Source organism: Xenopus tropicalis, chromosome 3 (assembly GCF_000004195.4).
Source record: "Xenopus tropicalis strain Nigerian chromosome 3, UCB_Xtro_10.0, whole genome shotgun sequence".
Taxonomy (NCBI): Eukaryota; Metazoa; Chordata; class Amphibia; order Anura; family Pipidae; genus Xenopus; species Xenopus tropicalis.
Genome location: NC_030679.2, coordinates 141,783,088 through 141,927,266, shown reverse-complemented (window position 1 = coordinate 141,927,266; position 144,179 = coordinate 141,783,088). Strand labels below are relative to the sequence as shown.

At 45.7% G+C, this 144,179-nt stretch overlaps 3 protein-coding genes and 1 pseudogene across 4 annotated transcripts; all 4 read right to left on the bottom strand.

Annotated features, from left to right (window-relative positions):
* Positions 1-19,530: 19,530 nt before the first annotated feature.
* LOC100135382 (uncharacterized loc100135382) lies at positions 19,531-36,813 on the bottom strand. Its single transcript, NM_001114048.1, has 6 exons — positions 36,567-36,813; positions 33,343-33,500; positions 30,164-30,435; positions 26,669-26,726; positions 24,254-24,430; positions 19,531-20,915 (listed from the first exon to the last, which is right to left on the bottom strand). Exons 1-6 carry the CDS (start codon positions 36,724-36,726, stop codon positions 20,820-20,822), a joined length of 921 nt encoding a protein of 306 aa, NP_001107520.1. The 5' UTR covers positions 36,727-36,813; the 3' UTR covers positions 19,531-20,819.
* Positions 36,814-48,839: 12,026 nt separating this feature from the next.
* LOC100492966 (A.superbus venom factor 1) lies at positions 48,840-98,329 on the bottom strand. The gene is made up of 41 exons (XM_002940053.4): positions 98,221-98,329; positions 97,407-97,599; positions 96,994-97,156; positions 96,846-96,916; positions 87,904-87,998; positions 85,937-86,019; positions 85,486-85,573; positions 85,191-85,293; positions 84,890-85,010; positions 82,726-82,841; positions 82,176-82,322; positions 81,394-81,606; positions 76,769-76,972; positions 76,102-76,263; positions 75,820-75,949; positions 75,466-75,540; positions 74,627-74,827; positions 73,783-73,894; positions 73,423-73,508; positions 68,119-68,258; positions 67,774-67,986; positions 67,593-67,659; positions 66,148-66,234; positions 65,821-66,024; positions 65,395-65,470; positions 64,127-64,286; positions 63,702-63,803; positions 62,213-62,363; positions 61,907-62,070; positions 59,911-60,069; positions 59,466-59,525; positions 54,637-54,727; positions 54,335-54,386; positions 54,091-54,178; positions 52,999-53,088; positions 52,615-52,720; positions 52,307-52,396; positions 51,318-51,404; positions 49,925-50,008; positions 49,698-49,833; positions 48,840-49,548 (listed from the first exon to the last, which is right to left on the bottom strand). Exons 1-41 carry the CDS (start codon positions 98,283-98,285, stop codon positions 49,407-49,409), a joined length of 4,977 nt encoding a protein of 1,658 aa, XP_002940099.3. The 5' UTR covers positions 98,286-98,329; the 3' UTR covers positions 48,840-49,406.
* LOC116409891 lies at positions 60,774-60,953 on the bottom strand (annotated as a pseudogene).
* Positions 98,330-111,307: 12,978 nt separating the features above from the next.
* Positions 111,308-139,335, bottom strand: c3 (complement component 3). 2 transcript variants are annotated; one of them, XM_031899485.1, is made up of 42 exons: positions 139,225-139,335; positions 136,899-137,091; positions 136,468-136,630; positions 135,965-136,035; positions 134,654-134,748; positions 134,222-134,304; positions 133,741-133,828; positions 133,522-133,624; positions 133,249-133,369; positions 132,272-132,387; positions 131,836-131,982; positions 131,462-131,674; positions 130,903-131,106; positions 130,302-130,463; positions 130,016-130,145; positions 128,612-128,686; positions 127,813-128,013; positions 125,534-125,645; positions 124,824-124,909; positions 122,851-122,990; positions 122,502-122,714; positions 122,261-122,327; positions 122,089-122,175; positions 121,706-121,909; positions 121,383-121,458; positions 120,475-120,634; positions 119,869-119,970; positions 118,527-118,677; positions 118,095-118,258; positions 117,601-117,759; positions 117,179-117,238; positions 116,279-116,369; positions 115,854-115,905; positions 115,482-115,569; positions 114,972-115,061; positions 114,600-114,705; positions 114,320-114,409; positions 113,404-113,490; positions 112,136-112,219; positions 111,913-112,048; positions 111,518-111,660; positions 111,308-111,486 (listed from the first exon to the last, which is right to left on the bottom strand). In XM_031899485.1, exons 1-41 carry the CDS (start codon positions 139,287-139,289, stop codon positions 111,519-111,521), a joined length of 4,977 nt encoding a protein of 1,658 aa, XP_031755345.1. In that variant the 5' UTR covers positions 139,290-139,335; the 3' UTR covers positions 111,308-111,486; position 111,518. The 2 variants fall into 2 exon arrangements, with proteins under 2 accessions (XP_031755345.1, XP_031755344.1); XM_031899484.1 differs by having other exon boundaries at positions 111,308-111,660.
* Positions 139,336-144,179: the final 4,844 nt, after the last annotated feature.

The window sequence follows — 144,179 nt, the reverse complement described above, 5'->3', positions numbered from 1 at the left end:
TCACGGTTCCCTCTGTGTCTCTCTGTATCACAGCGCCCCCTACCTGCCTGGCTGGGTATCACAGTTCCCTCTGTGTCTCTCTGTATCACAGCGCCCCCTACCTGCCTGGCTGGGTATCAGGGTTCCCTCTGTGTCCCTGTAAAACAGCGCCCCCTACCTGCCTTGCTGGGTATCACGGTTCCCTCTGTGTCTCTCTGTATCACAGTGCCCCCTACCTGCCTGGCTGGGTATCACGATTCCCTCTGTGTCTCTCTGTATCACAGCGCCCCCTACCTGCCTTGCTGGGTATCACGGTTCCCTCTGTGTCTCTCTGTATCACAGTGCCCCCTACCTGCCTTGCTGGGTATCACGGTTCCCTCTGTGTCTCTTTGTATCACAGTGCCCCCTACCTGCCTTGCTGGGTATCACGGTTCCCTCTGTGTCTCTCTGTATCACAGCGCCCCCTACCTGCCTTGCTGGGTATCACGGTTCCCTCTGTGTCTCTCTGTATCACAGCGCTCCCTACCTGCCTGGCTGGGTATCACGGTTCCCTCTGTGTCTCTTTGTATCACAGCGCCCCCTACCTGCCTTGCTGGGTATCACGATTCCCTCTGTGTCTCTCTGTATCACAGCGCCCCCTACCTGCCTGGCTGGGTATCACGGTTCCCTCTGTGTCTCTTTGTATCACAGTGCCCCCTACCTGCCTTGCTGGGTATCACGATTCCCTCTGTGTCTCTCTGTATCACAGCTCCCCCTACCTGCCTGGCTGGGTATCACGGTTCCCTCTGTGTCTCTTTGTATCACAGCGCCCCCTACCTGCCTTGCTGGGTATCACGATTCCCTCTGTGTCTCTTTGTATCACAGCGCCCCCTACCTGCCTTGCTGGGTATCACGGTTCCCTCTGTGTCTCTTTGTATCACAGTGCCCCCTACCTGCCTTGCTGGGTATCACGGTTCCCTCTGTGTCTCTTTGTATCACAGCGCCCCCTACCTGCCTTGCTGGGTATCACGGTTCCCTCTGTGTCTCTTTGTATCACAGCGCCCCCTACCTGCCTTGCTGGGTATCACGGTTCCCTCTGTGTCTCTTTGTATCACAGCGCCCCCTACCTGCCTTGCTGGGTATCACGGTTCCCTCTGTGTCTCTTTGTATCACAGTGCCCCCTACCTGCCTTGCTGGGTATCACGATTCCCTCTGTGTCTCTCTGTATCACAGCTCCCCCTACCTGCCTGGCTGGGTATCACGGTTCCCTCTGTGTCTCTTTGTATCACAGCGCCCCCTACCTGCCTTGCTGGGTATCACGATTCCCTCTGTGTCTCTTTGTATCACAGTGCCCCCTATCTGCCTGGCTGGGTATCACGGTTCCCTCTGTGTCTCTTTGTATCACAGCGCCCCCTACCTGCCTGGCTGGGTATCACGGTTCCCTCTGTGTCTCTTTGTATCACAGTGCCCCCTACCTGCCTTGCTGGGTATCACGGTTCCCTCTGTGTCTCTGTATCACAGTGCCCCCTACCTGCCTTGCTGGGTATCACGGTTCCCTCTGTGTCTCTCTGTATCACAGTGCCCCCTACCTGCCTTGCTGGGTATCACGGTTCCCTCTGTGTCTCTTTGTATCACAGTGCCCCCTACCTGCCTTGCTGGGTATCACGGTTCCCTCTTTGTATCACAGTGCCCCCTACCTGCCTTGCTGGGTATCACGGTTCCCTCTGTGTCTCTTTGTATCACAGCGCCCCCTACCTGCCTTGCTGGGTATCAAGGTTCCCTCTTTGTATCACAGTGCCTCTCATCTGGTTCCCTTACTCGCTCAGAACCTTTGCCCTGGCCCTCTCAGTTTAAGACCTGGTGACACCCGAGTAGCGGTGGGCTCCACTTGAAGCCAAAGGTGGCTGTTATAGGCAGAAGTGTGAGTTGTAGACCTTGGCAATTGCTCTGGGTTACTGATTGTGACATTATAACGGGCCATGGATGCCGAAGGAGCCACATCACCCCCTGTTCCGGCCGAACAATTATTGTCAGATCTTCTGCAACGTTTGAACGTGTAAAAGGGCACACAAGATCAAATTTTTCAGTGCTTGCAACTCCTATCTGCCCGTCTGGATGCCATACAGCTCCTGCAGTGCCGCCATTCAAGCAGCGGAACCTAAGGTCTCCTTCCCTGATAGATTTTCTGGGGATCGGAAACAAATGTTTGCATTCCAAGAGACCTGTAAACTTTATTTCAGTTTATTGCCTGGCTCTTTCCCTTCAGATGAGGCCAAAATTAAATTTATGATAACTCCCCCAGATCCCCAGATGTGGGCTTTAAGCTTCTCACCCTGCAAGAGGCACTTTAGTAGCATTTTTTAAAGCCATGGCCATGGCCGATAAGATGTCTGTCCCTTCCATTCCGCTTTCCCCACCTGTCAGACTCCTGTCCATAGATAAAAATCCCCTTGGCAATGGGTTAGTTATAATTAGTAACCCCTAAACATGTATGTGGGCAGCACACATTCTGACACATTCCACGCCTGGGGTCTTGGGGTTCCCCTGGTTATGGTTACAAATCCCACACATTGATTGGAGTACTGGGGAGATATTACAATGGGGTCCTGGCTGTAGGTCAGTCTGCACTAAATGCCCTTTACACTTTGCTGCCCCTGTCCTTGAAAGCAAAATGTGTAATGTATTTCATGTTTCTCTGTTAGGCCACCAATTTAAAGGAGAAGGCAAGGCAAATTTTATAAATGGTACCATTGCATAGTGCTAGTATAGATAAAGAAAAACGCTACACTTTGGGCTCAATTATAGTAAGAGAAACTTATAAAATCTTAAGGTCCCCATACACTATAAGATCGCCAAGCGAGCGGATCTTTACCCAATATCCCCACCTACGGGTGGGTGATATCGGGTAGCAAGTTGCTTTAAAAAAAAATAATCCGATTGTTTGGCCCTGGGCAATGGGGCAGTCAGTTCGGGGACCACATCAACGAGCCGATGCAGTCCCCGATCCGACTGGATTTTCTAACCTGGCCGATCGATATCTGGCCAATTTCAGGCCAGATATCGGTCGGGCAGGCCCCTCGTTTCTGCCCATACACGGGCCGATTAGCTGGGTCCAAGGGACCCATATCGGCAGCTTCTATTGGCCCGTGTATGGGGGCCTTTACTGTAAAGTTTGAGCGTTATCTAAAGAATGGCGCGGCCATCTTTGAAGTTGTATGCCCACTTCCTCTCCTTTGGCGTCTTTACTGCATATGCGCAAGCTTCCTCCCTCCCCCCTAGCCTAGGCGCGCGTCCTTCTCTGCGCATGCGCTTACCTCCCTCCCCCCTAGCCTAGGCGCGCGTCCTTCTCTGCGCATGCGCTTACCTCCCTCCCCCCTAGCCTAGGCGCGCGTCCTTCTCTGCGCATGCGCTTACCTCCCTCCCCCCTAGCCTAGGCGCGCGTCCTTCTCTGCACATGCGCTTACCTCCCTCCCCCCTAGCCTAGGCGCGCGTCCTTCTCTGCGCATGCGCTTACTTCCCTCCCCCCTAGCCTAGGCGTGCGTCCATGTGGGCGCACCTCGTAACAGATCCCAGCAGCGTAGGCACGGCTGGCTCAGAGCGTGCCTGTTTGTGCGCGCCCACTGCTGTACAGGTATAGGACCCATTATCCAGAACGCTCGGGACCAAGGGTATTCCGGATAAGGGGTCTTTCCGTAATTTGGATCTCCATACCTAAAGTCTACTAAAAAATCAATAAAACATGAATTAACCCCAATAGGATTGTTTTGCATCTAATAAGGATTATTTATATCTTAGTTGGGATCAAGTACAGGTACTGTTTTATTATTACAGAGAAAAGGGAATCATTTAACCATGAAATAAACCTAATAGGGCTGTTCTGCCCCCAATAAGGGGTAATTATATCTTAGTTGGGATCAAGTACAGGTACTGTTTTATTATTACAGAGAAAAGGGAATCATTTAACCATTAAATAAACCCAATAGGGCTGTTCTGCCCCAATAAGGGGTAATTATATCTTAGTTGGGATCAAGTACAGGTACTGTTTTATTATTACAGAGAAAAGGGAATCATTTAACCATTAAATAAACCCAATAGGGCTGTTCTGCCCCCAATAAGGGGTAATTATATCTTAGTTGGGATCAAGTACAGGTACTGTTTTATTATTACAGAGAAAAGGGAATCATTTAACCATGAAATAAACCCAATAGGGCTGTTCTGCCCCAATAAGGGGTAATTATATCTTAGTTGGGATCAAGTACAGGTACTGTTTTATTAATACAGAGAAAAGGGAATCATTTAACCATTAAATAAACCCAATAGGGCTGTTCTGCTCCAATAAGGGGTAATTATATCTTAGTTGGGATCAAGTACAGGTACTGTTTTATTATTACAGAGAAAAGGGAATCATTTAACCATTAAATAAACCCAATAGGGCTGTTCTGCCCCAATAAGGGGTAATTATATCTTAGTTGGGATCAAGTACAGGTACTGTTTTATTATTACAGAGAAAAGGGAATCATTTAACCATGAAATAAACCCAATAGGGCTGTTCTGCCCCCAATAAGGATTATTTATATCTTAGTTGGGATCAAGTACAGGTACTGTTTTATTATTATAGAGAAAAGGGAATCATTTAACCATTAAATAAACCCAATAGGGCTGTTCTGCCCCAATAAGGGGTAATTATATCTTAGTTGGGATCAAGTACAGGTACTGTTTTATTATTATAGAGAAAAGGGAATCATTTAACCATTAAATAAACCCAATAGGGCTGTTCTGCCCCAATAAGGGGTAATTATATCTTAGTTGGGATCAATTAAAAGATGCTGTTTTATTATTACAGAGAAAAAGGAAATCAGTTTTAAAATTGTGAATTATTTGGTTAAAATGGAGTCTATGGGAGACAGGCTTTCCGTAATTCGGAGCTTTCTGGATAATGGGTTTCCGGATAAGGGGTCCGATACCTGTACCACATTGCGCATGCGCCGCCTCATTCTTCAAGTCCTCAAGTCTGCAAAGTAGCGATGCATCCTGGGAATTTAATTTACACAGCTCGGCGTTTTTTTGTGCAGTTTGCCTGCAGTACATCTAAACCGTCAGTATATGGGGAGACTTAAGGGCACCGTTGAGACACTGGATGGTAAGCCTTCATTTTAAGATTAAATGTTATGTAGCCTTTCCTTCTCCTTTAAGGGGTCCAGTGGCCACCTTTGCCACCTTTGAGGGATGGGGGGGCAATATATCATCCTGCCTGGAGTTGAACCAGTGACCGTAGGTTGCTACACAGTATCCTTTCCCACTGCTCTATATAAGCAGACAGCTAGGGCCCTGGATCCCTGCTATGTTACCCCTGTATATACATGAAGGCAGGGTTAGTTTCACCTGTTCAACCGGCCTATATAAGGCTAATGCCAGACGAGGCGTAGCGTGGATACTTTCAGCAAGTGGAAAAGCGTTTGTGCCTGCACCGGAATGAATGGGAATACGCTCGGGTGCAGGCACATGTAGCCGAAATACCCATAAAAACGCAAGACTTTGCATTCTCTCGAGTTTTAATGTGTATATCGGCTACATGTGCCTGCCCCCGAGCGTATTCCATTCATTCTAGTGCAGGCACAAGTAGGAGGCGTAGGGCGGAATTTTTAGCAAGCACTTTTCCTCGTCTGGCATTAGCCTATCCCTCTGCTCTGCACTCAGTCGTTGCCCATTATAGGGCTTTCTAGCAAAGTTCTGGGGTGTCCTGCTGTTCTGTGTATTTGGGTCTGACCCAGACTGCCTGTATCCTGACTTCGAGTAAACTCTGCCTGTCGGACCCCCTTTGCCTGTTTGACTTCTCTTCTGGATCCTGATTCCGTACTGCGCTTCTGTTCTGGTTTTGACCCGGCCTGCCTGATTCCGACTCTAGTAAGCACCTTCAGTCCTTTTCAAATGCTCTGGTTCCCTTGTTTGCTCAGAAACTTAGCCTTGGTCCTCTCACTTTAAGATCTGGCCATGGGCTCCACCCGAAGCCAAAGGTGGTTGTTATAGGCAGAAGTGTGAGCTGTGACCGGGACCATGGCAATAGTTCTGGGTTTTGGGTTACCGATCGTGACATACAGCTCTTGCACCACAGATACAGTCCCACCATCTTTAGAGGTGCAAATCTCTAGAAATAGGAGGTAAATTGGCATAACTGTTCCTTCATTAAGACCCAAGAGAGCTGACAGGGGGTACCTTACAGATTAATACCCCTACACTGACTTGTGGGATGTAAATATGGTTACGAACCAGATGCTTCCCTTGCACCACCTGTCACCAGCTACATTATGCTGTACTGCCACCTACTGGTTCCCTGTGTTACTGCATGCAGTCTCCATGAGTGAGTGGTGATTTGGAAGGACAATCCTGAAACATTATGTAAAGAGTTGTGCAAAATATCAGGAAGACTATTTCTTCAGCTTAAGTGCTAATCTACCCAACAGGGATAGAATGGACAAACATCACCCTTCTTATTACCTCTTATGTGGACAGTCAAGAAATTTTGAGTCAATAAATGGCTGTCTACAATGGGTCCAGCTGGGCCCTGTGAGATGTTCCTATGGGACTGACTTGTTGAACTACAAATGCTAGGAAGGGATGTCTTGGGCTGGAATAAATTTGGTTTGGGTGGGACCATTTTGTCCTACTGAGAAATGCCTTGTTATAATATTTTTTCTTTCATTTTATATAGTTTCTTTATTATTGGCCATAAGCCTTATGACCACTTCCTGCACACTGTAATATAGGGTTTAGCAGATCTTCCTCTTTGACTCCATCTGTGGCTGTTTCACTGAGCCTGGGATCAACAAGTCCCCAGTAAAGCCACATTGCCCTAGAGAAGTCATCCATCTCTAGTGAAGTCGGAGAGAAGGGACCCTGTGAATGAGGATTCTTTAGAGCAGGTCAGTTTTTGTTATAGCACTCTCTAGGAAAGTGAGTCAAATCAGAAATAGTTAGCAAGGGCAGCTTCTTTGCTCCAACCAGGAGAGATAGCTGGGAGTATTCTCCTTTACAGTCTATGCTGCTTTAACATAGGGACCGCAGTTCTGATAAGGGTATCGGGCTTAGATTTATTCTCCCTGACCCAGGTGTATGGGATCCAGACCAGAAAAAAAGACAGTCCAATGTACCCCATGCTCTAATCATTCCTAGTGGGACTTGTCTGTGTTACAGCCAAAAAGGGCAACTAGATACTTGGCTTGGACCCAGGGCCTTGCACTCTGTAGCTCTGTAGATCAGTACCCTACAGAGGCAAGCTTATGCTCTACTGTCTGTTCTATAAAGTCCCGTCCCTTGCAGTCTGTTCCCTGTGTACATTAACTGGGCCCAATTGCACTGCATTCTGTTACAGGTAAGCTCATTTCAGCTTAATCCTCCCTATAAAAGGCCTTGCACAGGGCATGTGTTAATGGGGGCCCTGTTCTACTTGGTGGCTGGGCTCACTGAGCTGCTAACTGATTATTAATGGTAACCCTGATTGTGGGGGGATAAATCAAAATTTCACCTTAAAAATATATAGTTTGTAAAGTTAAATGTGCTTCTATGTACTGCCATAGGGCTGCTGTATTCAGGGCCACCATCAGAAATCACGGGACCTCTCACAACAAAATTTTCTGGGGGCCTCCCTCCTCCCACGTCTCTGCATGGCCCCTCCACCAGTGACCCCTCCCATCAGTACAAAGGGCACACAGACATTGGTAGCCAGGGCCCCTTAAAACATTGGTAGCCAGGACCCCCTAAAATACCAGCATCCTCCTGCTCCCCCAGCATCCTCCTACTTCCTCTGGCTCCCCCCAGCACCTTCCTGCTTCCTCTGGCTCCCCCTGCATCCTCCTGCTCCCCCCAGCATCCTCCTGCTTCCTCTGGCTCCCCCAGCATCCTCCTTCCTCTGGCTCCCCCCATATCCTCTGGCCCCCTCCAGCTTCCTCTGGCTCCTCCCAGCATATTCCTGCTTCCTCTGCTTCCCCCGGCATCCTCCAGCTCCCCCCAGCATCCTCCTGCTTCATACAGTCCCCCCAGCATCCTCCTGCTTCCTCTTGCTCCCCCAGCATCCTCCTGCTTCCTCCAGCATCCCCACATCCTCCTGCTCCCCCCAGCATCCTCGTGCTCCCTCTGGCTCCCCCCACATCCTCCTGCTTCCTTTGGCTCCCCCCAGCATCCTCCTGCTTCCTCCAGCACCCCCCCTGCATCCTCTTGCTCCCCCCCAGCATCCTTCTGCTTCCTCTGGCTCCCCCCCCCCGCATCCTACTGCTTTCTCCGGCTCCCCCCCCGCATCCTCCTTCTCCCCCCAGCATCCTCCTGCTTCCTCTGGCTCACCTCCAGCATCCTCCTGCTTCCTCTGGCTCCCCCCCATCCTCCAGCTTCCCTCTGTATCCTCCAGCTCCCCCCGCATCCTCCAGCTTCCCCCTACATCCTCCGGCTCCCCCCCAGCATCATCCTGTTTCCTCCAGGTCACTGCTGCATCCTCACTTTTATAAGATTGCGCCCCGTACGTACGTGTGAAATCAGTAAAAAAGTGTAAAAGTATGAATGCAGCGAGGAGCCGGAGGATGCAGCAGGGACCCGGAGGAAGCAGGACGATGCTGGGGGGAGGAGCCGGAGGACCAATCAAAATACCCACTGACCACCAATGACAGGGCCCGTAATTGCTTAAACGGGGCCCGAGCTAAAAAAAAACGTATCATGGCCTGGAACCACTGTCCCCTCTGTGCCCCCTGATGGCGGCCCTGGCTGTATTTATGTGATACACTACAGGTATTGTTGCTATTTAGTCTAACCCAACATCTAACCTCGTCATAAAACTTGAAAACGAGGTTCTCTCAGAAAGGCTGAGTTATTTATTAGTCAGACAAATGACTAGTCTTGTGGAAGCAGTCTCTATAGCCCCCCCACCCAGGCGACAGTCTGTTATACGAGAGGCTTAAAAACAATACAGTAACGGTCTGTACTCTTATAACCTTTCATATATGACGTTTTCTATCAGAAGCACAATTTTCCATATAAGGCAAATTATAGGCAAACTGGTTTGTTACAAATGAGCTGCAAGAAACATCTATCATTGTGAGCATACAACTGTATTAACCTTAGTTTCCTGCAATAAGAGGAACTAGACATGTTGTTTATTATCACCTAGGGGTCCAGGGCTGTCTGCTAGACTGTCTCAAATCTTCCAGCTATGATCTTAAAACAAGTATTAACCCATTACTGCCTTTACCATTCCTCATATTCCACCCTGCTGTAAAACTGATTACTTTTTCCTCTGTAGTAATAAAACAGTACCTGTACTTGATCCCAACTAAGATATAATTACCCCTTATTGGGGCAGAACAATCCTATTGGGTTTATTTAATGGTTAAATGATTCCCTTTTCTCTGTAATAATAAAACAGTAACTGTACTTGATCCCAACTAAGATATAATTACCCCTTATTGGGGGCAGAACAGCCCTATTGGGTTTATTTAATGGTTAAATGATTCCCTTTTCTCTGTAATAATAAAACAGTACCTGTACTTGATCCCAACTAAGATATAATTACCCCTTATTGGGGGCAGAACAGCCCTATTGGGTTTATTTCATGGTTAAATGATTCCCTTTTCTCTGTAATAATAAAACAGTACCTTGTACTTGATCCCAACTAAGATATAATTACCCCTTATTGGGGCAGAACAGACCTATTGGGTTTATTTCATGGTTAAATGATTCCCTTTTCTCTGTAATAATAAAACAGTACCTGTACTTGATCCCAACTAAGATATAATTACCCCTTATTGGGGGCAGAACAGCCCTATTGGGTTTATTTCATGGTTAAATGATTCCCTTTTCTCTGTAATAATAAAACAGTACCTTGTACTTGATCCCAACTAAGATATAATTACCCCTTATTGGGGGCAGAACAGTCCTATTGGGTTTATTTAATGGTTAAATGATTCCCTTTTCTCTGTAATAATAAAACAGTACCTGTACTTGATCCCAACTAAGATATAATTACCCCTTATTGGGGCAGAACAGCCCTATTGGGTTTATTTCATGGTTAAATGATCCCCTTTTCTCTGTAATAATAAAACAGTACCTGTACTTGATCCCAACTAAGATATAATTACCCCTTATTGGGGCAGAACAGCCCTATTGGGTTTATTTCATGGTTAAATGATCCCCTTTTCTCTGTAATAATAAAACAGTACCTGTACTTGATCCCAACTAAGATATAATTACCCCTTATTGGGGGCAGAACAGCCCTATTGGGTTTATTTCATGGTTAAATGATCCCCTTTTCTCTGTAATAATAAAACAGTACCTGTACTTGATCCCAACTAAGATATAAATAATCCTTATTGGATGCAAAACAATTCTAATGGATTTAATTATTGTTTTATTTATTTTTTAGTAGACTTAAGATATGGAGATCCAAATTACAGAAAGACCCCTAATCCGTAATACCCTTGGTCCCGAGCATTCTGGATAATGGGTCCTATACCTGTACAAGTAGCTCTATGCCAAGGTCTGCAATATGCGTTACCTATTAATGACCACAAGATGTCCCTATAGAGTGACACCCTATGAAACAAGGACACAAATGGTACAGTATGGGCAGAAATACTATATTATTGCCCCTCTCTGCATTATGGTCACAACTACTTGTGGCTTATATTTACAGCTTAGATTTCCCTAGCTGATTTATTCTCTATGATTCCTACATACCCCAGGCTCCATGCAGCTCTGGTTATAACATGACTGTTCTTTGTTTTTTATTAAATTCAGACACAAAGAGACTTCTCAATCACAAGAATGAAAGGCATGGTTGGAATGTAAGCTTTGGGTCAGGGAAGCTCAGTTCTTTTATTCATCATGTGACATGGGTTACTATCCTGAGGAAGGCTGATTGTGTTTGTGTGGGGGATACAGATTCTAATATACTCCTCTGTTCTAGCGTAGACTGAGACCTTCTTCTCTACTCTGGTCTGGAGTAGTCTGAAGCATACAGTAGTTCTCCAGTCTGGTCTGGACTAGACTGAGACCTGCAGTAGTTCTCTCATATGGCCTGAAACACATTCAAGCCTAGTTCTCTGATCTAGTCTACTTTAGACACAGGTGTAGCTCTCTGGTTTGGAAAACACTGAGGTATACTTTTCCGATCTGCTCTGGAATAGTGTAGAATAGACTGAGGCCTAGGTAGGGTTGTCACCTGGTCGGTAAAATTAATCCCTGATGTTAATGTTATTAATAGGAATAAAGGTTTAAAAAAGTAGGAGAGTTGGTATTTGTCATCAGAAAAGGTGGCAACCCTAGGCCTAGGTCTTTGATCTGGTCTAAATTAGACTGAGGCCTAGATCCTTCATAGAAGGATGCCTAGTTCTCTGATTTGGTCTGAAATAGTAGTTCTCTGATCTCGTCTGGAGCACAATGAGGCCTAGTTCTCTGATATAGTCTACAATAGACCTAGGCCTAGTTCTTCCTATCTTTCTTCCTTATTAATAATCCTGGCATCATTTATATCGATCAGGCTAGTAAAACACTGGCCAGGGTGCAACCATAAATCCGGTCTGGAGTAGAATGAGGCCAACTGTAGTTATGTGATCTGGTTTAGAGCACCTAGTTCTCTGCTCTGGTCTTGAGTAGATTAAGGACTAGGTTTTTGATGTTTTCTGAGATTGAGGTCCAGTTCTTTGATCTAGTATGGTACTGACTACATCTTATCTTATCTGATAGTGCCTGGAGTAGACCATGACCTTGTTATTTGACTTGACTTGTAGTAGACTGAGGCCTAGTTCTCTAGTGTGGAGATGACTGAGGCCTACTTTTTTCAATCTGTAGTAAAGTAGAATGAGGCTCAGTTATTTGACCAAAAGCAGGCACACACCTAGTTGATCATGTCTGAAGTAGTAGGAGGCTTAATTCTCCGATCTTATAGACTGAGGGCTAGCTCTCAATATCTGAAGTATCTGTAGCCCTAGCCCCCCAGTCTGTTAAGGGTTAGCTCTCTGATTATGTCTAGAGTAAACTACCGCCTAATTCTCTAGTAAGGAGTAGACCGAGGCCTAATTCACTGATCTGATCAGAGAACTAGGCCTCTGGTCTCCTCAAGAAGTAGACTAAGGTCTGGTTCTCTGACCTGGAGAGGACCAAGGCCAATATATCTAATAAGGAGTAAACTAAGGTCTAGTTCAATTATAAGCATAGGAGAATAAATTCTAGTTCTCTTATCAGCAGTAGACTAAGGCCTAGTCTACAAGGACACCAAGGCCAAGGTCTCTGATCAGGAAAAGTATAAGGCTTAGTTCTGTAATCAGGAGCAGACTGAAGACTAGATTTGTAATTTGGGGTAGACTAAACTCTATTACCTTGGTCTTGCCTGGAACAGATGGAAGTCTAATCATGTCTGAAGGACACTAAAGCTTAGTTCTCTGGTCAAGATTGATGTAAACTGAGGGCTAGTTCACTACTAACCCAATGGGGACCTAATCATCTTATGAAGGAGCCTAATTTAGGCCTTAATCTTGGAGGCTTAGACATTACCAGGCCCTAGAGAGAAATTTTTGAGAAACCTTTGGGGAAATAATCAAAAAATTAGAGGGCTTATATATGAAATGAGCAATTTGTGATGTTATTGAGACCTACCATGCAATACTCATTCCCAGAATTCCAGTGTAAATGGATGCAGTGGCTGAGTGGGGCTTGTTTAAGAGGAGGTAGTGGTAGATAGGTAGATAGGGATACTGTGTATGAGGCTTAAGTTAGTCCTGGGAACCGGACTATGAGGTGAGTGGACAAGAGCATGGATGGACCAATAGAAATAGGAAGTGTAAGCGCCACTCACAGTACCATGCCCTTTACAGTAAGGAGGCCCAACAGTAATATACCCCCATACCCCCATACATACCCCAGTATAAAGCAGGATTCGGCCTGAGCCCGTAGGAGCTACAAGTTAATCACTGAGTATTCATGGAAACAAGCGCCTTAAGCTGCAGAGGCTGATGGAAATTCCATGGCTGCATAGTTATTCTGCTCATGAAAAGGGCCCTATTGAGTCTCTTCCCATTTTCCCCTTAAGGGGCAAAATAATTCTTTCCTGATGCCAAAACCACAATTACATTTCACTTTGCACTTAATCGTGAACTCCTGAATGTCCCCCTTCTACCAAACCGCCGGCAACCTTAGAGATCCGCAGACTTGCTGGGCCCTCTGCCTGATGCCCAAAATATATTCTATGCACACTCACCGCTCATCAAGAACAGGACAGAGAGATACCATAAACCTATGGCAGCATAGGGATCCCCCTGTACTAAGCACAATTCAGCAGGAACAGCCCCCTAAGTTTGCTCATAGCCTGTACAGAGAGATACCATAAAACTATGGCACATAGGGATTCCCCTGTACTAAGCACAATTCAGCAGGAACAGCCCCCTAAGTTTGCTCATAGCCTGTACAGAGAGATACCATAAAACTATGGCACATAGGGATTCCCCTGTACTTAGCACAATTCAGCAGGAACAGCCCCCTAAGTTTGCTCATAGCCTGTACAGAGAGATACCATAAAACTATGGCACATAGGGATTCTCCTGTACTAAGCACAATTCAGCAGGAACAGCCCACTAAGTTTGCTCATAGCCTGTACAGAGAGATACCATAAAACTATGGCACATAGGGATTCCCCTGTACTAAGCACAATTCAGCAGGAACAGCCCCCTAAGTTTGTTCATAGCCTGTACAGAGAGATACCATAAAACTATGGCACATAGGGATTCCCCTGTACTAAGCACAATTCAGCAGGAACAGCCCACTAAGTTTGCTCATAGCCTGTACAGAGAGATACCATAAAACTATGGCACATAGGGATTCCCCTGTACTAAGCACAATTCAGCAGGAACAGCCCCCTAAGTTTGTTCATAGCCTGTACAGAGAGATACCATAAAACTATGACAGCATAGGGATTCCCCTGTACTAAGCACAATTCAGCAGGAACAGCCCCCTAAGTTTGCTCATAGCCTGTACAGAGAGATACCATAAAACTATGGCACATAGGGATTCCCCTGTACTAAGCACAATTCAGCAGGAACAGCCCCCTAAGTTTGCTCATAGCCTGTACAGAGAGATACCATAAAACTATGGCACATAGGGATTCCCCTGTACTAAGCACAATTCAGCAGGAACAGCCCCCTAAGTTTGCTCATAGCCTGTACATAGGGATCCCCCCTATCATGGCAAAATATCTGACTTCCTGTCTGAGCAACTGATTTATCAGAATGAGTCTCCCTATAACCCACTTTCCTGTAATGTAATGAGTCAGTGGGCCAGCGCTCAGATAGGGAGAGTCACACTGTGGGATGATTCTGTTAGAAGTACAGGCATGATTATGTACATATTCATATATTCTCTAAAATCTACATTACTCACCCTGCTACACACAGCCCAGCCATTCTTTTAAAGATTATGGTAATAACATACCCTGTGGCCCTCAATACATATTTAGGATTACCCAATGGCACATACTAGTAAAAAAGTATATTTATATGAAAATGGCTTATTTAGATGAAGCAGGGTTTTACATATGAGCTGTTTTTATAGAGACCTACATTGTTTGGGGGCATAGTTGCCCTTTAATATAGCTATATTCTTTGTTCTAGGTTACTTTTGCACAACTGTGAATAATAGGTGCGGCCAGGAAGATAATGGGCATGGCCAAAAATAACCACACACTCCCTCTGCCCGACCGCTCCTGCCCCGATGCGTTAAATTTACCCGCTCAGGGGAGGACGTCAGGTGGGGGGCCTGTGGGGGGTTAGGGGGCCCCTGCGGGGGGGGGGGGGGCAGGGGAGCCCGTTGGGCCCTGCACCCCCCAGTCCGACCCTGCACACAGGGCTAATTCTGTACTGTCGAACCAGCTCACCCCTGCCAATAAAATCTCTCAGCAAATCAGGCCACATCAGCGTCAGAATTGCATTGATCCAATCAGTCGGATCGTTTGGCCAATGTGGCTCCATTCTGTCCTGCGCTGGGCCATGTTTGAATGGAATCGGCCAAGCTGGATGAAGGCAGCTGGTGTGGGCAGTCGGTACTGAGGAGTGGAGCTGCCCTAATTTCTCACAGTGGGCAATATCGGGTTAATTCAATTATTTGGAATTGAAATGGCGGGTATATGGGCCGTTGGATCAGGGACAGGGTCGGACTGGGCCGCCGGGACACCGGGAAAATAACCGGTGGACCCCAGCGGCCAGGCCCGGATTTGTGGTGAGGCCACAAAGGCCCGGGCCTAGGGCGGCACAAATTTTCAAATTTTGCTCCCATACTCCCCACTGCTCCGTGCGCGCACGGGGCAGGTCGGTTGCACATGCGCTGCGGGGGGGGCACCGAATGGGGGTGGCACCGAATGGGGGTGGCATCGGGGCGCCACCAGTTGAAATCCGGTGCTGCCAGCGGCCCAGACCTGACCCTATTGCTGCTTCCTCTGGCCTCCAATGTCCTCTCCTGACGCGTTTCACATATGCGTCATTCAGGGGAGGACGTCGGACGCCTGCACCCCCCAGTCTGACTCTGATCAGGGAACACATTGGCTCATTGTTAAAACCTGCCTGATTGAGATCTGACCAATTTTAGGCCAGATATCATTCTGGTAGGCCCGACGCGGTGCCCATACACGGACAGATAAGCTGCTGAATTGGCGGCTGAAATCTGCCTCTGTATGGCCACCTTAACACTATCAGGGCTGCCCTCAGCGATTATAGTGCCACATGTGCCCGGCCAGGCTGTGTAAATGCTGCTGTGCCCCCCCTAAATGTAGTTCTAGTCACTGCCAGTTGCTTCAGGGAGCCAATCTAGGCCAAAATGGCCGCCCAGCTGCTAATCTCTTTCCACTTCCTGTCACCTCCTGAGGTATTTTTACATAAAGTGAGGATTATGTTGCATAAAGTTTTCCTACTTCTGGAGCCATGAAGCCTCTCCCTCTGGGCAGATGATTGGGGGCCAAGCTGTGGCAGTCAGTCTGTTTATTGCCCGGGGGCACAGGGAGCCTAAGTGACTCAATAAAAGCATTAATCTGCTGAAATTGGATTCCCTGAGTGGGAGCTTAGGGTGGGGGGGCCGGGGGCCACTCGTGGCCTTATGGGAAAGCTCTTGGGGAATGAGAGAGTGTATGCCGGAGGCAGCCATGTGACACGGGATGTATTTATACACGTATGTATCGCTGCACAGTTGTTGCACCTGTTGCTCCAAGCTCAGACAGCTGGGGGTTGGGGGAGAAATGCCACATTAGGGGCCACTGACTTTACTGCATTCTGTAAAACTGTTTTTTATAAAGGAAGCCTTTAGTCTCCATTATAACCCCATGCACTGCCAGCTCAGTACGCAGGAGCTGCCATATGTCCGACCCATGAGGTATTGACAGGCAGAGGTGGGACCCCATTTCCCTGCTGTTTGCCCCGAGAAATCCTGAGTGACGGGACAAACACACAAGCCCATAAATAACCAACAAGGGGAGTATAACCCCTATGTATGTGGATAAGGGAGAGCCCATGACCTGCTCCATCCATTGTGCCAGTGGCTTTGCTGGTAGCACAACAGGAAACATCTGGGCCTCTGCGCTCCTTCTAACAAGCGCCTGTCCTGTTTTCTCTTGTGCCGGCCCTCACATCTGTGTTTTCACGTGTGATTTACAATGAGGCTTTCTCTTATTAACAGAGACCTGGGATTACTGTGTAAACACAACACTTCTCCCCTATGGTGGGGGCTGCCATATTTGTTATTGTCACAGGATCCTCAACATAGATTAGAAAAGGTAATGCAAGCTGTATGGTGGCTCCTACAAAAGAGAATAGCTAAGGCCTGACAATTAGTGATGGGCGAAATGTTCGCCAGGCATGGATTCGTGGTGAATTTCCACGTTTCGCCATTGGCGGATTGTTTTGCGAAACGGATGAAAAAATTCCGTACGGAAAAATTTGCTGCGAGTCCAAAAATAGCCGCGCGACAAACTAATAGCCGCGGGTGACAAAATAATAGCCGCGTGACAAAATAATAGCCTCGGGCGACAAAATGATAGCCTTGGGCGACAAAAGAATAGCCACGTGACAAAATAATAGCCACGGGCGACAAAATAATAGCCGCGAGACAAAATAATAGCCTCGGGCGACAAAAGAATAGCCTCAGGCGACAAAAGAATAGCCGTGTGACAAAATAATAGCCACGGGTGACAAAATAATAGCCGCGTGACAAAATAATAGCCTCGGGCAACAAAATAATAGCCTCGGGTGACAAAAGAATAGCCGCGAGACAAAATAATAGCCTCGGGCAACAAAATAATAGCCTCGGGCGACAAAAGAATAGCCGCGTGACAAAATAATAGCCGCATGACAAAATAATAGCCGCGTGACAAAATAATAGTCTCGGGCAACAAAATAATAGCTGCGAGACAAAAAAATAGCTGCGGGCGACAATTTTTTTCGCCGTTTCGCCTGGACAGATTCGCTCATCGCTACTGACAATGAAAATAAATGGAAAGGCCTGATGTGTTTCTATAGGTTGCAGCACCACAGTAGCATTTCCAATACATATATATGTGCCCTCAGTTTAATTCTGTCCACCACTGGCAGGTTGGGTTGAGACAGAGGAGAAAGGGAACATGAGGTCTGGCACACAATGGAGACCTTAAAGTCAGGGGGCAAGTAGTGCAGAGGGGAAGGAGGAAACAATGGGCGAGGCAGGGGCGGATAATTCCAGGAAGGAAGACGGAATATCAGGGGTAGCGAGCAGGTCTAATAGCCCTTCTGAAAATATCTCTCAACAAGCTGGTCCCCGATCCGACGGGAAAATCAAACCTGCCCGATCGACATCTGGGCTGCCCACATTAGTGCCCCAAATGCCTGGCCGGGCCTTGTAAAGGCTGCTGTGGCACCCCTAAATGTAGGCCACTTTAAGTGTAAAATCTGCAACTGGTACTAACTGTCCAACTAACTGCACAAATCTGCAACTGTAACACTAACTGTCCAACTAACTGCACAAATCTGCAACTGTAACACTAACTGTCCAACTAACTGCACAAATCTGCAACTGTAACACTAACTGTCCAACTAACTGCACAAATCTGCAACTGTAACACTAACTGTCCAACTAACTGCACAAATCTGCAACTGGAACACTAACTGTCCAACTAACTGCACGAATCTGCAACTGTAACACTAACTGTCCAACTAACTGCACAAATCTGCAACTGTAACACTAACTGTCCAACTAACTGCACAAATCTGCAACTGTAACACTAACTGTCCAACTAACTGCACGAATCTGCAACTGTAACACTAACTGTCCAACTAACTGCACAAATCTGCAACTGTAACACTAACTGTCCAACTAACTGCACAAATCTGCAACTGGAACACTAACTGTCCCACTAACTGCACGAATCTGCAACTGTAACACTAACTGTCCAACTAACTGCACAATCTGCAACTGTAACACTAACTGTCCAACTAACTGCACAAATCTGCAACTGTAACACTAACTGTCCAACTAACTGCACAAATCTGCAACTGTAACACTAACTGTCCAACTAACTACACAAATCTGCAACTGTAACACTAACTGTCCAACTAACTGCACAAATCTGCAACTGTAACACTAACTGTCCAACTAACTGCACAAATCTGCAACTGGAACACTAACTGTCCAACTAACTGAACAAATCTGCAACTGATACTAACTGTCAAACTAATGTGCAACTGACACTAACTGCAAGATTTCCAACTGACACTGACCACAACCTTTACTATACTACGTGCACTAGCATATAATGAGTAGCCTGCTACCCTTATGAGCAATCAGAGCTCACTGCCTGTAGAAGATTAACGAGCCCAACTCATTAAGATGAATGATAAGTGTGCTGTGTATTTTTGTGTAAATCTGCAACTGACTCTAACCGTCCGACTAACTGCACAAACCTGCAACTAACACTAACCGTACAACTTATTTTTGTGTAACCAAGTTGTAAGCACCTACTATTTGTATGAATACTGCAACATATATATGTATATAGATATGTGCCTGGATTTGGATGGATAGGTAGCCTATACATGGTGTAGCATGTACATGAGGCTATTTCTTTATTTATCACAAGTCTATACTATTGGAGGGGGCTGTTTGGGCCTCTGTGTATTGGGTCTGGGCCTGTCTGGACTGTCTGTAGGTATGAACTTGATGGAGAGTCTTTTATCAACCTCAGCTGCTATATAACTTGCCTTTTTAATGCTGCCCAGCACTGTGTAGTTTAGCTTCACTTTGCATTGTGCTGCAGATGCCTCCTCCTACCAAATCTGCCCTTGTTTAATTTAGTTGCTCGTCTTTGTTTACTCAACAGAAGGGAAGGAACCGAGCTTAAAGGGGAAGGTCAGTGTTGCAGGATAATGACAGCATCGCACAGACAGCAACAACAGCACCTGCCCGACACCACAATGACTCAGGCCTTTACCGGAGAGGATTTCATATCACCCTTTATACGGTATCAGATAACAATTGTAGCCAGTACAGGAACTATATACACAAAGGATAACAAAAAAATCAGTTTTTTTCTTTTTGTTTTACGCAGAACTGGCCAGCCAGTTGTACATATTCACCCACAAATGTACATATATACGTCATTCCCTGGCACTTCTGGTGGGGCACATTCTCCACCAACACTTGAGAGGCTCCAATTGGTGACGGGCAGCTGAAGTGATTCTTTTAAAACAAACCAGCCCTCCATAAAGAGTGGAGTTATGGGTAATAACTCCAAAAACTGCCTAGCGGGTGGAGGTGGCAGTATCGACTGATAATGTCTTACTGGTGCGGGCGACTATCATAGCAGGAGAAGGTCTCTGCTGTTTGTTCTGCCGATTGGTTAGACCTGTTTGATGCAGGATTTGTTGTAGTTACAGCTGGGGGGGCATCATGGGGGGGCTTTGGGATCCCTGCTTTCCTGGTGGAGAGTTTAAAGGGGGCGGTTTACCTTCAAGATTGGCCAACTCTAAGCAACTTTTCAATTGGTCTTCATTATTTATTTTTATGGTTTTATAATTATTTTTATTCCTTATTTTCTATTCAGGTCCTTTCCTAGTCACATCCCAGTCTCTCATTCAAACCACTCCATGGTTGCAAAGGTAACTCAGTCCCTAGCAACCAGATAACTGCCGCCATTCCAAACTGGAAAAAGTAAAATAACTACCAAACCACAAATATGGAAAAATGAAGACCAATTGCAAATATTCTTAGAATATTCCTCTCTACATCTTAAACGTTAACTCAAAGGTGAACAACCCCTTTAAGACTAGCCGTAACAAGGTCATTGGGGACCATGCAGCCTGAGGCCGGTTCCGGTGGGGGCGAAACGCGTGAATTCATCGAGAATTCAATTTTATGAGCAAGTTGCATGCAAAAAGTGCCAATAAGAAAGAATATGTAACATACATGTGCCCCCGGTCCTGCTGGGGGGGTGGGGGGGGGGTTATGGTGCAGGACCAATTGAACATAAGTGCTGTTAATGTCCCACTTATTGTAGTGATGATGCCCTGTCAATCTCTTTAATGCCCTTTGGGGGGTGGCAGGGGGGCAATTTTAACCCCCTATACAATATTCTCCTTCCTAAGAAAGGAGCAGGTGTTGCCCCTGGTTGGTGGAGATAATGTTCAGCGGAGCCAATAACAGTCAGTCCGCGCCGCAACCGTTACGCCACACGCGCCAGGATGCGAAACCCTCACGGCTTCCATCTTTAACCTGCTCTGCTTCCTTTTATCGCTCCGCTGGTCGGCAGTGCTGCCTGAGGTGACGGGCGTGGCCCCCCCTGACCGCAGACCAAGCTGTCTCTCGCGCCGTGCCTCGGAGCCCTAGCAGTTGGTGAAAGTTTCGGGGCTCTCGGGCCGGGGAGGGACGGTGACGTACTCCGATTTCTTCTTGCGGAACAGGTCGGAAATGTGAAAAGCCTGAGGAAAAAAAAAAAAAACAAAGAAATATAAATGAAAAATCATTTTCAGTCAGATTTAACCCTTCCCACCCCCCTGGAGCTGGAGGAGATGTGTGAGAGTGCAAGTGTCTGGCTCGGGGCACATCCTGTGTGAGAGAACAGGATACACAGCCTCTTCCTGCGCTAACAGAACCCTTCCCTCCCGTCACTTTCTGGCGGTCCCTGGGGGTGCGATTGTAATCAGCCCCCCCCCTCTCTATGAGAGATTTCCTTTTCCCGCTGTCCCACAGCAACAAACAAGAAGGGCAACAGTTCAGACCAAGGGGCCGCAGACTTATATATAGATTCCTTTGTGCAGGGCTAATTTTATAGCCCCCCGAGATCTACTTACAGTCAAACCGCTGCTATTTACATCCCTACTCTGCATGTCAAAATTATATTTCTGTACTCCCCACACTTCCTGCTAGCAACATGGCTTCCTTCTTACGACTCCTCCACCCCATTACAGCTATTCTGGTCGGACCCCCATCCAAATGTGTGTTATTATGACAGACAGGTGCCTGTCCAATGGCACTTAATCACCCCAAAAATGTTTTCCATAACGTTTACAAATGGGAAGCTGGATCCCCTGTATAATTGCCATGCAGCGCAGGGTTTACAGAACTGGGAGGGGGATTCATTCTGCTGCAAGGGGTTCAATTAGGGCTGCCACTTCACCCACCTTCACCAGCCACATAGTAATTGTAACTGTAGTAATTCAAATGCATTCTGCAGACTGAACTGATTCCTATTCAGCCATGCAGCATGCATCTAAATTAATTGCTAATTAGCCATGCAGCATGTGTATTTAATATGTGGCTGGTATTAAATGATTGAGGTGGCAACCCTAGATTCAGATGGGGAGCAGTAGTACAGGGGATGCAGATGGGTAATCCACTTTATAATTACCATGCAGCACAGGGTTTATAGAAGTCGGAAAGAGATTAATTCTGCTGTAAGGGGTTCAGATGGGGAGCTGAGGTACTGCATGATTTATCCTGCCGCAGGGGATTAAAATAGGAAGCTGGATCCTTTACTGCAGGATAGAATACTCTATAACTACCATGCAGCACAGGTTTTATAGAAGTCGCAAGTGGATTAATCTTGCCGCAAGGGAGTTCAGATGGGGACATGAAGTAATGTGGGATTTATCCTACTGCAGGGGATGACAATGAGAAGCTGGATCTCTGCAGCAGGATAGAATACTCTATAACTACCATGCAGCACAGGTTTTATAGAAGTTACAAGTGGATTAATCTTGCTGCAAGGGGTTCAGATGGGGACATGAAGTAATGTGGGATTTATCCTACTGCAGAGAATGACAATGAGAAGCTGGATCTCTGCAGCAGGATAGAATACTCTATAACTACCATGCAGCACAGGTTTTATAGAAGTCGCAAGTGGATTAATCTTGCTGCAAGGGGTTCAGATGGGGAGATGAAGTAATGTGGGATTTATCCTACTGCAGGGGTTGACAATGAGAAGCTGGATCTCTGCAGCAGGATAGAATACTCTATAACTACCATGCAGCACAGGTTTTATAGAAGTCGCAAGTGGATTAATCTTGCTGCAAGGGGTTCAGATGGGGACATGAAGTAATGTGGGATTTATCCTACTGCAGGGGTTGACAATGAGAAGCTGGATCTCTGCAGCAGGATAGAATACTCTATAACTACCATGCAGCACAGGTTTTATAGAAGTCGCAAGTGGATTAATCTTGCTGCAAGGGGTTCAGATGGGGAGATGAAGTAATGTGGGATTTATCCTACTGCAGGGGTTGACAATGAGAAGCTGGATCTCTGCAGCAGGATAGAATACTCTATAACTACCATGCAGCACAGGTTTTATAGAAGTCGCAAGTGGATTAATCTTGCTGAATGGAGATTTCATGATGAACTATGATATTGAAGTTTTTTTCCTGCTGCAGGGGATGCAGATGGAAAGTGGTATCCTCTGCAGCAGGATAAAATACTCTAATGCTCTAATACCCTAATATTCTAATATACTATAACTACAATGCAGCACAGGGTTTTTAGAAGTCGGAAAGAGATGAATCCCGCTGCAAGGGGTTCAGATAGGGAGATGAGGTGCTGCAGGATTTATCCTGCTGCAGGGGATGAATATGGGAAGCTGAATCCTCTGCAGCAGGACAGAATACTGTATAACTACCATGCAGCACAGGTTTTATAGAACTGGGAAGGGGATTCATTTTGTTGCAAGGGGTTCATATGAGGAGCTGAGGTATTGTGGGATTTATTACACTGCAGGGGGTGCAGATGGGAAGCTGGATCCTCTACAGCACAATAAAATACTGTATAGCTACCATGCAGCACAGGGTTTCTACGAGTAGGAAGGGAATTAATCTTGCTGCAAGGGGTTTTGATGATGAACTATGGTATTGCAGTTTTTTTCCTGCTGCAGGGGGTGCAGATGGAAAGTGGTATCCTCTGTAGCAGGATAAAATACTGCATAACTACCATGCAGCAAAGGGTTTATAGAAGTAATGTGGGGGTTAATGCCTATTGGCAGTGTCAGGATTCCTACTGCAAGAGCTTCAGTGAGACAGTAAAGCGCAGATTTCATAACAGGCAACAAAGTGGCTGCACTGGATAATGAGAAGCAGTCACTGGGGATGAATAAACCCTTGTGCTGCGAGTCGCCACTTCAGAGGAACAGGGAGCGCTTTAAACCCTTTCAGCCGAACTAAACACAAGCTTTTAGGTACTTTCATAAAACTGGGAAGTGGGTTCCAGTAAAAACCACAAAACCGTAACAGACTCACTGTGTGGAACCACTCATATTAACGGGCCGGTTCTGTTGTGTGTGGATTTAATTACATGCAGCCGTCGTTGGTGAATTATCTAGATAAACGTGTGGCTTCCCACGGGGTGATATTGGGAAATTTCAAAGGTTACCAGTAGTGATGAGCGAATCTTTCAAAAGATCCGCGAAATGGCAGAAAAATTAGCGAAACGGCAAAAATGTCGTGCAGCAAAAAAAATTGTCGCCCGCGACTATTCTTTTGTCACACACTGCTATTCTTTTGTCGCCCGTGGCTATTATTTTGTCGCATGGCTATTATTTTGTCGCCCGCGGCTATTCTTTTGTCACCCACGGCTATTATTTTGTCGCCCGTGGCTATTATTTTGTCGCATGGCTATTCTTTTGCCGCGCGGCTATTCTTTTGTCGCCCGCGTGCAGCACATTTTTTCATCCGTTTCGCGAAACAATCCGCCAATGGTGAAACGCAGAAATTCGCCACAAATCCATGCCTGGCGAAACATTTCGCCCATCACTAGTTATCAGTAAAGCACTTACCACCCAGTATGCGACCAGCGCCCCCTGCAGGAAACCAACGACCACATCTGACGGGTGGTGCCTGTAGTCAGAGATACGGGTGAAACCGGTGTATAGGGACACGAGGATCAGAACGAACTGCACCAGGGGGCGCAAAAGGCGAGCGCCACGCCACGTCAGCCGCACTTGTAGATAAAACTGGGGAGAAAAACATAGAATTGGGTTACTGGGTGGCTCAACTATTTTTGAGTTTGGCCGAATCCTTTGTGAAAGATTCTACCAAATACCGAACGGAATCCTAATTTTGGTTATCTGGTTGCTAGGGTCCACATTACCTTAGCAACCAGGGACTTGCTATGGTAGAGCTACATTGAGACACTGGAATAGGAATAGGAGAGGGTCTGAGTAGAAAGATAAGTGATAAAAAGTAACAATAACAATAAAATTGGAGCCTCACAGAGCAATAGGTTTTGGCTGCCGGGGTCAGTGACCCCCATTTGAAAGCTGGAAAGAGTCGGAAGAAGAAGGCAAATAATTCAAAAACGGTACAAAATAAATAATGAAGACCAATTGAAACTTTGCTTAGAATTGGCCATTCTATAACATACTAAAAGAAAACTGGTGATCCGGTTTGGAGTAAATGTGGTTCTTCTGTATTGGTCTGCCCTTTGTTATTATTATTTGTACTGCTGGTTCCGGCTGTTGCCCCAAAGCTTGAACTGCGCATATTGATCTCATTTGCTGAGAGTGGGAACAGCTGCTGGGAATTAGGGGGGTGATTAGAGCGAGCGGTCTGGTAGCCCCAGGGCCAAGCTTGCCCTCTCTTCCCCCAGCCGTGCACCGATTCCTCACAGCTACTGACCTTGGCTGGGGGTTTATATAACCTTGTCTCTCTATTAGAGCTCAGCCGCGTATTTGCTTTTCATTATAGTCGGCTTCATTATTACAGTGGGATCTAAACACAGTATTTATTATAACTATAGTGTTATGGGCCTGTCTGGGATCCTTGATTCCATGTTACAATAAATAGTAAGGTGGCCTCCCTTCTACCAACTAGAATCTCAGCCATAAAGCAGGGCAGGACTGCTGCTTACAATGGGGGGATGAGATAGGATCTGTGCCACTGTGACAGAATGCTCTGTTATACAGATAGCTAGAATCTCAGCCATAAAGCAGGGCAGGACTGCTGCTTACAATGGGGATCAGATAGGATCTGTGCCACTGTGACAGAATGCTCTGTTATACAGATAGCTAGAATCTCAGCCATAAAGCAGGGCAGGACTGCTGCTTACAATGGGGGGGATCAGATAGGATCTGTGCCACTGTGACAGAATGCTCTGTTATACAGATAGCTAGAATCTCAGCCATAAAGCAGGGCAGGGCTGCTGCTTACAATGGGGGGATCAGATAGGATCTGTGCCACTGTGACAGAATGCTCTGTTATACAGATAGCTAGAATCTCAGCCATAAAGCAGGGCAGGACTGCTGCTTACAATGGGGGGATCAGATAGGATCTGTGCCACTGTGACAGAATGCTCTGTTATACAGATAGCTAGAATCTCAGCCATAAAGCAGGGCAGGACTGCTGCTTACAATGGGGGGGATCAGATAGGATCTGTGCCACTGTGACAGAATGCTCTGTTATACAGATAGCTAGAATCTCAGCCATAAAGCAGGGCAGGACTGCTGCTTACAATGGGGGGGATAGGATCTGTGCCACTGTGACAGAATGCTCTGTTATACAGATAGCTAGAATCTCAGCCATAAAGCAGGGCAGGACTGCTGCTTACAATGGGGGGGATCAGATAGGATCTGTGCCACTGTGACAGAATGCTCTGTTATACAGATAGCTAGAATCTCAGCCATAAAGCAGGGCAGGACTGCTGCTTACAATGGGGGGATCAGATAGGATCTGTGCCACTGTGACAGAATGCTCTGTTATACAGATAGCTAGAATCTCAGCCATAAAGCAGGGCAGGACTGCTGCTTACAATGGGGGGGATAGGATCTGTGCCACTGTGACAGAATGCTCTGTTATACAGATAGCTAGAATCTCAGCCATAAAGCAGGGCAGGACTGCTGCTTACAATGGGGGGATCAGATAGGATCTGTGCCACTGTGACAGAATGCTCTGTTTATACAGATAGCTAGAATCTCAGCCATAAAGCAGGGCAGGACTGCTGCTTACAATGGGGGGATCAGATAGGATCTGTGCCACTGTGACAGAATGCTCTGTTATACAGATAGCTAGAATCTCAGCCATAAAGCAGGGCAGGACTGCTGCTTACAATGGGGGGATCAGATAGGATCTGTGCCACTGTGACAGAATGCTCTGTTATACAGATAGCTAGAATCTCAGCCATAAAGCAGGGCGGGACTGCTGCTTACAATGGGGGGATGAGATAGGGCCCAGTAAATGCAAGGCAGAATACTCACCGTGAGGTACAACATGGAGTACATAGAGAACGAGGCATGCCCGGAATAGAAGGATTTTCTACAACACAAAAGCGAGAGCGACGCACATGAGCAATGAGTAGGAAAGGAGGCAGAAAGTAGAAATTTCTGTTTCATAGAGATAAACAAGGCCCCGATGTGTTTGGGCCGTGTATGGGGTGCTCCGTGCCGCCGTGTAACTCACATAGGGGCTATAAGTGATACCCACACCCTGCCCTGAGTGAGTAGCAGGTAAGCCAGATGCACGCTGCAGCCCACACCGGTTTCTGTGTAGCCATGTACTGTACATAACTGCACCCCAGCAAGAGATTCACCTCAGTGTATAGTGAGCCCTTTCTCTCCTACCCCCCCCCCCCCCAGTACAGCCATCAAGCCCCTATTGTCTGTCCTGTGTTGCAGTTCATTTGTTTTAACCCTTTCCTTTCCACCGCAGTGCTGATTCCAACCCTCCCACTCCATCCTGCGCTATTTCCATCTCGTCCTGTTAATGGCCCCATTGTATTGTGACTTCCTACTTTCCTCCCACCCTCCTCATCCTCTATTAACCTCTCCTTCCCCACCTCCTGCCCCGTATTGTTCCCCACCCATCCCTCTCCTTCTCACAGGGCTCCATCCACAGTTCTTTCTATACTGAGCTCACTGCAAACCAACTAATGCAACACAAGCAATATATATATATGTGTGTTCCTTATATATTTACCCTAATAATAAACTTCAGATAGAGGGGGTGATGGGAGTTGTAGTACAACAATAGCCCCCCCACACCACACTCAGCCCCCACTTACAGCCCTGTATCATTCCCACACCTTGTGTCTCAACCCTTTCTCCTTGTAGAGTGTAAGCTCTTTTGGGCAGGGCTTCCCCTCCTATATCGGTTATTGATTGCTTTATATGTTACTCTGTATGTCCAATGTATGTAACCCACTTATTGTACAGCGCTGCGGAATATGTTGGTGCTTTATATATAAATGTTAATAATACACTAAAATGGTGGATATACAGTACTAAATAAAGCTTGCATTCTGGGTTACTAATTGTTAGGGGTATGATAGATAGATGGTAAATAGATAGATAGATAGATAGATAGAGCGATAGATAAACCGATAGACCGATAGATAGAACGACTGATAGAGAGATGGACTGATAGGCCGATAGATAGATAGACAGACAGACAGACAGACAGATAGATAGATGATAGATAGACAGACAGATAGATAGATAGATAGATAGATAGATAGATAGATAGAAAACTTGATAGATTTATAGATAGATAATAGATAGAGAGAGAGAAGTAAACAGATGATAGATGGATAGATAATAGACTGATAGACAGACAGACAGAGAGAAATAGAGATAGATAGATAGATAGATTGATTGATTGATTGATAGACAGATAGATGATAGATAGACAGATAGATGGATAGAAAGAGAGACAGACAGATAGATAGATAACTTGATAGATTTATAGATTTATAGATAGATAATAGATAGATAGATGATTGCCAGAACAATATTTAGACAGACTGATAGATAGATAGAGAGAGAGAGAGAGAGAGAGAGAGAAGTAGACAGACGATAGATGGATAGATAATAGACTGATAGACAGACAGATAGACAGAGAGAAATAGAGATAGCTTGATAGATAGATAGATAGATAGATAGATTGATTGATTGATTGATAGACAGATAGATGATAGATAGACAGATAGATGGATAGAAAGAGAGACAGACAGATAGATAGATAACTTGATAGATTTATAGATTTATAGATAGATAATAGATAGATAGATGATTGCCAGAACAATATTTAGACAGACTGATAGATAGATAGAGAGAGAGAGAGAGAGAGAGAGAGAAGTAGACAGACGATAGATGGATAGATAATAGACTGATAGACAGACAGATAGACAGAGAGAAATAGAGATAGCTTGATAGATAGATAGATAGATAGATAGATAGATAGATTGATTGATTGATTGATTGATAGACAGATAGATGGATAGAAAGAGAGACCGACAGATAGATAGACAGACAGACAGATAGACAGATAGATAGATAGATAGATAGATAGACAGACAGACAGATAGATAGATAGATAGATTTATAGATAGATAATAGATAGATAGATAGACAGACAGACAGATAGATAGATAGATAGATTTATAGATAGATAATAGATAGATAGATGATTGACAGAACAATATCTAGACAGACTGATAGATAGATAGATAGATAGATAGATAGATAGATAGATAGATAGATAAGTAGACAGACGATAGATGGATAGATAATAGATTGATAGATAGATAGACAGACAGACAGAGATAGATAGATACGTAGATAGATAGATAATAGACAGATATTTAGAAACATGATATACAGATGATAAAAAGAGTGATAATAAATTACATATATGGAAGGATCATTATAGACAAAGAAACACATATGGTTAGATAGATAGGAATATAGAGAGAGAATACGTTAGATATAAAGAAAGATCAGACAGACAGATATGCGTTTCCCAGAATGCATGCTGCTATATTTAGCCCCACATCTCCCTACACTCTGTGCAGTTTAGGGAATGGCCCCTTCCCAGCATTCCCAGCATTCCCAGCTTCGGCGGAACATGGCTGAGATTATGGTCAGTGAGCGGCTGCAGCTGCTATTTGTGCCCCTGGCTGCCAGTAAGCTGTGCTAATCAGCATTGTCTGTGCCCCCCCCCCCCCAGTCCTTCTTCAGAAAGTTCCGCTGATTAAACTTCCTTTCAGGAAAATCCAGTCCTTTTCTTGGCTACTCCTTACCCTCCATTAATGCCCCAGTCACTCTCCACTGAGGCCCCTTCTAGTTCCCATGGATAATGTGGCTTCTGCTTTGTCCTGTTCCTGGCAAGCCTGCCCGCCACTTAATACCAACGGCCAGCCGCGTGACTGCCATGCAGAATAGAAGGGGGGCCCTGTGCTTCTGCCTGCCCAGCCACTTCTGCACTTTAAACTTCTCTGCCCACTCACTACTTTGCTGCTGGGCTTTGGCAAAGGGGGGCCCAAGGTGCTCCCACTGCCAGGCCAACCAATCCTTATCAAGGGTGGAACTAGGGCACAGTGGTAGGATTTGGGCACTTGGACCATAGATACATAACAGTTCTGCCCCCCTAGTGGAGTGGATCAGGGCCAAGAGCGGAGCTGGGGCAATGTATGGGGCAGTGGTTGCTATCTTGCTACTAAGTGGAGATGGATGTGTATGTGTAGAAGGTGGGGAGTGGGCATTGACGGCCAGGGCCCTTGCCTTGGGCACCTAAAGGTTTTGGCCTGGCTCTGATCTTTATATGTTATAGCTCAGCATTAAAATGGCACCCAGTGGCACCCTGACCTGTATAATAGAGATCAGTATAGACCCATGTACTTTATAGGGTGCCCGGTGTCATGGCGGCACCCTTGGATGGGCAGAAAGGGCATCAGGAGTTGGCAGAATCCCACTTACCGGGCCTCAGTCACGGCTCCCGCATCCCCGGTGCATCTGTAGGTTTCTATGAACCCGGTGGTACAGTTCAGGCCTTCCGGCTGGCACACCGACAGGAAGTTGGGCCTCAGGCGCCCGGCGCTGAGCTTGGCCGCGTTGGTTATGGACTGCCCCAAGGCAGAACCAAACAAGAAGGGAAGGAGTTGGCAGTAGACAGCAGCTAAGTAGCTCTCTCTGGGTCGGGACTTAGAGTTATTCTGCCGGCTGACCCGGTAACATTCCCCCAGTGCAATCTGAGGAGGAAGGGAAGAACCATTAGTTGTGTGGGATACAACACAAGGTCTATATCTGAGACACCCTTCCCATACATAGCACAGGCAGCCGTCCAACACCCAGTAGGTGCCTACTCAACATGGAAGACCAGGTACCCAAGGTTGGACTAGCCCACCATGAGACTGGAAAATAGGCCCCGGCCCCTGCTGCCCTCCTTCCTTTGCAACAAAGTATATGTAATGCCTTCAACAAGTCCTGGGCTCCATATGTGTGTGTGTGTTTTGTGTGTTGGCTGAGAAAGAAAGAACGTTGGGAAATTGTGTGGTTTCCCAGTAATGATACATCCTATCACTTCCTGGCTGAGCCCCATATTCTATGACTATGGCTTTTTATGAAGGATGTGGTTTTGTGGAGAAGTACGAGAGCTCAGAAGACCCCTTCTCATGTAAAAGCTCCACATGAACTCGATTAACTGGAACCGGTTTGCCTAGAGGCCGAAGAGCCCTTGGCATCACCTTCTTCCTATAGATACATCTAGCACACAGCTACTGTTCTTAGAGCTACTGGTTCTTCCACCTTCTGGATTATATATGTTCTCCAGTTGGTTCTACCACCTCTCTAATGAGTTTCCATCCTGCCCTATGGTCAGCAGCCCAGTGGCCTGTAGTTGGAAGCAAATGAGATGCCTACAAGGATTAGACGTTTATGGGGGATGGGAGTTCCTTTGGCAATGCTGGTAATATATGAATGTAAAGGGGATCCTATGGCAGTACAGGACACATCCTCCTCAATACAGACAGACAACTGCCTCCGTGGATGAGAGGGGAGGTCCCGAATCCCAAAACTAGAGATGGACCTGGAAGGGTCAGAAGCAAATATGCTTTACTGGTGATTACTGGTGGCTGTCATGATTTGGTTTGTTCTCACGGGAAATGACAAATATACACAAATACTCGCTGTACAGATCATTATCCGTAGATATTTTTACTTGGTTGTTTATACAGAAAAAGGTCCCCTACTGCCACTGCTAGAGGGAAGGGGACATTCAGTAACTGAGAAGGTTCTTTGCCCTGTGACAGCAGGGGGCGTATGGAATTCAGTGCCGAGGGATGGTTTGTGATTGGCTAATTACAGCTGTGGGCCTTAAAGTGCAGACAAGTGCAACCTTACACACTATATGGTATCCAGACCCATGCCTGGCCAACATCTCATTCCCGACCCAAGGCCATTCATATGGAGTGGCCCCTGCTGCCCAACATCTCATTCCCGACCCAAGGCCATTCATATGGAGTGGCCCCTGCCTGCCCAACATCTCATTCCCGACCCAAGGCCATTCATATGGAGTGGCCCCTGCCTGGCCAACATCTCATTCCCGACCCAAGGCCATTCATATGGAGTGGCCCATGCCTGGCCAACATCTCATTCCCAACCCAAGGCCATTCATATGGAGTGGCCCCTGCCTGGCCAACATCTCATTCCCAACCCAAGGCCATTCATATGGAGTGGCCCCTGCCTGGCCAACATCTCATTCCCAACCCAAGGCCATTCATATGGAGTGGCCCCTGCCTGGCCAACATCTCATTCCCAACCCAAGGCCATTCATATGGAGTGGCCCCTGCCTGGCCAACATCTCATTCCCAACCCAAGGCCATTCATATGGAGTGGCCCCTGCCTGGCCAACATCTCATTCCCAACCCAAGGCCATTCATATGGAGTGGCCTCTGCCTTTACTGCTATAACCACCCCTACTCTTCCAGGAAGATGTTGGAACATTGTTGGTGGGATTTGCTTCCATTCAGCCACAAGAGTTGATGTTGGTTCTAGTATATGAAACCCTGGTCATTACCAGCCATTCCCCTATTGGTCCATGATCCATGAACTAACCCTATAACTTACTCTATTGGACCTTGAGGTGGAGCCCCTGCTCCCACGGATTTGGCCTCCCCTAGGGGAGCCAGCCCCAATTTGCCCAGTAGCAGTAACCCGCAGCAACCAATCAGCAGGTAGCTTGTACTGGTCACCTGTTCAAACACAAACATCTCATTGGTTGCTATGGGTTGCTGCTCCTGGGCAAACTTAGTGCCTTTTTTTTAACATATGGGGGTTAGTGTTTTATAGACTGACCCGCTCTTAGCAACTTTCCAATTGGTCTTTATTGTTATATTTAAAGGGCTAGTTCACGTTTAATCATGTTATACACTATAGCAATTCTTGGCACCTTTGCAGTTGGTCATTTTTCATCGTTTTTAAATGGTTTGCTTTCTTCTTCTGTCTGTTTCCAAGGGCAGGGGGTCACTTGCACTTGGCAGCCAAAAAACTATTTTTATCATTGTTCAGACCCTCTCCTATTTATATTGCAGCCTGTCTATCGTTGGTTGCTAGGGTAATTTGAACCCTAGCAACCATAAAGCTACTGAAATTCCAAACTGGAGAGCCGTCGAACAAATAATGAAAAAAAAAACAACCCTACACATTATACAAAATGAAGACCAACTGCAAATGATCTCAGTTTATTTAAAGATAAACAAACCCTTTATTGAATTTCCTTTTCAATTTTGCCCACCGTCCGTTCTGACTTTCGAAACCACCAGCCCGGCAACTCGATAGCCTTTAAAATCCCAAGTTGGCGTTTTATGGGCAAAGCCAATAGGCTCTTTCGCTGGAAGCAAAACAGCTTTTGACAATAAAACTGTGACCTACCAGGTGTGTGACCCATATTTAGCTGTACAAAATCCCAGCTGCATTGTTAAAGGGGAACTAAACCTCAACAAAGAATACATTTGAGTATTTTATATACTAAACTTACTGTACCAGCAGCCCTATAACAGTAATGATTCAGGCTATCCAATTGCCCCCCCCAGTGGCCGGCCATCTTGGATCTGGTCAGCCATTGCCCAAAGGTGAATAACAGGAGTTCTGGTACTTACCGTCACCCCGGTGATGAGTATCCCAACGCTGATCAGTACCGTGTCGCTAATGGTTTCCTGGTGGATGACGGGGAATTGGATTGTAGTGTCGTCGCAGAAAAACCCCCGGTGAATAGGGGCCACCACGCCCAACTCGCATATGAGGAAGGGTATAGAGACTGTAAGAAAGGAGAGTACGGATCAGCTGAAACCTGATGAAGAGCTTTATTTGAGTCGGTAACAATGACGGGCAGAATCCTAGTGAGTAGGAAGTAGAAATACTGTATATAAGAATATATACCCCCAGCAGCTCCCCATCTTGTTAGGCCATCTTCTGTGTGTCAGTGGCACTGCACATGCTCAGTGGGCTCTGGGCTGCTGCTGAGAAGCTTAGGAGTTGTGGCAAATCATCACCATTATGAATTGTACATTTTGATTGGTCCCTAAGCACAGAGGGACCAATCAGCAGCCCAGAGCACGTGCTGGGAATCAGCAGAAGATGGGGAGACACCATGGGCACAGATCTTTCTTGCCAAAGGGCTGCGGTTGCCTTCAGCTGGTACAGAAACCAAAAACATGCAGTGGAGCATTACTAGCCTATTTCTTTGCACACTTGTAGATTTCATATATATAGGTATAGGATCCATTATCCAGAAACCTGTTATCCAGAAAGCTCAGAATTACGGGAAGGCCATCTCCCATAGATTCCATTATAAGCAAATAATTCACATTTTTAAAAAGGATTTCCTTTTTCTCTGTAATAATAAAACAGTACCTGTACTTGATCCCAACTAAGATATAATTACCCCTTATTGGGGGCAGAACAGTCCTATTGGGTTTATTTAATGGTTAAATGATTCCCTTTTCTCTGTAATAATAAAACAGTACCTGTACTTGATCCCAACTAAGATATAATTACCCCTTATTGGGGCAGAACAGCCCTATTGGGTTTATTTAATGGTTAAATGATTCCCTTTTCTCTGTAATAATAAAACAGTACCTGTACTTGATCCCAACTAAGATATAATTACCCCTTATTGGGGGCAGAACAGCCCTATTGGGTTTATTTAATGGTTAAATGATTCCCTTTTCTCTGTAATAATAAAACAGTACCTGTACTTGATCCCAACTAAGATATAATTACCCCTTATTGGGGGCAGAACAGCCCTATTGGGTTTAATTAATGGTTAAATGTCTTTTAAGGTATGGGGATCCAAATTACAGAAAGACCCTTTATCTTTAAAATCCCAGGTCCCATACCCGTATTAATAACTTATATCGCTGTGGTAAGTATGACATCATGGTGCATGTCATAGAATGGGAAACTGACAAAACCAGAATTGTACCCCTGGAACTATAGCAGGGTGACTGTTACCCCAATGTTTCTATATATCTGTAACCTTGTTATGGGCTAAGGGGGCCCAGCCTGAAGGCCAGTTAGGGGGGGATTTGGGGTGAGTGCTTATTTGTGCCCTGGGTACCCCTGGAACTATAGCGGGGTGACTGTTACCCCAATGTTTCTATATATCTGTAACCTTGTTATGGGCTAAGGGGGCCCAGCCTGAAGACCAGTTAGGGGGGGATTTGGGGTGAGTGCTTATTTGTGCCCTGGGTACCCCTGGAACTATAGCGGGGTGACTGTTACCCCAATGTTTCTATATATCTGTAACCTTGTTATGGGCTAAGGGGGCCCAGCCTGAAGACCAGTTAGGGGGGATTTGGGGTGAGTGCTTATTTGTGCCCTGGGTACCCCTGGAACTATAGCGGGGTGACTGTTACCCCCAATGTTTCTATATATCTGTAACCTTGTTATGGGCTAAGGGGGCCCAGCCTGAAGGCCAGTTAGGGGGGGATTTGGGTGAGTGCTTATTTGTGCCCTGGGTACCCCTGGAACTATAGCAGGGTGACTGTTACCCCAATGTTTCTATATATCTGTAACCTTGTTATGGGCTAAGGGGGCCCAGCCTGAAGGCCAGTTAGGGGGGGATTTGGGGTGAGTGCTTATTTGTGCCCTGGGTACCCCTGGAACTATAGCGGGGTGACTGTTACCCCAATGTTTCTATATATCTGTAACCTTGTTATGGGCTAAGGGGGCCCAGCCTGAAGGCCAGTTAGGGGGGATTTGGGGTGAGTGCTTATTTGTGCCCTGGGTACCCCTGGAACTATAGCGGGGTGACTGTTACCCCAATGTTTCTATATATCTGTAACCTTGTTATGGGCTAAGGGGGCCCAGCCTGAAGGCCAGTTAGGGGGGGATTTGGGGTGAGTGCTTATTTGTGCCCTGGGTACCCCTGGAACTATAGCAGGGTGACTGTTACCCCAATGTTTCTATATATCTGTAACCTTGTTATGGGCTAAGGGGGCCCAGCCTGAAGGCCAGTTAGGGGGGGATTTGGGGTGAGTGCTTATTTGTGCCCTGGGTACCCCTGGAACTATAGCGGGGTGACTGTTACCCCAATGTTTCTATATATCTGTAACCTTGTTTAAGGGGACTTTAAGCTGAACACATCTAACACTACTCATATAGAATGTCCCTAAACTACCTTTGCCAGTGCAACTTTACACCAACAGAATAACCCCTCGTGACCAGACCTTTGCTCTACACTACTCAGAGCCAACTGCTGGCTGGTTGCTATGGGTTACTGCACTGAAGACTAGTTGACACTTAGCCTATCAGTTTCTTGTGACCCACGTACATCTGTTACTCTCCCCACATAGGGTGTACGTGCCTCTATGATTTACAGTAATTAAGAAGCTTTAGAGATTAATCATCTGGAGCGGCCCTTCCTCAGGTCTTGTTCTTGGTAAGTGGGGGGGCTCTACACTAAAGTACCCCGTGTTTAACCTCAAGTTTAGTTTGTTTTTTATAGAATGGGCGCCCAGAAGCGGGGGGTTCGCTGATAGAGCCACTGTGGGGTATCTAAGAAATAAAGCTCTTGCTAATATCTCAGTAAGGAAACAAAATGCAGGTGTTGCTTAACTTTGAATGTAATTCTATATAGGGGATTCCCAATACAATGACTAATGTGTTTGTCACGGACATATGGACGCACGGAAAGTGACTGACACAAGGGCAAAAGGACATATGTCACAGAGAGCAACTGACACATTGGCACAATCGCCTGAGGGCAGCTAGATATCAATAACTCATCATCATTTGTATATAGTGCACCAACAGGGGTATTACAATGATCTGCCAATAGTTTCATGCTTTCTCATTGGCTAATACGGGCACCTGTACTCACCTATACAGAGGCACAGCAAATCCAAGCAGATCAGGTACCTTCTGGAGCCACGCGACACCGGGGATCGGGTCTCTTTCTGGACGCAGTGACCCCCGACTGTAACTTTTAAAACTCGGGGGTCCGGGCACCAGTCGGGGGCCCCACCAGGTGTAAGGTGCATGTCGCTGGCCAAGGAGCTGCACTTGTTTCTTATATGTTGGTCACTCTGTATATCCAATGACGTCCCTCTGTGCCAGTCTTGTCTCGGTGCCCCCTCTGCCAACTTCTTCTATGATCTTCTGGTTTTGTGCACTGGAAGCTTCCTCGGTGCCCCCTCTGCCAACTTCTTCTATGATCTTCTGGTTTTGTGCACTGGAAGCTTCCTCGGTGCCCCCTCTGCCAACTTCTTCTATGATCTTCTGGTTTTGTGCACTGGAAGCTTCCTCGGTGCCCCCTCTGCCAACTTCTTCTATGATCTTCTGGTTTTGTGCACTGGAAGCTTCCTCGGTGCCCCCTCTGCCAACTTCTTCTAAGATCTTCTGGTTCTCTGGCCCTGGACTTGTGCCAATCTGCTGGGCTCTGGCTGGAACGTGCCCGCTTTACAGGTCCCGGCTTGGCTGTCGCCCTCTCTCGTCCCACCTTGCGTTGGGTGCACCCTGCAGCACCGAAAGTTTCTCTGTGAGGGGAAAGAGCCGGAGAGAGAAATAGATTGAAAGGGGAGGAAGCAGGGGGGAGAGTAAGAGGGAGGGACAGATGGGTGCGAGGCGGCCGGGGAAGGAAAGGGAGGAAGAGAGATAATCGGAGAAGGAAAAGGAAAACACAGTTGCAATCTGAGCACTCAGGAATCCCCACCCTGCAATTGTCTTCCCCGGGACCCTGCAATCCAGTGCTGACCAACTGCAAGGCCCCGGCACCGAGAGACTATCCCATAACAGCAGCAGCAGCCAAGAACCTCCAAACCGCAGTCCATCTGATAGGAAGGGTTATGCTCTCAGGCAGAATGTGCTAGTCAGCCGCAGCCGCTGCAGCAATAACCTTGCAGGCTATACATGGGCCCCCGTAGGGTTTATAGTAAGGAAATGGCATCCTACAGTAGAAAATAGAGGTGCATAACTAACTTTGGGGTTAAAAGCTGATTCCGTCTTTGTGAAAAGAAGGGACAAGGGCCAATGGGTATTGGTACCAGGGCCGGAACTAGGGGTAGCAGAAGAGGCAACTGCCTAGGGCGCAACAATTGGGGGGGGGGGGGCACACAGGAGCCTCTCCTGCCTACCCCATGTCCACTTCCCCATTGCCCCCGCCGCTTTTAATGCACCCTGCCTGCTCACCCCCTACCTACATGCCCCCACCCCGCCCTCCCAGCACTCAGTACCTATGCAACCTTGGGCCCCGCGGTGCTTTTGCACTTGTCTCCGGGGCATTAGGAAACCACCAATCCCAAAACAATCACTGTAGAATCAAAATGAGAAAATGAAGATTTCGACCTAAATTTGATTTGAATTTTTGGTTTCCATGGTGGTCTCAGTGTTTACAGTGGGTTCCATGACTCGTGATGAGCGAATTTTTTTCGCCAGGCTAAAATTCCGCATTTTGCCATCGGCAAATTCTTTGCGCAAAACTGCGGCAAAAATTGGCAGCAAAAAAAAGTTGTGGGTAAAATTTGACACACATTGAATTTGTTGCGCTTTTTGCGAATTTTTTGCCGTTTCGTGGAAACAGGACAGATTCGCTCATCAATGCCCATGGCCAACAGAGTATAGAAACAACCTCCTTAAATAGAGTAACATTTCTCCATTTTTAACTTATTTTTCTGACTCTGAATGTATTTGAAGCGGAAAACTTCTGAATGAACAAAAGAAGAGAAATGTCAGTTCCTAAATATGAATCTGTTAGTCTGTGCCTCTTTCATTGGGAGGCCCTGAGATAAGCTCTCTCCATGCAGCGAGGGGCAGAGCAACGTTCCTGAGAATATTTCCTGGGCTTCAGGTTAATGTGTGGAATTCTTTCACAAGGAGTGTGGTTAATAAATACCCAGTCTGTAAAGATTATTCTTTTGTTTTGTACCAACTCCCTCTGCTCAACCAATTCTATTGTGCTCAACCAGTTCCCTTGTACTTACCAACTCCCTCATGCTCTACCAACTCCCTTGTACTTACCAACTCCCTCATGCTCACCAACTCCCTCATGCTCACCAACTCCCTCATGCTCAACCAACTCCCTCATGCTCACCAACTCCCTCATGCTCACCAACTCCCTCATGCTCACCAACTCCCTCATGCTCACCAACTCCCTCATGCTCAACCAACTCCCTCATGCTCACCAACTCCCTCATGCTCACCAACTCCCTCATGCTCTACCAACTCCCTTGTACTTACCAACTCCCTCATGCTCAACAACTCCCTCATGCTCACCAACTCCCTCATGTTCACCAACTCCCTCATGCTCACCAACTCCCTCATGCTCACCAACTCCCTCATGCTCAACCAACTCTCCCATGCTCAACTAACTCTCTCATGCTCACCAACTCCCTCATGCTCACCAACTCCCTCATGCTCACCAACTCCCTTGTACTTACCAACTCCCTCATGCTAACCAACTCCCTCATGCTCACCAACTCCCTCATGCTCAACTAACTCCCTCATGCTCACCAACTCCCTCATGCTCACCAACTCCCTTGTACTTACCAACTCCCTCATGCTAACCAACTCCCTCATGCTCACCAACTCCCTCATGCTCAACTAACTCCCTCATGCTCACCAACTCCCTCATGCTCAACTAACTCCCTCATGCTCACCAACTCCCTCATGCTCACCAACTCCCTCATGCTCAACTAACTCTCTCATGCTCACCAACTCCCTCATGCTCAACTAACTCTCTCATGCTCACCAACTCCCTCATGCTCAACTAACTCCCTCATGCTCACCAACTCCCTCATGCTCACCAACTCCCTCATGCTCACCAACTCCCTCATGCTCACCAACTCCCTCATGCTCACCAACTCCCTCATGCTCAACTAACTCTCTCATGCTCACCAACTCCCTCATGCTCACCAACTCCCTCATGCTCACCAACTCCCTCATGCTCAACTAACTCCCTCATGCTCACCAACTCCCTCATGCTCACCAACTCCCTCATGCTCAACTAACTCCCTCATGCTCACCAACTCCCTCATGCTCACCAACTCCCTCATGCTCACCAACTCCCTCATGCTCACCAACTCCCTCATGCTCAACTAACTCTCTCATGCTCACCAACTCCCTCATGCTCAACTAACTCCCTCATGCTCACCAACTCCCTCATGCTCAACTAACTCCCTCATGCTCACCAACTCCCTCATGCTCACCAACTCCCTCATGCTCAACTAACTCCCTCATGCTCACCAACTCCCTCATGCTCACCAACTCCCTCATGCTCACCAACTCCCTCATGCTCAACTAACTAACATAATATTTGTAATTGGATAGAGAACTGGCTGAAGGATAGATTACACAGAGTGGGGGTAAATGGAACATTTTCTAATTGGACCAGTGTGGTTAGTGGAGTACCGCAGGGGTCAGTCCTTGGGCCTTTGCTGTTTAACTTGTTTATTAATGACCTGGAGGTGGGCATAGACAGTACTGTTTCTATTTTTGCTGATGACACAAAATTGTGCAAAACTATAAGTTCCATGCAGGATGCTGCCGCTTTGCAGAGCGATTTGACAAAATTAGATAACTGGGCAGCAAACTGGGAAATGAGGTTCAATGTTGACAAGTGCAAAGTTATGCATTTTGGTAGAAATAATATAAACGCAAACTATCTACTGAATGGTAGTGTGTTGGGGGTTTCCTTAATGGAGAAGGATCTAGGGGTTTTTGTTGATAACAAGTTGTCTAATTCCAGGCAGTGTCATTCTGTGGCTACTAAAGCAAATAAAGTGCTGTCTTGTATAAAAAGGGCATTGACTCAAGGGATGAGAACATAATTTTGCCCCTTTATAGGTCCCTGGTAAGGCCTCACCTTGAGTATGGGGGGCAGTTTTGGGCTCCAGTCCTTAAGAAGGATATTAATGAGCTGGAGAGAGTGCAGAGACTGCAACTAAACTGGTAAAGGGGATGGAAGGGTTAAACTATGAGGTGAGACTGTCGAGGTTGGGGTTGTTTTCTCTGGAAAAGAGGCGCTTGCGAGGGGACATGATTACTCTGTACAAGTACATTAGAGGGGATTATAGGCAGTTGGGGGGGGGTTCTTTTTTCCCATAAAAACAATCAGCGCACCAGAGGTCACCCCTTTAGATTAGAGGAACGGAGCTTCCATTTGAAGCAGCGTAGGGGGTTCCTCACGGTGAGGGCAGTGAGGTTGGGGAATGCCCTGCCGGGGGATGTTGGGTAGGGGGTTCCTCACGGTGAGGGCAGTGAGGGGGTTGGGGATTGCCCTGCCGGGGGATGTTGGGTAGGGGGTTTTTCACGGTGAGGGCAGTGAGGGGGTTGGGGAATGCCCTGCCGGGGGATGTTGGGTAGGGGGTTCCTCACGGTGAGGGCAGTGAGGGGGTTGGGGAATGCCCTGCCGGGGGATGTTGGGTAGGGGGTTCCTCACAGTGAGGGCAGTGAGGGGGTTGGGGAATGCCCTGCCGGGGGATGTTGGGTAGGGGGTTCCTCACGGTGAGGGCAGTGAGGGGGTTGGGGAATGCCCTGCCGGGGGATGTTGGGTAGGGGGTTCCTCACGGTGAGGGCAGTGAGGTTGGGGAATGCCCTGCCGGGGGATGTTGGGTAGGGGGTTCCTCACGGTGAGGGCAGTGAGGGGGTTGGGGAACCCCTGCCGGGGGATGTTGGGTAGGGGGTTCCTCACGGTGAGGGCAGTGAGGGGGTTGGGGAATGCCCTGCCGGGGCATGTTGGGTAGGGGGTTCCTCACGGTGAGGGCAGTGAGGAAGTTGGGGAATGCCCTGCCGAGGGATGTTGGGTAGGGGGTTCCTCACGGTGAGGGTAGTGAGGGGGTTGGGGAATGCCCTGCCGGGGGATGTTGGGTAGGGGGTTCCTCACGGTGAGGGCAGTGAGGGGGCTGGGGAATGCCCTGCCGGGGGATGTTGGGTAGGGGGTTCCTCACGGTGAGGGCAGTGAGGGGGTTGGGGAATGCCCTGCCGGGGGATGTTGGGTAGGGGGTTCCTCACGGTGAGGGCAGTGAGGGGGTTGGGGAATGCCCTGCCGGGGGATGTTGGGTAGGGGGTTCCTCACGGTGAGGGCAGTGAGGGGGTTGGGGAATGCCCTGCCGGGGGATGTTGGGTAGGGGGTTCCTCACGGGGAGGGCAGTGAGGGGGTTGGGGAATGCCCTGCCGGGGGATGTTGGGTAGGGGGTTCCTCACGGTGAGGGCAGTTACATATAGTTACATAGTTACATAGGGTTGAAAAAAGACCAGTGTCCATCAAGTTCAACCCATCCAAGTAAACCCAGCACACCTAACCCACACCTACCAATCTATACACTCACATACATAAACTATATATACAACCAGTAATACTAACTGTAGATATTAGTATCACAATAGCCTTGGATATTCTGATTGATCAAGAACTCATCCAGGCCCCTCTTAAAGGCATTAACAGAATCTGCCATTACCCCATCACTAGGAAGGGCATTCCCCAACCTCACTGCCCTCACCGTGAAAAACCACCTACGCTGCTTCAAATGGAAGTTCTGTTCCTCTAATCTATAGGGGTGACCTCTGGTGCGCTGATTGTTTTTATGGGAAAAAAGAACATCCCCCAACTGCCTATAATCCCCTCTAATGTACTTGTACAGAGTAATCATGTCCCCTCGCAAGCGCCTCTTTTCCAGAGAAAACAACCCCAACCTCGACAGTCTCACCTCATAGTTAAAATCTTCCATCCCCTTTACCAGTTTAGTTGCAGTCTCTGCACTCTCTCCAGCTCATTAATATCCTTCTTAAGGACTGGAGCCCAAAACTGCCCCCCATACTCAAGATGAGGCCTTACCAGGGACCTATAAAGGGGCAAAATTATGTTCTCATCCCTTGAGTCAATGCCCTTTTTTATACAAGACAGCACTTTATTTGCTGTAGTAGCCACAGAATGACACTGCCTGGAATTAGACAACTTGTTATCAACAAAAACCCCTAGATCCTTCTCCATTAAGGAAACCCCCAACACACTCCCATTCAGTAGATAGTTTGCGTTTATATTATTTCTACCAAAGTGCATAACTTTGCACTTATCAACATTGAACCTCATTTTCCAGTTTGCTGCCCAGTTATCTAATTTAGTCAAATCGCTCTGCAAAGCGGCACATCCTGCATGGAACTTATAGTTTTGCACAATTTTGTGTCATCAGCAAAAATAGAAACGACACTCTCTATGCCCACCCCCAGGTCATTAATAAACAAGTTAAAAAGCAAAGGCCCAAGGACTGACCCCTGCGGTACCCACTAACCACACTGGGGGGGTTGGGGAATGCCCTGCCGGAGGATGTTGGTTAGGGGGTTCCTCACGGTGAGGGCAGTGAGGGGGTTGGGGAATGCCCTGCCGGGGGATGTTGGGTAGGGGGTTCCTCATGGTGAGGGCAGTGAGGGGGTTGGGGAATGCCCAGCCGGGGGATGTTGGGTAGGGGGTTCCTCACGGGGAGGGCAGTGAGGGGGTTGGGGAATGCCCTGCCGAGGCATGTTGGGTAGGGGGTTCCTCACGGTGAGGGCAGTGAGGGGGTTGGGGAACGCCCTGCCGGGGGATGTTGGGTAGGGGGTTCCTCACGGTGAGGGCAGTGAGGGGGTTGGGGAATGCCCTGCCGGGGGATGTTGGGTAGGGGGTTCCTCACGGTGAGGGCAGTGAGGTTGGGGAATGCCCTGCCGGGGGATGTTGGGTAGGGGGTTCCTCACGGTGAGGGCAGTGAGGGGGTTGGGGAACGCCCTGCCGGGGATGTTGGGTAGGGGGTTCCTCACGGTGAGGGCAGTGAGGGGGTTGGGGAATGCCCTGCCGGGGGATGTTGGGTAGGGGGTTCCTCACGGTGAGGGCAGTGAGGGGGTTGGGGAATGCCCTGCCGGGGGATGTTGGGTAGGGGGTTCCTCACGGTGAGGGCAGTGAGGGGGTTGTGGAATGCCCTGCCGGGGGATGTTGGGTAGGGGGTTCCTCACGGTGAGGGCAGTGAGGGGGTTGGGGAATGCCCTGCCGGGGGATGTTGGGTAGGGGGTTCCTCACGGTGAGGGCAGTGAGGTTGGGGAATGCCCTGCCGGGGGATGTTGGGTAGGGGGTTCCTCACGGTGAGGGCAGTGAGGTTGGGGAATGCCCTGCCGGGGGATGTTGGGTAGGGGGTTCCTCACGGTGAGGGCAGTGAGGTTGGGGAATGCCCTGCCGGGGGATGTTGGGTAGGGGGTTCCTCACGGTGAGGGCAGTGAGGTTGGGGAATGCCCTTCCTAGTGATGGGGTAATGGCAGATTCTGTTAATGCCTATAAGAGGGGCCTGGATGAGTTTTTGAACAAGCAGAATATCCAAGGCTATTGTGATACTAATATCTACAGTTAGTACTAGTGGTTGTATATATAGTGTATGTATGTGAGTGTATAGATTGGTAGGTGTAGGTTAGGTGTGCTGGGTTTACTTGGATGGGTTGAACTTGATGGACACTGGTCTTTTTTCAACCCTATGTAACTATGTAACTGTGGGCTCTGCATCAGTCTGGGTGGGAATGAGAGCAATTTTGATGGGTAGCACAGTGTACATTCCAGCACCACACTGGGGGGTCCCTTCACAGGGTACAGAGGGCTTGTACACACCTATCACATGGGCACCACTGTTGGCCCATGGCCTAAGCTGAAGCGTTTTGTTGATGTAAAAGCTGAGAAGGGCATTAATGGTGGGGTGGAAGGTGAAACCCAGTGGGATACAAAGTTTTACAGGAATAACCCAACCATCGTGTTGTGCCTTTGTTGCTATAAAGCTAACTCCAAGGTGCACAGGTCAGGCCATTGGGTGGAGCTGTTAGTAGTTGGGACACATTAGGGCAAAGGGTTCCGCTTTACCCCACATTTCCATGCATAATGATGAGTCTTTAGGGGTTGTAATGTTTATGGTCTGTTATTGCCAAATTAAATACTAATGTCGCCGATGTGTTTATATTAAACTCTAGAGACTGTTTTCTTTTTTTTATACTAAGAATTCTATCCCTGTCTTTGGTTAAAGGACAACTGCCAAAGTCAAGGCTTGATGTTCCCATTAACTATATGGGAGCTATGTGCAAAGCACTAAATATTTTATTTGCCCCCAGTTCCAGGGCTCCTTTTCACCTTATATAACTCTATGCAATTCACCTGTGCGGGCTTATATGGTGCATTGGCACTAGCGGTGCCACCAGTGCAGTTCTGACCCAGACAGCCAGGCTGCGTATTGGATGCAACATGAGCACAAGTTACTTTGTGAATAGACTTTAAGAGTTAACTTGTTAATAGTAATGTTAGTGTGTCAATAATAGAGGCTTCCATGGGGGTGTGGCCTGGTGGGGACTTCCCACATTTGCTATAGGTCGTACATGAGCCGTGGCCAACTCCATGTTGTAGTTTCTGTCATTCTGAGTTACAGTCAGGGGATCCCAATGGGCCAATAAAAGGGAAACCCTTTGGGGGTTTAACCTTGAAAGCAAATAAGTTGCAGGTAAAACTGAGTGTAGGACAGGCCAGACCGGGGGTGAGTGAGTGTAGGCCAGACCGGGGGTGAGTGAGTGTAGGACAGGCCAGACCGGGGGTGAGTGAGTGTAGGACAGGCCAGACCGGGGGTGAGTGAGTGTAGGACTGGCCAGACCGGGGGTGAGTGAGTGTAGGACTGGCCAGACCGGGGGTGAGTGAGTGTAGGCCAGACCGGGGGTGAGTGAGTGTAGGACAGGCCAGACCGGGGGTGAGTGAGTGTAGGACAGGCCAGACCGGGGGTGAGTGAGTGTAGGCCAGACCGGGGGTGAGTGAGTGTAGGCCAGACCGAGGGTGAGTGAGTGTAGGACAGGCCAGACCGGGGGTGAGTGAGTGTAGGACTGGCCAGACCGGGGGTGAGTGAGTGTAGGACTGGCCAGACTGGGGGTGAGTGAGTGTAGGACTGGCCAGACTGGGGGTGAGTGAGTGTAGGACGGGCCAGACTGGGGGTGAGTGAGTGTAGGACTGGCCAGACTGGGGGTGAGTGAGTGTAGGACGGGCCAGACTGGGGGTGAGTGAGTGTAGGACTGGCCAGACTGGGGGTGAGTGAGTGTAGGACAGACCGGGGGTGAGTGAGTGTAGGACTGGCCAGACCGGGGGTGAGTGAGTGTAGGACAGGCCAGACCGGGGGTGAGTGAGTGTAGGACTGGCCAGACTGGGGGTGAGTGAGTGTAGGACTGGCCAGACTGGGGGTGAGTGAGTGTAGGATGGGCCAGACCGGGGGTGAGTGAGTGTAGGACAGGCCAGACTGGGGGTGAGTGAGTGTAGGACAGGCCAGACCGGGGGTGAGTGAGTGTAGGCCAGACCGAGGGTGAGTGAGTGTAGGACAGGCCAGACCGGGGGTGAGTGAGTGTAGGACTGGCTAGACCGGGGGTGAGTGAGTGTAGGACAGGCCAGACCGGGGGTGAGTGAGTGTAGGACTGGCCAGACTGGGGGTGAGTGAGTGTAGGACTGGCCAGACTGGGGGTGAGTGAGTGTAGGACGGGCCAGACCGGGGGTGAGTGAGTGTAGGCCAGACCGGGGGTGAGTGAGTGTAGGACAGGCCAGACCAGGGGTGAGTGAGTGTAGGCCAGACCGGGGGTGAGTTTAGGCCAGACCGGGGGTGAGTGCAGGCCAGACTGGGGGTGAGTGAGTGTAGGCCAGACTGGGGGTGAGTGAGTGTAGGCCAGACTGGGGGTGAGTGAGAGTAGGCCAGACTGGGGGTGAGTGAGTGTAGGCCAGACTGGGGGTGAGTGAGTGTAGGCCAGACTGGGGGTGAGTGAGTGTAAGCCAGACCGGGGGTGAGTGAGTGTAGGCCAGACCGGGGGTGAGTGAGTGTAGGCCAGACCGGGGGTGAGTGAGTGTAGGCCAGACCGGGGGTGAGTGAGTGTAGGCCAGACCGGGGGTGAGTGAGTGTAGGCCAGACCGGGGGTGAGTGAGTGTAGGCCAGACCGGGGGTGAGTGAGTGTAGGCCAGACTGGGGGTGAGTGAGTGTAGGCCAGACCGGGGGTGAGTGTAGGCCAGACCGGGGGTGAGTGTAGGCCAGACTGGGGGTGAGTGAGTGTAGGCCAGACCGGGGGTGAGTGAGTGTAGGCCAGACCGGGGGTGAGTGAGTGTAGGCCAGACCGGGGGTGAGTGAGTGTAAGCCAGACCGGGGGTGAGTGAGTGTAGGCCAGACCGGGGGTGAGTGAGTGTAAGCCAGACCGGGGGTGAGTGTAGGCCAGACCGGGGGTGAGTGTAGGCCAGACTGGGGGTGAGTGAGTGTAGGCCAGACCGGGGGTGAGTGTAGGCCAGACTGGGGGTGAGTGAGTGTAGGCCAGACCGGGGGTGAGTGAGTGTAGGCCAGACTGGGGGTGAGTGAGTGTAGGCCAGACCGGGGGTGAGTGAGTGTAAGCCAGACCGGGGGTGAGTGAGTGTAGGCCAGACCGGGGGTGAGTGAGTGTAGGCCAGACCGGGGGTGAGTGTGTCATAGTTGGCCAGCTTGTATATATTACAATATATGGACAAACAATCCCTGTTTTGCGTAAAGGGGAGGGCATTGCTTGGTAGCTTAATGCACAGAATGGGTTAATGCCCTGTATATATAGATAATGGGGGGGCAGAGGGGCTCTCGTTTCAGTCTCCTCAGATGGGTTACTGCCCCTTTGAATGCCCATCACATGGGGTATATGCTCCCATCTAATTGGCCGGGCAGGGATGGTTCATTTACCAAGATGTCTCCAGCTGAACAGGAATGGATGGGTGCATTGGAGGCAGGAAGGGAGGGGCTATTAAGAGGACATTTATCCTTTGGGATGTAAAGCAATAATATAGCTAATAGCCAGGGCTAATGTTCCGCTGGTCACTACTCATGCAGGCCTGCCCTAAATGGAGGACCCCAAAAAGGCTGGGGGTCAAGCCATAAGGACACGCCCAGTTCCATAGCAAACTGTAGAAGTGAAGTAGCCAATGTGTGAAAGGCTGAAGCCTTGGAGAACCGGAACACAGCCAAACCATACAGAACCGACACCTTCAGCCTCCAGGGCCCACATCTCTATGGTTCTGCCCATGCCACACCCTGTTATGCTGCTCCTTTCTGCCCCCTAGCTGGGGGGGTTATAAACAAAGGCCAATTCACAGTGACAAAGAGCCATATCCTTAGATGCAGGTCCCAACCCTCATTTTCCAACTGCAGTGCCTTTGTTATGGGGGGGCTCTCTTACACCCCCATTACTGCACCCTGGCCAAGCCTTTCCCTTTTCTCTCACCCACCCTGAACTCCATTGTGATTCCTTATAGATGTTTTCACCTGCTCCTTCAACCTTTTTATACTATTTGGGAACAGCCCCTTTCCTAGGCCTTTCCAAATGGGTTTTCTGAGCTCCCTCTAGTGGCCACTACTAGTAATTACATGCTTTAACTATACTACAGGAGGTTCTATGAGCACCGCACCCTTCCCTCCCACCTCTCTGTATCTGACATTAACCATTTCCTGCTTATTATAATACCATTTCCCACAGAGTTCATAACAGATTTGGCAAACTTGATACATGGGAGCCCCAGCCAGATTTTCGAGTTCTATCCATTTTCTGATTGGTTGCTAGGGGTTACTAGACCTGGGCAAACTTTGCATCTTTTATTACATTACTCAATATATCCTAATGTCCCAGTGTGCTCTACTTGACCAAAGATGGCTGCTTCAGCTGTTCCAATGCTATCTTTATTCTTCTGACTTGTGGCAGTTACTAAATGGTGACCTTTTGAATATCAGATGTCTGTGATTGGTTGCCAATCTATATCCTCTGTTCATTGGTCATGCATACTCTAGGCTGGGGCAGCGAGAAGAGGACAGGGCCCCAGTGCAGATCATGGGTGTCCCATGGGTGTCCAGTAGATCTAAAACCGACAGATCCAGATAACGTTCCAATTTCATTACATTCACTTGTACCCAAATGTGCAAATGTGGGACCTTGTCTGAATGTTTTGCCAAGGGTTAATCAATTTAGGGCCAATACTGGTCCATCTGACAACCCGTGTGTAGCTAGATTTGATCAGGCATACGGCTTACTGAAACATAAACTCAATGCTGCCACCTAGTGGACAAAATGTAAAGTACCTAAAAAGGGCAACGGTTTCACGGCATGGAAACGGAAAAGACTGATGGAAACAAGAATAATCATATTTACATAGTGTAAGTGACGTTTATTTTGCCTGACAAACACAATAGAATAGAATTTGGAATTATTTCTTAGGGTGACAGGTCCCCTTTAAAAGAAGAGAAAGAGAGAGAGACACTAAATAGTTAGAAGTTAGAATGGAGAGAAGATGTCAATTTTTTTTTAAAAAAAATCTTTGTTTGCTGAAAGCTTTTCAAGGCAACTCTACAAGATACTATTGACACCTGTGACTGTCTCACTAGAGTGAGTATTGGGGCAAACAGTTGGTCCATCTATGGGACCTCCCACATCTCCATGGAGAATGGATTTGAGGGCTAATACCTTTATTGAATAAATATCTGTCATCTTTATCTGACAACTATGTTGATGAACTATGAGTGAAGGTGATAGAGCCAAGTGAATGATCCCCAGTGAGTGGAAAAGTAAAGCCAATAAATGCTTTTGCTGGAACTCTATTGAAACATCCTATAAAAGAGCTTGTGAAGATGGAAAGATGTTGTAAATCAGTTGGGACTTGGTGGGAAATCAGGTTCCTCAGTTGGGACTTGGTGGGAAATCAGGTTCCTCAGTTGGGACATCCAACGATCTCCAGGTTGTCAGAAACTGTCTCAAAGTCATCACAGAGATCCAGGTTCTCACGTTGCTGGCACTCCCTCTCGTTGGGCCACCACTCGATCCATGTGTCCTTCCCGATGATGTAGGAATAGCTACAAAGAACAGGCAAGAGAGTACCCTCAAATGGGCAGTCGGGATAAATGTATGAAACAGAACAGCCTGACCATAGACAGAGACAGTTTGGGGTTTGTTCTTTGGTCTGGACATAAAATCTGACTCAAGAGGCTTCCACCATACTTACCCATCTGGCTGCCGCCACAGGTCCCCAGTTACCCCCCAGATCAGATAATCTCGGTTCAGCTGCATGGATAAAGCGCGTCGGCATTTAATATGGCTGATAAAATTACGTGTCTTGTCCTCAAGATTCTCATCTGTCCCTAAAGGATTATAGAGAACAAACGAATGAGGGTTTTGATTGTTGAGCTGCCCAGCTTTTTTCCTCTAGATATGAACATGCCACAAGCTCACCTTGCTTTATGACTTTATGAATTCTCATAACGTAGTTGTCAAAATTCTCACTCTGCTGCACCTCTGTAAGAGTAGCCTTGTACACTGTGAATTAATATAACGGGACAGTTAAATGTTGAAAGCTTGAGTATTATTTCCCAAGCAAACAGGGGGAGAACTCTGGCTGGAATTGAACCAATGACACCAGTGCAGCAAGGCTAACCATGCACCACTGGGCTGCCCTTTAGTGCCAGCATAGGTCATATTTCTAGACCAGGGGTCCCCAATCTTTCTCACTTGTGAGCCACAGTCAAATGTAAAAATACTTGAGGAGCAACACAAGCACCATAAACGTTCATAGAGGTGCCAAATAAGGGCTGTGATTGGCTATTAGGGGCCTCTATGCACCCTATTAGCTTACAGGGGGCTTTATTTGGTAGGAAATCTTGTTTTTATTCAACCAAAACTTGCCCCCAAGTCAGGAATTCAAAAATAACTCCCTGGTTTGGGGGCACTGAGAGCAACACCCAAGGGGTTGGTGAGCAACATGTGGCCCCCGAGCCACTGGTTGGGGATCACTGTTCTAGACCATTGAAGTATTACTTGTTTTTAGCCCTCCTTTGAAAGTCAGTGGACTTAGGTTATGCATCCATAGGCTACCAACTAGACCAACCCAGACTGCTTTGTCATTATATTGGCCCCCTTATGGAGTCAAAAGTATGGCCTGGACAACAGGTGATGGGGACTGGCCAGAAATCTGTCAATCTTGTTTGGCAAGTACCTCATTGGGCCACTGATGCGGTACTCTTTGTATGGGTCTGAATGGGTCGGATAGGCCTGGTTTCCCCATCACTTGGGGGGATGAGTTCTTGAACAATCAGAATATCCAAGGCTATTGTGATACTAATATCTACAGTTAGTACTAGTGGTTGATTTATAGTTTATGTATGTGAGTGTATAGATTGGTAGGTGTGGGTTGTGTGTGCTGGGTTTACTTGGATGGGTTGAACTTGATGGACTCTGGTCTTTTTTCAACCCTATGTAACTATGTAACTTGGGTGTCCAAATGGGACAATTGTGCAGGATAGTTTAACTGGGAAAGTTACTCAATATTGAATCAGTGAATCAGGAACAATATTTTCCCGTTTTCCTCTGTTGGCGCTAAAGAACCTTAATTTCACCTCAATCCTCAATTAAGGAGTAAATGGAGCGGTGAGTTCCAAATATCAATACTTAGGAGCTGTTTCAATAGATCGACAGTTTGTTCCCAATTTCTTTAGCTATGGAACAAGACCACCAGATGTACCAAACCAGTGTGTGGACACCCCCTAAAGCAGGGTAGGGTAGCAGGGTACTTGATATAGTAAAAAACATGACTTAGTTGGATTTATTATTAATAATTGATGATTCTCACCAAAATCCACTCCAGGAGCACAAGCCATGTTGACTCTCATTTCAGCAGTGATTTTCCCCTCAATTTGCTGCTGCATGAAACAGTTCTCTGGAACATAAGACGATTGAGAGTTTTGGGTCAAATTCTTCAATGAAGAAGTCAGTAATGAAGAAGTCTGGAATCATTTCTCATTATGATTCTCCTTACCATTCCATGCAATCTATTACTAACCATTGTACTGTATCAATGTACCATGGGATGTTGGATGGACAAAGACTAATACTGGCTGCCAACTAGGTACTCCTGAGTCATTGGTCTGTGCATAGTGGCAAGGCAATGGCCACCTTGGGCGTTAAAATATTAAAGCTCAATCAGATAAGGGTCAAAAAGACTGCAGAATCCCATAGGGATTGTTTTGGAGCTATGGATGCAGTGCTCCCCAGTGGGTTTGCACAAACTATCATGTAGTTGGATTACTGGCCTGTGGTCCAAAGAACTAGATCAGCCCATTTGCCAACCAACCATTCTTGACTGACTCAGTGACCTATTGGCTTGTGTATACTGCCAAAGCAATTGGCTTATTGATCCATTAAAGATTGGAGCAGATATTGAACAGAAAGACTTCAAAATCCCATAGGGTGAGGGTTGTGTTGGGGCTATGGATGTAGCCTTCTTCTAGTTGGACTGCATGGACAACCTATGTCACTGGATTACTGGCCTGAGTTCCAATTATAGAGCAAACCATTTTGGCCCACCATTTGTGTGGCCATGTTGAACAAGATTCAACTGCTTGCCAAACAAGAACGTTGACCATTGTATGGTCAACTCAACTCTTTTCTTTGCCCCTTATAAGAGTAACTTTACTTTTAGATCTTTGAGGAAAGTTTCGACCATAAGAATGGTGCTTAATTCCAACGGACAAGCAGGAGTCATGTCACCAAGAAACACCAGGGGTGCATCAGGAAGACACCAACTGATATCAAAAAACATCACCATGGCTTCTGGCTTACCTTCAGCACACCGGCAAATATCATCTTGGCAAATCCTGCCCAGCAGGGCACTGCCTTCCTCCACGTGGTAAAATTTAGTGCAGCGATTTTCTGTAAAGGAAGGACAAGGCATGAAAGAGAAACTGTATATTGTGGAGGCAAGAAAACTTTCAGTCATATTGTCTGTTGTATGTATGGAGCCAATGGGAAACCCTTAACTACATGGGCTACACACCCAACTTGGCACATCTGTGCAAACTTAATCCTGCATAAAGTAAGGCCAAACATTAATATATTGTCGCCATTTGTAGATGGATAGATGTTCTTACCTGGGTTATAATAGTCATACACGGTTACAGAAGCCGGCTGGATGAAACCCACTTCAAAGAATTGATGAGCGTAAAACTTCACGCATTCTTCCTCTGTGTGGGAGATCTGAATCATGAAGAGGGAAACAATGGTAATGATGGCGGAAAAAATGTCAACATAAACAGAAGTCAAGGACCCAAATGCATGGAGTAAAGATGTATAGGAACTTAAGTAAAGACTAAACAGATGGAATAGAGGCTGAAGATGCTAGATTTGAGGAACAGGGAATAATGATTGGATGGAAGAGAAGAAGTAATAGTATAGGGACCAGCCAATGGAGTAAATAAATGGAGTGCTTTGTGGGAAGCCGTGTAGGAAAGTTGTAGAATCCAAAGGCTACGTACTTTGTTCAAGTAGAGAATAAGAGTTCCCCTCTCATTTGCTCCTTTGTTGACTTCATACTTGGAGATGTATTTGTCCACTCCTTTCATTAGCTGTGGGTAACAAAAAAAACAATTCTCAGTCTTTTTATAACTTGTTTTTATGTCCTCGGGGACAAAATAAAGGATTTGAATTGCTGACCCTCCCAACGATGCTTTTCAGCTTTGCTGGGAAACAAGGTGTTGTGATGAGCCACCTCCATGGCCATTATGCTACAGCAGACGTAGAGAAGCCCACACAGTATAGAGTATGTTTGGAAAACAATACAAGAATATACTTTTCACCAAAAATGCAGAGTATTTTTAAGTTCACCTTCCTTAGGGTCATTATCAAGAGACGGGTCAAGATAATTATAGAAGAACTGAGAGTAGATCATTGGTTGCCTTTTTTATCCTACAAGCAAAGCACCAACTTTACTGCCTCTGAACCCCTTTCATTGCTGGCTGTGGTGGTGGTGGTGGAATTTGGGAGACTGGCAGTAAGAATGAAGGTAATGTTCTACCTTGCAACATTTTGACATTTATTGACGTAATGGTGACCAAGGACATCAGTAGTGATGAGCGAATCTGTCCCCTTTAGCTTCACCGAAAAATTCGAGAATCTTTCAAAAGATTTGCGAAACGGTGAAAATGTAGCACGTCAAAAAATTGTCACCCACGACTATTCTTTTGTCGCCCGCGGCTATTCTTTTGTCGCCCGCGGCTATTCTTTTGTCGCCCGCGGCTATTCTTTTGTCGCCCGCGGCTATCCTTTTGTCGCCCGCGGTTATTCTTTTGTTGCCCGCAGCTATTCTTTTGTCGCGCGACAATTTTTGGACGTGCAGCGAATTTCTCCATCTGTTTCACTAAACAATCCGCCAGTGGCGAAACGCGAAAATTCGCCGCGAATCCATGCCTGGCCAAACATTTCGCCCATCACTAGACAATGACATCACCAATATAGGACATATTAGTTTCCTATCTGAGGAAGATAATACTGAAAGCTTCTGTCATGTAATAAATATAAGACACAAAGTTTGCCCAGGTCTTGTAAACCATAAAAACCCAATCCCTTACCCTATCCAGGGAATCAGTATCAGGGGAATAGCCAGTCATCATGGAAATATCAATAATGGACATGGTGGCATCAAAGTTCTTGAGATACCTGATGAGGAGAAGGAGAAGTCATTATACAGGGTGCTACATGTTTATTTAGTCAATTGCGGGGTTTTCTGGCAATTTTTATTGCTACGGTTCCTCTAATAATGTGACTTGGTCAATCTAATTAGTTTTAGGATGACATGATATGTCCATTCCATACCTTGCACAGGCTTCTATAGACACTGTACCCATTGCACCTTCGGGACGTTTAGCTGTTTGAAGAAAAAACAAAAACATTCCAGGTCAAGATAACAGGGAAAGAGGGCAAGGAAAATGGAAGGAAAGTCTTCTGTATGTATCTTGAAGGAACGTGAAAGAGCTTTAAATATCTTAGGGCGCAATAAGAATGACCTTGTTCTTATATTCCACTTTACTATCAGAAACATTTTTTGTGCCTGGGCCGTAAGTAACTTTCCATAATGTGCTATCGTATTGCAAAATTGCATTTAGAAAAACCCTCACCGATTCTTTCTTCCTTCACTTTCACAGTCAGATCAAAGTTACTGCACTTTCTTTCTTTCTCGGTGACAAGAGCGTGGTACACGGTCACTACCTGCACGGGAACCATGAACATCAATAGACACACAACACCTTAACTGCAACCTGTTGGCTCAAGATAATCAGTTATGGCTGAAACATTTTATGGGAAACTGGTTAGGGTTACAAGTACAGGTATTGGTCCACTTATCTATCAACCAGGATGCTGGGGGAATTAGCACCTTCTCTTCTGATATTTAAAGGAATGAGTAAGCAGAAGAATGGGAAAAATAGGTAGGTTAGTATAGGTCAGTGTGGGTCTGTATGTGAGTGTATAGATAGGTCAGTGTGGGTCTGTATGTGAGTGTATAGATAGGTCAGTATGGGTCTGTATGTGAGTGGATAGATAGGTCAGTATGGGTCTGTATGTGAGTGGATAGATAGGTCAGTGTGGGTCTGTATGTGAGTGGATAGATAGGTCAGTGTGGGTCTGTATGTGAGTGGATAGATAGGTCAGTGTGGGTCTGTATGTGAGTGGATAGGTCAGTGTGGGTCTGTATGTGAGTGGATAGATAGGTCAGTGTGGGTCTGTATGTGAGTGGATAGGTCAGTGTGGGTCTGTATGTGAGTGGATAGGTCAGTGTGGGTCTGTATGTGAGTGGAGAGGTTAGTGTGGGTCTGTATGTGAGTGGATAGATAGGTCAGTGTGGGTCTGTATGTGAGTGGATAGATAGGTCAGTGTGGGTCTGTATGTGAGTGGATAGATAGGTCAGTGTGGGTTTGTATGTGAGTGGATAGATAGGTCAGTGTGGGTCTGTATGTGAGTGGATAGATAGGTCAGTGTGGGTCTGTATGTGAGTGGATAGATAGGTCAGTGTGGGTCTGTATGTGAGTGGATAGATAGGTCAGTGTGGGTCTGTATGTGAGTAGATAGATAGGTCAGTGTGGGTCTGTATGTGAGTGGATAGATAGGTCAGTGTGGGTCTGTATGTGAGTGGATAGATAGGTCAGTATGGGTCTGTATGTGAGTGGATAGATAGGTCAGTGTGGGTCTGTATGTGAGTGGATAGGTCAGTGTGGGTCTGTATGTGAGTGGATAGATAGGTCAGTGTGGGTCTGTATGTGAGTGGATAGATAGGTCAGTATGGGTCTGTATGTGAGTGGATAGATAGGTCAGTATGGGTCTGTATGTGAGTGGATAGGTCAGTGTGGGTCTGTATGTGAGTGGATAGATAGGTCAGTGTGGGTCTGTATGTGAGTGGATAGATAGGTCAGTGTGGGTCTGTATGTGAGTGGATAGGTCAGTGTGGGTCTGTATGTGAGTGGATAGATAGGTCAGTGTGGGTCTGTATGTGAGTGGATAGATAGGTCAGTATGGGTCTGTATGTGAGTGGATAGATAGGTCAGTGTGGGTCTGTATGTGAGTGGATAGATAGGTCAGTATGGGTCTGTATGTGAGTGGATAGGTCAGTGTGGGTCTGTATGTGAGTGGATAGATAGGTCAGTGTGGGTCTGTATGTGAGTGGATAGATAGGTCAGTGTGGGTCTGTATGTGAGTGGATAGATAGGTCAGTGTGGGTCTGTATGTGAGTGGATAGGTCAGTGTGGGTCTGTATGTGAGTGGATAGATAGGTCAGTGTGGGTCTGTATGTGAGTGGATAGATAGGTCAGTGTGGGTCTGTATGTGAGTGGATAGGTCAGTGTGGGTCTGTATGTGAGTGGATAGATAGGTCAGTGTGGGTCTGTATGTGAGTGGATAGATAGGTCAGTATGGGTCTGTATGTGAGTGGATAGATAGGTCAGTGTGGGTCTGTATGTGAGTGGATAGATAGGTCAGTATGGGTCTGTATGTGAGTGGATAGATAGGTCAGTATGGGTCTGTATGTGAGTGGATAGGTCAGTGTGGGTCTGTATGTGAGTGGATAGATAGGTCAGTGTGGGTCTGTATGTGAGTGGATAGATAGGTCAGTGTGGGTCTGTATGTGAGTGGATAGGTCAGTGTGGGTCTGTATGTGAGTGGATAGATAGGTCAGTGTGGGTCTGTATGTGAGTGGATAGATAGGTCAGTGTGGGTCTGTATGTGAGTGGATAGATAGGTCAGTATGGGTCTGTATGTGAGTGGATAGGTCAGTGTGGGTCTGTATGTGAGTGGATAGGTCAGTGTGGGTCTGTATGTGAGTGGATAGATAGGTCAGTGTGGGTCTGTATGTGAGTGGATAGATAGGTCAGTATGGGTCTGTATGTGAGTGGATAGGTCAGTATGGGTCTGTATGTGAGTGGATAGATAGGTCAGTGTGGGTCTGTATGTGAGTGGATAGATAGGTCAGTATGGGTCTGTATGTGAGTGGATAGATGGGTCAGTATGGGTCTGTATGTGAGTGGATAGATAGGTCAGTATGGGTCTGTATGTGAGTGGATAGATGGGTCAGTGTGGGTCTGTATGTGAGTGGATAGATAGGTCAGTGTGGGTCTGTATGTGAGTGGATAGATAGGTCAGTATGGGTCTGTATGTGAGTGGATAGATAGGTCAGTGTGGGTCTGTATGTGAGTGGATAGATAGGTCAGTGTGGGTCTGTATGTGAGTGGATAGATAGGTCAGTGTGGGTCTGTATGTGAGTGGATAGGTCAGTGTGGGTCTGTATGTGAGTGGATAGATAGGTCAGTGTGGGTCTGTATGTGAGTGGATAGATAGGTCAGTGTGGGTCTGTATGTGAGTGGATAGGTCAGTGTGGGTCTGTATGTGAGTGTATAGATAGGTCAGTGTGGGTCTGTATGTGAGTGGATAGATAGGTCAGTGTGGGTCTGTATGTGAGTGGATAGGTCAGTGTGGGTCTGTATGTGAGTGTATAGATAGGTCAGTGTGGGTCTGTATGTGAGTGGATAGATAGGTCAGTATGGGTCTGTATGTGAGTGTATAGATAGGTCAGTATGGGTCTGTATGTGAGTGGATAGATAGGTCAGTGTGGGTCTGTATGTGAGTGGATAGATAGGTCAGTGTGGGTCTGTATGTGAGTGGATAGATAGGTCAGTATGGGTCTGTATGTGAGTGGATAGATAGGTCAGTGTGGGTCTGTATGTGAGTGGATAGATAGGTCAGTATGGGTCTGTATGTGAGTGGATAGATAGGTCAGTGTGGGTCTGTATGTGAGTGGATAGATAGGTCAGTGTGGGTCTGTATGTGAGTGGATAGATAGGTCAGTATGGGTCTGTATGTGAGTGGATAGATAGGTCAGTGTGGGTCTGTATGTGAGTGGATAGATAGGTCAGTATGGGTCTGTATGTGAGTGGATAGATAGGTCAGTGTGGGTCTGTATGTGAGTGGATAGATAGGTCAGTGTGGGTCTGTATGTGAGTGGATAGATAGGTCAGTGTGGGTCTGTATGTGAGTGGATAGATAGGTCAGTGTGGGTCTGTATGTGAGTGGATAGATAGGTGAGTGTGGGTCTGTATGTGAGTGGATAGATAGGTCAGTGTGGGTCTGTATGTGAGTGGATAGATAGGTCAGTATGGGTCTGTATGTGAGTGGATAGATAGGTCAGTGTGGGTCTGTATGTGAGTGGATAGATAGGTCAGTGTGGGTCTGTATGTGAGTGGATAGATAGGTCAGTGTGGGTCTGTATGTGAGTGGATAGGTCAGTGTGGGTCTGTATGTGAGTGGATAGGTCAGTGTGGGTCTGTATGTGAGTGGATAGATAGGTCAGTGTGGGTCTGTATGTGAGTGGATAGATAGGTCAGTGTGGGTCTGTATGTGAGTGGATAGATGGGTCAGTGTGGGTCTGTATGTGAGTGGATAGATAGGTCAGTATGGGTCTGTATGTGAGTGGATAGATAGGTCAGTGTGGGTCTGTATGTGAGTGGATAGATAGGTCAGTGTGGGTCTGTATGTGAGTGGATAGATAGGTCAGTGTGGGTCTGTATGTGAGTGGATAGATAGGTCAGTGTGGGTCTGTATGTGAGTGGATAGATAGGTGAGTGTGGGTCTGTATGTGAGTGGATAGATAGGTCAGTGTGGGTCTGTATGTGAGTGGATAGATAGGTCAGTATGGGTCTGTATGTGAGTGGATAGATAGGTCAGTGTGGGTCTGTATGTGAGTGGATAGATAGGTCAGTGTGGGTCTGTATGTGAGTGGATAGATAGGTCAGTGTGGGTCTGTATGTGAGTGGATAGGTCAGTGTGGGTCTGTATGTGAGTGGATAGGTCAGTGTGGGTCTGTATGTGAGTGGATAGATAGGTCAGTGTGGGTCTGTATGTGAGTGGATAGATAGGTCAGTGTGGGTCTGTATGTGAGTGGATAGATAGGTCAGTATGGGTCTGTATGTGAGTGGATAGGTCAGTGTGGGGCTGTATGTGAGTGTATAGATAGGTCAGTGTGGGTCTGTATGTGAGTGGATAGATAGGTCAGTGTGGGTCTGTATGTGAGTGGATAGATAGGTCAGTGTGGGTCTGTATGGGAGTGGATAGGTCAGTATGGGTCTGTATGTGAGTGGATAGATAGGTCAGTGTGGGTCTGTATGTGAGTGGATAGATAGGTCAGTATGGGTCTGTATGTGAGTGGATAGATAGGTCAGTGTGGGTCTGTATGTGAGTGGATAGATAGGTCAGTATGGGTCTGTATGTGAGTGGATAGATAGGTCAGTGTGGGTCTGTATGTGAGTGGATAGATAGGTCAGTGTGGGTCTGTATGTGAGTGGATAGATAGGTCAGTATGGGTTTGTGGGTGCTGAGTTTACTTGGAAGGGGTGAACTTGATGGACTCTGGTCTTTTTTCAACCCAACTGTGAAACTATGTAACTATATATATAAAAGAACTCACCCTGATTGTCCCTTGTCCTTTGCCTTTAGCTTTTACCACAAAATCTTGGTTTAATCTAGTCTGTAAAACATGGAGGAAAGATGTACAGAGATGTAGTTACATGATACATTTATGTAAGAGATATTTCTGGTTCTGGCTCCAGTAAGCTCCTTTCACTTGAAGTTATGCAGCCACCAGTCAGTACATAGTGTTACAGATAGGGGAGGCTTTAATGGGTTATTTATCTAAGCACAGTGCAACAAGACCCTCCCTTTTCCCAGGTTAAGCCAATCATGATGCTAGTCATAGACCTGCAATGTGTTACGCCATGTCCATCATTAAATGTAGATTGCATACAACTTGTCTTATCTTTAGAAGCCTACCACAAAGCCCGTAGCTCTAACATAATCCTGTATTTAGACATCTGTATTGACTTGTTCTACATAACAGGCTATGACTTGCTTACCTCTGCAGAACGTGCCAGCAAGGCATTCTCATGATTGATACGATAGGTTAAAGGTTGTTGCCTCTCTGGGAGATGAAGGGAGACATCTAAGTTCAACTCATTGAGACCTGGGACATCTGTCTGGTACTGAGCCAGAGCTTGGAACATCACAATGGTTGCCTGGGATAAGAAAAAGGTCAGTCATTGCAATGTTGGGTGCAAGAACAAGGAACTCCAACCTTATTTTTATTGAAGTCTGTGTGCTTCAGTCACCCAAGTGCAAAAAGTGCTCATGGTAAAATGCCAGACAGAGCATAAGGGTGCAATGACTTAGCCTCAAAAGAGGCTAAGTCTAAAACATCCAGGTCCACCTGAACAAAAGGTGCAAAAATGGTCCTGAATCTTCGGGAACCCCTTTGCTGAAGCTCAGGGGAACCCCTTTATCCCCGACCTCCCCGGGCCAAAAGGCCCACAGGAGGCAAGGGTCTTCGGATCCCCTTCGCCGCAAGACTAGGGGGATCCCTTTATCCATTCCCAGCCAAAGCAGAGAAGGGGCCAGGGTACAAGTGGACCTCCGAAGAGCTCCCAACACAGAATGCGCCCTCTCTGTGGCCAGGAAATCGTGCAAACCCCCGGAGGTTATTGCACCGAAACCTAAAAAGTGCTAAAAAGTGAATGAATGAGAATAAGTGCTACAAAAAATAAATAGATACATAAAAATTCATGTTAAAATTCATAAAAATGTGGCTTAAAAAGCTCCAGCCTTTCGGCTAGATTAAAAAAATTCACTTGCCCCTACCAAAAGGTCTGGGACTATAAGAGCAGTGTGCAAAAGAAAAGTGCCAGTGCTCCACCGTAGTGTTTCTCTGGCACCCCAGGGGTGCAAATCCTGGGGCGCTATCACAGGCTCCATTCTAGTGCCAGCCCCTTGGCCAGAGGATCAAGTTCCTCTCCACCCAGCAATGGGGAGTGAAAAACCTGATGCACCTTTAGCTGGGATGCACCCCTCCCCATGCCAAGAACCGATACTACACTTGATCTTAGCCAAAAGGCCGAGAAGCGATACTCCAACCTTATGTTATTGAAGCAATGCCATCTTGAACACAAGTCTCTAGAACTCTTGGGCTGCTGGGAGATCATAAACTGCCATTGGAAAGCATTGATCAGAAATATGGAGACTGAGGATCAATAAAAATACACTTTTCTGCTGAGACATTCAACTAGACCAATGGTCCCCAACCTTTTGTACTCGTGAGCCACAGTCAAATGTAGAAAGACTTTGGTAGCAACACAAGCACCATAACAGTTCATGGAGGTGCCAAATAAGGGCTGTGATTGGCTATTAGGGGCCTCTATGCACCCTATCAGCTTATTTGGTAGGAAATCTTGTTTTTATTCAGCCAAAACTTGCCCCCAAGTCAGGAATTCAAAAATAACTCCCTGGTTTGGGGGCACTGAGAGCAACACCCAAGGGGTTGGGGAGCAACATGTTGCCCCTGAGCCACTGGTTGGGGATCACTGGTCTAGAGTCTTAAGCCAGCATGGAGGGCATATTTAGTGAGGTTGAGTTAGGACTAGTCTATTGAAAAGCCATTAATTGGGTGGCATTTTACCATATAGAAGAGCACTTATGTATCAAGAGAAATAAATAAATAAAGAATTAGGAGGTCACTGGCAATATGAAATTAAGGGAAATGCACAAAACATCATGGAGGCACCGGATACAGGATTTGGATTGGGATTCAGTAAAATTCCCTTTTTGCGGGGTCTTGATTCATCTGAATCCGTAGTCAAACCAAATTCAAACCCTAAAGTTTAAATAAGCAAATAGGGTTTGGATTTGGTTGGGTATTTGGCCAAATCTTGTAGAGGGTTCGGGTTGGCCAATGACAACACTTTTATGGATTTGGTCCAATATACAGTCCAATAGTGATTATTATGTAGTTACCATAGCAAAGGCAGAGAGGGAATAACAGGGATAATGTTATAATTCTATAATGAGGTAGCTCTCACTTACTTGGGTGGAGCCCAACACCTCTCCATAGTATCTCTTCTCACTGAGCCAATGCACAATGCCGCCTGTTAGATCAAATTCTTTCATTTTTAGGAGGCATAAGAGGCCGTACGATGTGGCTTCCAAGGAGATAAAGTGTTTCCCTGGCTCCACCCAGTGGGTCTTATCTAAGAAACAGAACATATGTATATCAACATATATGAAGAGTTGCTTTCTAAGAAATCCACTTGCAGATAACCCAGTGATGGAACAAGGTAGCAATGAAGGAGCTTAAGCTGGAACTATATGATAGAAAATGTACAACCGTACCTATAGCTACAGACAGCAGCTTGTTGGTGTTGGGAAGCTTCCCGGCCAGCGCAAGAGCATAGGAAGTGATCGCAATGGAATATGGTGTTTGCAGTCCTGGATACCGGCCAATCAGGTAGTCCGTTGCCTTATCAATACTGACTTGAAGGTTCTAGAATAAAAGATCCCATTACATGTGATGCTTTTTTTAGATGACAGCTTAATAACGGATGGATGAACATAAATGTAAAAACAAAGAGGATTCATTCATTCACTACAACTCCTATATCCTCAGTATGTAATGATACATAGGCTATACTTACCAGCCAGTCAAGGCATTGTTATAGTGGCCTGGATTCTGTAAGGTCTTTTGGTGAAGATCTGACCAGACTCCTTTATTATCCCCAAGGGGCCCAGAAATGACTGGTGTGTGGAAACCTCTCTGCAAGTTAAGTTTGAGTAACTTGACCCTTCTCACCCCAGAATCTTATCCCCTTTCTACTAAAGGTCCCCATACATGGGCCGATAGTAGCTGCCGATATGGGTCCCTTGGACCGATTCAGCAGCTTATCAGCCTGTGTAGGGGCAGAAACGAGGGGCCTGCCCGACCGATAACTGGCCTGAAATTGGCCAGATATCAATCGGCCAGGTTAGAAAATTCAATCGGATTGGGGACCTCATCGCCTCGTTGATGTGGCCCCATTGCCGCCCACATAATCCGATCGTTTCGCCCCAGGGCCAAACGATCAAATAATTTTTTTTTACCTAAACGCTCCCCAATATCGCCCACCCGTAGGTGGGGATATCGGGTGAAGATCCACTCGCATGGCAATGTCGTCTGCTCGTGTATGGGGACCTTTATACTCAGTCTCACACTTCTTTAATGGGTTGAAAAGGCTGCATTCAAGTGTATTAAAGTTAACAATCATATAACTTTACAATTCCAACACATTAGTATATTATAATACTATCCAGCGGAATCTCCACCACTAGCCACTCCTATGGAGATTCCATGTTAACCACCATAACAGATTCCAGAGGCTAGTCCCCTTATCTTTGTCCCTCCCCTTTTAACATTGGCTAATATCCACCAATCCTAGCCTCTGACCTGCGCAACTTCTGCCATGGCTCCTATTGACTGACTCCAGCCAGTTACACCCCTCTCAATAGCTGCGACGAACAATTCCTCAAAGGAGTGGGTGGGCAGAGCTATTAAGATAAAATGGCGCCAGGCCTCCCCCATTCAAGACTTTTTTCTACTCCTGTGTCTTCTACCCAATCAACTGCCTGGATTACGTTCCCCACAAACCTTTGCCTAACAATTCTGGGTCCTCTTCTTGGCCCTGTCATGGCCCTGTCCCTCCATTTCTTTATGGTCCTTAAGGGCCTTCTTTAGGGCAATGACATCATACTAGTCTGAGCCTGTGATTGGCCAATGCTTGGGCAGTTATGGGCTGTACTTATAGTACTATGTAATGATGATTATGAGCTCTGTGGATTAATTACTCACGTTCACATGCGCGTTACAAGTCCTTCGGCATTCTAGCATGGCAATAACAATAAAGGCTGTGAGGGAAGAGTCGACCTCTGCCGCTCCTGTCGTGATTCCTCCCTGGGGAACAGAGAAAAGAATTTTGATCAGATCAATTGACGATATACTGTGTGATAAAGCTGTTTAAAATATGTCTCCAACATAGAAGTGCTAGGTCAACATGGCGCACAAGTTGTCACTGGCCCAGCGATGGCCAGAAATATTTCTCCAGTACTTTTACTCCCAGTTTACAGATTCCCCCGTCCCATCCATGTCTCTGAGATACTGTGAGATTCAGTTTAATGGGAAAATGATATCCATAGATAAATATTTTTTGTTAGGTGAGGACTTCAAAATGTCTAGAGCCCAACATATACTGGATATCTTCTTCTCCCAATACATACCGCCATTATCTGCATGAAGACGGGTGCATTCTCGTAGAACAATCCATCCGGCTTCTGCCTCTCCAGTATAAGCCATTTGACGGCACCGCAGAGAACATTTGCCTCAATTTCAATAAATTCCTGAGCCATCCCAAACACTCTAGCAACATAGCCTGTGAGCCTGAAAGGAGAACTTACATTTACATTTTATATTACAGGTATGGGATCTATTATCTGTTACTTTGTTATCCCGAAAGCTCCAAAATACAAAGTAGGGGGTCAAAGTGGACCCTTATTAATAGCTGTCTACCTGGGCTGCCCTGCTCCAGGTCAGCTTTCCAGCCCATTATCGGGTAATGCCTCTGGCAAAGGGGTAGAGACAGAGTGCTTTCCATCTGTCACCACTTTCTTGGCCAAGGACCTGTGCATAGAGCAAGGGCTGGAACTAGGGATAGGCAGAAGAGGCACATGCCTAGGGTGCAACAGTAAAAGGGGCAAGAACAGGGATCCCCAACCTTTCTTACTCGTGAGACACAGTCGAATGTAAAAAGACTTGGGGAGCAACACAAGCACCATAACAGTTCATGGAGGAGCCAAATAAGGGCTGTGATTGGCTATTAGGAGCCTCTATGCACCCTATCAGCTTACAGGGGCTTTATTCTGTAGTAAATCTTGTTTTTATTCAACCAAAACTTGCCCCCAAGTCAGGAATTCAAAAATAACTCCCTGGTTTGGGGGCACTGAGAGCATACCCTTCTGCCTAGTCCTACTGCTAGTTCCAACTATGTGAAGTGAATAACTGAAGAGTCTTTTTTGCTACCGGTGTATATTTGGAAGGGGGTGGGTTAGGCCAACAGCAGGGCAGGGGGGAGGCATGGTAGGAGTGACTGGTGGGAAGCAAATAGATTGTTGCAGGTAGTGACCATCAGAGGTGCCAGGCCAAGTAGTATTGCCTAGGGCTCAAAAACGTCTTGGCCTGGGGCTGGAAGCAGTATTGATTTGGTGCCCAGAGATAGAAAGGCACCCCCCAGAGGCTACAAAGGACTCCATTCATCCATTCCCGGCAGAGACTGTCCAAAAGAGTGAGAAGGCGTCTGTTCCTTGGGCAGGTGTTGCAGCCTGGAGCTCCATCACTGCAAAGACCCGTTGCCAGCCAAACTGTGATGCTATTGATGTCAACGTTCCAGAGCTGTCCACTGAGACTGCCCCCCCTAATGGCCCATCACATATGTTATTACTTTTCAGCCTATCAGCATTAGACAACAACTCATAGCCAGGGAGAGACTTACCATGTACTGGTTGGTATATTCTGGAAGGCTGCATACGAGTTGTCCGGTTTGCGGTAAGCCATTTGTCGAGTATAACCTGCAAAAAGACAGATGGTTCCAGTAACAACTCTTGATATACCACCATTTGAGCATACAGAAAAACAAAACTAGGCCCCTAGGGACATATCACATGACCAACAGACTTCTCCAGCAATATCTTAAATTAGAGAGTCGACCTCAGCTTTACTCTTTTTTAGCCCATTTTTGAGGTCCGGCACTAGGTCAGGAATCCAAGAATTGTTATATCAGTCATGGTTTCAGAGATATGAGGGACAGCACAGAAAGATCACCCCATATCTCATACTTATGAGTAGACTTGGCCCAGCACTGAAGTCTACAGAGAACCTACACGCTGAGACCCCTTTCTACCACACCCTGTCTCTTCACCATATTTCATGTTGTTGAGGGCTTCATTTCTACGGTTCACCCCAACTCGCGGCCATTGGCCGGTGGTATCCAGATACCGCGTGGCAATGACACTTGCAGTTGTCGTCATCATATTCTGCTCGCCGCAGCCGAAGGGCACCACAATCAGATGATTCATGTTGTTACCATCAATGGCATCTTCCACCATCTGACTGATTGGGGTACCTGAGTTTTGAGAAGAAGGGAATGAATTTATGACATTGGGATTTTAATTAAGGACAGAAAAACTCCACACCAAGCAACATCAGTTGGAAAGAAAAAGCAGAGGGCCTCTCTCTTAATAATCACCTTGTAAAGTGATGGTGGTGTCAATATCCGTACGTGGAACAACATTTTTGGGGTTCAGTGCTTCGATTTTTTCTTCCTGCACTCCATCTATGGAAAATTGGGAAACAAGTTATTAATTCTAATTAATAGGCATGAAAACTCTAATGCAGTGGTCTCCAACCAGAGGCTTACCAGCAACCAGCACTATCAACCCCTTGTATGTTGCTCCCAGTGGCCTCAAATAAGGTGCTTATTTTTGAATTTAATTTTCAATAGAGTTACATTATCCCTTATAATACATGAGTGATACTCAGAGTTCCCTGTATAACTCAGCCTGCAGCCTTGTGCCTTTATATGGGCACAGAATCCCTCAGTGACTGCTAATATCCTTATCATTTACAGTAGGGGGTACATTATCCCTTATAATACATGAGTGATACTCAGAGTTCCCTGTATAACTCAGCCTGAAGCCTTGTGCCCTTATATGGTCACAGAACCCCTCAGTGACTGCTAATATCCTTATCATTTACAGTAGGGGGTACATTATCCCTTATAATACATGAGTGATACTCAGAGTTCCCTGTATAACTCAGCCTGCAGCCTTGTGCCTTTATATGGGCACAGAACCCCTCAGTGACTGCTAATATCCTTATCATTTACAGTAGGGGGTACATTATCCCTTATAATACATGAGTGATACTCAGAGTTCCCTGTATAACTCAGCCTGCAGCCTTGTGCCTTTATATGGGCACAGAACCCCTCAGTGACTGCTAATATCCTTATCATTTACAGTAGGGGGTACATTATCCCTTATAATACATGAGTGATACTCAGAGTTCCCTGTATAACTCAGCCTGCAGCCTTGTGCCTTTATATGGGCACAGAACCCCTCAGTGACTGCTAATATCCTTATCATTTACAGTAGGGGGTACATTATCCCTTATAATACATGAGTGATACTCAGAGTTCCCTGTATAACTCAGCCTGCAGCCTTGTGCCTTTATATGGGGGGCACAGAACCCCTCAGTGACTGCTAATATCCTTATCATTTACAATAGGGGGTACATTATCCCTTATAATACATGAGTGATACTCAGAGTTCCCTGTATAACTCAGCCTGCAGCCTTGTGCCTTTATATGGGCACAGAACCCCTCAGTGACTGCTAATATCCTTATCATTTACAGTAGGGGGTACATTATCCCTTATAATACATGAGTGATACTCAGAGTTCCCTGTATAACTCAGCCTGCAGCCTTGTGCCTTTATATGGGCACAGAACCCCTCAGTGACTGCTAATATCCTTATCATTTACAGTAGGGGGTACATTATCCCTTATAATACATGAGTGATACTCAGAGTTCCCTGTATAACTCAGCCTGCAGCCTTGTGCCTTTATATGGGCACAGAAAGTCACTTTTAACACTTTGACAATGTATTGTAAGTGCCAAAAACACAAATTACTGACCTTTTCCTTTAACTTCTGGCTGTAATATTATAGTTTGAAGATCTTGTGCAATGCGCATTCCTTCAGGCTGGAATAGAATGATAAGGAATATGACATGGGTAACTGGAAATGATGTAGGGCTAATAGGGCTTGTAGATCTTGCACAAAGTGCCCCCGAGTCAGTCCAGGCAGGGGTACTTACCACAACGTTCAGCTTTTTACGGACACCATCGTTAGCGAAAGTACCTGCCACGGATGCCTTCACCTCAATGTCATGCTGGCCAAGAGTGAGCGGCACAATGACCATTGGGACAGCGGTGGAGGAGAGGGCTCCAATCCAAACCTCCTGCCGGTACTTCTTCTTAGGCGTGGACAGACTGCAAAACTCTGGATTGTGGGTCAGCTCTACCCGCACCTGTGCAACACATGTATGGATACGATAAGGCACCTATACTGCTGGAAAGTTCATCAAGGAGTATAAAAGGAATTATGGGTAATGGCATTACTGTGTTTGGAGCCAAGTTACCTATTATCGATTTCACTTTACCTTAATTCTGATGTCCCTGTAGTTGTAGAGAATGGCCCGGATCTCCACCTGCTCGTTCCTCACAACAGAATATGGAAGCTTCAGGTCGATAAAGAAATCCTTCATCACCTTAATCTCATAGGGCTGAGCCACACACAGACCTGGGTATAGGGAAGGGAACTTGGTTTGTACCACTGCTCATGGGGATATTTATCCTGCTACATGGGGAAACTGGGAAACTATCCCTCATGATCCTAAATCATACTCACTCCAAATGGGGAAACTGTCCCTCATTGTCCTAAATCATACTCACTCTACATGGGGAAACTGTCCCTCATGATCCTAAATCATACTCACTCTACATGGGAAACTGTCCCTCATGACCCTAAATCATACTCACTCTACATGGGAAACTGTCCCTCATGACCCTAAATCATACTCACTCTACATGGGAAACTGTCCCTCATGACCCTAAATCATACTCACTCTACATGGGAAACTGTCCCTCATGACCCTAAATCATACTCACTCTACATGGGGAAACTGTCCCTCATGGTCCTAAATCATACTCACTCCAAATGGGGAAACTGTCCCTCATTGTCCTAAATCATACTCACTCTACATGGGGAAACTGTCCCTCATGGTCCTAAATCATACTCACTCTACATGGGGAAACTGTCCCTCATGGTCCTAAATCATACTCACTCTACATGGGGAAACTGTCCCTCATGGTCCTAAATCATACTCACTCCAAATGGGGAAACTGTCCCTCATTGTCCTAAATCATACTCACTCTACATGGGGAAACTGTCCCTCATGGTCCTAAATCATACTCACTCTACATGGGGAAACTGTCCCTCATGATCCTAAATCATACTCGCTCTACATGGGGAAACTGTCCCTCATGGTCCTAAATCATACTCACTCTACATGGGGAAACTGTCCCTCATGGTCCTAAATCATACTCACTCCAAATGGGGAAACTGTCCCTCATTGTCCTAAATCATACTCACTCTACATGGGGAAACTGTCCCTCATGGTCCTAAATCATACTCACTCTACATGGGGAAACTGTCCCTCATGATCCTAAATCATACTCGCTCTACATGGGGAAACTGTCCCTCATTGTCCTAAATCATACTCACTCTACATGGGGAAACTGTCCCTCATGGTCCTAAATCATACTCACTCTACATGGGGAAACTGTCCCTCATGGTCCTAAATCATACTCGCTCTACATGGGGAAACTGTCCCTCATGGTCCTAAATCATACTCGCTCTACATGGGGAAACTGTCCCTCATGGTCCTAAATCATACTCGCTCTACATGGGGAAACTGTCCCTCATGATCCTAAATCATACTCGCTCTACATGGGGAATCTGTCCCTCATGATCCTAAATCATACTCACTCTACATGGGGAAACTGTCCCTCATGGTCCTAAATCATACTCACTCCAAATGGGGAAACTGTCCCTCATGGTCCTAAATCATACTCACTCTACATGGGGAAACTGTCCCTCATGGTCCTAAATCATACTCACTCTACATGGGGAAACTGTCCCTCATGGTCCTAAATCATACTCACTCCAAATGGGGAAACTGTCCCTCATTGTCCTAAATCATACTCACTCTACATGGGGAAACTGTCCCTCATGGTCCTAAATCATACTCACTCTACATGGGGAAACTGTCCCTCATGATCCTAAATCATACTCGCTCTACATGGGGAAACTGTCCCTCATTGTCCTAAATCATACTCACTCTACATGGGGAAACTGTCCCTCATGGTCCTAAATCATACTCACTCTACATGGGGAAACTGTCCCTCATGGTCCTAAATCATACTCGCTCTACATGGGGAAACTGTCCCTCATGGTCCTAAATCATACTCGCTCTACATGGGGAAACTGTCCCTCATGGTCCTAAATCATACTCGCTCTACATGGGGAAACTGTCCCTCATGATCCTAAATCATACTCGCTCTACATGGGGAATCTGTCCCTCATGATCCTAAATCATACTCACTCTACATGGGGAAACTGTCCCTCATGGTCCTAAATCATACTCACTCTACATGGGGAAACTGTCCCTCATGATTCTAAATCATACTCACTCTACATGGGAAAACTGTCCCTCATGACCCTAAATCATACTCACTCTACATGGGGAAACTGTCCCTCATGGTCCTAAATCATACTCACTCTACATGGGGAAACTGTCCCTCATGATCCTAAATCATACTCACTCTACATGGGGAAACTGTCCCTCATGACCCTAAATCATACTCACTCTACATGGGGAAACTGTCCCTCATGATCCTAAATCATACTCACTCTACATGGGGAAACTGTCCCTCATGATCCTAAATCATACTCACTCTACATGGGGAAACTGTCCCTCATGATCCTAAATCATACTCACTCTACATGGGGAAACTGTCCCTCATGGTCCTAAATAATACTCACTCTACATGGGGAAACTGTCCCTCATGATCCTAAATCATACTCACTCTACATGGGGAAACTGTCCCTCATGATCCTAAATCATACTCGCTCTACATGGGAAAACTGTCCCTCATGATCCTAAATCATACTCACTCTTCATGGGGAAACTGTCCCTCATGACCCTAAATCATACTCACTCTACATGGGGAAACTGTCCCTCGTGGTCCTAAATCATACTCACTCTACATGGGGAAACTGTCCCTCATGGTCCTAAATCATACTCGCTCTACATGGGAAAACTGTCCCTCATGGTCCTAAATCATACTCACTCTACATGGGGAAACTGTCCCTCATGACCCTAAATCATACTCACTCTACATGGGGAAACTGTCCCTCATGATCCTAAATCATACTCACTCTTCATGGGGAAACTGTCCCTCATGACCCTAAATCATACTCACTCTACATGGGGAAACTGTCCCTCATGATCCTAAATCATACTCACTCTACATGGGGAAACTGTCCCTCATGGTCCTAAATCATATTCGCTCTACATGGGGAAACTGTCCCTCATGACCCTAAATCATACTCACTCTACATGGGGAAACTGTCCCTCATGACCCTAAATCATACTCACTCCAAATGGGGAAACTGTCCCTCATTGTCCTAAATCATACTCACTCTACATGGGGAAACTGTCCCTCATGGTCCTAAATCATACTCGCTCTACATGGGGAAACTGTCCCTCATGATCCTAAATCATACTCACTCTACATGGGGAAACTGTCCCTCATGACCCTAAATCATACTCACTCCAAATGGGGAAACTGTCCCTCATGACCCTAAATCATACTCACTCTACATGGGGAAACTGTCCCTCATGATCCTAAATCATATTCGCTCTACATGGGGAAACTGTCCCTCATGGTCCTAAATCATATTCGCTCTACATGGGAAAACTGTCCCTCATGATCCTAAATCATACTCACTCTACATGGGGAAACTGTCCCTCATGACCCTAAATCATACTCACTCCAAATGGGGAAACTGTCCCTCATTGTCCTAAATCATACTCACTCTACATGGGGAAACTGTCCCTCATGGTCCTAAATCATATTCGCTCTACATGGGGAAACTGTCCCTCATGACCCTAAATCATACTCACTCTACATGGGGAAACTGTCCCTCATGGTCCTAAATCATACTCACTCTACATGGGGAAACTGTCCCTCATGACCCTAAATCATACTCGCTCTACATGGGGAAACTGTCCCTCATGGTCCTAAATCATACTCGCTCTACATGGGGAAACTGTCCCTCATGGTCCTAAATCATACTCACTCTACATGGGGAAACTGTCCCTCATGGTCCTAAATCATACTCACTCTACATGGGGAAACTGTCCCTCATGGTCCTAAATCATACTCGCTCTGCATGGGAAAACTGTCCCTCATGATCCTAAATCATACTCGCTCTACATGGGGAAACTGTCCCTCATGGTCCTAAATCATACTCACTCTACATGGGGAAACTGTCCCTCATGACCCTAAATCATACTCACTCTACATGGGGAAACTGTCCCTCATGACCCTAAATCATACTCGCTCTACATGGGGAAACTGTCCCTCATGGTCCTAAATCATACTCGCTCTACATGGGGAAACTGTCCCTCATGGTCCTAAATCATACTCGCTCTGCATGGGAAAACTGTCCCTCATGATCCTAAATCATACTCGCTCTACATGGGGAAACTGTCCCTCATGGTCCTAAATCATACTCACTCTACATGGGGAAACTGTCCCTCATGGTCCTAAATCATACTCACTCTACATGGGGAAACTGTCCCTCATGACCCTAAATCATACTCGCTCTACATGGGGAAACTGTCCCTCATGGTCCTAAATCATACTCACTCTACATGGGGAAACTGTCCCTCATGGTCCTAAATCATACTCACTCTACATGGGGAAACTGTCCCTCATGGTCCTAAATCATACTCGCTCTGCATGGGAAAACTGTCCCTCATGATCCTAAATCATACTCGCTCTACATGGGGAAACTGTCCCTCATGGTCCTAAATCATACTCACTCTACATGGGGAAACTGTCCCTCATGACCCTAAATCATACTCACTCTACATGGGGAATCTGTCCCTCATGATCCTAAATCATACTCACTCTACATGGGGAAACTGTCCCTCATGATCCTAAATCATACTCGCTCTACATGGGGAAACTGTCCCTCATGGTCCTAAATCATACTCACTCTACATGGGGAATCTGTCCCTCATGATCCTAAATCATACTCACTCTACATGGGGAATCTGTCCCTCATGATCCTACATCATACTCACTCTACATGGGGAAACTGTCCCTCATGATCCTAAATCATACTCACTCTACATGGGGAATCTGTCCCTCATGATCCTAAATCATACTCACTCTACATGGGGAATCTGTCCCTCATGATCCTAAATCATACTCGCTCTACATGGGGAAACTGTCCCTCATGGTCCTAAATCATACTCACTCTACATGGGGAAACTGTCCCTCATGACCCTAAATCATACTCACTCTACATGGGGAATCTGTCCCTCATGATCCTAAATCATACTCGCTCTACATGGGGAATCTGTCCCTCATGATCCTAAATCATACTCTAGATGGAGTAGAGATGCTAAAGACATGAGATGCTAAAGACATGAGTAATCTGATCTGTTAAACTTTAATATACTCATCCTTCGTACAGGAAACAGAGCCAATAAACCAAACACACACACACCCACTAAGCCATAGACAATTAAAAAAATGATAATCTGCCATTTAGTCCCCTACACTGACACAATGGATTAGGTTAAGGCCCAAACATAAAGGACGATTACCTTTGGTTTCGGACAAACTCACAGCCAGAACCTCCCAGGTAGTGATGGAATCTTTTAAGAACACACTTAGAACCTTGCTTGAAATACTGTGGGGGATAAAATTCAAATGTTAGGATGTAAATTATTATTTTTTCCTTAAAGTTTATTATTAAGCATGATGAAACAATGGGTTTAAAAGGGAACACCCAGGCCTTTACTTTCAGAAATAGTAGGAAAATCCATTTGACCTGCGTTATAAGATAAGCCCAGAGCTGGATGTTGGGGTTGAGGAAGGATCGAGCAGTTGAGGCTGAATGTTCTAATTATTTAATAACAGGATATAGTAGGGAGTGTTTATTTGTGGGAATGAACATTACTCACCCGTTGGCATCAGCCTCCTCGACCATTTGCTCCACTTTCCAGAACCAGCTCTCAGGAAACTCCGTCCTGGACACAATGTCGGAATCCAGCATGTATTCATCATCTTCCTCACCTGGAGAGGAATTCAAAGGAATCCATGAGACATTAGAAAACAGATCAAGCAAAACTAATATCTCATGCTTTGATTACAGGGATCCCCAGCCTTTCTTACTCATAATGTAAAAAGAGTTGGGGAGCAACACAAGCATCATAAAAGTTTGTGGGGGTGCCCAGTAAGGACTGTGATTAGCTATTTGGTAGCCTCTTTGCAGCCTACAGGAGGTTTTGTTTGGTAGCACGTTTTGGTTTTATTCAACCAAAACTAGCCACCAGCTGCCTAGTTGGGGGACACTGTGAGCAACATCCAAGGGGTTGTTAAGCAGCTTGTTGCTCATTGGTTGGGGATCCCTGCCCTTAAGATGATTGGACCTACAGGATATAATTTGTAACTGCAAGCCAAATGTTAAGTGGAAAAGTCAATATGGGCATCATGCAGGGCAAGGCATGGGCTTTCTATAGGATGCCCTTAGTAGGGGAGTTGGAGTCTAGAGTAAAGTACAGGGATTCCTTTTGGCTATAATGCTTCACCGTGTGCATTGGTTCCAATTAATAGGCACTAACTCACAAGCAAGCTATGTGCTCTACTGTGGTACAGAACAAATGCTTTCTGGATGGAATTTATATGGATGAAAATGTGCACCTATTATTGTATTGGTTAATAAATAAAGCCCATATCATTTTATACGTGACCCACTTGAAAGGCTAAGGCCATTTCTACCCAACTCTCTCTGAAATGGTTCCTTACTTCTTGCCAGAGTATCCTCATCTTTACTCTTCCTCTCATCTTCCCTCCTCTTCTCATAGTATTTGCAGCAGTCCAGGAAAGCGTCCACACATTCCTTCCCATCCAAGATGTAGCGGGTACGTCGCTCACAGGTGTGGCCCATCAGGTTCTCCTGCATCCCATCCAGGCAGCACTTCTTGGCCTTGTCCTTGTATTCTGAAGCTAAAATATTGACAGAGTTTATCAGTGTTCAGTTCTAAAGGTTTGATTTTCCCATTAGATCAGGGACCATATCGGCTCATTGATGCAGTCCTTGGTCCAATGGTCCGATGGCTCCTATACCTGTCATTGAAAGTCAATCATTTGGCTCTAGGGCCCAATATCACCCACCTTAGGTGGGCATATAGGAGCCAGAGCTACTCTTTTGGGGACCTGGCCAAACGAGTGGATCTCAATGTGTATGGTCACCTTTAAGAAGGAATCATAACAATCTTACCAGTTCTAGATACTCTTGAAAAATAAGAATAAAGCAGGACTATAGCTGGCCCATTAGGGTGCCAGGCAACCAGATGGATATTTTTATTATCATACCCCTCTATCATAACCCTCTACTTCTTCTCATACAACCAAACCAACTGACATTGGGGCTGAAAGTCACAGAGAAGTTATTCATTAGAAGGCGGCCATATAGACCACTCATTGGACCAAGCAAACAGAACAATGCTATTTGTCTTCGTTGTGGCTGGCCAAATTAAATAAACTAACCATTTGCCCCGCAGGCTGATTGTGTATATGACTAAAAGGTTGGCCACCTTTACAAACAGCTGCTAATATTACCCAGTACACCCAAAATACCTTACCTTTGCCTGCCTTGATCTCAATAATTGCAACGGATGAGCGTTTTCTGCGCTGTGCCAGAGCTGGACAATGAGCCTCTAAAGACAAAAAAATTCAGCCAAACCTCCAGTTGTTACCAACAAAAGGAATAAATCTGGGGCTAGGGCTATAAAATACACAATTACTCAGTATATGCCTTGAGCCTTATCCATTGAAATGACAGGGGTGCTGTGCTAAAAAGAATGTTCTTAGAACCTTAGAGCTGGTAATCTATACAGTGATAATCGGGTTAACTACTTTCTCCTCCTCTCACAATTGCTCAGAAGAACCAGGACATTGGAAACTGAAAGCAGTTATATGATATAGTCAATGCTCACCAGTTCTTTGAGCTGTATTAGCACCAAAGGAGGTCTGTAGAGCAAGTCCAGCATCAGAAAAGACCCCCTCGCTGTTTGCGCCACTTCCAGGAGTGCAGCCAATGTCTGACTTCTCCACTGAATCCCACACCTGAACAATAGGTTTATATATGAGACAAAATCAGCTGGGAAGGTTCCCATAGTGTGTTGAGATTGTTACAGGAAGCACAAAGCATCCTGGGAAAGTGACAGTAGTTTTAGTAGCAGGACAATCTCCATATGTGACCATGCATGGAGTCTCACCTTCTTTTGTGTGATCTTAAACTTCTTGTTCAACACAAAGACACCCTTATCCACGATTACCAATCCCACATAGGCCTTGGGGTCTGCCCTAAGCCTCAGCTTCATTGGAGAACCGGGGGCTTGTATGGCGTTGTCCCTGTCCTTATCCCCAGTCACCGACAACTGCACAAAAACATCATCAACGATAAGTCATTTATAACACTCCTATTTATAAAATACATTTTATAATTTATTTTACATTATATTATTCAGTCAGGAGCTGATCAATCCCCTTTAATTGTACAGACCCATCTCCACCTTGCCATCCAACAATATCATGTGCTGTGTATAAGGAAAGGGTGCCCACAGAGAACAATATATAATACATCCCATTAGCAAGAATTTCAACACATGAAGAATTAAGAATCCATGTTCTTCTATTAGTGACTTATTTTATCTTTCTAATGTCTATCAAATAACCAACTCCTCTGTGGTTCAAAAATGGGCCTTGGGATCCAAAGCTGGGTGGGTTCTGCCTGGATGTTTCTTTAGTTTCTTAGTTCAATAAGGCACTGCTAGTTTTTGGGGGAAGACTTTGCCTTCTCTGTATAGAGGCTTTATGGTCTAAAATCCTGAAATTAAGCGTTCTATACATTGAGGGATACTTGCTGTATCATGTGAGACTTACTGTGCCAGCGCAGTCATCAACCACATCCACCCAAAGAGAGTCGGATACAACATCACGTGCTCCACCAACACTGACAATGTAATATGCCACAATACGGAAAGATGGCATCAAGGCCTCCGTGACAGATAGAGACATGGTGACAAAAGACTGACCAGTCTGCCGTGCCTGCCTTCCCACCTTTACAATTCTTCCCTTGCTCATTATCTGCAAGAGAGATAATACGCTCGGTTAAACGAACAGCAGAGAAGGGCAATTTAATCTCAGTCATTCTCTCAGGGAGAACCAAGCTAGCCATTGGTGTCAAGGTTAGTGATGGGCGAAATGTTTTGCCAGGCATGGATTCGCTGCACATTTCTGCGTTTCGCCATTGGCGGATTGTTTCTCAAAACGGATGAAAAAATTTGTCACTTGTTCAAAATAAATAGTCGCGTGTCAAAAAAATAGTCCCGGCTTCAAAAGAATAGTAACGCGACAAAAGAATAGTCGTGGCATCAAAATAAATAGTCGCCTGTCAAAAAAATAGTCCCGGCGTCAAAAGAATAGTAACGCAACAAAAGAATAGTCGTGGCATCAAAATAAATAGTCGCGTGTCAAAAAAATAGTCCCGGCGTCAAAAGAATAGTCACGCGACAAAAGAATAGTTGTGGCGTCAAAATAAATAGTCGCATGTCAAAAGAATAGTCTCGATGTCAAAAAAATAGTTGTGGCGTCAAAATAAATAGTCACGGGTCAAAAGAATAGTCGTGGCATCAAAATGAATAGTCGCACTTCAAAAGAATAGTCTCGGTATCAAAAAAATAGTCGTGGCGTCAAAATAAATACTCGCAGTCAAAAGAATAGTCGTGGCGTCAAAATAAATAGTCGCAGTCAAAAGAATAGTCGTGGCGTCAAAATAAATAGTCGCGGCGTCAAAATAAATAGTCGCAGGTCAAAAGAATATTCGTGGCGTCAAAATAAATTGTTGCGAGTCAAAAGAATAGTTGTGGCGTCAAAATAAATAGTTGTGGCGTCAAAATAAATAGTCGCATGTCAAAAGAATAGTCGCGGCGCCAAAAAAATAGTTGTGGCTTCAAAATAAATAGTCACGGGTCAAAAGAATAGACGTGGCATCAAAATAAATAGTCACACTTCAAAAGAATAGTCTCGGTATCAAAAAAATAGTCGTGGCGTCAAAATAAATAGTCGCGCTTCAAAATAATTAGTTGCGGGTCAAAAGCATAGTTGTAGTGTCCAAATAAATAGTTGCAGCGTCAAAATAAATAGTTGCGCTTCAAAAGAATAGTTGTGGCATCAAAATAAATAGTTGCAGCGTCAAAATAATAGTTGTGGCGTCAAAATAAATAGTCACGCGTCAAAATAATTAGTCGCGGGTCAAAAGAATAGTCTCAGTGTCAAAAAAATAGTTGTGGCGTCAAAATAAATAGTCGCAGTCAAAATAATAGTCGTGGCACCAAAACAAATAGTTGCGGCGTCAAAATAAATAGTCGCGCGTCAAAAAATAGTTGTGGCATCAAAATAAATAGTCGCATGTCAAAAGAATAGTCGCGGCATCAAAAAAATAGTTGTGGCTTCAAAATAAATAGTCGCGGGTCAAAAGAATAGTTGTGGCGTCAAAATAAATAGTCGCGCGTCAAAAAAATAGTTGTGGCATCAAAATAAATAGTCGCATGTCAAAAGAATAGTCTCGGTGTCAAAAAAATAGTTGTGGCATCAAAATAATTAGTCCCACTTCAAAAGAATAGTCTCGGTATCAAAAAAATAGTCGTGGCGTCAAAATAAATAGTCGCAGTCAAAAGAATAGTCATTGTACCAAAATAAAAAGTCACGGGTCAAAATAATTAGTCGCGGGTCAAAAGAATAGTCTCGGTGTCCAAAAAATAGTTGTGGCGTCAAAATAAATAGTCGCAGTCAAAAGAATAGTCGTGGCGTCAAAACAAATAGTCACGGCGTCAAAATAAATAGTTGCAGGTCAAAAGAATAGTCGTGGCGTCAAAATAAATAGTCACGCATCAAAAGAATAGTTGTGGCGTCAAAATAAATAGTCGCGCGTCAAAAGAATAGTTGTGGCGTCAAAAGAATAGTTGTGGCGTCAAAATAAATAGTCGCGCGTCAAAAGAATAGTTGTGGCGTCAAAATAAATAGTCACGCATCAAAAGAATAGTTGTGGCGTCAAAATAAATAGTCGCGCGTCAAAAGAATAGTTGTGGCGTCAAAATAAATAGTTGCGCGTCAAAAGAATAGTTGTGGCGTCAAAATAAATAGTCGCGCGTCAAAAGAATAGTTGTGGCGTCAAAATAAATAGTCGCGCGTCAAAAGAATAGTTGTGGCATCAAAATAAATAGTTGCGCGTCAAAAGAATAGTTGTGGCGTCAAAATAAATAGTCGCGCATCAAAAGAATAGTTGTGCCGTCAAAATAAATAGTTGCACGTCAAAAGAATAGTTGTGGCGTCAAAATAAATAGTCGCGCGTCAAAAGAATAGTTGTGGCGTCAAAATAAATAGTTGTGCGTCAAAAGAATAGTTGTGGCGTCAAAATAAATAGTTGCGCGTCAAAAGAATAGTTGTGGCGTCAAAATAAATAGTCGCGCATCAAAAGAATAGTTGTGGCGTCAAAATAAATAGTCGCGCATCAAAAGAATAATTGTGGCGTCAAAAGAATAGTTGTGGTGTCAAAATAAATAGTCGCAGTCAAAAGAATAGTCGTGGCATCAAAACAAATAGTCACGGCGTCAAAATAAATAGTTGCGCGTCAAAAGAATAGTTGTGGCGTCAAAATAAATAGTCGCGCGTCAAAAAAATTGTTGTGGCGTCAAAATAAATAGTTGCGCATCAAAAGAATAATTGTGGCGTCAAAAGAATAGTTGTGGCGTCAAAATAAATAGTCGCAGTCAAAAGAATAGTCGTGGCATCAAAACAAATAGTCACGGCGTCAAGATAAATAGTTGCGCGTCAAAAGAATAGTTGTGGCGTCAAAATAAATAGTTGCGCGTCAAAAAAATTGTTGTGGCGTCAAAATAAATAGTTGCGCGTCAAAAGAATAGTTGTGGCGTCAAAATGAATAGTCGCGCGTCAAAAAAATTGCTGTGGCGTCAAAATAAATAGTCGCGCGTCAAAAGAATAGTTGTGGCGTCAAAATAAATAGTCGCGCGTCAAAAAAATTGTTGTGGCGTCAAAATAAATAGTCACACGTCAAAATAATTAGGCGCGGGTCAAAAGAATAGTCTCGGTGTCAAAAAAATAGTTGTGACGTCAAAATAAATAGTCGCAGTCAAAAGAATAGTCGTGGCGTCAAAACAAATAGTCACGGCGTCAAAATAAATAGTTGCGCGTCAAAAGAATAGTTGTGGCGTCAAAATAAATAGTCGCGCGTCAAAAAAATTGTTGTGGCGTCAAAACAAATAGTCACGGCGTCAAAATAAATAGTTGCGCGTCAAAAGAATAGTTGTGGCGTCAAAATAAATAGTCGCGCGTCAAAAAAATTGTTGTGGCGTCAAAATAAATAGTCGCGCGTCAAAATAATTAGTCGCGGGTCAAAAGAATAGTCTCGGTGTCAAAAAAATAGTTGTGGCGTCAAAATAAATAGTTGCACGTCAAAAGAATAGTTGTGGCGTCAAAATAAATAGTCGCGCGTCAAAAGAATAGTTGTGGCGTCAAAATAAATAGTTGCACGTCAAAAGAATAGTTGTGGCGTCAAAATAAATAGTCGCGCGTCAAAAGAATAGTTGTGGCGTCAAAATAAATAGTTGTGCGTCAAAAGAATAGTTGTGGCGTCAAAATAAATAGTTGCGCGTCAAAAGAATAGTTGTGGCGTCAAAATAAATAGTCGCGCATCAAAAGAATAGTTGTGGCGTCAAAATAAATAGTCGCGCGTCAAAAGAATAATTGTGGCGTCAAAAGAATAGTTGTGGTGTCAAAATAAATAGTCGCAGTCAAAAGAATAGTCGTGGCATCAAAACAAATAGTCACTGCGTCAAAATAAATAGTTGCGCGTCAAAAGAATAGTTGTGGTGTCAAAATAAATAGTCGCGCGTCAAAAAAATTGTTGTGGCGTCAAAATAAATAGTTGCGCATCAAAAGAATAATTGTGGCGTCAAAAGAATAGTTGTGGCGTCAAAATAAATAGTCACAGTCAAAAGAATAGTCGTGGCATCAAAACAAATAGTCACGGCGTCAAGATAAATAGTTGCGCGTCAAAAGAATAGTTGTGGCGTCAAAATAAATAGTTGCGCGTCAAAAAAATTGTTGTGGCGTCAAAATAAATAGTTGCGCGTCAAAAGAATAGTTGTGGCGTCAAAATAAATAGTCGCGCGTCAAAAAAATTGTTGTGGCGTCAAAATAAATAGTTGCGCGTCAAAAGAATAGTTGTGGCGTCAAAATAAATAGTCGCACTTCAAAAGAATAGTCTCGGTATCAAACTCGGCGACAAACTTTTTTGACACACAACATTTTCCACGCTTCGCGAATCTTTTGAAATATTTGCGAATTTTCTGGCGAAACGGGACTGATTCGCTCACCACCAGTCAAGGTCAAAATCTGATCTATAGTTAAGTAGTCTGTAGTTTAATGCAGAAGGAACCACCCCCAGCAATCTAGGCAGGCTTCTAAAATGGTGTAACTTTGGTTACCAGATAAGTAAAATGGTTTATTTGGTTCTGGACACTCGTGTCAAGGTTCCGGATAATAAAGTTCACGTCGGTCTCTTCGTGAGGTTTTATCTCTGACCCGGCAATGCTGATGTGCAGGTAGTTCCCATGGGCTTTTGAGGGGCGGTAGGCTGTAGCAGTCATGGTGGCAGTCGCTTGGCGCTCGGCAGGCAAAACTGGGACATCTGTTTTCACCTTGGGACAGAAGAAAAGAATCTTGAGTCTTGGGACTGAAGAAAATTTGTGCAAAATTCCATTGGTTCGTATATTCTATAGAATTAGGCACAAGTTGGTGCACAAGTTGGTGCCTGTTGCTCACCCGTTGTTATTGTGGGACCAACTTGTGCCTAATTCTATAGAAGAAAAATGAGTTTAGAAAGAAAAATGAGTTTAGGAAGAAAAATGTTATGGGGAACTGTTTCAAAGGCCCAGGATCCTCTGAAAGTCAGCTTAGAGCTGTCCAACCCCGAACCTTCAATCAAAATGGCAGTTGGGTGATAAAGTGTGACTTATAGCTCTGGTTGAGTATAGGTGATGACAAAGTCTTGATCAAAGAAATAGGATTATAATAGAGCAGAGCTGTCCTACTGGAGGCCTCTGGGCCTTTGCAGGGATTCTTAAGCCCTCAATCAGCTTGAAGGTTCCATAGACTTCACTGTATGTTATCACCTCTTTAATTTAATCCAGCCCTTCAACATGCTCTATGGGAAATAATTAGCCCACGACGTTGGACAGCACTGTGATACAGAGTTTCTATGACTCACAGTTATGGGCAGACGGTTTATATTTCCGGGTGTGTTCATTTTCAACCTTGTGGTTCCATCTGCTTGAGTGGTCCCTTTAATGTTTCCTGGCTCAGCTACCACAGGGATTCGATGAGCAGGAGAACCATCAGGATTGGTGACATAGACCTGAAGGCAAAATGGGTAGAGATCAGTTACAGAAAAGAAACATGGGTGGAGCCGTCCCAACTTGGGTGTCCCAAAGCATAAAAAGGGGTTTGGGGATCCTGAGGGCCAATTAGGATTGGGAGAATGAAGGCTGAGTCTCCATCTTGGATACCCCTGGCACTCTAATAGAGTGACTTTGATGACCAGATTGTCTTATCTAAAGCTTTATGGGGTCTAAATAAGTTTATGTGTGGGCCTGAACCCAAAAATAAGTCTGAAGACCTCTTCCATAAAGCTATGCAACAGAGAAGCAAATGGACAAGAGAAGGCAACAGAAACTGTGAACTTAAGGAGGTGAAAGCAGTAAATTACAGAAGAAGTACATGACACAAGGAACACACAGATAGCTCAGGAAGGTCATTACCATCATATCAAAAGGCATTCCGGGCTTGAAATATTTGGAGGTTTTGGTAAAGAGAATTTGGTATGGCGTTGTCACAATCTTGATATTGTCTATCTCAGCCTCCACCATGTCGCTACCTGCAACAGACATGAATGTTATATACAGATGGACTTGTAATAATAAGAGCTGTATGTGTTATTAGTTTCTGTAGCTTCAAGGAGAACATTACGTCCTCAGCTTGCAGTTTCAGCCTTGCCTTAGCCGTCATTATCTCTAAGGATCTTCTAATTTCTTTTGACGCCTGCGACTATTCTTGCGACAATTTTGCCCGAGCGACTATTCTTGCGACAATTTTTGGACGCCCAACTATTCTTGGAACAATTTTGGATGTGCGACTATTCTTTTGATGCCTGGGACTATTCTTGTGACAATTTTGGCCGCGTGACTATTCTTTGGACGCCCGCGACTATTCTTGCGACAATTTTTTGATGCGCAACTATTCTTGGAACAATTTTGGATGTGTGACTATTCTTTTGATGCCTGGGACTATTCTTGCGACTATTCTTGTGACAATTTTGCCCGCGTGACTATTCTTTGGATGCCCGCGACTATTCTTGCGACAATTTTTTGATGCGCAACTATTCTTGGAACAATTTTGGATGTGCGACAATTCTTTTGATGCCTGGGACTATTCTTGCGACTATTCTTGTGACAATTTTGCCCGCGTGACTATTCTTTGGACGCCCGCGACTATTCTTGCGACAATTTTTTGATGCGCAACTATTCTTGGAACAATTTTGGATGTACGACTATTCTTTTGATGCCTGGGACTATTCTTGCGACTATTCTTGTGACAATTTTGCCCGCGTGACTATTCTTTGGACGCCCGCGACTATTCTTGCGACAATTTTTTGATGCGCAACTATTCTTGGAACAATTTTGGACGTGCGACTATTCTTTTGACGCCTGCGACTTGCGACAATTTTGGCCGCGTGACTATTCTTGGAACAATTTTGGACGCGCGACTATTCTTGGAACAATTTTGGACGTGCGACTATTCTTTTGACGCCTGCGTCTTGCAACAATTTTGGCCGCGTGACTATTCTTTTTACGCCCCTGACTATTCTTGCAACATTTTTGGATGCGCAACTATTCTTGGAACAATTTTGGAAGTGCGACTATTCTTGGAACAATTTTGGACGTGTGACTATTCTTTTGATGCCTGGGACTATTCTTGCAACTATTCTTGTGACAATTTTGGACACGCGACTATTCTTTTGACGCCTGCGACTTGCGACAATTTTGGCCGCGTGACTATTCTTGGAACAATTTTGGACGCGCTACTATTCTTGGAACAATTTTGGACGTGTGACTATTCTTTTGATGCCTGGGACTATTCTTGCAACTATTCTTGTGACAATTTTGGACGCGCGACTATTCTTTGGACACCCGCGACTATTCTTGCAACAATTTTGGCCGCGTGACTATTCTTTGGATGCCCGCGACTATTCTTGCGACAATTTTTTGATACGCAACTATTCTTGCAAGATTTTTGGACGTGCGAATATTCTTGCAACAATTTTTGGATGTGCAGCGAATTTTTTCATCCGTTTCACAAAACAACCCCGCCAATGGCGAAACGCTGAAATTCGCCGCAAATCCATGCCTGGCAAAACATTTCACCCATCACTAGCCACCAGTCATCATGGAAGTTGGGCCCAGTAAAGACTGTTGGAGCAACTCACAAGCTAATTGGCTTTAATGCTCTGGTTCTCCATTTTACCTGATGGACATTGCTTTACTCATGCTAGTCGAGCCCACTCCACTGGGATCTCCACACTGGGCCTTCATGATTGGTTAGAAATTAATGGATTTAATGACCAGCATTTGATGCAACCACCTCATTATTTTGACTACAACAATGTGATAAGAGGTGCACTTCTAGATACCTGCTTCAGCCAATCAGTATGCAGCATTTACTGGCCTGCTGTTTGAAAGCAAATGCTTGATAGGTTGCTAAATGTTACTAGACATGTTATTACATTCCATTAAATATTTTCTGATAGTTTATCCTTGGTTCCTGATAGGAGCATTATAGTAGGATGATGTGGCAGAAAATGCTTCCTAAATTCATTTTACATTATGCCATTGTCCAACTAAAAGGCCCCAACTGCCCCTTACTCACCCGTTTCTGTGAAAACAGTGACCGTCACATACAAGCTGAACTGTAACATGTCCTCTTGTTTTTCAAAGTACTTTACTAAGTGGTTCCTTTTCAGCTCAGCCCGACCTTCCCCATCATCAATCTGTGTGAGAGGAGAGGGAGATAGTACAGAGGAGCAAATCGGTCAAAGCCATAGAAGTTGAGGCTGAAAAAAAGCCCAAGCCAAGAAAGTTGAAGAAATGGTAGAGTAATAGTCCAATAATAATGTAAACGAAGGGAAGAGGAAGCAGAGTTGAGTCAAGAACACATTGTTAGATGATACCCTGACTCTCGTCAACGACTCTGGAATTCCTTTCTTTACATCGTTGTTCCTTATGCCAAAGAGCACAAATGCGTATCCTTCCACGTGTTTCCCATACAGATACCTGGCAGCAAGATCACAGGAACATAAGATACAGTGTAAAATATCATTAATCTGATACCTGGCTACCTAATTGAATTGGAAGTTTCCAGGTAGAAAGAGCAAGAGAACAGAAAAAGACCTATATGTCCCTATCATAATACAATTGTAAGTATGAGTTAACATCTGTCCCCACGTGCAACACCCAGGTACTCACTGGGCATGAATATCCACTCCGAAAGAGTTGGCATCAGCATAGAAGTAGTTAGTGTCTGGCTTCAGGATGATTTCCATTGAGGGTAGCACTGCAACAGGGGTGGAGATAGAGTATTAGGGTAGAGTATTAGAATGGCCACTAGATAGTGCCTATATTATATCAAAGGTGGAGCCACTGCTTTAGAGTCAGCCATGAAAGATTTATGTCTAGTTAGTTGGCATAGCCTACTGGCAGCAAGTCTACTGTTGGTGTGGAACCCAAAGCAACCTCAATTAGTATTGCATATACCACCTAACTGGTCACCAGGAAAGATCTAATTAAGCACAAGAGGTGTGCCATTCAATAACATCTTCTAATACGAGCTCAGTAAGTTGTACGTCCATTCTTTCTCTACCATGTCGTAGGGCCCATATCCATGTACAGTAGCTTGTACATAGGAGCATCTTCTTACCGTATTCTTTCACCTCAAAGTTGGTGGTGTAATTCTGTTGAGGGGTGTCTTCATACTTTGCGGAGATAGTCCAGACACCAAGGCTGTAAGTGTAAATGTGGTCAAAGCAGTATTAGGCACCCCTGTAGCTTGTAGAATCCCATCATTTTATCCCATTAGTCAACCCAACTGTTGACTAATGGTGCCTGTATTAGGCACCACTGTAGCTTGTAGAATCCCATCATTTTATCCCATTAGTCAACCCAACTGTTGACTAATGGTGCCTGTATTAGGCACTCCTGTAGCTTGTAGAATCCCATCATTTTATCCCATTAGTCAACCCAACTGTTGACTAATGGTGCCTGTATTAGGCACCACTGTAGCTTGTAGAATCCCATCATTTTATCCCATTAGTCAACCCAACTGTTGACTAATGGTGCCTGTATTAGGCACCACTGTAGCTTGTAGAATCCCATCATTTTATCCCATTAGTCAACCCAACTGTTGACTAATGGTGCCTGTATTAGGCACCACTGTAGCTTGTAGAATCCCATCATTTTATCCCATTAGTCAACCCAACTGTTGACTAATGGTGCCTGTATTAGGCACCACTGTAGCTTGTAGAATCCCATCATTTTATCCCATTAGTCAACCCAACTGTTGACTAATGGTGCCTGTATTAGGCACCACTGTAGCTTGTAGAATCCCATCATTTTATCCCATTAGTCAACCCAACTGTTGACTAATGGTGCCTGTATTAGGCACCACTGTAGCTTGTAGAATCCCATCATTTTATCCCATTAGTCAACCCAACTGTTGACTAATGGTGCCTGTATTAGGCACCACTGTAGCTTGTAGAATCCCATCATTTTATCCCATTAGTCAACCCAACTGTTGACTAATGGTGCCTGTATTAGGCACCAATGTAGCTTGTAGAATCCCATCATTTTATCCCATTAGCCTCATTTTAGAAACTTGGAAAATAGAGACTCTTGAAGTCATACAAATCACTAGCAGCAAGGTCACGCTACAACTGATTCATATGCCCCCCACCGTAGTCAAATTGGGGCCCCAAAGAATATTGGGAATGCTGACTAAATGGCCCCACTAGAGGTTCTTAATTATCGAGTACCATAGATAAAATATTGGGAAAAGAAGGTTTATGACTAGTGATGAGCGAATTTGTCCCGTTTTGCTTCGCCGAAAAATTTGCGTCTTCCAAAAGATTTGCGAAACGGCGAAATATTCATGAAACGGAGAAAATGACACACGTAAAAAAAAATTGTCACCCACAACTATTCTTTTGACGCGCGACTATTACTTTGATGCCGCGACTATTCTTTTTCCGCAATGAATTTTTTTATCCGTTTTGCAAAACAACCCGCCAATGGCAAAATGCAGAGATTCACCGCAAATCCATGCCTGGTGAAACTTTTCGCCCATCACTATTAATGACGTTAATTTATTGATCTTTTATCAGACATCATGTAATACAGGTTGACAGTTAAGGATGTTGTCAATAGATTTGATCAATAAACAATGTGTTGGGTTGACTTGGTTGGCTTGATGTTCCTCAGTAAACCAGGAACCCCTTTATTGTGGAGCAGTTAGAGACAATAAAAACACAGACAAAAAAGTGCCCCTTCCTACTATAGTAAGGAATCCCGACTATAAGGTAGATAGAACTCTGGAAACAAAATCTTAATGCAAACCAGTAGGAATGTAAACCTTATAAGGATAGTTGGGATTGGATTCAGTCTTTTTGCCCTTTTGTCACTCCGTTGGGACTAATTTATTTATTAGGAACATCTACTATTAGGAACATCTACCAAACATACATTGGATTTTATTAGCAATTGATGATTGGTTGCTATGGGTTACTAGACTGGTGAAAATTGGTTCAGTGTTAGTAATTGAAACCCTAATTGTGTTATTGTATGTGCAGGGTGTGTGAGTGGATGTGTTTTTATTGGACACAGGAGATTTACCTCAAAAGTTCCGGCAGTTTGTGGGACAGTGAGATGATACCGGATTTACTGTTTTGGAGGACGGAATCTCTTTTCACGATAATACCATCTGGGGTCTGGAAAGAAAAAAATAATAATGCCTTAATGCAAAATTAGTGCTGAAGAAACTCACATATAGATTGTGTGAGAGAGTGCATCAGTGCTGAGGTCCAACATTTTGATCAATGCCTTCATTAGCTCGTGACCAGATTGGTCATAAATCACTTAGGGGAAGGGATTATAAGGTACTGATAATGTATCAGTGTTTGCAGATGGCACAAAACTCTGCCGCCCAATTATTTCCATCCAAAATGTGGCACCTTGAAGCAGGGTCTTGGCAGCAGCTGCAAGGGCAAACAGGGGTCTGAGCTGTATTAAAAGGGGTATAGATTCACGGGAGGAGGGGGTTATTCTTCCCCTTTACAGAGCGCTGGTAAGGCCCCATCTAGAATATGCTGTTCAGTTTTGGTCTCCAGTGCTCAAACGGGACATTACTGAGTTAGAGAGGGTCCAGAGAAGGGCAACTAAGCTGGTAAAGGGTATGGGAAGTCTCAGTTATGGGGAAAGGCTGGCCAAGTTGGGTTTGTTTACACTGGGGAAGGGGCGCTTAAGGGGGGACATGATAACTATGTATAAATATATAAAGGGATCATATAATAACCTTTCTAATGTTTTATTTACCAGTAGGTCCTTCCAACGGACACGAGGGCCCCATTCCAAGTAAAAGATAGAAAGAAGGTTCCGTCTAAATATTCGGAAAGGGTTTGTTACAGTGAGAGCTGTGAGTTTGTGGGATTCCCTCCCCGAATCAGTCGTACTGGCTGATACATTAGAAGGGGTTGGGTGGGTATTTAGCAAGTGAGGGAATACAGGGTTATGGGAGATAGCTCTCAGTACAAGTGAGGGAATACAGGGGTAGGGGAGATAGCTCTCAGTACAAGTGAGGGAATACAGGGGTAGGGGAGATAGCTCTCAGTACAAGTGAGGGAATACAGGGGTAGGGAGATAGCTCTCAGTACAAGTGAGGGAATACAGGGGTAGGGGAGATAGCTCTCAGTACAAGTGAGGGAATACAGGGGTAGGGGGGATAGCTCTCAGTACAAGTGAGGGAATACAGGGGTATGGGAGATAGCTCTCAGTACAAGTGAGGGAATACAGGGGTAGGGGGGATAGCTCTCAGTACAAGTGAGGGAATACAGGGGTAGGGGGGATAGCTCTCAGTACAAGTGAGGGAATACAGGGGTAGGGGAGATAGCTCTCAGTACAAGTGAGGGAATACAGGGGTAGGGGAGATAGCTCTCAGTACAAGTGAGGGAATACAGGGGTAGGGGAGATAGCTCTCAGTACAAGTGAGGGAATACAGGGGTAGGGGGGATAGCTCTCAGTACAAGTGAGGGAATACAGGGGTAGGGGGGATAGCTCTCAGTACAAGTGAGGGAATACAGGGGTAGGGGAGATAGCTCTCAGTACAAGTGAGGGAATACAGGGGTAGGGGAGATAGCTCTCAGTACAAGTGGGAACAGGGTAGGGGAGATACTCAGTAAGTGAGGATACAGGGTAGGGAGATAGCTCTCAGTACAAGTGAGGGAATACAGGGGTAGGGGAGATAGCTCTCAGTACAAGTGAGGGAATACAGGGGTAGGGGGGATAGCTCTCAGTACAAGTGAGGGAATACAGGGGTAGGGGAGATAGCTCTCAGTACAAGTGAGGGAATACAGGGGTATGGGAGATAGCTCTCAGTACAAGTGAGGGAATACAGGGGTAGGGGAGATAGCTCTCAGTACAAGTGAGGGAATACAGGGGTAGGGGAGATAGCTCTCAGTACAAGTGAGGGAATACAGGGGTATGGGAGATAGCTCTCAGTACAAGTGAGGGAATACAGGGGTAGGGGAGATAGCTCTCAGTACAAGTGAGGGAATACAGGGGTAGGGGGGATAGCTCTCAGTACAAGTGAGGGAATACAGGGGTATGGGAGATAGCTCTCAGTACAAGTGAGGGAATACAGGGGTAGGGGAGATAGCTCTCAGTACAAGTGAGGGAATACAGGGGTAGGGGGATAGCTCTCAGTACAAGTGAGGGAATACAGGGGTAGGGGGGATAGCTCTCAGTACAAGTGAGGGAATACAGGGGTAGGGGGGATAGCTCTCAGTACAAGTGAGGGAATACAGGGGTAGGGGAGATGGCTCTCAGTACAAGTGAGGGAATACAGGGGTAGGGGGGATAGCTCTCAGTACAAGTGAGGGAATACAGGGGTATGGGAGATAGCTCTCAGTACAAGTGAGGGAATACAGGGGTATGGGAGATAACTCTCAGTACAAGTGAGGGAATACAGGGGTAGGGGGGATAGCTCTCAGTACAAGTGAGGGAATACAGGGGTATGGGAGATAGTAGTGCTGGGCGGTATACCGGTTTAACCGGTATACCGGTTTTTGAAAAAAAAACGATATGATTTTTGAACATACCGGTATGCGCGCCTCCTGCAGTTTTTATCCAATTACATCCGGGTTGCGCCCGTGCGCACGTGACGTCGGCGCGCATGTGACGTCGGCGCGCACGCGACGTCGCTAGGACGCATCGCTGGAGGAACCACAAGTTGGGTAAGTTGGGCTGGGGCTGGGGTTGTGGCTGTGGCTGTGGCTGGGGCTGGGGCTGGGGGGGTTGTGGCTGGTGCTGGGGTTGTGGCTGGGGCTGGGGCTGGGGCTGGGGGGGTTGTGGCTGGTGCTGGGGTTGTGGCTGGGGCTGGGGCTGGGGGGGTTGTGGCTGGTGCTGGGGTTGTGGCTGGTGCTGGGGTTGGGGGGGTTGGGGCTGGGGCTGGGGGGGTTGGGGCTGGGGCTGGGGGGGTTGTGGCTGGTGCTGGGGTTGGGGGGGTTGTGGCTGGTGCTGGGGTTGTGGCTGGTGCTGGGTTGGGGGGTTGGGGCTGGGGCTGGGGGGTTGGGGCTGGGGCTGGGGGGGTTGTGGCTGGTGCTGGGGTTGGGGGGGTTGTGGCTGGGGTTGGGGGGTTGTGGCTGGGGCTGGGGGGTTGTGGCTGGGGCTGGGGGTTGTGGCTGGGGTTGGGGGGCTGTGGGGGTTGTGGCTGGGGCTGGGGGGGTTGTGGCTGGGGGGGCTGGGGTTGGGGTGGTTGGGGTTGGGGGGGTTGTGGCTGGGGTTGGGGGGGCTGTGGGGGTTGTGGCTGGGGGGGCTGGGGTTGGGGTGGTTGGGGTTGGGGGGGGTTGTGGCTGGGGTTGGGGGGGTGGGGGGGCCACCAATATTTATTATTTATTTTTTATTTATATACCGTCAAATACCGTGATACCGATATAATTTTGAAAAATACCGTGATATAAATTTTTGGTCATACCGCCCAGCTCTAGGAGATAGCTCTCAGTACAAGTGAGGGAATACAGGGGTAGGGGAGATAGCTCTCAGTACAAGTGAGGGAATACAGGGGTAGGGGAGATAGCTCTCAGTACAAGTGAGGGAATACAGGGGTAGGGGGGATAGCTCTCAGTACAAGTGAGGGAATACAGGGGTAGGGGAGATAGCTCTCAGTACAAGTGAGGGAATACAGGGGTAGGGGAGATAGCTCTCAGTACAAGTGAGGGAATACAGGGGTAGGGGAGATAGCTCTCAGTACAAGTGAGGGAATACAGGGTTATGGGAGATAGCTCTTAGTACAAGTGAGGGAATACAGGGGTAGGGGAGATAGCTCTCAGTACAAGTGAGGGAATACAGGGGTATGGGAGATAGCTCTCAGTACAAGTGAGGGAATACAGGGGTAGGGGAGATAGCTCTCAGTACAAGTGAGGGAATACAGGGGTATGGGAGATAGCTCTCAGTACAAGTGAGGGAATACAGGGGTAGGGGGGATAGCTCTCAGTACAAGTGAGGGAATACAGGGGTAGGGGGGATAGCTCTCAGTACAAGTGAGGGAATAAAGGGGTAGGGGGGATAGCTCTCAGTACAAGTGAGGGAATACAGGGGTATGGGAGATAGCTCTCAGTACAAGTGAGGGAATACAGGGGTAGGGGGGATAGCTCTCAGTACAAGTGAGGGAATACAGGGGTAGGGGGGATAGCTCTCAGTACAAGTGAGGGAATACAGGGGTAGGGGGGATAGCTCTCAGTACAAGTGAGGGAATACAGGGGTAGGGGGGATAGCTCTCAGTACAAGTGAGGGAATACAGGGGTAGGGGAGATAGCTCTCAGTACAAGTGAGGGAATACAGGGGTAGGGGAGATAGCTCTCAGTACAAGTGAGGGAATACAGGGGTAGGGGGGATAGCTCTCAGTACAAGTGAGGGAATACAGGGGTATGGGAGATAGCTCTCAGTACAAGTGAGGGAATACAGGGGTAGGGGAGATAGCTCTCAGTACAAGTGAGGGAATACAGGGGTAGGGGAGATAGCTCTCAGTACAAGTGAGGGAATACAGGGGTAGGGGGGATAGCTCTCAGTACAAGTGAGGGAATACAGGGGTAGGGGAGATAGCTCTCAGTACAAGTGAGGGAATACAGGGGTAGGGGGGATAGCTCTCAGTACAAGTGAGGGAATACAGGGGTAGGGGGGATAGCTCTCAGTACAAGTGAGGGAATACAGGGGTAGGGGAGATAGCTCTCAGTACAAGTGAGGGAATACAGGGGTAGGGGAGATAGCTCTCAGTACAAGTGAGGGAATACAGGGGTAGGGGGGATAGCTCTCAGTACAAGTGAGGGAATACAGGGGTATGGGAGATAGCTCTCAGTACAAGTGAGGGAATACAGGGGTAGGGGAGATAGCTCTCAGTACAAGTGAGGGAATACAGGGGTAGGGGAGATAGCTCTCAGTACAAGTGAGGGAATACAGGGGTAGGGGGGATAGCTCTCAGTACAAGTGAGGGAATACAGGGGTAGGGGAGATAGCTCTCAGTACAAGTGAGGGAATACAGGGGTAGGGGAGATAGCTCTCAGTACAAGTGAGGGAATACAGGGGTAGGGGGGATAGCTCTCAGTACAAGTGAGGGAATACAGGGGTAGGGGAGATAGCTCTCAGTACAAGTGAGGGAATACAGGGGTAGGGGAGATAGCTCTCAGTACAAGTGAGGGAATACAGGGGTAGGGGAGATAGCTCTCAGTACAAGTGAGGGAATACAGGGTTATGGGAGATAGCTCTTAGTACAAGTGAGGGAATACAGGGGTAGGGGAGATAGCTCTCAGTACAAGTGAGGGAATACAGGGGTATGGGAGATAGCTCTCAGTACAAGTGAGGGAATACAGGGGTAGGGGAGATAGCTCTCAGTACAAGTGAGGGAATACAGGGGTATGGGAGATAGCTCTCAGTACAAGTGAGGGAATACAGGGGTAGGGGGGATAGCTCTCAGTACAAGTGAGGGAATACAGGGGTAGGGGGGATAGCTCTCAGTACAAGTGAGGGAATAAAGGGGTAGGGGGGATAGCTCTCAGTACAAGTGAGGGAATACAGGGGTATGGGAGATAGCTCTCAGTACAAGTGAGGGAATACAGGGGTAGGGGGGATAGCTCTCAGTACAAGTGAGGGAATACAGGGGTAGGGGGGATAGCTCTCAGTACAAGTGAGGGAATACAGGGGTAGGGGAGATAGCTCTCAGTACAAGTGAGGGAATACAGGGGTAGGGGAGATAGCTCTCAGTACAAGTGAGGGAATACAGGGGTAGGGGGGATAGCTCTCAGTACAAGTGAGGGAATACAGGGGTATGGGAGATAGCTCTCAGTACAAGTGAGGGAATACAGGGGTAGGGGAGATAGCTCTCAGTACAAGTGAGGGAATACAGGGGTAGGGGGGATAGCTCTCAGTACAAGTGAGGGAATACAGGGGTAGGGGGGATAGCTCTCAGTACAAGTGAGGGAATACAGGGGTATGGGAGATAGCTCTCAGTACAAGTGAGGGAATACAGGGGTATGGGGAGATAGCTCTCAGTACAAGTGAGGGAATACAGGGGTAGGGGAGATAGCTCTCAGTACAAGTGAGGGAATACAGGGGTAGGGGGGATAGCTCTCAGTACAAGTGAGGGAATACAGGGGTATGGGGAGATAGCTCTCAGTACAAGTGAGGGAATACAGGGGTAGGGGAGATAGCTCTCAGTACAAGTGAGGGAATACAGGGGTAGGGGAGATAGCTCTCAGTACAAGTGAGGGAATACAGGGGTAGGGGAGATAGCTCTCAGTACAAGTGAGGGAATACAGGGGTATGGGAGATAGCTCTCAGTACAAGTGAGGGAATACAGGGGTATGGGGAGATAGCTCTCAGTACAAGTGAGGGAATACAGGGGTAGGGGAGATAGCTCTCAGTACAAGTGAGGGAATACAGGGGTAGGGGGGATAGCTCTCAGTACAAGTGAGGGAATACAGGGGTATGGGAGATAGCTCTCAGTACAAGTGAGGGAATACAGGGGTATGGGGAGATAGCTCTCAGTACAAGTGAGGGAATACAGGGGTAGGGGAGATAGCTCTCAGTACAAGTGAGGGAATACAGGGGTAGGGGGGATAGCTCTCAGTACAAGTGAGGGAATACAGGGGTATGGGGAGATAGCTCTCAGTACAAGTGAGGGAATACAGGGGTATGGGGGATAGCTCTCAGTACAAGTGAGGGAATACAGGGGTATGGGGAGATAGCTCTCAGTACAAGTGAGGGAATACAGGGGTAGGGGAGATAGCTCTCAGTACAAGTGAGGGAATACAGGGGTAGGGGGGATAGCTCTCAGTACAAGTGAGGGAATACAGGGGTAGGGGAGATAGCTCTCAGTACAAGTGAGGGAATACAGGGGTATGGGAGATAGCTCTCAGTACAAGTGAGGGAATACAGGGGTAGGGGAGATAGCTCTCAGTACAAGTGAGGGAATACAGGGGTAGGGGGGATAGCTCTCAGTACAAGTGAGGGAATACAGGGGTAGGGGGGATAGCTCTCAGTACAAGTGAGGGAATACAGGGGTATGGGAGATAGCTCTCAGTACAAGTGAGGGAATACAGGGGTAGGGGAGATAGCTCTCAGTACAAGTGAGGGAATACAGGGGTATGGGAGATAGCTCTCAGTACAAGTGAGGGAATACAGGGGTAGGGGGGATAGCTCTCAGTACAAGTGAGGGAATACAGGGGTAGGGGGGATAGCTCTCAGTACAAGTGAGGGAATACAGGGGTAGGGGGGATAGCTCTCAGTACAAGTGAGGGAATACAGGGGTAGGGGAGATAGCTCTCAGTACAAGTGAGGGAATACAGGGGTAGGGGAGATAGCTCTCAGTACAAGTGAGGGAATACAGGGGTAGGGGGGATAGCTCTCAGTACAAGTGAGGGAATACAGGGGTAGGGGAGATAGCTCTCAGTACAAGTGAGGGAATACAGGGGTATGGGAGATAGCTCTCAGTACAAGTGAGGGAATACAGGGGTAGGGGAGATAGCTCTCAGTACAAGTGAGGGAATACAGGGGTAGGGGGGATAGCTCTCAGTACAAGTGAGGGAATACAGGGGTAGGGGGGATAGCTCTCAGTACAAGTGAGGGAATACAGGGGTATGGGAGATAGCTCTCAGTACAAGTGAGGGAATACAGGGGTATGGGAGATAGCTCTCAGTACAAGTGAGGGAATACAGGGGTATGGGAGATAGCTCTCAGTACAAGTGAGGGAATACAGGGGTAGGGGGGATAGCTCTCAGTACAAGTGAGGGAATACAGGGGTATGGGAGATAGCTCTCAGTACAAGTGAGGGAATACAGGGGTATGGGAGATAGCTCTCAGTACAAGTGAGGGAATACAGGGGTAGGGGGATAGCTCTCAGTACAAGTGAGGGAATACAGGGGTAGGGGAGATAGCTCTCAGTACAAGTGAGGGAATACAGGGGTAGGGGGGATAGCTCTCAGTACAAGTGAGGGAATACAGGGGTAGGGGAGATAGCTCTCAGTACAAGTGAGGGAATACAGGGGTAGGGGGGATAGCTCTCAGTACAAGTGAGGGAATACAGGGGTAGGGGGATAGCTTTCAGTACAAGTGAGGGAATACAGGGGTAGGGGGGATAGCTCTCAGTACAAGTGAGGGAATACAGGGGTAGGGGAGATAGCTCTCAGTACAAGTGAGGGAATACAGGGGTAGGGGAGATAGCTCTCAGTACAAGTGAGGGAATACAGGGGTATGGAGATAGCTCTCAGTACAAGTGAGGGAATACAGGGGTAGGGGAGATAGCTCTCAGTACAAGTGAGGGAATACAGGGGTAGGGGAGATAGCTCTCAGTACAAGTGAGGGAATACAGGGGTAGGGGGGATAGCTCTCAGTACAAGTGAGGGAATACAGGGGTAGGGGAGATAGCTCTCAGTACAAGTGAGGGAATACAGGGGTATGGGAGATAGCTCTTAGTACAAGTTGACCCAGGGACTGGTCCCATTGCCATTTTGGAGTCAAGAAGGAATTCCCCCCCCCCCAACATTGATTTAGCTGCAGGTTTACAAATATTTAGTACACTGTCACCCCCGTTGTTTGACTAATTGACCTTCATGCTGAGCTTCCACGAATAACAAGGGTAAACTAGACCTTCTCCTCAAATCTCACCTTAACTGTCCTTCAAACTGGGCCCATTAGCCATCATTCTAGGTGCCCCTGGTTGGGGGAGAACCCCTCAGTTTTAGAACCACTGCCTGAACAATATTTGGGCAAGTCCATAATCATGTAAGATACAGTGAAACCTCAATTTTACATACCCTCAAGTTTTTTTGTTGTCCCACCAATATATAATGCATTTCCCTGGTTTTATGTTTTCCCAGATTTTAGAGGTAAATTGGGGGTTCTACTGTACTAAATAATCAACAATTAAGTCTATGTATCTCATAACTAGTTTATATTTCTTCTGGAATTTTGCTTTGTTTGCCCTAAACTCTGCTGGCCTTACCTTATCCACGTGCAAAACTAGGAGCATTAGGAAGCAAAAAAATATCAAATGGAAACCCCTGACTTACCACAAATTCGATGATGAGCGTTTTGGAAATTGGCTGCATCTTGTAGTTCATGGAGTAAATCCGATACAAAACTGTGGAGTTATAAATGGAGTAAGTAAGGGAGGGGTGGACAGAGCCGATAAGAGAAAATGACCCCCAGTGTCTGTACCTGTAGATCCTGGGGTGTAGATAGTCTTGTCAGTCTGGAGGAAGATGTAGCCGCTGTGGTACGACAGCATGACGACTTTCTCCAGGACACACACATTGGATTTCAGGCTGACATACACATACTGCTTATTCTTTGTATCTTTGGGTACATCCGCAGAGGGAATCTGATGGAAGAACACAATCTTGGCGTCAGGAAGGAATTGCAAGAGCAAGCGTATTTGAAAAAGTTACCCTCGTCTGTGTATTCTTGCAAGTTGTGGCGAGCACCAATGCACCCAATGCATTGGGTCCAAACCATAGCCCAGTCCAGTTCTGTCCCAAAAGCATTCTACCCCCATTTGCTTGGTGAGCAGCCAAGTCCTAGACTCAACACGCTGAGCAATGAGCTTTAACTTGTTCAAGATCCCACCTCACCTTTACTGTGGCCGTTCCGAGGAAGCCATTGTTACTATTCAGGGCGACTTTGGCACTGACTAAATTGAGTTTCTTCTGAGGGAATTCCTGGATGATGATCTCAGCTTCAAAAGCAGCATTTTGCCCTTGGGCGTCTATAATGATGGTCTCCTCACTCTCCGCCCGCAGCAAATTGGGTGTGATAAGCGAGCATCTGTAAGAGAAGAGTCCCAGCCCCACATTAGGGCACTTTTATGTCATTGGTTTGACTAAATAGCACCATCTAATGGCCATCTCATCAACGCATAGATTGGCTCAAGGCGGCCATACATAAAATGTGCTTGTTTGGTGACCTTGGGTGGGCGATATTGGGCTATCAGACCCTAGGGCTAGATTGAATTATAATGTCAGTCAGACAGAGGACCATATCAATGTGCCAATGTGGTCCCCGATCCAATAGGAAAATCAACCCTGCCCAATTGACACCTAACCAGTTTTTAGCCAGATATCGATTGGGGTGGCACGTTGGGGGGTCCCATACTTGGGCAGATAAGCTGCTGAATCAGTCTAAAGGACTCAAATTGGTGGCTTAAATCTGCCCATGTATGGCCACCTTCACTTGAAGCAACCAATGTGGCAGCTCCTTCCTCTGCAGGGGACATATCAACATAATTCCGAAATGTCAATGAGACAGCGCTACCTAGTGGCCAGATGGTTCTGTCATCCTCTATTACATATACAAGTTGTATATGGAGAGTCCTAGCCAGTTCCCAGAGAATTCCCAGCCTAATGCTGTAGCTCATAGGGCAGGAATATTTGGGGGGTCAGTACTCACTGCGGTTGGGCGTAGGACCCAGAGACCAGGAGCAGGAGAGACAGGGAGAGAAGTCCGCACCCCATGCTGCAGACTGGAGAATGTGCAGACAGGGGCTGGAGGGGGGATTTAAATGAACCTTCAGCAAACAGCCCTATCAGTGACAGGGAGGGGCCACAGGGATTTCCAAACTCCCTTATTCCAGTAAATGCAATGAAAAACAAAAATGAAACACAGGCAAGGTGCAAGTGTGTGTCCTTCAGGCTATAGGTACACAGGCACCCAGAGTGGAGTGCAAATAAAAACATGGATTAAAAAAAAGCTGCATCCAGAGACCAAGTCAACAAGCCCAGACTAGAAATATTTGAACACAATCTGGCCTTTGTTATTGGGGGCAGTTAATAAAATCACAGTAAGGCTCATTTGTTATATGTATATTCAAACTGCAAAATGTAAATGCTCATCTCTATATTTTATTTACCAAAATGCTGGTGAAGTCTAATATATTACTGGTGGTTGCAGGGTTGGAATAGGCCAGCGGAGGTCCAGGAAGAAACTTGGTGGGCTCCAGCTAGGGTTGCCATGTGTCCGGTTTTGACCTAGACAGCCTGGTTTTCGGAAGGGATGTCTGGGTCAAAACCTCCCAAATTAGGAAAACCGGGCAGGATTCTCTGACATTGATGCGGCGATCAGCCAATCATGATCACCACGTCATAGCCCGTTGATGTGACATCACAGCCCCGTCTCTTGGGTACATAGATGACAAGAGCCCTGGAATATCAGAATTCTCTTGCTTTACCCAAGTAGATCTTGGAACATCTGAGAACATCCAGAGAAACAAAATTGTCTTCTGTATCAGATGCTTTTGAGTGAAGATGAGGCAGGATAAGGTCTTGCAATCTGTGGAGGTCTGAGACATCCTGAGACAGAATTTGGTCTGAGACAGAATTCTCTTGCTCTACCCAAGTAGATCTTGGGACATCTCAGAACATCCAGAGAAACCAAATTTTCTTCTGTATCAGATGCTTTTGAGTGAAGATGAGGCAGGATAAGGTCTTGCGATCTGTGGAGGTCTGAGACATCCTGAGACAGAATTCTCTTGCTCTACCCAAGTAGATCTTGGGACATCTCAGAACATCCAGAGAAACCAAATTGTCTTCTGTATCAGATGCTTTTGAGTGAAGATGAGGCAGGATAAGGTCTTGCAATCTGTGGAGGTCTGAGACATCCTGAGACAGAATTTGGTCTGAGACAGAATTCCCTCGCTCTACCCAAGTAGCTCTTGGGACGTCTGAGAACATCCAGAGAAACCAAATTTTCTTCTGTATTAGAAGCTTTTGAGTGAAGATGAGGCAGGATAAGATCTTGCAATCTGTGGAGGTCTGAGACATCCTGAGACAGAATTTGGTCTGAGACAGAATTCTCTCGCTCTACCCAAGTAGATCTTGGGACATCTGAGAACATTCAGAGAAACCAAATTTTCTTCTATATCAGATGCTTTTGAATGAAGATGAGGCAGGATAAGGTCTTGAGATCTGTGGAGGTCTGAGACATCCTGAGACAGAATTCTCTTGCTCTACCCAAGTAGATCTTGGGACATCTGAGAACATCCAGAGAAACCAAATTTCCTTCTGTTTCAGATGCTTTTGAATGAACATGAGGCAGGATAAGGTCTTGCGATCTGTGGAGGTCTGAGACATCCTGAGACAGAATTTGGTCAGAGACAGAATTCTCTCGCTCTACCCAAGTAGATCTTGGGAAATCTGAGAACATCCAGAGAAACCAAATTTTCTTCTGTATCAGATGCTTTTGAATGAACATGAGGCAGGATAAGGTCTTGAAATCTGTGGAGGTCTGAGACATCCTGAGACAGAATTTGGTCTGAGGCAGAATTCTCTCGCTCTACTCAAGTAGATCTTGGGACATCTGAGAACATCCAGAGAAACCAAATTGTCTTCTGTATCAGATGCTTTTGAGTGAAGATGAGGCAGGATAAGGTCTTGTGATCTGTGGAGGTCTGAGACATCCTGAGACAGAATTTGATCTGAGACAGAATTGTCTCGCTCTACTCAAGTAGATCTTGGGACATCTGAGAACATCCAGAGAAACCAAATTGTCTTCTGTATCAAATGCTTTTGAGTGAAGATGAGGCAGGATAAGGTCTTGTGATCTGTGGAGGTCTGAGACATCCTTAGGGATGAACTAAACTGATGTCCTCTAAACAACTTGGTGACTGTGTTTATGTCTGTGGATGTAAATGAGCCCTCTTAAGGCAGGGGTCCTCAACCTCTTTTTTTCAGTTGTGAGCAACATTTAAATATAAAAAAATTGGGGAGCAAAGCAAGCATGAAAAAGTTCCTAGGGGGTACCAAATAAGGGCTGTTATTGGTTATTGGGTAGCCCAATGTGGACTGCAGACTACATGTCCTGTTTGGCTGTACACATGGTCTCTGCCTCCAAAGCACTTGCTTTGAGGCCACTGGGAGCAACTTCCACTGGGAAGTGATCCCAAGCCAGTGCCTCGGGGGCAACATGTTGCTCCCCAACCCCTTGGATGTTGCTCCCAGTGGCCTCAAAGCAGATGTCTTTCTCTCAGTTCAAATATTGCATGAGGCAGCCAGACAGGAAGTACATTCTGCGCCATCTTGGTAATTTGGAATCAGTTGATTGCACCAGTTTATTGGCCAGGATAACATTATTACACCCCAAGCAATGGGTGAAGCACACATACCCATTCAACCTGATCTAGAGCTTCAAGGAAGGAGAAGAAGCTTTATTAGGAACAAAGAAGGGGGGAGGGGTAGACAATGACATTAACAAGAGAAAATAAATGGAGGTAGGGGGTGGGATTAAACCTTTGTTTATCCACTGTCATGTGGAAGGAATAGTGACGTAAAGGTCCCCATACACGGGCCGATTCTAGCTGCCGATATGGGTCCCTTAGACTGATTCAGCAGCTAATCAGCCCGTGTATGGGCACTACCGACGGGCCTGCCTGACCGATATCTGGCCTGAAATCGGCCAGATATCAGTCAGGCAGGTTAAAAAATCTAGTCGGATTGGGGACCACATCGGCTCGTTGATGCGGTCCCCGGACCGACTTTGCCTATACCCGCCATTATAATTCGATCGTTTGGCCCCGTAGGTGGGGATATCAGGAGAACAAGCGAGCAGATCTGAAGGTGTATGGGCAATAAATGTTGTGTTGGTCTGCTATTGCCTTGGTCTGGGTCTAACTGGGAAAATGCTGAATTGTGGGAAATTTAGTGCTGGTGGCTTAAGAGAAATCTTGGACACCTTTAGCTTCAGTAGAAGTTGGCTTCTTATCTTAATTGAGGTTTTCATGTCCTTTAATATTTGTTTTTTTGTGTTTGGCAGAAATGGACTAAAGGGGTAAGGGACCTGAAAAGTTCAGTGGCCAAGGGCTGCAGTTGGGCTGATCCCAATGGAACCAACAGAAGTAAATGATTTATAGTGGATGTTGGAGAGCAAAGAGAAATTACAGCAAAAAGATGTGGCAAATGTAACTAGATTGGCTAATGGGTGGATGGGAAATTGATGGGTGGGGGACTGTGCCCCGTAACGCTCAAGAGTTAGAATAGATATATTCTACATATGACCAGGGTCAGACTGGGGGGTGAAGGGCCCACCAGGGCTCCTGTCCCAGGGGCCCTGCAGGTGCCCCCAGCCAGGTGCGTCCCCTAACCCGCCCCCCCAGGGGCCCCCCTAACCCCCCTCGCGTCGGAGGAGGAGTTTTCGGGAGGGGAAGCACTGGCAAGGGTCGGGTCTGAGCCGCTGGGGCTCACTAGAGCTGGGGCCCACCGGGATTTTTCCCAGTGTCCCGGCGGCCCAGTCCGACCCTGCATATGACTAACAGTGAGGATGTACTGGGGCTTATTTATCAACACTGGGCAAATTTACACATGGGCAGCAGCTCATAGCAACCAATCAGTGATGGATTGGCTTTTATTATCCAGCTGCAGATAAAACAATGAATGTAACAATGTGATTGGTTACCATGGGTAAATGGGCTTTACTGTGTCTTCAATGAGTACGCACAGAAGAGTATTATAGTGTTGGAGAAATGGTGGCTGGAGTCTGACGCCTATGGCAGAATAGCCTTGTACAAGCTCCTCTTTTGCTCTTCCCCATACAACAAAACACACTGCTGCCCTCCTTCACTGGATATGTATATATATTTCATCTGGAGATGCTTTCCTCACCTGGTCGCCTGACTGAAGAACTCAGAAGAAGAGCAACATTGGCAAGGAAACAATTCACTTCAGCTCCCAGCACCAAGGTCACTAAGACAAATAAGGACAGACCCTTATCTATTGTGCTTTTTATCTCAAGATAGTCTTCCATTTAATAAAAATTACTGTCAGCCTCTCATGATGGACCACCATGAGAAGTTGAGTGTAAAGTTCTTTATGTTGCTGGTCTAGCCAGACATTACGACTGATTTATGGTTAATATGAGTATCTTATAGGGTAAGAAACCACCGAGCGAGTTTCTTGCCCACAATAGATCTTCAATAGCAGTTGCTGGTGGAAAGCCCTTTGCATTGCTTCAGTAATCTGAAGTCGCATGAAGTTTCCTTCTGCAGGCAACTTTGTGTGACTTTGGAAAACGAAGTGATGAAAAGGGCTTTCCACCGGCGAGTAACTCGCTCCATGGGTTCTTACCCTAATGGAGTGTGTAAAGGTCCCCATACACAGGCCGATTGTAGCTGCCAATATCAGTCCCTTGGTCCGATTCGGCAGCTAATCGGCCCGTGTATAGGCACTACCGACTGGCCTGCCCAATATCTGGCCTGAAATTGGGCAGATATCAATTGGGCAGCTTAAAAAATCTAGTCGTATCGGGGACCGCATCGGCTCGTTGATGCAGTCCCTGGACTGACTTTGCCTATACCTGTCGTTATAATTAGATTGTTTGGCCCCAGGGCCAAACGATCAAATTAGCCTGGATTCTCTCGATATCGCCCACCCGTAGGTGGGCACCTTGACTGGTGGCATGGCCTAGACCACCCTGAAGTGGAGACTCTTTGAAATGTGGGAGGTATTATTAGGTGGGTGGGGTTTGTGATGATTGTAGATAAGGATCATTATGGGAAAGAGTTACAGGCATGCCCACTATGGATTAGTAAACTCATATAGGAACATATAGTGAAATGTAGGGAAGAAACACAGGACACAGAAGTAACGAGGTCACTCTCCCATAGAGCTTACCATCTACAATTAGTGATAAGCCAATCTGTCCCGGTTAGTAAAATGTGGCTACCACGCAACTTTTGGACACAACTTTTTTTTGCCGTGACTGTAACTTTTTCCTCACTAGACAAATTTTTATCCCATCAAATTTTTGTGGCAGTTTCCCCCCCAAAAAAATTCCCAATGGTGAAATGCAGAATTTTGCAGCAAATACAAACCTGGCGCAAAATTTGGCTCATCACTATCTACAATGGTTTCTATTTTTGACTATTTCTTAGCAATATTTTATTGGCCCAAATCTGTACAGTTGACCGGTGACCCGGGAGTTACGGAATTACCGGAAGTGCTGTTTCTGGCAGCAGGTTGGGATTCACGGGAAGGGTCAGTGCTGGGAATATTGCCCAGTGTTTACCTGGGAATTGGATAAACAGAGATAAGCCGAGATCAGACTTCCAGAGAAATCCCTCATTCTCCTGTGTATTTAGTACAAGGGGGAGAGGGGCAAGGGGACCCTGCAGTCTGTTTCAAGCTAAAGTCTATTTTTTTGAACAAAATACATCAAATTAGAGAATTAAATAAAAGGACGAGAGAAGAGACTGAGATTGAATTCCAAATGAGAGCCCCGGCTCATCTGAGAATGAAACCATTATTATTATTATTATTAACATTTATTTATAAAGCGCCAACATATCCCGCAGCGCTGTACAATAAGTGGGTTACATACATTGGGCATACAGAGTAACATATAAAGCAACCAATAACCGATACAAGAGGTGAAGAGAGCCCTGCCCAAAAGAGCTTACAATCCCCCCAGGAATATAGACATGCAAAGACATTAGGAGCTGATCCAATCTCTGCCCCTCTCTGCCCTGCTGGCTCCTTTGATAAGGGGATTTAAGAGTAAGAACCCACGGAGCGAGTTACTTGCCCGCAATAGCGGTAGAGTTACCACTATGAAAGGGCTTTTCACTGGCAACTTCTATTGTTACCGGTATGAAAGCCCGTTGCATCTAAAGTTGCATGAAGTTTGAGCGACGAGTGATTTAGCAGGGGCAATTCTCAGTTTGGGTCTCTGTGGTATTTTCAGTACCCAGAGGCCCAAACAGCCCCCCATAGGCCCAATAAATAGTGACTGTCTATGGCACCTTACAGCAGCCCCTCTGGCATTTGCCTGAACCCACAGATTGCCAGTCTGGGCCTGATTTTCAGTACACAGAGGCCCAAACAGCCCCCCATAGGCCCAATAAATAGTGAGTGTCTATGGCACCTTACAGCAGCCCCTCTGGCATTTGCCTGAACCCACAGATTGCCAGTCTGGGCCTGATTTTCAGTACACAGAGGCCCAAACAGCCCCCCCATAGGCCCAATAAATAGTGAGTGTCTATGGCACCTTACAGCAGCCCCTCTGGCATTTGCCTGAACCCACAGATTGCCAGTCCGGGCCTGATTTTCAGTACCCAGAGGCCCAAACAGCCCCCCCCATAGGCCCAATAAATAGTGAGTGTCTATGGCACCTTACAGCAGCCCCTCTGGCATTTGCCTGAACCCACAGATTGCCAGTCTGGGCCTGATTTTCAGTACCCAGAGGCCCAAACAGCCCTCCCATAGGCCCAATAAATAGTGAGTGTCTATGGCACCTTACAGCAGCCCCTCTGGCATTTGCCTGAACCCACAGATTGCCAGTCCGGGCCTGATTTTCAGTACCCAGAGGCCCAAACAGGCCCCCAACAGCCCAATAAATAGTGAGTGTCTATGGCACCTTACAGCAGCCCCTCTGGCATTTGCCTGAACCCAAAGATTGCCAGTCCGGGCCTGATTTTCAGTACACAGAGGCCCAAACAGCCCCCCCAGCAGCCCAATAAATAGTGAGTGTCTATGGCACTTTACAGCAGCCCCTCTGGCATTTGCCTGAACCCACAGATTGCCAGTCCGGGCCTGATTTAATGCTGGGTCACTGTAAAATAAAATGCTGGGGCCCCTGTGTCATATAATGCTGGGTCACTGTATAATAAAATGCTGGGGCCCCTGTGTCATATAATGCTGGGTCACTGTATTATAAAATGCTGGGGCCTCTGTGTCATATAATGCTGAGTCACTGTATAATAAAATGCTGGGGCCCCTGTGTCATATAATGGTGTGTCACAGTATTATAAAATGCTGGGGCCTCTGTGTCATAAATTGCTGGGTCACTGTATAATAAAATGCTGGAGCCTCTGTGTCATATAATGTTGGGTCACTGTATAATAAAATGCTGGGGCCTCTGTGTCATATAATGCTGGGTCACTGTATTATAAAATGCTGGGGCCTCTGTGTCATATAATGCTGGGTCACTGTATTATAAAATGCTGGGGCCCCTGTGTCATATAATGCTGGGTCACTGTATAATAAAATGCTGGAGCCTCTGTGTCCTATAATGTTGGGTCACTGTATAATAAAATGCTGGGGCCCCGTGTCATATAATGCTGGGTCACTGTATTATAAAATGCTGGGGCCCCTGTGTCATATAATGCTGGGTCACTGTATTATAATATGCGGGGGCCCCTGTATCATATAATGCTGGGTCACTGTGTAATAAAATGCTGGGGCCTCTGTGTCATATAATGCTGGGTCACTGTAATATAAAATGCTGGGGCCCCTGTGTCATAAAATGCTGGGTCACTGTATTATAAAATGCTGGGGCCTCTGTGTCATATAATGCTGGGTCACTGTATAATAAAATGCTGGGGCCCCTGTGTCCTATAATGGTGTGTCACTGTATTATAAAATGCTGGGGCCTCTGTGTCATAAATTGCTGGGTCACTGTATAATAAAATGCTGGAGCCTCTGTGTCATATAATGTTGGGTCACTGTATTATAAAATGCTGGGGCCTCTGTGTCATATAATGCTGGGTCACTGTATTATAAAATGCTGGGGCCTCTGTGTCATATAATGCTGAGTCACTGTATAATAAAATGCTGGGGCCCCTGTGTCATATAATGGTGTGTCACTGTATTATAAAATGCTGGGGCCTCTGTGTCATAAATTGCTGGGTCACTGTATAATAAAATGCTGGAGCCTCTGTGTCATATAATGTTGGGTCACTGTATAATAAAATGCTGGGGCCTCTGTGTCATATAATGCTGGGTCACTGTATTATAAAATGCTGGGGCCCCTGTGTCATATAATGTTGGGTCACTGTATAATAAAATGCTGGGGCCCCGTGTCATATAATGCTGGGTCACTGTATTATAAAATGCTGGGGCCCCTGTGTCATATAATGCTGGGTCACTGTATTATAATATGCGGGGGCCCCTGTATCATATAATGCTGGGTCACTGTGTAATAAAATGCTGGAGCCTCTGTGTCATATAATGTTGGGTCACTGTGTAATAAAATGCTGGGGCCTCTGTGTCATATAATGCTGGGTCACTGTAATATAAAATTCTGGGGTTACATACATACATAGTTATAGTTACATAGTTACATAGGGTTGAAAAAAGACCATTGTCCATCAAGTTCAACCCATCCGAGTAAACCCAGCACACAACCTATACTAACCAATCTATACACTCACATACATAAACTATATATACAACCAGTAATACTAACTGTAGATATTAGTATCACAATAGCCTTGGATATTCTGCTTGTTCAAGAACTCATCCAGGCCCCTCTTAAAGGCATTAACAGAATCTGCCATTACCCCATCACTAGGAAGGGCATTCCCCAACCTCACTGCCCTCACCGTGAAAAACCCCCTACGCTGCTTCAAATGGAAGCTCCGTTCCTCTAATCTAAAGGGGGGGCCTCTGGTGCGCTGATTGTTTTTATGGGAAAAAAGAACATCCCCCAACTGCCTATAATCCCCTCTAATGTACTTGTACAGAGTAATCATGTCCCCTCGCAAGCGCCTCTTTTCCAGAGAAAACAACCCCAACCTCGACAGTCTCACCTCATAGTTTAACCCTTCCATCCCCTTTACCAGTTTAGTTGCACGTCTCTGCACTCTCTCCAGCTCATTTATATCCTTCTTAAGGACTGGAGCCCAAAACTGCCCCCCATACTCAGGGTGAGGCCTTACCAGGGACCTATAAAGGGGCAAAATTATGTTCTCATCCCTTGAGTCAATGCCCTTTTTTATACAAGACAGCACTTTATTTGCTTTAGTAGCCACAGAATGACACTGCCTGGAATTAGACAACTTGTGATCTACAAAAACCCCTAGATCCTTCTCCACTAAGGATGCCCCCAACACACTACCATTCAGTAGATAGTTCGCGTTTATATTATTTCTACCAAAATGCATAACTTTGCACTTGTCAACATTGAACCTCATTTCCCAGTTTGCTGCCCAGTTTTCCAATGTTGTCAAATCGCTCTGCAAAGCGGCACATCCTGCATGGAACTTATAGTTTTGCACAATTTTGTGTCATCAGCAAAAATAGAAACAGTACTGTCTATGCCCACCTCCAGGTCATTAATAAACAAGTTAAAAAGCAAAGGACCAAGGACTGACCCCTGCGGTACCCACTAACCACACTGGGCCAATTAGAAAATGTTCCATTTACAACCACTCTTTGTACTCTATCCTTCAGCCAGTTCTCTATCCAATTACAAATATTATGTTCTAGGCCAATATTCCTTAATTTGATCATTAACCTTCTGTGAGGTACTGTATCAAACGCTTTAGCAAAGTCCAAGTAGATGACATCAACTGCCATTCCAGCATCAAGGTTCCTGCTCACCTCCTCATAAAAGGCGACTAAATTAGTCTGGCAAGATCTGTTACGCATAAAACCATGCTGGCACAAACTAACAGTATTGTGAACTGCAATGTATTCAACTATCCTATCCCTTATTACCCCTTCCAGAAGCTTTCCTACTACTGATGTCAGACTAACAGGCCTATAGTTTTCAGGCCCCTGTGCCATATAATGCTGGGTCACTGTATTATAAAATGCTGGGGCCCCTGTGTCATAAAATGCTGGGTCACTGTATTATAAAATGCTGGGGCCCCTGTGTCATATAATGCTGGGTCACTGTATTATAAAATGCTGGGGCCCCTGTGTCATAAAATGCTGGGTCACTGTATTATAAAATGCTGGGGCCCCTGTGTCATATAATGCTGGGTCACTGTATTATAAAATGCTGGGGCCCCTGTGTCATATAATGCTGGGTCACTGTATTATAAAATGCTGGGGCCCCTGTGTCATATAATGCTGGGCACTGTATTATAAAATGCTGGGGCCCCTGTGTCATATAATGCTGGGTCACTGTATTATAAAATATTGGGGCCCCTGTGTCATATAATGCTGAGTCACTGTATTATAAAATGCTGGGGCCCCTGTGTCATATAATGCTGGGCACTGTATTATAAAATATTGGGGCCCCTGTGTCATATAATGCTGGGTCACTGTATTATAAAATGCTGGGGCCCCTGTGTCATATAATGCTGGGCACTGTATTATAAAGTGCTGGGGCCCTTGTGTCATATAATGCTGGGTCACTGTATTATAAAATGCTGGGGCCCCTGTGTCATATAATGCTGGGCACTGTATTATAAAATGCTGGGGCCCCTGTGTCATATAATGCTGGGTCACTGTATTATTAAATGCTGGGGCCCCTGTGTCATATAATGCTGGGTCACTGTATTATAAAATGCTGGGGCCCCTGTGTCATATAATGCTGGGTCACTGTATTATTAAATGCTGGGGCCCCTGTGTCATATAATGCTGGGTCACTGTATTATAAAATGCTGGGGCCCCTGTGTCATATAATGCTGGGTCACTGTATTATAAAATGCTGGGGCCCCTGTGTCATATAATGGTGTGTCACTGTATTATAAAATGCTGGTGCCCCTGTGTCATATAATGCTGGTGCCCCTGTGTCATATAATGCTGGGTCACTGTATTATAAATGCTGGGGCCCCTGTGTCATATAATGCTGGGTCACTGTATTATAAAATGCTGGGGCCCCTGTGTCATATAATGCTGGGTCACTGTATTATAAAATGCTGTGGCCTCTGTGTCATATAATGCTGGGTCACTGTATTATAAAATGCTGGGGCCCCTGTGTCATATAATGCGGGGTCACTGTATTATAAAATGCTGGGGCCCCTGTGTCATTTAATGCTGGGTCACTGTAGTATAAAATGCTGGTGCCCCTGTGTCATATAATGCTGGTGCCCCTGTGTCATATAATGCTGGGTCACTGTATTATAAATGCTGGGGCCCCTGTGTCATATAATGCTGGGTTACTGTATTATAAAATGCTGGGGCCCCTGTGTCATATAATGCTGGGTCACTCTTTTATAAAATGCTGGGGCCTCTGTGTCATATAATGCTGGGCCACTGTATTATAAAATGCTGGGGCCCCTGTGTCAGATAATGCTGGGTCACTGTATTATAAAATGCTGGGGCCCCTGTGTCATATAATGCTGGGTCACTGTATTATTAAATGCTGGGGCCCCTGTGTCATATAATGCTGGGTCACTGTATTATAAAATGCTGGGGCCCCTGTGTCATATAATGCTGGGTCACTGTATTATAAAATGCTGGGGCCCCTGTGTCATATAATGCTGGGTCACTGTATTATAAAATGCTGGGGCCCCTGTGTCATATAATGCTGGGTCACTGTATTATAAAATGCTGGTGCCCCTGTGTCATATAATGCTGGGTCACTGTATTATAAATGCTGGGGCCCCTGTGTCATATAATGCTGGGTCACTGTATTATAAAATGCTGGGGCCCCTGTGTCATATAATGCTGGGTCACTGTATTATAAAATGCTGGGGCCTCTGTGTCATATAATGCTGGGTCACTGTATTATAAAATGCTGGGGCCCCTGTGTCATATAATGCTGGGTCACTGTATTATAAATGCTGGGGCCCCTGTGTCATATAATGCTGGGTCACTGTATTATAAAATGCTGGGGCCTCTGTGTCATATAATGCTGGGTCACTGTAATATAAAATGCTGGGGCCCCTGTGTCATATAATGCTGGGCCACTGTAATATAAAATGCTGGGGCCCCTGTGTCATATAACGCTGGGTCACTCTATTATAAAATGCTGGGGCCTCTGTGTCATATAATGCTGGGTCACTGTATTATAAAATGCTGGGGCCCCTGTGTCATATAATGCCGGGCACTGTATTATAAAATGCTGGGGCCCCTGTCATATAATGCTGGGTCACTGTATTATAAAATGCTGGGGTCCCTGTGTCATATAATGCTGGGTCACTGTATTATAAAATGCTGGGGCCCCTGTGTCATATAATGCTGGGTCACTGTATTATAAAATGCTGGGGCCCCTGTGTCATATAATGCTGGGTCACTGTATTATAAAATGCTGGGGCCCCTGTGTCATATAATGCTGGGTCACTGTATTATAAAATGCTGGGGCCCCTGTGTCATATAATGCTGGGTCACTGTATTATAAAATGCTGGCGCCCCTGTGTCATAAAATTCTGGGGCCCCTGTGTCATATAATGCTGGGTCACTGTATTATAAAATGCTGGGGCCCCTGTGTCATATAATGCTGGGTCACTGTATTATAAAATGCTGGGGCCCCTGTCATATAATGCTGGGTCACTGTATTATAAAATGCTGGGGCCCCTGTGTCATATAATGCTGGTTCACTGTATTATAAAATGCTGGGGCCCCTGTGTCATATAATGCTTGGTCACTGTATTATAAAATGCTGGGGCCCCTGTGTCATATAATGCTGGGTCACTCTATTATAAAATGCTAGGGCCTCTGTGGCCTCTGTTTTTGTTAAATAATTGGTTCCGCTATGGAACCTCATACATCTCCATGAAGAAGAAAAATCAGTGGATCTCTAACCAATTGTTATGAATATATATGTAACATTTTTATCTACAGAGTGAAAGAGCCTAGTGAATGATCCCCAGCGAGCGGAAGGTTAAGCAAATAAATGCTTTTATTGGAATTGTATATAAAACATGGCACAACATTTACAAAATGTTACAGAAGAGCTTGGGAAGATGGAAAGATCTTGGTGGGAAATCAGGTTCCTCAGTTGGGACTTGGTGGGAAATCAGGTTCCTCAGTTGGGACTTGGTGGGAAATCAGGTTCCTCAGTTGGGACTTGGTGGGAAATCAGGTTCCTCAGTTGGGACATCCAACGATCTCCAGGTTGTCAGAAACGGTCTCAAAATCATCACAGAGATCCAGGTTCTCACGTTGCTGGCACTCCCTCTCATTGGGCCACCACTCGATCCATGTGTCCTTCCCGATGATGTAGGAATAGCTACAAAGAACAGGCATTATTACGTTTTATTTATGGGGGATCTGTAAGTGAAAGGGGCCACAACCCCCTCCTGCCTCCACTGGAGTATGCTCAAATGGGCAGTCAGTATAAATGTATTAAACAGAACATCCATATTGTATTGCAGTTGGTCTTGACATACATTCTGATCTGATGATGCCTCTCTTTGGTGACTATGCGTGCATGTGTCGATGGGTGAAACTCACTGACTCAAGAGGCTTCCACCGTACTTACCCATCTGGTTGCTTCCACAGGTCCCCAGTTACCCCCCAGATCAGATAATCTCGGTTCAGCTGCATGGCTAAAGCTTTTCGGCATTTGATATGGCTGATAAAATTACGTGTCTTCTCCTCAGGCTCCTGGTCTGTCCCTAAAGGATTACAGAGAAGCAGGAAATGAGGGTTCATAGAACGGCAGAATAACTAGACCTTGAGATATGAACATGCCACAAGCTCACCTTGCTTTATGACCTTCCTAATTGTCATAACGTAGTTGTCAAAATTCTCGCTCTCCTGCACCTCCGTGAGAGTAGCCTTGTACACTGTGAAGGGATATAAAGTGACAATTAAAAAGTTGAAAACATGGGGAGTAGTGATAAACGAATCTGTCCCATTTTGCTTCGCGAAACGGCGAAAATGTCGCGCGTCAAAAAAAAATGTCGCCCACGGCTATTATTTTGTCGCACGGCTATTATTTTGTCGCAAGGCTATTCTTTTGTCGCGAGGCTATTCTTTTGTCGCGAGGCTATTCTTTTGTCGCGAGGCTATTCTTTTGTCGCGAGGCTATTCTTTTGTCGCCCGCGGCTATTCTTTTGTCGCAAGGCTATTCTTTTTTCACCCACGGCTATTCTTTTGTCGCCCCCTCGGCTATTCTTTTGTCGCCCCCTCGGCTATTCTTTTGTCGCCCCCTCGGCTATTCTTTTGTCGCCCGCGGCTATTCTTTTTTCGCCCACGGCTATTCTTTTGTCGCCCGTGGCTATTCTTTTGTCGCCCCCTCGGCTATTCTTTTGTCGCCCCCTCGGCTATTCTTTTGTCGCCCCCTCGGCTATTCTTTTGTCGCCCCCTCGGCTATTCTTTTGTCGCCCCCTCGGCTATTCTTTTGTCGCCCCCTCGGCTATTCTTTTGTCGCCCCCTCGGCTATTCTTTTGTCTCAAGGCTATTCTTTTTTGACGCACGACTAACAATCCACCGATGGCGAAATACGGAAATTTGCCGCGAATCCATGCCTGCCGAAACATTTCGCCCATCACTAATGGGGAGAACATACAGATACCTGTACCTTGCCAATAATACTTTGCCTGGGATCAAACTGGGGATCCCAGCTCTGGCAGCAGTCTAATTCTAGGTTACTGAAGTATTACTTGTTTTTAGTCCTCCTCTGGAAATAAGTGGACCTAAGTTATCCATACAGTTTATTGGCCAACATACATGGAGACAAAACCATCACCTCCCCAACAGGTATGTGCTGGGAGACTGGCCAAGAATCTATTGGCCAGGATCAAAAATCTTGTCAAGAGGCTACATCATTGAGCTTGATGCATCTTCTTCTGATGGGTCTGGATAGACCCTTATTGGGATCTAGTGGCTGTCCAAATTGGACAAAGATATTTTTGTTTATTAACCTCACCAAACACGTGGTTCTTCCATGTATGGCCAGATATATTTTCTTATACCTACTAATACCTACTTCTTATGAAAAAAAATATTAATAATTAATGATTCTCACCAAAATCCACTCCAGGAGCACAAGCCATGTTGATTCTCATTTCAGGAGTGATTTTCCCCTCAATTTGCTGCTGCATGAAACAGTTCTCTGGAACATAAGAAGAATGAGAGTTTTTGGTCAAACGTCAGTTCTGAAAAGCCTGGAGTCTTTACATCATAATTATAATCTGATCCTATGACTCCTTACATTGCGCGTTATGACTCTCCTAACCATTCTATGGAGTCCAGTACTAAACTACTGTCCTATATCAATATACATTGTGTCCACAGGCCAATAATGGCCACCAACCAGCTACCAACCAACCAGAGGCCACCAACCAGAGTCAGTGACTTGTTGGCCTGTATAACTCTCCAATGGATCTATATAGGCCACCCATGTCCCATAACCACTGGCCTGTTGTTTAAAAGATTGGATCAGCCCATTTGCCAACCAGCCACTCTAATTGGCCTATGTATGGCGCTAAAACAACGATTGAATAAAGAATAGAGCTCACTTAGATATTGGGCAAAAAGACTGCAAAATCCAATTGGGTGAGGATTGTATTGGGTTTATTGATGCAGTTCTTTTTCTTTGTGGGTCTTGATGGACCACCTATATCACAAGATTACAAGTTTTGACGTCCTAATAATGGGAGCAAACCATTTCGGTACAACCCTTGTGTTGTAATATTGGGCAAACATTCAATTTTCATGGCAAGCTAGAACATTAACCCGTGCATATCCAGCTTAACTTTTTTCTTTCCGATACTTACGATAACTTGTGAAAGTTCCATAGGAATGGTATTTAGATTGTGATTCAAAAGTACAAAGCAAGAGCCATCAGTAAGATACCAGCTGATTTCTGGTGGTGTCTAAGGGACTTCCCAGCTTAGACCAGTGTTATAATTCACAAAACACCACCATGGCTTCTGGCTTACCTTCAGCACACCGGCAAATATCATCTTGGCAAATCCTGCCCAGCAGGGCACTGCCTTCCTCCACGTGGTAAAATTTAGTGCATCGATTTTCTATAAAGGAAGAACAAGGCATGAACGAGAACTGTATATTGTGAAGACAGAAACTATCGGTCATGTTGTCTGATTTATGTATGGAGTCTTCGGGAAACCCTGAACTACATGGGCCTACACCTCCATCTTGGCCCATCTGCCGAGGCCATAAAGCAATATATTATAGCTGAGTGGAGATGGATATTCTTACCTGGAGTATAGTAGTCATATACGGTTACAGAAGCCGGCTGGATGAAACCCACTTCGAAATATTGATGAGCGTAAAACTTAACACATTCTTCCTCTGTGTTGGAGATCTGAATAGTGAAGAGGGAGATAATAAGTAAAACTGGTGTATGGTGGAAAAAAGAAATGTCGGCATAAACGGTAGTCAAGAAGAACCCAAGTGAGTGGTATAGGAACTTCAAGACCAAAGAGGTGGAATAGCATCTAAAAAATACTATATTTGAGGAATGGGGAATAATGATTGGGAGGAAGAGAATAGGTGATAGTATAAGGATTGGCTAGTGTAGTAAGAGAGAGCTTCAATGTAGGGAGGTTGTAGAATCCGAAGGCTACGTACTTTGTCCAAGTAGAGAATAAGGGTTCCCTTTTCATTTGCTCCTTTGTTGACTTCATACTTGGAGATGTATTTGTCCACTCCTTTCATTAGCTGTGGGTAACAATAACAATTCATTCTTATTCTTATTGTATAACCAAGCCCTTAGGGACAAGAGAGAGTACTATCTGAATTGTGTACCCTCCCACAATGTCTTTCAACTTTGCAGGGAATCCATAGGTGAAGTCACCTCAACAGCTATAGTGTTTTGGCATACAGTAACCCACACAGCATGCTTAAAGAACAACTATATACTTTTCACCACGCCTACAGAGTGTTCCCCTTCCTTAGAGTGATTACCCTGAGAACGGTTAAGGTAATAAAGGAGATCTTGAACACCCAACTCAGTAATATTAGATAAGGTGACTGGTTGCCTTTTTATCCCTCCAGCAAAGCACCAACTTGATTGGCTCTAAGCTGTAGCCCCTTGCATAGCCGGCTGTGGTTGGCAACCCATGATAACCAATTACTTACCCTATCCAGGGATTCAGTATCGGGAGAAAAGCCAGTCATCATGGATATATCAATAATGGACATGGTGGCATCATCTTTGCCGAGATACCTGGTGAGTAAGAAGAAGCAATCATGCAAGGTGTTCCAATAATCAATTTGATAGGCTGAAGTACAGTTGACTTTGCTAATCCAGGTTCACGCACCACAATCTGCCATGAAGGTGGAGCTTATAGAACCAGGAGGAAGAGCAGCAGAAGGAAGCCCTAGTATGTTGAAGAACAGGGTATTCTAGTGTTGTAGGACTTCATGCCACAGTTGCTCTTATAATGAATACTAAATGTGTGTTTATTAATATAATTAGTTTTAGGATGACATGATATGTCCATTCCATACCTTGCACAGGCTTCTATAGACACAGTAGACCTTGCACCTTCGGGACGTCTGGCTGTTTGAAGAAAGAAATTCTGGGTCAGCAAAGACAACAGGGAAAGAAGGCAAGAAAAGGGGGAAGGAAATCCTACTGTACATGTCTTACTGTACTATATATTGACCAACTGGTCTGTTGGCTGAAAGCAAGCAGCATTTAATTGGTTTCCACTGCTTACTTGACATTCCATTGCACTATAATCAGTTATACCACCTACCGGAACCACCGCAAAGTTGATTATTCAAACATGTGGTGAATTAAGAGGGTGGTTTCAAATGCATGACTCTCCACCAGAAAGTTTTCCATTTTTCTGTTGTTTTGTGTCCAGGCCTTCAGTAACCTTCCATACAGTGCTATGCCAATGCAAAACTACATTCGGAAAAACACTCACCAATTTTTTCTTCCTTCACTTTCACAGACAGCTCAAAGTTACTGCACTTTCTTTCCTTCTCCGTGAGAAGAGCGTGGTACACGGTCACCACCTGATAAGACATCACAATGAACATTCCGAGATCATTAAAAAACACACACACAGCACCATAATCAGGAAGTATTGAGCTAAGATAAGGCTCTAAAACCGCTGGGGGAGTAGGTTGCACCCTCTCTTCTCAACGATATATATAGTGCCAGCACTACTGTACACATTAGAACTGCTTTCAGCTAACCTATTGTTTCTCCTACTCCCATGTAACTGGAGGAGTCCCAAGCCGGACTTGGATTTCTTACTATTGAGTGCTATTCTGATACCTACTGGGAGCTGCTATCTTGCTCCCTTCCCATTGTTCTGCTGATCGTCTGCTGGGGGGGAGGGGGGGGATATCACTCCAACTTGCAGCGCAGCAGTAAAGTGTGCTTGAGTCTGAGCTTTCAGAAGGAGCCAGCAATACACATTAGAACTGCTTTCAGCTAACCTATTGTTTCTCCTACTCCCATGTAACTGGAGGAGTCCCAAGCCGGACTTGGATTTCTTACTATTGAGTTCTATTTTGATACCTACTGGGAGCTGCTATCTTGCTCCCTTCCCATTGTTCTGCTGATCGGCTGCTGGGGGTGAGAGGGATATCACTCCAACTTGCAGCGCAGCAGTTAAGTGTTAGTGAAGTTTATCAGAGCACAGGTCACATGGCTGTGGCACCCTGGGAAATGAAGAATATGGCTAGCCCCATGGGAAAAACAGATTACAATGCAGGATTCCGCTGGACTGATGGGTTTTGTAACCAACATGTTTCCCATGACAGTATCGCTTTAATGTGAAGATAAAAGACGTGTTAAAAAATGTGGCCAAACTCACCCTGATTGTACCTTGTCCTTTGCCTTTAGCTTTTACCACAAAGTCTTGGTTTAACCGAGTCTGTAAAAGATGGAGGAAATGTACAGAGATGTAGTTTCACGATAAATGAATCGATCTATATATACTGTGAAAGCTTATCCCGACTCCAAGCAGTTCCAAGACACGCAGTCATCAATCGCTGCATAGTAGTTACAGATGGGGCGGCCTTAATATCATTTTATTTTATATAACCATATACACCCTTCATCTTCATTCATCTTTAAAGCTTGCTCCATCTGTATGTCAGTTCTTCTCAAAGAATATTCTGCTCTTTACTATATCTGCAGTTCTTTAGCCTTGATTATGATCTTACATGTCTTGTATGTCTACAACACTATTGCCATGAATGCAAAATTCTATATAACAGGCTATGACTTGCTTACCTCTGCAGAACGTGCCAGCAAGGCATTGTCAAGGTTGATACGATAGGTTAAAGGTTGTTGCCTCTCTGGGAGATGAAGGGAGACATCTAAGTTCAACTCATTGAGACCTGGGACATCTGTCTGGTACTGAGCCAGAGCTTGGAACATCACAATGGTTGCCTGGGATAACAAAAGAGTCAATCATTGGAATCATGGGCGCAAGAACAGGCATCTCCAACCTTATACACAAGTCTATATAACCCATGGCAGTTTGGAGCCTATAAACCACCCATGGAAAGCCACTAGTTGGGTTAAAAAATGGAGAACACCGATTAATGACATTAAGACACAACTTTCTCTCGACACAAAGTTCACCTGAAGACTTAAGCAAGCATGGAGGGCACATTTAGTAGGGGTTTAGACAAGCCAATGGTGTTTATTATCTGGTTATCAAACATATCTGGAATAACAGTATATGTGTATAATTATAAAATCAGGATATGGATATTACTCACCTGGGTGGAGCCATAAACCGCTCCATAGTATCTCTGCTCGTTGAGCCAACGTACAATGCCGCCTGTTGGACCATATTCCTTCATTTTTAAGAGGGTTAGAAGAGCGTATGATGTCATTTCCAGGGAGATAAAGCGTTTCCCAGGCTCCTCCCAGTGGGTGTCACCTAAGGAAAATAACATATGAAGAAGAACATATATGAAGAGTTGCTTTCTCATAAACTGGAGGGAGCAAAGCTGGGACTATTTGATAGAAGATGCCTCAACATGTATGGGATATTGCCATATATAGAGCTTAGTGTGTCCCCCAAAAGGGGCTGGCCCCTTTGCACCCTCAACCACTGCCTTGCAAGCAACCTTTTGGAGTTGAAAAGAAAGGCAATGGTGATGCCAAAAGAAATTCAGGAGATGCAATGACTATTGTAAATATCGTACCTATAGATACAGACATCAGCTTCTTGGTGTTGGGAAGCTTCCCGGCCAGTGCAAGAGCATAGGAAGTGATTGCAATGGAATATGGTTTTCGTAGTCCTGGATATTGACCAGTCAGGTAGCTTGTGGCCTTATCAATACTGACTTGAAGGTTCTAGAATGAAAGATCACATTTAATACAGCAGAAGAATTTTATATCTAAAGACCATGTTCATTGTCTCTTATCTCAGGCTTAAAGAGAGGGTAAGATTTAGTCCAGGGTGTGTTCTCAGTGTGGTATATATGATACAAAGATCTCAAGATATCTTCACACCATCCTTACCAGTTAGTCAAGGACATGGTAATAGTGGAATGGATTCATTAAGGTCTTCTGGTGAAGATATGACCAAACTCATTACCCCCAGGGGCCCATATACGATACAAAGATCTCAAGATATCTTCACACCATCCTTACCAGTTAGTCAAGGACATGGTAATAGTGGAATGGATTCATTAAGGTCTTCTGGTGAAGATCTGACCAGACTCATTACCCCCTAGGGGCCCATATATGATACAAAGATCTCAAGATATCTTCACACCATCCTTACCAGTTAGTCAAGGACATGGTAATAGTGGAATGGATTCATTAAGGTCTTCTGGTGAAGATCTGACCAGATTCATTACCCCCTAGGGGCCCATATACGATACAAAGATCTCAAGATATCTTCACACCATCCTTACCAGTTAGTCAAGGACATGGTAATAGTGGAATGGATTCATTAAGGTCTTCTGGTAAAGATCTGACCAGATTCATTACCCCCTAGGGGCCCATATATGATACAAAGATCTCAAGATATCTTCACACCATCCTTACCAGTTAGTCAAGTACATGGTAATAGTGGCCTGGATTTATTAAGGTCTTTTGGTGAAGATCTGACCGGACTCATTACCCCCTAGGGGCCCAGAAATGGCTGGTATGTGTAAACCAAGTTAAGTTTGAGGAACTTTGGCATCATCCTAGGCGTGGGTCTTCATTAAGGTCTTTTGGTGAAGATCTGACTAGACTCATTACCCCCTAGGGGCCCATATATGATACAAAGATCTCCAGATATCTTCACACCATCCTTACCAGTTAGTCAAGGACATGGTAATAGTGCCCTGGATTCATTAAGGTCTTTTGGAGAAGACCTGACCAGACTCATTACCCCCTAGGGGCCCAGAAATGGCTGGTATGTGTAAACCTCTCAAGTTAAGTTTGAGGAACTTTGGCATCATCCTGGGCTTGGCTTGTGACTAGTCAATACTCGGTCATTTTTAGTGACCATAGAAATTAATTTGTTATTTGATGATGATGATGATTACTCACGTTCACATGCTCGTTACAAGTCCTTTGGCATTCTAGCATGGCAATAACAATAAAGGCTGTGAGGGAAGAGTCGGCCTCTGCTGCTCCTGTCGTGATTCCTCCCTGGTAAAGAGGGAAAAGCATTTCCATCAGATCAATAAACACAATAAAGCTGTGTGATAAAGCTGGCTAAAATACATCCAGAAGCATTCAGTTATTAAACAAGACACCGGGTCCAATATATTTGCGCCCCATTGTGTCAATATGGACTCTAAATTGCTCACCCATTTGTAAAAGACCCCATTTTATGTTGGCTTCCCTGTGTATTTTCAGATGACATAAAAACCTTATTTTTATTTCATTAAAGCGTAATCCCAGTTCTTTAGTAGGTGATATGTGTTTTGGGGGGGCAAGGGTCAACATCTCAGTCATTTAGGGGGGCTTATGGGAAAGAAGTTCTGTTACTTTTTAAACCTCCAATGTCTGCTTGTTAAAGCTGAGTCAGTCAGAAAAGCATATATGAATATTTATTTATTTGGTAGGTGAGACCTTCTAAAGACCTACCCTTCTGAAGACCTAGGCCCCAACATAAGTCAAGGATATAGGATATTTCCCCCCATTACATACCACCATCTCCTGATGTATGACCGGTGCATTCTCGTAGAACAATCCATCTGGCTTCTGTCTCTCCAGTATAAGCCATTTGATGGCACCGCAGAGAACATTTGCCTCAATATCAACGAATTCCTGAGCCATCCCAAACACTTTAGCAACATAGCCTGTGAGCCTGAAAGAAAAAAATATTTATTTATCTATTATCTGTAAAGTTGCTATCCAGAAAGCTCTGAAATAGAGTGAAGGGGGTCAAAGAGGGCCCCTGTTAATGGCAGCCCACATAGCCATACATGGGCCAATTGTAGCTGCCGATATCAGTCCCTTAGACCGATTCGGCAGCTTATCAGCACGTGTAGGGGCAGAAACGAGGGGCCTGCCCGACCAATATCTGGCCTGAAATTGGCCAGATATCGATCGGGCAGGCTAAAAGATTTAGTCGGATCGGGGACCGCATCTGCTCGTTGATGCGGTCCCCGAACAGACTGCCTCATTGCCGCCATTATAAATCGAATTAGCCTACATGTTCCCCGATATCGCCCACCCGTAGGTGGGGATATCGGGTGAAGATCCACTCCCTCTGGTGCCTAGAGGTAGAAAGGCACCACCCGAGGCTATAAAGTACTTCATTCAACCACTCTCAACAACAGACCCTCCAGAGATCAACCTACTTCCCCCTCAACTGTAGGGAGTGTTAAAGCTCCAGGCTGCCGTTGATGAGACTGCCTCCGAGAACATTTCAAAACTACAAGCATGGAGTAGCCCCCTTGGGCCAAGAGTCATTTGTGTGAAATTTCTCTTCCCTAGTCATTCAGCTAATCTGCAATTTCCTTGTTATCCAGTTAGACCTAAGGAAAGATAATCTAGGAAACCCTGCTTTTCAGCCTATCAGCTTTAGACAACAGTCTTTGCCAGGGACTTACCATGTACTGGCAGGTCTGTCCTTCCAGGCTGCATAGGAGTTGTCTGGTTTGCGGTAAGTCATTTGTTGAGCATAACCTGCAAAGAGACAATTGGTTTTGGTAATAAATATTTGCACATCACCATTTTAGCTTACCAAAAACCCAAGCTAGATGCCTGAGGACATATCACAGCAGCCTAACCAATAGACTTCCCTTGTGCTTGTGTACAGTACCTCTTCAGTTTTACTGGGCCGTCCCTGCAGAATGGCTAACCTCAAGGATAGACTACAAACACCCCACACAATGAAATCCCTTTTTGACCCTGTCAGACCCTGTCTGTTCACCTTGTTTTATGTTTTTGAGAGCTTGTTCTCTGCGGTTCACCCCAATTCGCTCCCACTGGCCGCTGTAATCCAGGTACCGCGTGGCAATGACACTTGGAGTCGTCGAGATCATATTCTGCTCGCCGCAGCCAGCTGGCACCACAATCAGATGATTCATGTTGTTACCATCAATGGCATCTTCCACCATCTGACTGATTGGGGTACCTGAGTTTTGAGAAGAAGGGAATGAATTTATGACAAATAAGAAGCGGTGGCATTTTGGATAATAGTCAGAAGAAGTCGACATGAGGCAATGTCATTGGAAAATCGAATGCAGAATTCAGAAAGCAGAATATTTTAAAGGGGTGGCTAAACATCTGCTTTTCAGCCTTCCTGATGGTCACCTTGTAAAGTGATGGTGGTGTCAATATCGGTTCGCGGAACAACATTTTTGGGGTTCAGTGCTTTGATTTCTTCTTCTTGCACTCCATCTATGGACAATTTAGAAACATGAGTTCAGGTATGAGCAGTCTAATAATACACAAGAGCCATAAATATCTCATAAAAAATACTGACCTTTCCCTTTAACGTCTGGTTCTAATATTACGGTTTTTACATCCTGTGCAATGCGCATTCCTTCTGGCTGGAAGAGGACAATAAGGAATATGAAATGGATTACAGAAAATCATGTGAGGTCATAGAAAATATACAGGACGAATGGGGCTTTGCTTAGCAGGCAAAAATGTTGATGCATCACGATATTTATAGCCTATTGTAAAACTAGGGTGCCCAAGTATGTCCAGGCAGGGGTACTTACCACAACTTTCAGCTTTTTACGGACACCATCGTTAGCGAAAGAACCTGCCACGGATGCCTTCACCTCAATGTCATGCTGGCCAAGAGTGAGCGGCACAATGACCATTGGGACAGCGGTGGAGGAGAGGGCTCCAATCCAAACCTCCTGCCGGTACTTCTTCTTAGGCGTGGCCAGACTGCAAAACTCTGGATTGTGGGTCAGCTCTACCCGCACCTGTGCAACACATGTATGGATAAGGCACTTATACTGCTGGGAAGTTCATGAAGAGCATCAATGAGTATAAAAGGAATTATGGGTAATGGCATTACTGTGTTTGGAGCCAAGTTACCTATTATCGATTTCACTTTACCTTAATTCTGTCATTCCTGTAGTTGTAGAGAATGGCCCGGATCTCCACCTGCTCGTTCCTCACAACAGAATATGGAAGCTTCAGGTCGATAAAGAAATCCTTCATCACCTTAATCTCATAGGGCTGAGCCACACACAGACCTGGGTATAGGGAAGGGAACTTGGTTTGTACCAATCTTCATGCTGAGTTGAGCAAGTCTACATGATTATGATTTTATAATAGGAGGATAGGAGTCATAATTTCAGTAAATCACATAGAGAAATACTCAGAGGAAAATGTCCTTTCTACAAAAAGGCTAAGACATTGGTCATCAAGGCATGTCAGATATCTTGGAGCCAAGCTCCCCTGGAGATTTAACCTATGTTTAGGATTCCCCTTAGCTCACAACAAGGTTACAGATGCAGGAAAACATTGGTGCAACAGTCATTTGGATATAGTTCTAGGGCAGTGCTGTCCAACTTCTGTTGTACCGAGGGCCGGAATTTTTCCGACCTACGTGGTGGAGGGCCGATAATGGAAGCCAGTTTTGACCACTCCCCTTTTTGAAACCGCACCCACTTGAAACCACACCCATGTTATCACATGACCATACCCATATTAATGGTTGTAGTACAGCAAAAACCTGCCATACTCTGCCTGCCCTACCCTGCCTGTGTGTGCCATACTCTGCCTTCACTACCCTGCCTGTGTGTGCCATACTCTGCCTGCCCTACCCTGTCTGTGTGTGCCATACTCTGCCTGCCCTACCCTGTCTGTGTGTGCCATACTCTGCCTGCCCTACCCTGTCTGTGTGTGCCATACTCTGCCTTCCCTACCCTGCCTGTGTGTGCCATACTCTGCCTTCCCTACCCTGCCTGTGTGCCATGCTTTCACTGTGTGTGCCATTCTTGGCTGGTTTGTGCCATACTTGGCCTGTGTGTGCCATAATCTGCCTGCCCTACCCTGCCTGTGTGTGCCATACTCTGCCTTCCCTGCCTGCATGTGCCATACTTTCACTGTGTTTGCCATTCTTGGCTGGTTTGTGCCATACTTGGCCTGTGTGTGCCATACTCTGCCTGTGTGTGCCATACTCTGCCTTCCCTACCCTGCCTGTGTGTGCCATACTCTGCCTTCCCTACCCTGCCTGTGTGTGCCATACTCTGCTTGCCCTATGATGCTTGTGTGTATGGCACACACAGACTGCTACAGTCTGCACAAAAACTTTTTAATCGAAGTACCACCTCAGTATATGTTCTTTTTGTAGTGTGTAGGGATTATTTGTGGGTTTCTACTCTTCCTGAGGTGTGAACAGGGGAACAATGGGGGTGATTACAGCCTGAGCCTGAGGTGTGAACACTACAGGGGGTGAGCAATGCAGAGATTAAAAGGTGTGACAAACACAGGGTTTTACATATTTAAACAATGCAGCCTGATTACAGCCTGAATCTCAGGTGAGAACCATGCAGGGGGGGGGGGGGGCAGTTAATCACAGTACTGATACCATTTAGATCTTACAGAAGAGTAAGCCATCAAAGCAGCCAGACAGGTGGGGGGCCTCCAGTTACATGGGAGTTTCTCCTACTCCCATGTAACTGGAGGAGTCCCAAACTGGACTTGGATTTCTTACTATTGAGTGCTATCCTGATACCTACTGGGAGCTGCTACCTTGCTCCCTTCCCATTGTTCTGCTGATTGGCTGCTGGGGGTTTATCAGAGCACAGGTCACATGGCTGTGGCACCCTGGGAAATAAAGAATATGGCTAGCCCCATGGGAAAAACAGATTACAATGCAGGATTTTGCTGGAGAAGCTCTATTAACTGATGGGTTTTGGGGAAAAAACATGTCAGTATTGCTTTAATTGGCTTCTGACTAAATGTATATCCTTCATAAAGATCAGTCAATCAATTCTACAATGGAAATTGATAATCTTCCATTTAATCACATACACTGACACAATGGATTAGGTTAAGGCCCAAACATAAAGGACGATTACCTTTGGTTTCGGACAAACTCACAGCCAGAACCTCCCAGGTAGTGATGGAATCTTTCAAGAAAACATTAAGGGTCTTGGTTGAAATACTGTGGGGGATAAAATTCAAATGTTAGGATGTAAATTAGTATTTTACTATGGAGCAGGATAAAATAATGGTTTTAAAGGGGAACACGCAGGCCTTTACTTTCAGAAATAGCAGGAAAAACCATTTGACCTGTGAAAAATCTGCACTTCCCACACCTGCGTTATAAGATAAGCCTAGAGCCGGATGTTGGGGTTGATAAAGGATGGTTGAGCCGGATGTTGGGGTTGAGGAAGGATGGTTGAGCCGGATGTTGGGGTTGAGGAAGGATGGTTGAGCCGGATGTTGGGGTTGAGGAAGGATGGTTGAGCCGGATGTTGGGGTTGAGGAAGGATGGTTGAGCCGGATGTTGGGGTTGAGGAAGGATGGTTGAGCCGGATGTTGGGGTTGAGGAAGGATGGTTGAGCCGGATGTTGGGGTTGAGGAAGGATGGTTGAGCCGGATGTTGGGGTTGAGGAAGGATGGTTGAGCCGGATGTTGGGGTTGAGGAAGGATGATTGAGCCGGATGTTGGGGTTGAGGAAGGATGGTTGAGCGGGATGTTGGGGTTGAGGAAGGATGGTTGAGCCGGATGTTTATTAACAGGATATAGTAGGGAGTGTTTATTGGTGGGAATGAAAACTACTCACCCGTTGGCATCAGCCTTCTCCACCATTTGCTCCACTTTCCAGAACCAGCTCTCAGGAAACTCCGTCCTGGACACAATGTCGGAATCCAGCATGTATTCATCATCTTCATCACCTGGAGTACAAAATATATTGTCTCCTGAACAATGGAAGTATCACAGTACATATAAACTGAGGGAGTGCTTCTGGGAATATGCATACTGTGCGTTGTACTTCTCTTTGTGATACGGAATCCATGGACAATTAGAAAACAGCTCTACCACATTGAATATCCCATCATTCAAGGGATGGTTGGACCTACAGGGCCTTATTGCTAAGTGGAAAAATCAAAATGAGCATCAAGGCACCACCGATGGGCCTACCCAATCAATATCTGGCCTGAAATCGGGCAGGTTTGATTTTTCTATTGGATCAGGGACCGCATTGGCTCATTGATGCAGTCCCTCATCCGACGGTGTAACAGTCATTCAGCCATAGTTCTAGGGGAATCTAGAACAACGCTTTTCACCCTTAAACCCCCTCCTAAATGACCTTCAAGCTGAATTTGACGGTGTAACAGTCATTCGGCCATAGTTCTAGGGGAATCTAGAACAACACTTTTCACCCTCAAACCCTCTCCTAAATTACCTTCAAGCTGAACTTTCAGGAGTATCTAGGAGAGCTCTATAAGTTCCTCTTCTATTCATTCACCCCCAACATGGAGAAACAGTCCTCCTGATCCTAAATAATACAAACCCTACATGGGGGAATTGAATATCCCATCATTCAATTCCCTATAGGATGGTTGGACCTACAGGGCTTCATTGATAAGTGGGAAAATCAAAATGACCATCAAGGCAAGGCCTAAAAGTGTTGCTCTAGATTCCCCTAGAACTATGGGCGAATGACTGTTACACATACAAGGGCAGATTTCAGCTGCTGATATCGGTCCTTTAGAGTGATGCAGCAGCTTATCTGCCCGTGTATGGCACCACCGACGGGCCTACCAATCGATATCTGGCCTGAAATCGGGCAGGCTTGATTTTTCCATTGGATCAGGGACTGCATTGGCTCATTGATGCAGTCCATGATCCGAAGGTGTAACAGTCATTCGCCCATAGTTCTAGGGGAATCTAGAACAACACTTTTCACCCTCAAACCCTCTCCTAAATGAACTTCAAGCTGAATTTGACGGTGTAACAGTCATTCGGCCATAGTTCTAGGGGAATCTAGAACAACCATTTTTTACCCTCAAACCCTCTCCTAAATGACCTTCAAGCTGAACTTGACGGTGCAACAGTCATTCGGCCATAGTTCTAGGGGAATCTAGAACAACACTTTTCACCCTCAAACCCTCTCCTAAATGACCTTCAAGCTGAACTTTCAGGAGTATCTAGGAGAGCAAATAGACATGTTCCACTAATCTCAGTAGAATTTGTCATCAGGCAGAGGCCCCCTTGCCACAGCTCCATCCCCCCCTTCTGGGGGCAACCTCACAGTTTGGGAACTAATACCTATACCTATAGTAATCACATTTCCAGCCCCCATCACACAATCTTATACATTGCTGGTAAACATACTCAGCCATACATAGGAAACCTCTAAATTCCCAAGTTCTTCTTCTAGTCATTATTCATTCACCCCCTACATGGGGAAACAGTCCTCCTGATCCTAAATAATACAAACCCTACATGGGGGAATCAAATAACCCATCATTCAATTCCCTATAGGATGGTTGGACCTACAGGGCCTCATTACTAAGTGGAAAAATCAAAATGAGCATCAAGGCAAGGCCTAAAAGTGTTGTTCTAGATTCCCCTAGAACTATGGCCAAATGACCATTACACATACATGGTCAGGTTTCATTTGCTGATATTGGTCCTTTAGCTTATCTGCCCGTGTATGGGCACCACCGACGGGCCTACCCAACCAAAATCTGGCCTGAAATCGGGCTGGTTTGATTTTTCCATTGGCTCACTGATGCAGTCCCCGATCTGACAGTGCCTATATCCACCATTTTCATTTGATCGTTTGGCCCTAGCACCAAAAAATCAAATTAGCCCAATATCGCCCACCCATCGGTGGCCATATTGGGAGAAGATCCGCTCGCTTGGCAACCTCGGCAAACGAGTGGATCTTACAGTGTAGGGCCACCTTTCACAAGGGAGTTGTTGGAGTGAAGTCTAAAGTAAAGGACAGGGATCCCTTGTGGCCATTATTCTGCACAGTGAGTCTTGTGCCTTGGTCACAATTTATAGGTGCTAAGCGTTTGTATGTGCAGTTTGTATTCAACCCTTACTTACTTCTTCCTAGAGTATCCTCATCCTTACTAAGCCTCTCAGCTTCCCTCTTCTTCTCATAGTATTTGCAGCAGTCCACGAAAGCGTCCACACATTCTTTCCCATCCAAGATGTAGCGGGCACGTCGCTCACAGGTGTGGCCCATCAGGTTCTCCTGCATCCCATCCAGGCAGCACTTCTTGGCCTTGTCCTTGTATTCTGAAGCTAAAATATTGACAAAGGATATCAGTGTTCAGTTCCCAGTAAGGAATCATAACAAGTCTTATGGCTACTAATTACTCTTGATTAAATAGACAAGATCAGACTAAAGCAGAAAGTCAAACTGACCTTGGGGCTGTAAGTCACAGATAAGTTGTTCATTAGAAGGTGGCCATACAGGCCCACACTGCACCAAGCAAACAGAACAATGCTATTTACCTTTCTTTTATAGCAACCAACCAAGAGGTTGACCTCCTACATTAGTGATCCCCAACCAGTGGCTCGGGGCTCCCCAACCCCTTGGATGTTGCTCTCAGTGCCCCCAAACCAGGGAGTTATTTTTGAATTCCTGACTTGGGGGCAAGTTTTGGTTGAATAAAAACAAGATTTCCTACCAAATAAAGCCCCTGTAAGCTGATAGGGTGCATAGAGGCTGCCTAATAGCCAATCACAGCCCTTATTTGGCCCCTCCATGAACTTTTATGGTGCTTGTGTTGCTCTCCAAGTCTTTTTACATTCGACAGTTGTTCACGAGTAAGAACAATTGGGGATCCCTGTCCTATACAAACAGACAGTAGTACCCAATACACCCCAAATACCTTACCTTTGCCGGCTTTTATCTCTATGATTGCGACAGATGAACGTTTTCTGCGCTGGGCTGGGGCTGGACAATGAGCCTCTAAAGACAAAACCAAAAAATTTACTGAGAAACTATATTGAAACGATGGCATTGTACTATAAAGAACAAGGTTAAAGACCATGTTTCACTGAAATGATATACATAAACATTTATTTTGCACACCTGAGCAGGTAATAACAGGCGTTCTATATTCATAGAAATAAAAAAAAATAGAAATAATAAGCTTTGTATAAACACCTTCCTCCCTTGTGTCTTTTGGGGTATGAGAGCTTTCTATCCATAATCTGTTGGACAGGCCGATGCCATTAGTCACTTATAGTAACCATGGCCAGTTGGGACCAGTATTGGTCCTCCACCAGCAGTGACAATGTAATATGCCACAATACGGAAAGATGGTATCAAGGCCTCGGTGACAGATAGAGACACGGTGACAAAAGGCTGACCAGGCTGCCGTGCCTGCCTTCCCTCCTTTCCCACCAGTATTGGCATTTTCTTTAGCCTTAGTAATGTCTGGCATACACATAAGCAAGGTGTTGGACTGGGGTAACTGGCCCATCAAAAACCTCACCACAAGGGCCCCCCACACCCATCAGCAAGGCCTCCTTCCCCATTGCGGCCCCCCTTGCCAAGTTCTTTTTTATACCTTTTGCCTATGACACTGCCTGGCACTGCAAATACCCACCCACAAACAAACTGATCCCCCAGTGGGGCCCACAAAGGCCGGGGCCCAAGAGGATTTCTCCCAGTGTCACACCGGGCCAGTTCAACCCTACATAGGCAGGAATTCATTATGCAGGGGGTTTATCTGTACATTGGTAACCTAGGTTAACTACCATATCCTCCTCCCCAAATTGCTCGGAAGAACCAGGAAATTGGAAAATGAAAGCAATTTCAGTTTTCCTATAAAACTCAAGAGTAGTGATGAGCGAATTTTTTCGTCAGGCATGGGTTCGCAGCGAATTTCCGCATTTCGCAATTGGTGAATGGTTTCCCGAAACTTCTGTGCGGAAATTTTTTTTGTCGCGTGTCAAATTGGGCGAGGTCGCGTCAAAAAAAATAGCAGCAGGCGACAAAAAATTGTGCGACAAATGAGTTTCGCAGATTTTTTGCCATTTCGGGAATTTTCTGGCGAAACGGGACAGATTCGCTCATCACTACTCAAGAGAACATAGATTTTTTCATTACAATATTAGGCAAAAAGTGTGTTGCCAACAAGCTTTATTCTTTGCACTCATGTTGGTGAAAGAAGGATACTATCCCAGTATTAGCTAAATAAAGATACAATTTAGTAATTAAGTAATTTCCATTGTCTACCCGTCGGGTCTCAATCATTTTAGTATGTCAAATAAAGATATAGTTGACGCTCACCGGATCTCTGAGCTGTATTAGTACCAAAGGAGGTCTGTAGAGCAAGTCCAGCATCGGAAAAGACCCCCTCGCTGTTTGCGCCGCTTCCAGGAGTGCAGCCAATGTCTGACTTCTCCACTGAATCCCAAACCTGAACAATAGGTTTAGATCAATATGAGGCAAAATCAGCTGGGAAGGTTCCCATAGAGTATTGAGATTGTAACAGGAAGCCCAAAGCATCCTGGGAAAGTAACATTAGATTTAGCAGCAGGACAATCTCCATATGTGACCATGCATGGAGTCTCACCTTCTTTTGTGTATTCTTAAATTTACTATTCAGTACATAGACACCCTTATCCACAGCCACCAATCCCACGTAAGACTTGTGGTCTGCTCTCAGCTTCAGCTTCATTGGAGAACCGGGGGTTTGTATGGCGTTGTCCCTGTCCTTATCTCCAGTCACCGACAACTAGAACAAGAACACATACTGTTAATAAATACATCATGTAGCAATGTAATCACACTAAAAGAGAACATTTATGATTACGTCACAGATCTTTCTCCACCCCTCTTTGCCACGTGGGAGAAACTAATCAGTACAACCTCATGTACTATTCATAAGGAAAGGCTTCCCATATACACAAGGCAAAATTAGGATCTATGTTCTCCTATATGGGTCTTGTTCTGTCTATCTTACTCAAATAACCCCCTACTCTTGCGATAAAATCCAACACTAGGTGGGGTTTCTTTGTGCCTGATACCTAAAATGTAGTTCAATAAGGCACTGTTAGCTCTGGGGGAAATACAGAAGCCTTCACCTGTATTGTATTTGAGCCTCATCCGTCTAAAAACCTGAAATTAAGCGTTCTATCCATTGAGGGATACTTGCTGTATCATGTGAGACTTACTGTGCCCATGCATTCATCAACCACATCCACCCAAAGAGAGTCGGACACAACATCACGTGCTCCACCAGAGCTGACAATGTAATATGCCACAATACGGAAAGATGGTATCAAGGCCTCGGTGACAGATAGAGACATGGTGACAAAAGGCTGACCAGGCTGCCGTGCCTGCCTTCCCACCTTTACAATCCTGCCCCTGCTCATGATCTGCAAGAGAGATAATATGCTCGGTTAAAGGAACAGCAGAGAAGGGCAATTATAACTCAGTCATTCTACTAGGGTGAATCATTATAGTCAAAATGTGCCATTGGTGTCGCAAAATCGCGAAACGGCGAAAATGTTGTATGTCAAAAAAAAATTGTTTCCCACGACAATTCTTTTGACGCGGGCAACAATTTGTTGGACGTCTGGAGAATTCTTTCATCCATTTCTCGAAACGATCCGCCAGTGGCGAAGCGCGGAAATTCGTCAAGGTCAATATCTGACCTGGCGGATTTTATGGCAGCAGAATGAAGTTAAATCATCCCCATCAATCATGGTGGACGTGTGAATGTTTGGTTACCAGATATGTAAACTGTTGTATTAGGTTCTGGACACCCGCATCAGTATTCCGGATATTGAAGTTCACGGGGATGTTTTCTCCAGGTTTTATCTCTGACCCAGCAATGCTGATGTGCAGGTAGTTCCCTTGGGCTTTTGAGGGGCGGTAGGCTGTAGCAGTCATGGTGGCAGTCGCTTGGCGCGCGGCAGGCAAAACTGGGTCCTTTGTCTTCACCTGGAGATAGAAGGAAAGAATGAGATAACTCAGGCCTTGGGCCTCCGAGAAATATACATGTTGGGCACAAGTTGTACCTACATTAAAGGATCCTACATTCAGGGTCCTCTGAAAGTCAACATGACCGAAGCGTTTTATCATAGACTATTACTAAGACTCACAGTTATGTGCAGACGGTCTATATCTGGGCGAGTGTTCATTGTCAGCCTTGTGGTTCCATCCGCTTGAGTGGTCCCTTCAATGTTTCCAGGCTCAGCCGCCACAGTGATACGACGAGCAGGAGAACCGTCAGGATTGGTGACATAGACCTAAAGGTAAAAAAAAGGAATATCAGTAATGTAAAACTGGACTTGTTAAGTCATCATTGAAGACATTTCACGACTCATCCAAGCAGCTTCTTCAGTTCAACTGAAGAAGCTGCTCGGATGACTTGTTGTGGAGTTGTCCCTCTTTGGGTGGCCCAAAGCAGAAAGTCCAAGTCTGAAGGCCAGCTAGGATTGAGAATGGATTCTTTTTCTCTTGGAGACTCCTAGATCTCTAAGAGAGTCAATGGCAGATGACACAAGGAACAGGCAGATAGCTCAGGCAGGTCATTACCATCATATCAAAAGGCATTCCGGGCTTGAAATATTTGGAGGTTCTGGTAAAGAGGATTTTGTATGGCGTTGTCACAATATTGATACACTCTATCTCAGCCTCCACCATGTCGCTACCTGCAACAGACATGAATATTATATACATATGGACATAGATAATTAATGTATGATGTATTATAATAAGAGGACCTCATATAGATCTGGTTGACTCATGAGCTTCTGGGCTTCATTAACCACCCTGGTTTCCTATGTTACCTGATAGGCTAAGGTTTAGTCATGCTAGTGTATTATAATCAAAACCACTCATTGGGCACCCCAATCCATGGGCAGACGGCCATTACTATTGGTAGGGATGCACCGAACCCAGTTTTTTGGGTTTGGCCAAACCCAGAATCCATCCCAAGGGATTCGGACAAATACCGAACCAAATCCTAATTAGCAAATGGTAATTAGGAACCTGGAAGGGGTAAAAGTCACTGCGCTCTTCACACGGCATTTAACCCTTCCAAATCATAATCAGAATATGCTAATTTATGCTAATTAGGATCCGATCCAGCCAGGACTGTGGATTCATCCAAATCTGAACCCTGCCGAAAAAGCCCAAATCCTGGCCAAATACCGAACCGAATACTGGATTCTGTGCATCCCTAACTATTGGTTAGAAGATGATGCCCAACTTTTGATGCAACCACCTCACTTTTAACTATGACAACAATGTGATAAGAGGTGTATAATTTTCTCCTGTTCCAGTAATCTGCATCAGCCAATCAGTAGGAAGCATTTCCTGGCCTGGTGTTTGACAGCAAACATTTAATTGGTTGCTATAGGTTACTAGACTTGTTATTTCAGTCTATTAAAGGAAGCATTATGGTGTATTATGGTAGGCTGATGTGGTTGACTGCTTCCCAAATTCCCTTTACATTATGCTCCAGCTCCCTATCACTGTCCAACTGAAAGGCCCCAACTGCCCCTGCTCACCTGTTTCCGTGACAACAGAGACCGTCACATACAAGCAATATTGTAGCATGTCCTCTTGTTTTGCAAAGTACTTCACTAGGTCTTCCCTTTTCAACTCAGCACGACCTTCTCCATCATCAATCTGAGTGAGAGGAGAGGGAGATAGTACAGAGGAGCTAATCAGCCAAAGTCATATGTAGTAACAAAGGAATCTGAAGAAATAGTTGAGTAATACAGTAAAAATGTAAAGTAAAGGAAGAAGCGTTGAGTAAGTAGAACATTGCTATTTCATACCCTGACTCTCGTCAGCGACTCTGGAATTCCTTTCTTTACGTTGTCCTTCCTTATGCCAAAAAGCACAAATGCATATCCGTCCACGTGTTTCCCATATAGATACCTGGCAGCAAGAACATGGGTTACAGAATATTAATGTCTCCATCATAATTAAAGATAATCAATGTATTTATATCAGTCTTAGAGAGAATTCTACTTGTCCGTCCCCCAGGTACTCACTGGGCATGAATATCCACTCCAAAAGAGTTGGCATCAGCATAGAAGAAGTTAGTGTCTGGCTTCAGGATGATTTCCATTGAGGGTAGCACTGCAAAGGGGTGGAGATAGAGTATTAGAAATGCCTAGATCGTGTTCATATACTTATATATTGATTATGTTAGATCAAAGGAGAATATTTAAGTGGAGCCACTGCTTTAGAATCAGCCATGAAAGCTCTCTGTGTCCAGTTAGGTGACATAGCTCCATTCATTGGAGCCCACAGCAACCTCAATGGATTTTGCATATGCCACCCAACTGATGACTGGTCAAGAGGTGTCATTTGCCATTCAATAACATATCTTAATCTGAGCTACTTGCAGCAGACCAAGAAGTACTATGGACAGTAGGCTCCATGAAGTCTACATCCATTCTTTCTCTGCCATGTTGTAATGTGGGGCCCATATCCATGTACAGTAGCTTGTACGTAGGAGCATCTTCTTACCGTATTCTTTCACCTCAAAGTTGGTGGTGTAATTCTGTTGAGGGGTGTCTTCATACTTTGCGGAGATGGTCCAGACACCAAGGCTGTAAGTGTAAATGTGGTAAAAGCAGTATTAGGCAGCACTCTAGCTTGTAGAATCCCATGATCAATGCCTAAGCAGAGAACCGTCAATAATAATTTTTATAAACTCCAATAGGGTCAGGTTAAGGCTCCACATGTCCTTCTCCTTGATATGTGACTAAATGGCCTCCCAAGATGTTTTTAATCATTAGGTTAACGTTCCTCAACAAACCAGCCAAGGAACCCCTTTATTTGGGAGTGGTTAGAGACAGTAAGCACTGGAAAGAAGTGGTATGATTTGGTATGGGAACCCTGATCATGGCCAGTCATGGCTATTAGAGTGTTTTTATTGGACACAACTGTGTTACTTACCTCAAAAGTTCCGGCAGTTTGTGGGACAGTGAGATGATACCAGATTTACTGTCCTGGAGGATGGAATCTCTCTTCACAATAACACCATCTGGGGTCTGAAAAGGAAATATAATAATGGCTAAATTCAAAATCACTGGTCATCTAGATTTTATACAGACAACAGAAACACTCTCCAATGCATTAGAGTTGAGGTCCAATGCCCCATTAGCTCATAAAAAGATGAAAGAAATACAAATGCTGGTGTAGCAACCATTTAGCTGTAGGTTTAAGAATATTACATGGTCACCCCAGTTCTTTCTCTAACTGACATTCATGCTGGGGTTCCAGGGATAACTAGGGGAGGCTAGAAATGTCCTTCAATCTGGGCCCAACAGCCATCGGTCTGGGCTCCCCCTTATTGATGGGAAGACTTGCAGATTGAGAACCACTGCAGGATATCTAACTATAGTTCCAAAGAGAACGCTATTTAATACCCGGTTCCTATGTAGATCAGTCTGTTCTCCCCCTTATTGATGGGAAGCCTTGCAGATTGAGAACCACTGCAGGATATCTAACTATGGTTCCAAAGAGAAAGCTATTTAATACCCGGTTCCTATGTAGATCAGTCTGTTCTCCCCCTTATTGATGGGAAGCCTTGCAGATTGAGAACCACTGCAGGATATCTAACTATAGTTCCAAACAGAAAGCTATTTAATACCTGGTTCCTATGTAGATCAGTCTGTTCTCCCCCTTATTGATGGGAAGCCTTGCAGATTGAGAACCACTGCAGGATATCTAACTATAGTTCCAAAGAGAAAGATTTTTAATACCCGGTTCCTATGTAGATCAGTCTGTTCTCTCCCTTATTGATGGGAAGCCTTGCAGATTGAGAACCACTGCAGGATATCTAACTGTAGTTCCAAAGAGAAAGCTATTTAATACCCGGTTCCTATGTAGATCGGTCTGTTCTCCCCCTAATTGATGGGAAGCCTTGCAGATTGAGAACCACTGCAGGATATCTAACTATAGTTCCAAAGAGTAAGCTATTTAATACCCGGTTCCTATGTAGATCGGTCTGTTCTCCCCCTTATTGATGGGAAGCCTTGCAGATTGAGAACCACTGCAGGATATCTAACTGTAGTTCCAAAGAGTAAGCTATTTAATACCCGGTTCCTATGTAGATCGGTCTGTTCTCCCCCTTATTGATGGGAAGCCTTGCAGATTGAGAACCACTGCAGGATATCTAACTATAGTTCCAAAGAGAACGCTATTTAATAACCTTGGAAACAGCAGTGCAGACAGTTAGACATAAAATGGAAACCCCAGACTTACCACAAATTCGATGATGAGCGTTTTTGAAATAGGCTGCATCTTGTAGTTCATGGAGTAAATCCGATACAAAACTGTGGAGTTATAGACGGAGTAAGTAAGGGAGGGATGGACAGAAGGGGCAGGCTGATAGGGCAATAAGGACAGAGAGGCATCTTCAGAAGACATTAGGGGCATGACTGGCCCCTAGACTGGTCTGTTTCAAAAACTTGATAAATTAGCACAGGGATTTTCACTAATATTCCTCTACTTTTGTTCTTCTGGGATCAAGACTGGGCGGCTTACATACCCCTACAGACAATTCTGTGTGTATTGGGCATGCTTGGACAAGGATTCATAATGCTAAGGAGCCCTATTTTTTTCTACCTTGTAGGGGCTTCCTTGCTGGTAATCAATGGAAACGAAACCAATCTTTGCATTTATAGCTCTATCTGCAGATGGTTGAAAAGAGCCAATTGCTGCCCTCAATGCAAAAAGTGTTGCTAAATGACCCCCAGTGTCTGTACCTGTAGATCCTGGGGTGTAGATAGTCTTGTCAGTCTGGAGGAAGATGTAGCCGCTGTGGTACGACAGCATGACGACTTTCTCCAGGGCACACACATTGGATTTCAGGCTGACATACACATACTGCTTATTCTGCTTATCTTTGGGTACATCTGCAGAGGGAATCTGATAGAAGAACAAGGCATTAATATGATATGAGCCTAAAACAAACACAACTTAAACACTGAACACACTGAAAACTCAGTGCATGGTTACAAGGGAACCACTTCCAGCATGTCCCTCCCATCAATAACCTCATTAGCTTGAGGGTTAATAACCACCCAATGTAGTTTTGCCCTAGTAGCTTGGTTGATATGTAGCCAAGTCCCAGTCTCAAGGCAATGGTCAACTGGTGGCCAGCTGTAGGTACTGCCATTTTTTAAATCCATCTCACCTTTACTGTCGCCGTCCCAAGGAACTTGTTGTCACTATTCAGGGTGACTTTGGCACTGGCTAAATTGAGTTTCTTCTGAGGGAATTCATGGATGATGATCTCAACTTCAAAAGCAGCATTTTGCCCTTGGGCGTCTATAATGATGGTCTCCTCACTCTCCGCCCGCAGCAAATTGGGTGTGATAAGCGAGCATCTGTAAGAGAAGAGTCCCAGTCACACACGAGGGTAACTTCATTACTTTATATGCAAGACTGGACTAACCCCTCCATATATGCACATTTATTGAACTGAACAGCGCCCTCTAGTGGCATTCATCCCACAGTTCTCTTCTATTGCAGACTAGACCCACATGAGGCAACCAAGAGCGAATCTGTCCCATTTCGCTTCACCGAAAAATTCGAAAAACGTTGAAGAAATTAGTGAAAAATTGCGCACGTAAAAAAAAGACGCGCTCGAAGCATGTAAATTTTTGGACTCGCATGGCGGACTTTTCTGTGGTGAATTCTGCCAATGGTGAAACGTGGAAATTTCATGCCTGGTGAGAAATTCCGCTCATCACTAAAAGAAGTATGGGGATATTTCTATGCCTGGGCTTGTTCTTTAAGCGTCTACCTTTTTTTTATTTATTTGTATGTGGGAGTTGCCATGATGCTTCCTCTGCTGGGGTAACATGAGCATCATTCAGAAATTTCAATGAGACAGCGCTACCTAGTGGCTAGGGGTTGATTTACAACTGAATAATGCTTCCCCAAGCAGTTATTTTGATGTAAGGATCGGAAGTTACCATGGATACAGGTGCAAGAATAAAGCACTGAAGGGGGCAAAATTGCATAGCTTGGTTGCAGCCAGCTCCCTACCTTGACCAGGTTGAAAATCTGCCATAAGGCACAGACTTACTGCTGTAGCTGTAAGGGGGCAGATGTCTGTGTGGCACAAAGTACAGGGCTCCCTTGTGCCCTGCTTTCCCTGATGCTCCTGATTGGCGCATCCTGAACAATGTGGGCACGTGCCAGAGGATGCCCAATCCCACCCATGCCCTCCATAAAGAGGGGCAACTGTTTGAGCTCCAAAGTCTGGTGTCTGTGGCTAGAACCCTGGGGTCGGGGGCAAGGTGCAAAGAGCTAAAAACTTGGCACTTCGCTCCTGTTTATTTGCCCTTTGCTTTTGTAATGTTCTAAAATCCCATTATCAGAAGCAGGGACCTTGCCATCCAATGCAGAGAGCAGATTCAAGTAATGTTGGAATAGGACACGGGGCAAAGGAGCTGACAATCCAATGCTGCTGATAGCAAAGAGAACCCAATAGGACTGTTCTGCCCCCAATAAGGGGTAATTATATCTTAGTTGGGATCAAGTACAGGTACTGTTTTATTATTACAGAGAAAAGGGAATCATTTAACCATGAAATAAACCCAATAGGGCTGTTCTGCCCCCAATAAGGGGTAATTATATCTTAGTTGGGATCAAGTACAGGTACTGTTTTATTATTACAGAGAAAAGGGAATCATTTAACCATGAAATAAACCCAATAGGGCTGTTCTGCCCCCAATAAGGGGTAATTATATCTTAGTTGGGATCAAGTACAGGTACTGTTTTATTATTACAGAGAAAAGGGAATCATTTAACCATGAAATAAACCCAATAGGGCTGTTCTGCCCCAATAAGGGGTAATTATATCTTAGTTGGGATCAAGTACAGGTACTGTTTTATTATTACAGAGAAAAGGGAATCATTTAACCATTAAATAAACCCAATAGGGCTGTTCTGCCCCCAATAAGGGGTAATTATATCTTAGTTGGGATCAAGTACAGGTTCTGTTTTATTATTACAGAGAAAAGGGAATCATTTAACCATGAAATAAACCCAATAGGGCTGTTCTGCCCCCAATAAGGGGTAATTATATCTTAGTTGGGATCAAGTACAGGTACTGTTTTATTATTACAGAGAAAAGGGAATCATTTAACCATTAAATAAACCCAATAGGGCTGTTCTGCCCCAATAAGGGGTAATTATATCTTAGTTGGGATCAAGTACAGGTACTGTTTTATTATTACAGAGAAAAGGGAATCATTTAACCATTAAATAAACCCAATAGGGCTGTTCTACTTGCATTTAATGATATTGCACCCTTTACAAATCTACAGCCCAGTAATTCTCAAAACCCAAGAATATCCGCTTGTGTTGTTTAAGGTAGGTCCCCTTAACCCCCCTCTAGTACAGTAAATTTCCAAAAACAGAAAATAGCAACAAGGTGCATAGAGTAATTCTGTTTCCCAGCCTAATGCTGTAGCTCATAGGGCAGGAATATTTGGGGGGTCAGTACTCACTGCGGTTGGGCGTAGGACCCAGAGACCAGGAGCAGGAGAGACAGGGAGAGAAGTCCGCTCCCCATGCTGCAGACTGGAGAATGTGCAGACACGGGCTGGAGGGGAGATTTAAATGAAATGCATCTGGGAGGGCAAGAACCTTCATCAAACAGCCCTATCAGTGACGGGGAGGGGCCACAGGGATTTCCAAACTCCCTCATTTCCAGTAAAGGCAACAATTGTGTAAAAAAAACACACACACAGTGCAAAAGTGTGTCCTTCGGGGGAAGGCTGCACAGAGTGCAAATAATAACATGGAATAAATAATTCATTACTGATCTCTAAACAAACTGACTCTTGTGCCATCACAAACAGTGAGGGGCCCCCACTCTGCTAAACTGGGGCACTGTGGCTCTTGTTGATGGCACTTTTTTCCCTTCATGAATATGTGACGTCACATAACAAAATCAGTGCCCTTTATATTAAATAGAAATGGGGCGCAGACTCCTACACGTGCACCCACTTATCATACACAGTATTCTGGGGGTTTACGTGATTCCCAGACATAGTGGGAAGAGGTAAATTCAGTCCGTTTTGGCATTTTGTTATGGAGCTCAGTGTCGGACTGGGCCAGCAGGGTACCAGGAAAACTCCCGGTGGGCCCAGGGGTCAGTGGGCCCTCCTGCTCCTCACCATTTGGCCTGTTTCATGGCCATTCCCTATTTCTGAATGGGGACAAAGAGGAGAAATAGATGGAAGAATAGATGCTAGCATGTAAATAAAAGAGACTAGGAGAATAAAGAGGTTGGGCGAGGAAAGGAGGAAAAATAGTTTGGAGAGTGGGCCTATGGTCTAAGGTTTTCTGGTGGGCCCCTTAGGCCCCAGTCCGACACTGGTGGAGCTTGAAAAGTCACTTGTGTGGTCGCCATTGCCAGCGTCGGTACTGGGAAAAAACCTAGTGGCCTCTGGCGAGCCAGATACAATCCCCCCCAGGGCGCTCCTGCAATCTGCTGTCTCCCTCCCCCGACGTGCCACAGGTAAGTTTCTTAAGGAGCGATTGGGGGAGGCGGTCGGAAGGGGTTTGGGCCTTCTGTGGAGAAAGGTGGTGGGGGCCATTGGGGGGTGCAGGGGCCCCTGAGGCAGAAGCCCCGGTGGGCCCTGCACCCCCCAGATCGATCCTGGCCATTGCCTTGAATTAGGCACACAATAATGATGTAATTATGAGGCAGCTAATTAATTAAAAGCCAGCTCTGGGGGCAGCCATATTTCTTTCCTACAAAGCAAGTGAGCAATGCATTCTAGTTTGCAGGGAAATATGTAGCTATGGATGTTTGATGTACCTTGTGTGGGTGGAACTTGACTCCTTAGTGCAAGCCCCCAGGGAATTATGGGGAAATGTGTCTTAGGACCACCTGAAGTGAGACCCAGTAGGATTAGTGGGCAGTGCTAGAGGACACAGTTTAGGCCCCATTATGTATTGAGCTGTAGCAAGATTTTAATCCACTTGTATCTCTACAGAAGGTACTGGCTAAACCAACCCCCCCCCCCCCCTTTTGTTTGGTCACAACTTCCACTACTGGAACGTTAGAACTACAGCTCCCAGTATTGTGGAATCAGATCTCCATGTTTTTTTTACTTACATTTCCCTCCAGAATTGGAATTTAGGTCTCAATTGGACAGGCCAGTGGGGGGGGGGGGGGGGTTGGTAACAATAGGTAATTGCATTGTGGGTAAATTATAATCCTGCTCCTGGCTCTAAAAGTAAACTTTTAGTATGTTATAGCACTATCTATTCTAAGCAAATTTCAATTGGTCTTCATTATTTATTTCTAATAGTTTGTTTTTATCTATTTGCCTTTTTCTTCTAACTCATTGCAGCTTTCAAATGGGGGTCACTCATATCTATTGTTACTTTTTATAACTTGTTTTTATATCCAGACTCTTCTCCTCTTCATTTACTGTCCTCTCATTCATACTGCTCTCTGGTCGCTAAGGTAATGTGGACCCTAGCAACCAGAGAGCCGTTCAAACTCCAAACGGCAGACCTGCTGAACTATAAGTGAAATAACTAAAATAAAACTACAAATAATGCAAATTGTCTCAAAATATTGCTCTCATAGTAAAAACTAACTCACAGGGGAACAGCCCCATTACAACAAGAAGTGAAATACTGACTGGGTGGCAGTAAGTTAAGTTACTCAAGTAGCCGGAATATGAAAACATAACCAACCTAATAAGAATCTTATTAAACTTGTACAGGATATAAATCCCTTTATATGTTTTCCCATTGAGCATCCATTTTGTGTTGTGTGTATCACTCACTGATCAGCTGACAGGAAGTAACGCCAGTGCTGTAACAGGAAGAGCTGGCAGGGAAGTCTCAATTAAATATTTGGCAGCGTATGGCATCTTATAGCAGCCTCTCTGGCATTTGCCTGAACCCACAGATTGCCAGTCTGGGCCTGATTTTCAGTACACAGAGGCCCAAACAGCCCCCCATAGGCCCAATAAATAGTGAGTGTCTATGGCACCTTACAGCAGCCCCTCTGGCATTTGCCTGAACCCACAGATTGCCAGTCTGGGCCTGATTTTCAGTACACAGAGGCCCAAACAGCCCCCCATAGGCCCAATAAATAGTGAGTGTCTATGGCACCTTACAGCAGCCCCTCTGGCATTTGCCTGAACCCACAGATTGCCAGTCCGGGCCTGATTTTCAGTACACAGAGGCCCAAACAGCCCCCCCATAGGCCCAATAAATAGTGAGTGTCTATGGCACCTTACAGCAGCCCCTCTGGCATTTGCCTGAACCCACAGATTGCCAGTCCGGCCCTGATTTTCAGTACACAGAGGCCCAAACAGCCCCCCATAGGCCCAATAAATAGTGAGTGTCTATGGCACCTTACAGCAGCCCCTCTGGCATTTGCCTGAACCCACAGATTGCCAGTCCGGGCCTGATTTTCAGTACACAGAGGCCCAAACAGCCCCCCATAGGCCCAATAAATAGTGAGTGTCTATGGCATCTTACAGCAGCCTCTCTGGCATTTGCCAAGATCTACAGATTGCCAGTCCGGGCCTGTGTCCTGGCAGTAATGTTGCTTGATAGGATAATGTTAGCCCTGGAGCCAGGGCCGGATTTCTACTTGGGGCGCCCCAAGGCCGCCCCCATTCGGCGCCCCCCCCACCCCCGCCGCGTAAACGCGAATGCGCATGCGCGAACAACCCCTATCGCTAATGCGCATGCGCAAGCGCCTAACTTAGAACTCCCATACGGAGCAGTGGGGAGATGTCCCCATTGCTCCGTATGGGAGCAAAATGTTAACATTTGCTAGCCGCGCGACAAAACAATAGCGCGCGACAAAATAATAGCCGTGGGCGACGAAACAATAGCCGCGCGGCAAAATAAGAGCCGTGGGCGACGAAACAATAGCCGCGTGACAAAATAATAGCCGCGGGCAATGAAAAAATAGCCGCGCGACAAAATAATAGCCGCGGGCGACGAAACAATAGCCGCGCAACAAAATAATAGCCGCGGACGACGAAACAATAGCCGCGGGTGACAATTTTTTTTTGTCGCACGACATTTTCGCCGTTTTGCGAATTTTTTCGCCGTTTCGCGGATCTTTTGAAAGATTTGCTAATTTTTCGGCGAAGCGAAACGGAACAGATTCGCTCATCACTATTGGGGGGTACATGGGTTTAGTTAGTGCTAGTGGGGGGGGAATGTGGGTGAGAATAGGTAAAGTGGCACGGATGATCAGCGTTCTGGTAGTTGTCACAGCTTAGGCGGGTCCTTAGGAATGAAGTCAGCGAGATAGGCAGGCACTGCAGGATTCCATAGAGGTTGAATAAAGCTCAGGTATAAAGTTATATTTGGTTTTACTTTATGCCTGAGCTTTATTCAACCTCTATGGAATCCTGCAGTGCCTGCCTATCTCGCTGACTTGATTCCTATTTGGCTCCCCTATGCTGAGGGTCTGGGGCATGAGCACCTGGACCACCTTGTAGCATGGGTAAGCTCCTTTTCTGCTACATTTGCTTCGATCTATATCTCTGATAAAGATTTATATTCGGCGGGTCTGTCTGCCAGGGGGTGGGGGGGAGAAGCTTGTATGGTATGCCAGATCAGGTATAGCGGATGGTTTAACCCCTAAGGTGGGTGACCATTGGTGGACGGAATACAAATGGTGCGCTATAAAGCGCTGGGTGGGTACTAACATGGCTAAGTAGAAAAGGCGACCGGATTGGCGGCGGGTATCCTCCGAGCTAGGGATTGGGCGGCTGGAGGATATCACAGCTCAGGTTGGTTGTGGAAGGGCAGACTGGCAAGGGGCTCGGGGTCAGTGTTTTGGGCATGGTAATGTTTTGCACATATTGTTATGATTATACATGTTTACCATTTTGTATTGTATTCAATCTTTTTGCACTGTTTGTATTATTAAATAAAGCTGTGGCCATTATCATTTCCAACAATGATATCGCCACACAGTTTTAATTGGTGAGTGAGGTGAGCGAGTGTAGGCTGATGCGTGGGTCATGATAATAGTAAATGTTTTCTCTGGGCTGGTGCTATTAAATAAAACAATATCTTATTTACTGAATGCCTTCCAAAAAAAAGAATATATATACAGGCAAGATGGCTGACATAATAATTAACCCAAACACCAAAAAACAAAAAAGGGTTTTATATGCATTAAAATATGTGTTTCCTTTAGAAACTTTACTACAGTTTTTATAAAGAAGCTGCTGTGTGACCCCGGGGGCAGCTATTTAAGGTGAACTAGGACAATAGGGAACATATTTACACAGCAGATAACAGATAAGCTCTGTAGAATACAATGGGTTTAATTCTAACACAAGGAAATAAAGTGGATTAATGCCAATCCCTACAGGTCTATAGAGTGAAACCCTTTCTCATATATAATAGGTCAGCTGTTGCCAGGAAGTATTTGGGTGAACAGATACAGACTTTCAATGAA

Excerpts from the sequence above, each read along its gene's own strand:
- LOC100135382 (NM_001114048.1), bottom strand. The coding sequence starts at position 36,726 with ATGCACCTTACACCTGGTGGGGCCCCCGACTGGTGCCCGGACCCCCGA. Across the intron at positions 30,436-33,342 it reads TACTCATCACCGGGGTGACG|ATTGCACTGGGGGAATGTTA; the intron begins GTAAGTACCAGA and ends CTTCCTCCTCAG. Across the intron at positions 20,916-24,253 it reads CGCTGGTCGCATACTGGGTG|GCTTTTCACATTTCCGACCT; the intron begins GTAAGTGCTTTA and ends TTTTTTCCTCAG.
- c3 (XM_031899484.1), bottom strand. The coding sequence starts at position 139,289 with ATGGGGAGCGGACTTCTCTCCCTGTCTCTCCTGCTCCTGGTCTCTGGG. Across the intron at positions 118,678-119,868 it reads CTTGTAACGAGCATGTGAAC|AACCTTCAAGTCAGTATTGA; the intron begins GTGAGTAATCAT and ends CTTTCATTCTAG. Across the intron at positions 112,220-113,403 it reads TGCTCCTGGAGTGGATTTTG|TGTACAAGGCTACTCTCACG; the intron begins GTGAGAATCATT and ends ATCCCTTCACAG.
- LOC100492966 (XM_002940053.4), bottom strand. The coding sequence starts at position 98,285 with ATGGGGTGCGGACTTCTCTCCCTGTCTCTCCTGCTCCTGGTCTCTGGG. Across the intron at positions 81,607-82,175 it reads TAAACCGTCTGCCCATAACT|GTGAAAACAGATGTCCCAGT; the intron begins GTGAGTCATAGA and ends TTCTGTCCCAAG. Across the intron at positions 62,364-63,701 it reads CTTGTAACGCGCATGTGAAC|AACCTTCAAGTCAGTATTGA; the intron begins GTGAGTAATTAA and ends CTTTTATTCTAG.